The sequence below is a fragment of the Temnothorax curvispinosus genome, unplaced genomic scaffold (genome assembly GCF_003070985.1).
Source record: "Temnothorax curvispinosus isolate PA1 unplaced genomic scaffold, ASM307098v1 QBEX01013735.1, whole genome shotgun sequence".
Taxonomy (NCBI): domain Eukaryota; kingdom Metazoa; phylum Arthropoda; class Insecta; order Hymenoptera; family Formicidae; genus Temnothorax; species Temnothorax curvispinosus.
This window is the reverse complement of record NW_020223515.1, coordinates 1-106,251: the sequence shown is the minus strand read 5'-3', so window position 1 is coordinate 106,251 and position 106,251 is coordinate 1. Positions and strand designations below refer to the sequence as shown.

At 43.3% G+C, this 106,251-nt stretch overlaps 6 protein-coding genes and 1 long non-coding RNA gene across 16 annotated transcripts; 2 read left to right on the top strand and 5 right to left on the bottom strand.

Annotated features, from left to right (window-relative positions):
• Positions 1 to 16,375: 16,375 nt before the first annotated feature.
• On the bottom strand, positions 16,376 to 58,845 carry LOC112463928 (myeloid zinc finger 1-like). Of its 3 annotated transcripts, none has more exons than XM_025030637.1 (3): positions 58,660 to 58,845; positions 23,166 to 24,296; positions 16,376 to 22,177 (listed from the first exon to the last, which is right to left on the bottom strand). In XM_025030637.1, the coding sequence occupies exons 1-3, from the start codon at positions 58,787 to 58,789 to the stop codon at positions 21,171 to 21,173; spliced, it is 2,268 nt and encodes a 755-aa protein (XP_024886405.1). In that variant the 5' UTR covers positions 58,790 to 58,845; the 3' UTR covers positions 16,376 to 21,170. The 3 variants fall into 3 exon arrangements, with proteins under 3 accessions (XP_024886405.1, XP_024886407.1, XP_024886406.1); XM_025030639.1 differs by having other exon boundaries at positions 23,250 to 24,296; XM_025030638.1 differs by lacking the exon at positions 58,660 to 58,845 and adding an exon at positions 37,748 to 37,972.
• A 711-nt stretch (positions 58,846 to 59,556) lies between these two features.
• LOC112463906 (acyl-protein thioesterase 2) lies at positions 59,557 to 95,801 on the top strand. Of its 3 annotated transcripts, none has more exons than XM_025030593.1 (9): positions 59,557 to 59,724; positions 92,267 to 92,404; positions 92,797 to 92,867; positions 93,325 to 93,356; positions 93,441 to 93,506; positions 93,597 to 93,644; positions 93,738 to 93,984; positions 94,091 to 94,255; positions 94,347 to 94,439. In XM_025030593.1, exons 2-9 carry the CDS (start codon positions 92,353 to 92,355, stop codon positions 94,392 to 94,394), a joined length of 729 nt encoding a protein of 242 aa, XP_024886361.1. In that variant the 5' UTR covers positions 59,557 to 59,724; positions 92,267 to 92,352; the 3' UTR covers positions 94,395 to 94,439. The 3 variants fall into 3 exon arrangements, with proteins under 3 accessions (XP_024886361.1, XP_024886363.1, XP_024886364.1); XM_025030595.1 differs by lacking the exon at positions 59,557 to 59,724 and adding an exon at positions 91,137 to 91,224; XM_025030596.1 differs by lacking the exon at positions 59,557 to 59,724 and having other exon boundaries at positions 92,154 to 92,404; positions 94,347 to 95,801.
• LOC112463903 (ribokinase-like) lies at positions 87,668 to 90,977 on the bottom strand. The gene is made up of 7 exons (XM_025030587.1): positions 90,805 to 90,977; positions 89,857 to 89,989; positions 89,573 to 89,699; positions 89,185 to 89,346; positions 88,842 to 88,933; positions 88,508 to 88,696; positions 87,668 to 88,002 (listed from the first exon to the last, which is right to left on the bottom strand). Exons 1-7 carry the CDS (start codon positions 90,894 to 90,896, stop codon positions 87,826 to 87,828), a joined length of 972 nt encoding a protein of 323 aa, XP_024886355.1. The 5' UTR covers positions 90,897 to 90,977; the 3' UTR covers positions 87,668 to 87,825.
• On the bottom strand, positions 92,874 to 93,813 carry LOC112463907. Its single transcript, XR_003041853.1, has 3 exons — positions 93,709 to 93,813; positions 93,314 to 93,547; positions 92,874 to 93,241 (listed from the first exon to the last, which is right to left on the bottom strand). It is a non-coding gene; the product is annotated as an uncharacterized LOC112463907 (long non-coding RNA).
• A 167-nt stretch (positions 95,802 to 95,968) lies between the features above and the next one.
• Positions 95,969 to 97,986, top strand: LOC112463904 (enoyl-CoA delta isomerase 2, mitochondrial-like). Of its 5 annotated transcripts, none has more exons than XM_025030591.1 (8): positions 95,969 to 96,313; positions 96,390 to 96,517; positions 96,598 to 96,759; positions 96,848 to 97,002; positions 97,072 to 97,192; positions 97,268 to 97,357; positions 97,478 to 97,618; positions 97,714 to 97,986. In XM_025030591.1, the coding sequence occupies exons 3-8, from the start codon at positions 96,661 to 96,663 to the stop codon at positions 97,864 to 97,866; spliced, it is 759 nt and encodes a 252-aa protein (XP_024886359.1). In that variant the 5' UTR covers positions 95,969 to 96,313; positions 96,390 to 96,517; positions 96,598 to 96,660; the 3' UTR covers positions 97,867 to 97,986. The 5 variants fall into 5 exon arrangements, with proteins under 5 accessions (XP_024886359.1, XP_024886357.1, XP_024886356.1 ...); XM_025030589.1 differs by having other exon boundaries at positions 95,970 to 96,148; positions 96,258 to 96,313; positions 96,390 to 96,759; XM_025030590.1 differs by having other exon boundaries at positions 95,971 to 96,313; positions 96,590 to 96,759.
• Positions 97,987 to 98,013: 27 nt separating this feature from the next.
• LOC112463902 (DNA repair and recombination protein RAD54B-like) lies at positions 98,014 to 102,401 on the bottom strand. 2 transcript variants are annotated; one of them, XM_025030586.1, is made up of 14 exons: positions 101,920 to 102,401; positions 101,714 to 101,847; positions 101,532 to 101,631; positions 101,339 to 101,431; positions 101,084 to 101,268; positions 100,911 to 101,010; positions 100,756 to 100,848; positions 100,553 to 100,688; positions 99,813 to 100,366; positions 98,960 to 99,716; positions 98,698 to 98,857; positions 98,487 to 98,613; positions 98,176 to 98,406; positions 98,014 to 98,099 (listed from the first exon to the last, which is right to left on the bottom strand). In XM_025030586.1, exons 1-14 carry the CDS (start codon positions 102,004 to 102,006, stop codon positions 98,028 to 98,030), a joined length of 2,829 nt encoding a protein of 942 aa, XP_024886354.1. In that variant the 5' UTR covers positions 102,007 to 102,401; the 3' UTR covers positions 98,014 to 98,027. The 2 variants fall into 2 exon arrangements, with proteins under 2 accessions (XP_024886354.1, XP_024886353.1); XM_025030585.1 differs by having other exon boundaries at positions 101,714 to 102,401.
• Positions 102,402 to 102,525: 124 nt separating this feature from the next.
• LOC112463911 (probable ATP-dependent RNA helicase pitchoune) lies at positions 102,526 to 106,013 on the bottom strand. The gene is made up of 10 exons (XM_025030601.1): positions 105,823 to 106,013; positions 105,544 to 105,615; positions 105,300 to 105,374; positions 104,958 to 105,218; positions 104,503 to 104,817; positions 104,125 to 104,426; positions 103,875 to 104,027; positions 103,586 to 103,756; positions 103,270 to 103,447; positions 102,526 to 102,930 (listed from the first exon to the last, which is right to left on the bottom strand). The coding sequence occupies exons 1-10, from the start codon at positions 105,911 to 105,913 to the stop codon at positions 102,764 to 102,766; spliced, it is 1,785 nt and encodes a 594-aa protein (XP_024886369.1). The 5' UTR covers positions 105,914 to 106,013; the 3' UTR covers positions 102,526 to 102,763.
• Between the last annotated feature and the right edge of the window lie 238 nt (positions 106,014 to 106,251).

Below are 106,251 nucleotides of genomic sequence, written 5' to 3'. Positions count from 1 at the left end.
TGGACTTCTTGTATTGTAATTAAACACTATACACTTCCTGCTCGTACCCCCAAAACACGATGTACGGACTTTCGAATGACTACTATTTGCAGTCTACTAGGCGCGCAACGAGAGATACGCAATGTGAATTATCGTTTATTATTATTAATTATTTTTTATGAGCATGTGCTCTCTCTCTCTCTTTCTCTCTCTCAAGAATTGTAAAATTAAGGAACCCGTGGTCCTCTATATACACACACTAGTGATTCCCATTTGTTTAATCGTTTACCGTATACCGAGAAACGCGCGCACGAGAGCGATACACGTAGTATTGTGACACACGTGCGTCAATGCACCGCCACCGATGTTGATTATGTAATTTCGATTGATAAAGTCGCGGGATAACACCACCGGACGAGCGGATCTTTCCGTCTTGATCCGGCATATGAAAATAGTAGTAATAACGTCGTGTAATTAAATATTCCCGACTATCGCACGTGTGTCCCGATACTTGACCGTCTCTCTTTCTCTCTCTTTCTCTCTCTCATCTCTCTCGTAGCGCATATATTTATTATATTTATATTATATAGTATAAACATTTGTTCTCGCGCACTTTTAACGCACCACTCTGTCTCTCCTAACGCATAATCACGAGATACGGAAACGTCATCCAGCATCCGGTAAGGATGCAACGATCGCAACGTAAAGCTGGGAAAGAGTTTCTCGTTTGCGCTCGCATGGACAGTCAAACGAAATTCTAATCAGTCGATGTGTGGTACAAGCGCGTTCGCTCCCGTCCGACAATTGCTTAATAGTATATATAATACGTATAACATTTTGATTAAGTGACACGTGTCGTGTAACGCGTGCAATCTCACGAGGGAAACCGTCTTATCGAGAAAGGATGAAAAACATTGTGGCGTGTCGAAAAGTCGAGCAATCCGTGTTAAAGACCGATTTAAGATCAGTTCGGAAACAGCTGAAGCTGAAGCTTCTACCTCGCGGAGAGGAACCAAAGCGGCAACGTAAGAATACAACACGTTCAACAAGAGAATCACTTGTTTAAATAGTCGATTAGATTAGAGAATCAGATCTGAACTGCACTCGGCTTGCGTGGATTTAATCCTTATCTTCGCGCGTTCGTCATCAAGTACTCAATGTATTGTACAAAGTGGAGGCGAGCCATTTGAAATTGATTAGTTATTTTTTGCACGAGTTACCAAAGTTCAAACGTTACAATTGCATTTACAGTCAGAAGGATCGAAAGAAAAAAGTACGGCCAACCAAAAGCTTTCGGCTTCTGATAGCGTGACACGACATATACACGTTATAATCTCTAATACATTTTCGCTTGACGGAAATACAAAGAAAGATAACTAAATCGATTGAGATGAAGGTGAACCGAAGGTGCCGCGCTGTTATCTTGTCGATAAAATTGTTTCCGGCTTGTTCGAAAACCATCTTTTGGGATTGTCACTTCTTTGCATTGTCTTATCGATACGTCGGAACGACTTGAAAACGGTCATTAAAATGTAAATATTATTACTGTTATTATTATAATATTATTATTAATATTATTACTATATTATTATTATTCATATTCTCTGATCTCTATAAGTCACACTGAATTACGTATTCTTCGGTAGAGCGTGGAAGATGCCTGCAATGTTCGGAGCACCTGTGCGATAATCTATTATATATTAATATGTATATTTATATATGTATATATGCATACCTGTGTAATAATTGTAGCGATATTTCGAACGTAAAGAAAGTTTTACCGCGACCTTTTCCACCTAATTTCCGCTTGGCGTCGTTAAGTTCCTGAATGTACGTATATATAGATATTTGATTGCCGTGACACGTCAGCTCGTTTTCACCTATACGAATTGGACGTGGTGAGATTTCACTTTTTGTTTGTTAATTGTCGCTCGTCCGGATTCTTTTTGCGTACCGACTCCGCGACCATCGCGCGGATCGAACAACCACGTTCGTAAGATCTTATGGCACACCGCTACGTATTAATCGATTGATCACATTTCTTTGTCGTACATATACTCTCTGTAATCGTTACAAAATTATCTACGTAGTATCTAACTTTGCGTATACCAAACGAGCGTTCGTATTTTACGAGTTATGAGAATCGGTAAAGAAGCGTTTATATGAATTCGTAAGAGAGAAATAAAATGGGGTAAAATGAGAAAGAATAGAGAATTTCTTATTTTCATCGAAAGTAAGGTAACTCAAAATTGAGACGGAATTTTGTATTGAAGACATTTTAAAGAATCACGAGCTCGCCTTACTCGAAGAAATTCAACAAGTCAACAGTCGCGGATTCCGCGTGTAAAAATTAAAAAAAAAAAAAAAGAAGTACCTCGGCACAAGGCGAGCTTTGATTTTCGCTCAGTACGATAATTCATTTTGTTTCATCTCCGATGCACGCGTCGTTAACGCTCGATTATCGTATACGTATAATCATGGAATTGATTAATTTTCGTAATTCCGAAGGCGCTAGCGTAACCGAATCAATAACAAATCGAAGAGTATCACAAAGGAATATATACATGTGTAATAATGCAGAATGTGCACCAATCATAGATGATGCACTCTCGGAATACCGATATCCGTATACCTTCGTCGTGATGCTCGGGATGAGTTTAAAGGAAACATTTATCTTTTAACAAAAATAACATCCCGGCTACGTGTTCGCTTTAACATTTTTACAGTCCAGCTAACCAAAGACATTGCCTATGCAAGCAAACTTATGAATCACTCTGTAGTACGTCGTTACTCTCCTACCACATCTCTCCCTGACTACTCTCTCGCCGCTACCTATCTCCCCTCCAGCCTTTCTTAGGGGTCCTGCACCTCCTCTCAGGTTTATTTCCACTCCTCGAGGAGGCAGCCCCTCCTCGGCTCGGGCTACCGGCACGATACACAAAAACGGTCAGACTCCGATTCGAAGGTCGGCGAGTGTTTCATTGGCGTAGCAGGTAGCTACTACGATTTAAAAAAAAAATAATAAAAAAGGGATACGTTTTTTTAAACGGGTAAACAGTCGGACTGGCTTCGATGCATAAATGCGCGACGCCGACCGGCGTAACCCGCAAAAACAAAGCGCAGTGGTGGTCCACTTGCATCGTCAGCCGCACCCATAACAATCTTTTATAAAATTGAAAGGCTGCATTATTGCATTTCTAAAATATAGGAAAAATCGAGGAAATTTCTCTCTCGCCTCGTGAAAAACATAATGGTGCATAATTATGATCTAATGCAACGCAATTAGGAGCTAAAAAGGGTTGAATGCAACTGCGATGTGTATAGACCCCAACTCCCTTTAAAGAATTGAAAAAATTAATTTAAATTTCATTCTCTCAGGTTTCTATTTTTACATTCCGCTGTTACGTTCTGTTCTTTGACTGAATGCTCCAGAGCTCGGGAATCTGCGATACGAATCCACAGATCAATTCGTCAAACTGTCACCGAAGCGTTTTTCCACGAACGATGGATGCGTGCCGGGAACGTTTCGATTATTAAATCCAAGAGAGATGAGACGCGTTGTCAGACACGTCGTCGAGCGCGGAGCGCCGCCGCGCCGCGCCGCGCCGCGCCGTAGGTACGTCCGCGTCGAATTACAACGGAACCGATATAAACGTTCGCGTTAAATTTGCAATAATGTTGCGAGTAACGCAGCGCCCCGAACACACAATGCGCCAATTGTTTACGCTCTGACAAACAACAGCGGCCCCGGCGGAGCACGACAAAGGAACGGCGGGCCGCTCGATTAAAATAATAGCGCGCCGGCGGGCGCGATGCGTCGCGGTGTCAATTTTCGCGTCGTCCCGCGCCGCGAACTTCGAGATACGGTAAAACGCGCGTAACGGGGAGTAATAAAACGATTAACGTTTGCGGCGCGTTTCGCCGGGCGAGCGATTAACCTGTTGCTGTTGGTTTATTCATCCCGTCCGGAATTGGGTGAGACGACGAAACTACAGCGACCTAGCGAACTAATCTACTAGTATGCAAAAGCCGCCGCCGCCGCCGCCAGCGAGAGTCCTTTGCATAGCAGTCCTTCGCCATTGCCCGTCCCGGCCCTGGCCCCGGCCCCGGTCCCGGCCCCGGCCCGTCCCGCCGACTCGTAATAACAGCTAGACGGTAGTAATCGCCGCCTCACGCACACAGCATCTCGCCAAGACTCAGGTTACAATACATAGATCGCCCAGCAATCGCAAAGTTGTTAGTAGCAACGCGACGTATACGATGTACGATAGCGCGCGGCTCTCTGATCCTTTATTCTCTACATCAACTTCTTTGGTCCGATTCTTGTAATCTTTTCGATAAGTACTTATTGCTATTCTTCGGAAGTGCAAGTCTCCATTTTTGTCAATTTCAAAAATGTCGTTCTAAAATTGATTACAATACACATATCCTTACTGATGAAGGAGAAATTTTAATTGGTGACATGTTTCTGTGTGGGAGATATAATTTCTCAATCCTTCTTTTTTAGGAAAAGGTTTAAATTAATAATTGTCTCTAAAGCTTACCGAAAATTAATAAAATAACGACAATCTTTAGTATCAGCGAGGCAAGATTCCTTGCGAACTGACACTGACATTCTTCGGCTGAACGATGCAAGGAGTGGTGCGTACGAGAGACGTCGCTTCAAAGAGAGCGGACCGGGCAGTCCGATCCCGGCAAATTTCGTCGTGCTTGTTTAGATTTCTCCGTTATGTGTTGCATAATCCCCCGTGACCGGGTCCCGGGGTGGAGCAACAAGAAAAGGGGAAAAGAAAGAAAGAAGCTGGGGAAGAACCGCGAGGGGGACCGTGGACGGAGGGCGAGGGAGGAACAAGAAAGAAAAACAAAGTTCGCGGAGAGCAGGAAGTGGCTCGCGTAAAAAGAAAAGCCCCGGTAGCTCGTCCGCGAGCGAAGAGAGCGGAGTGGAGTAGTAGGCCAAGTGGCCTGCCAGGAACTTCCCCGGAGCCGCACGCGCGATTCTCTTCCGCGAGACCGAGAGAAAGAGATAGAGAGAGGGAGAGAAAGAGGGAGAGAAGGAAAGGGAGGAGGGAAAGAGGTATCTTTTATTTCGTTCGAGGGAGTAACTGTCAGCTGGTATTTCGCGGAGGCAAAATAAAGTATAAAGGGTGAGCACCGGTGCACCGTGAGGTGTATACGAGCCGCACGAGACGACGCCGACGGTGCAGGGAGAGCGCAGAGCGCGACGGTGGGACCTCTCGATCAGTATATCCCTCCGATCAGTAGCGGATTTAGCATATATGGGGCCCTAAAGCGCGGTAGGTTGATCAGGAAATCTGCGAGGATCTTCGTTAATTCAAAATCAATATGTCGTCCCTTTACTGTAATTACTGTAATCAATGAACGTAAAGCATGCGATGTAATTACGAATAACGCAGGAGAGGAAAACACATAGAACTTAGAAAAGATATAAAATATCGGACGTGAATCATATTTCTTATAATTAAGAATTTTTTATAGATGGAAATCTGTTCTTGGCAATTTATCTGTTTTGTATAACAAAAACTTCTACAGCACGAGACTTAAAACGTGCGCTTTATGCCCCTATCAGGTTTGCCACCAATTTTGATCGTCTCGACCACTTCTTTCTTCCTTTCCGCTCCTTTGCATCTCGCGTCTCTCTCTCTCTCTCTCTCTCTCTCTCTCTCTCTCTCTCTCTCTACGCGGTACTTCGTCGGTTTTCTCTTTCTCTCGTGATATCTTCGTCCCTCTTTCCTCTCTCTATCCCACGATACTCGCAGACGCTTCTGGCAGACGAAACGCGTTTTGTTCTCAACTTCCTCGATCACGCCTTCCGGCCCGTGCGCAAATCCGCGAGACTTGACACGCGGGTATACCATTGCATTCGTATGTATTGACTGATTACTTGACTGACTACTGTTGAACACATGCTGTATTATGGTTCTTTGATTCTGCGAATCTCCGGATCTTCTGATTTTAGAGTGGCTACTCATGTTCCAGGGCCAACACTTTCCTCAAATATATTAATTGCCAGACACACACACATTTAGCTTGAAATAATTTCTCTCTCTTAAAAAATTATGGTCGAACTGTTGAAATTTCAAACTGAATTTTTTCATTGTTATCTTCGAAAAAGAGAGATAGCACAATCATTTATGCGATGGTCGACGTCGCGTTGCGTATACGGTCCAACGATGCACCGTAGATGCAATCGCGCATCGGAATGTTTTTTTCGAAGATCCTTCACTCGTTCTTGTTGAAGAGGAATTTCGTTCACGTGGCCGCGAGGACCGCGAGGGGAGAGAAGTCCAGAGAAAGAGAGAGCCGCGAGAAGGGCTCTCTCCTCTGTCGTGGCCGCGCCACGCTCATAAGAGCCGTCGCGACGGTCGTCGTGCCAAGTTCATGAACCTTGAACCCCGCTTTTGCCCGCCGACTCGTTTCGAGAGATGCCCGCGTGGCTGGCGATCCGTCAGTGATTAGGTTTTCGGCCAACTAACGCGGTTCCCCAACATCGGCTGGCTCGCTCGCTGAACGCCCTCGTTGCATACGGAACCCTAAACCCTAAATGTTACCGATGAAATATGTCTAATCCAGGGGAAAAAGATCCTGGGTGCATCTTCATTTTAGGATTATTTTGTTTAAATAGAGTATATTAATTTGTGAAATTCAGATTTGAAAGAAAAACACATGTGTCATATTGGACAAATTTTTTATACTCCAGCATATTGCTATCTCGACGGGCAGGATAATGCTCTCGGTTGCGCTTTTAGAGTACGTTCGCTTACTTGACCTACGTAACGCCACTCGCGTCCACCTGTACGTCTCCCAGAACCAGAACGTCTCGCTTCGCGACACAACTACGTCGAGAAGAAGCGTGACGCGGTGACCTCGAGAAATACAAGAACGCCACGAAAACAATGATGTAAGATACGAGGAAAGCTTTATCTCGATTTGACTTGCATGTACCACTCTTCATCTCTACGTCATTTGACCACTGAGCTCCTCCCGCTGAAAAATTAGTCGTCGTTAAACCACGCTGTATTTTTCCTCTTGCCATTTCTCTCCATCCTCCGACCTTAGGGAAGGACGACAGACTGTCCCAGTTGTCAGTGTTATCTCGTGTGACATGACTATCCCTTTCATAGAAATATAGCTTCCATGACCATTCTTACGTTTTAGTTTGTGGCGTCGCTGGTTCGGCCGGTAGACCAGTAGACCCCCGACGAGACCGCGAGATTGAGAAACGCTGGTCGTGGGGAACGAGACGGGCCGCCTCAAGGCCGCGCCGTGGTCCCACTCCCCCGCCAACCACCAAGTCCGAGTCAAGGGCGTTTCTCCCACCGCACGGCACCGAGTTATGAGCAGCCGGGGGGACCTGAGAGAGGATCTCGTCTCTCTCCTTCGCGATATCCCCCCGGCTCCCCCCTAGCCTGGCGCGCCTCTTCTCCTCATCCATCGCGGTTCTGCCCCCCGTCTCACTTTCGCCTCGCGTGGTCCATATAGCGAACGCATAATTCTCGCTCTTTCTCTCTTTCTCTGATTCTCGTTCGCCTTCTCTCGTCCTCTTCGCTCCCGCTTGTATTTTCGCGCGACGGCGAGATGACGTCCAAGTCTCGACTTTAACTACGCGAACTTCGTATTGTCATTGTGCGGAATGCCTTTTAAGAGCGTCCTCGTGATTCGACGCGCGTGGTTTATCGCCAGGCGATTCGAATCGTCGTAATCTCGGTGAGGTCAGATATTTCGGTGTCGTCGATGAGCCTAGCTCTTCTGGAAGATAACTTTCTATACAGATTGAATACTATGAAAGCGAAATAACCGATGTAAGATGTATTTCTTGGTGTATTCACGGTATAATAAACTCACCAGATTTGAACGTGGAACGATAAAATTCATAATCCAATCTTGCTACAAAAACGTCGACCTCAAATTGGTCAAAGGTTTCCAATTCAGTTGAGTTTAATTCAGTTATCTACAGAGACTTTGTTCTGAATGCATTTCCGAAAGAATTTTAATGACTAGAGTAAACAGTTGTAAATGATAATTTATGAGTAAAACGTTGATAAAAAAAATTGTCTACCAACTCTCCTTCTCTGTCTTTAGGACTGACCACTGACGACTTTTTCGCGCGAAACCTCTAGTGCTTCAGATCCCGCTAATTCTGTCGAGCGATAATTTTCATTTTTCTTTAAATAAGATTTGATTGGCTCGCGAGATCAATTTAAAGAGTCTCAGGATAAACGGGGTTTTCCCACGAAATGAAAACTATTATCTATCTCGTCGTGGCGTGTTACACCGAGTGGCTGCTCGATCGGAAGTTCTACGGCGCATAATAATTTCCTCTCGTTCCCGTCGAGCCGGGGCACGGACGCTCAAAACAGTCGGAGTCATACTTCATGATCGCTGATATCGCCTCTTCGCCGTGCCGCCGGCTGGGGTCTTCTCTCTTTCTTTCTCTCTTTCTCTCCTTGTCTCTCTTCTCCGGTCAACATTCTTCATCTCTGCCGAGTCCCAACGGGTTTTCGGGCATGCATGATGATCCATCATTCTTCGCACCGTTCCGATACCCGGCTGCTCCTTGTCCTTCGGCTTTGCTTACTTGCTTGCATTTCGCGGCGCGGCACGACGCGCACCGACCATGCACCGAGCTGCAACTCGTCGCTCCTCTACGGCAATCCGCCGTACAACAATTGTTAATCCGTGTTTGCGAGCCACATACCGACATACCTTATCTTAGAAGCCTTTCTGCGTTTGCCTCACCCAATTTCGACCCGCGCAAAAATTAACCGAGAACGCTACAAACGAGAATTTTTTCAACATTAATTTTCTTTCTTGTGGAATAAAAGCTTTGTATTTTGATACGTAAACAATGTCTACTCTTTGACGTTAATAAATACGATCATCTGATTCAAGAAGATATACATTTCAAACAAAGAAACTTGATTTTCTCTAGCGGTAATTTTACTACTCTCTTAAGAGAATATAGAAAGGTTAAACATTTCGTAATTACAACAGTAACAAATACGTGCATATCAATGAGCTTGCATATTTGACGAAAATCATTTACAAGTCCGATAGCTGACTCGTGAATTTTGGGAGCTTCTCTTGGTAGAGTTGACGTTTACGGGTTTTCAGCTCAGTACTATTAAAAGTTGAGTTTACAACAAAAGTAGACTTAATTGGTTCCCCTTGTACGCGCAACAAAGCGGCCCCGAAAACAGCATATATCATTCGCGTTCCTGAAAAATAAATCTACCATCCCGCCCCGGTGGCGATAAATAAAATATATATCAGGTTGCTCTTTTATTTTTTAAAAATAATTTTCGGTGCATTCGTTCTTGCATCACACACTCCGCGATCACCGCGGGCATCACGCGATGCGGGGCTTCATTCAAGGACACAATATTCAGAAACCGAAAGTGCGATCACGCGAAAATCTAACGTCTCGCCGAACCGGTCTAACCGGATTCGGCGTGTACGCGGCTGGTTAAGATGGTACGCCGATCGGTGAGCCGCGTAAACTCGTTCCTCGTCATTTTTGGCAATAACTACATTAGCTGCTTGGCCGAGATGCGAGCGTGAATCAAATTGCTGTGAATCGCCGTGATTCTCGCCGTCAGTGCCGTGTCATCAGACCGACGTCTCTGTGTCTCGTTTTACAAAGAGCTCAGCGATTAGCGTCGAAGATGAGCACCGTAGGCCCCGATAAGAAACGCAGAATCCGATAGCGCCTTCGTGAGCTGTACTAATTTCGTTAATATCGTACAAATCGTTAATATCGTTTTCTCTTGTCTTGGAAATGTGTATATATTTCGTCGGAAATTAGCACTCAAGACTCGGTTAATTCTCCTTCGCGGGTGCAATTATCTCCCGTAATTATTTGGCGCGCGTGATTCTTTCAAAGTTATTCATCGCGTAATTTTCCTAAATTGCTCGATTTGTTTGTCGTAAAAGGCAAAGTCGCGCGTATAACTCCGACACTTTTCACTTCGCCTTTCTTTCCTTTGATAGCGCGAGCTCTCTTGGCTATCTCAATTTGATCTTTTTACAGTCCTCGTATGGGCGGGATTCACTTGTGCCGCGGCTGTGGTCGTGAAGTTGGAAAGTCAAGTGCAGTCGGGCAGCTTCCACGCAGAGAGACGACAGAGTTTCTCAAACAGCGCGCGGCTTTCTCTCTCTGTATTCCTCTCTCTCATTCTCCCCCATCTCTTTCCGTTCCCTCCCCCCCTCTCTCTCTCTCTCTCTCTCTCTCTCTCTCTCTCTCTCTCTCTCTCGTGTGTTTATAGGCCGCTCAAACTTTTGCATCGATCGAACGTATTATAGCTTAACAGTTCTCCAGACTGAAGCACGCTTCAGATGATCGCCTCTCGCTTCCCTTCGAGTAACTACTTAAACGCTCCGTTTTCGCTGCCGTGCAAGAAGAGTAATGCAAAAAGTAACCGACAAAAGTGACGACGTTATTCCCTGCACTGACGAACGAGCCAAATTTACATATCGCATCTCTTCCTCTCACTCGTCTTCAGATATACACGGAAACCTCTCGGTCTTCCGGGGATAATGGACGGCACATTGTCATATTTGCATGTTTACGGTTTAACAAGTGAAACTGGATATTCTGCAAACGGATCATTCTCTTTCGTCGAATATTAGTGTATTTTAAACACAATCGACAATAGATTTACGTCGCGTTTAAAGGTATATAAATTCACGCGTCTATAATTCAATTTTGAAAAATCTATTTTTGCCGACTAGTCAAAACGAGAACCACTGGCAGACTCGAAGCCGTGCTCGCGCGAACGAGAGCAAGTGGCTTCTGTGTTCGCATGAACGAGATTTTAACGTATGGTTCTGCTGGATTCTGATGAAGTTTAGCGGATAAGAACGCGCGCGCGCGCGTACAGATGCATACATGATAAGCGGCGCTCTGTAAAATTTGTTGCAAATAATCCAAATCAAGGTTGCCGCGGACAAGTGCGGTTCTGACAAGGAGCCGTGATCTGACGTGCCTGTGCAAAACTGGTTGCACCGCGCGAGAAACGGACTGTTTCCGACGGTTGGTTGGTTGGTTGGTCGGTTGGTCGGTCTCTCAAATTTACGACCATGCTTGAAATTTATTCTCCGCGCGTCATAGACCCGATAAAGCCGATCCTGAAATCGCGCCGTTGAAATTTCGCGACACTGGAAGCTTCGGCAGAGAATCCGGTAAAAATTTTCGATAGTTTTCAGTCGCTCAGGTCAAAGTTTTGTTATATGATATTAATCCAGATGTTAATAAAAAAGGTTTAATTTTGTTATTCACGTAAGACGAATCTTGGAAATATGCAAGTAGTAATTTACAAATATTAAGTGTTTGCGTTTTAAGATTTTGTTGCATAATTATACTTCAGATTTATGAATTGACGTGAGAAAGAAATATCATCTTTAATCACTGATTCATCCGTGGAAACAAAAAAAAATGAAAATTATAAGAATTCAGACGAAAAAATTGGACAATTTTTAAAGTAAACGTGCATAAGAAGCGTCCGAAGAGAAAACAACATAACTGCCAGCTGAAACAAAGTAATAATTATATAGCAGCGCTGTTTACCGAGACATTGTGTTTTTCATTGCGCTACTTTCTAATTGACGGCGAAATGTCAAAGAAACAGAAAGTACATTTAAGTTATGCAAGTTTGAAGTTGAGTCAATGCACTTTTACTTCATATTAATGTCGAAATTCTTTAATCTTTAGCTTCCTTTAATCCCGTCCTTAACTTATTTCAGAAAAATATATTACTATTATATAAAATTCTTTTATATTTTTATATATATACATATATCTAGAAAGCATTTTTCGAAATAAAAATTATACTAAAATTACGTTAAATTTTGAAAAATTAAATACGAGTAAAATAATGTGTCTCGGTAAACACCACGAGGATAATTTAACGGAAAGTAACGAAGGTTGTGTTTGAAGACGTGCGCTGTTCTGGTATTATTTGTATATTTTATTTGTATAAAAAAGGTGAAAAAAAATGAAAAACAGAACACGCTCGGGGCATGGACGCGGGGCCGTTTCGTGACGAACAACCACACTTGTTGATTAATATAATATATACGCGCGTATGTAATATGTATACGTGTACATATACTATAAATATATATACATATACGATATACGTACATGTATTGTGTATATGTATATATATTTAACGAAGTTGGTGGGCTGGGATATACACGGTAGGAACGGAGCGGGATGCTGGAAGCTGTGTCAGAGAGAAATAAGCCAGAGGAGAGCGGGAGAACGAAGGAAAGAAGAACAAAGGATATGTACGATATACATGGTGATATATCTTTGGGAACACTGTCTGTTCGAACAGAATCGGACCCGCGCCGCCGAGACACTCGTCAGTCACAAAATATATGAGACGAATTGATTTCTTTCACTCTTCCCACTCCCTAAATTACTATTAGGAACCTGGTTCCGCCGTAACATTGCAGCGAAAACTCTGCGCCCAAGATCCAGCCGAATTAACTCTTCGAGCCAGAACTCGCGGTTCTGTGATTTAACATAATTTCGTAATTACTAAAGTAATGATTTGAGTCAAAAGGGTTGATGATAACATGTATCGCTGCATATTGCAAACAGAAATCAAGTTAAATCGGCTGTTACAAAAGATAAACCAAAAAAGCGTTATAATTAATACTTATTCCGAAGACTTTTTGACAATTGAGTATTTCGGTAACACAGATCTCTACGTCAAACGCGAAAACTTAACTACGTAACTTAAAGATAGAAGGGCAACGAAAACAAACCAAACGGAAGGCGCTTTTAACAAAATATATTTACGTGGCGTTATAAAATATATGTTTCGTGCACGCAGAAAGCATTTAATTTCGCTGCGCACTATTCATAGTTTCCCTAATGGCTGCTGCTTAATGGCTGATATTTCCACGGAGAACATCGTTGTCTCTAAAGAGCCTCGCCGAAAACGTAACATCATTCTCAACAATTTATCGTACCGTCAAACATGAATCAAGAGGTATACCACCGGCAATATAATTAGGGAAGTTGCGCCGCGAATAAATTTGCATGCTAAACGACGAAAAACGAGGTAAGGTCGATCTTGGCGCAGTATTTCGCTGCTCGCGTATATACTTGTAAATAATGGTATATGCATCACCCCGGCGTTTGGCGCGCCGCGTGATCTCTGTTTCTTTTACAATTGTGATCGGGCGAGTCTGTATGTGTATGTGTATGCGTATGCGTGTGTGTGTGTACATATATAATTCTACATAAATAAGACACGACATCTGCGTTGAAAACGTCGCCCAAGCGTCCGCCGATTTCTTTTCGATATCTGTTAAACATTAATTAACCTTCGTTCAAATTGCACGTCATAAAAATAAACTGAACGAACAGAAATCGGAGGAAATACAAATCAAGAATTTTTAAAACAACAAAAAATAAAGTTTAATTTCAGAGGTGAAAAATATCATAAAATTCGTCATCAAAAGTGCATTTCCATCAGTTCTTTTTGATTCGTTTCTCTTTTTGCAGGGAAGCAATTTTCGTATTACGGAATAAGGCAAGTTTTCGGTGTTAACGGACCTACGTGAGCACGCAACGTAACAATTTGCGGCTCGTAACTGGACATATATGGTGCACGTACAATGCTGCACGCGCTAAACGACGCCATTTAATATTTGCAAATTCGCGTGCTTCCCTCCCAACGTGTTCAACGCATCACGGCACGATCCTAAGTATACTTATGCACATCTGTGAAACGTATTGCACCTGCGTCGGCGTTCGCATTCGAGGGCTTTTTCTTCCTTTTTTTTTCTTTTAAAGCTAAATTTTGAAAGCGAGATCTCATGTATACGAGGGAACGTATGCGGGCACACCCGTTTGTATTTCTTTCGCGCGCATCGTGTTGTTTTCCCGTCCGCATAAATTAACGTTCTCGGAGGTTCGTCTCTCTCCCTCTTTCTCTCTCTCTCTCTCTCTCCTGCAAAAAATCGACCGATTGAAACAAATGGTCAGAAAATCGTTCTATAAAATTCAGTTTCTAATTCTAAAAGATTTAAAATTTACGATCAAAAGGAGAATTTTGATTTCTTTTCCCCCTATCCTTATTATATTAACACCACTTTATATTCCGCACGAGCGACACGAAGTAATTCTTTCGAAACTGGATGCACCAACGTCACGTAGAATTAAATTTAGTAAAATTTTTCTGACTACAATGTAAAAAAGATTTTAATTAAAATAAAAAAAAAACTGGCAGGCTTATTTTCCCGATACAAGAAGGCTTTACTTCTTTCTGTAAAATAAAGCAAAATAATCGAGTATGTAATGTGAAACAAACTAAAGAATAACGTATCTTAATTCTGATTAAAGAATTAAATTAATCTTTTTTAAAAGCAAAAGAGAATCGAAAAAATTTGGACTTTATTTTTAAACCCTGACTTGCAGGAAATATGCAGCTTTATAGAACGAGTTTCTGTCGGTTTTCTTCTAATCCATCCGCTTTTTTGCGGAGCTTCTGAAAACAAAATGAGTACGAATGATTATGTACGGAACGTCGGATGCGCCACCCTGTCGGCGGGGTACGGCCCGTTTGAGAGCACGTGCCCTGAGTCTTACGAGGGGTAAGAGAAAACAATAATTTACATATATATATATCATTAGGTAATATTATATATATATAAAGCTTACACCTAATCTATGTTGAGCATTCGGTGAACGACGAGAGTGACGCAGCCTGTGATAAGCGCGTTGCCTCTTTTTCTACACGTCTCTGAAAGCATATATCCGACTATAAAAAGGAAAAACAAAAAAAAGGAGAAAAAATAACCGAAAAGAAACAAGATCGCTTGTTCTGTCGTTTACGTATACGGATACACGATCGCGCGTTTACCGCGGAATTCGTCGCGAGCTGGATATCCTGGAATTTGTTCATGCATTCTATTCTTGTCGCAACACGGACGCGCAAGGAAAACTGGCCGAGTCTATTTTTTTTATGATAAAAAAGATTGGATAAAGTTCTCCAGGCCCAGTTCTCACGGATTACTCGTGGACCTGCGTAAACACCTTCAAAATCCATGAAAACTTGTTAAACCAGACGTAGAATCACACTAGACTCGCGGCGTTTTTATTGCGCATCCACAAAAACGACGAATAATGAACAAAAAAGATAAACGCTGGTATCGAGATGATAGACGAGGGCCGTTGTTGCAAAATAATAAATCGATCGACAGACACTGCGACGGTGATTCTCCTCCGTCTTAGCGATTCGAACGAAGCAAGAGACGACGGAGAAAGAGAGTGCGACGTTTGCAAGGCAATCGTGATATCTAACTTCGAGAAAGCTGGCTGATGTGTAATTCCGACATAGGATTAAATGAAATTAAGCGAATGTTGCATGTCGTTAGCGGTCGTTATCACAGTACATCGCCGATTCTACTTAATAAGTATGCCTTGCTCTCTCTCCGTCTCTCTCTCTCTCTCTCTCTCTGCTTCCCTCCTTTTCTCCCGTCAATCGAAATGGCACCGCGCAACCTTCCGACGTCGTCGTCTAACCATCCGAACCAGTTTCGCTCGCAGGCACGGGCAGGATGATGATTTTTCGCGGTCTGAAGCTAATAATATTTAGAAAACCGAAGCAAAAAAGAAATATATATATATATCTCGTATTTCTTTTCTTTTTTTCCAAAAAATCAAAAGATACTCCTACAATCTAATTCAATAGTTTTCCTCCGAACAGTCTTAAGTCGCATTTAATTTCCTCATATAAATTCATCCCTACTCGCAACAGCTCGCCACGAAGTCCTGCGGTCTCGCGCGTATGCGGAACTTAAAGTACGAAGTAACGTCCCTGTCATTCGGCCAGAAAACAACTCTGGACCTCCCCCTCCTCTTTGCAAAGTACATCTTGCAATATGTATATAAAATATTTATATATATATATAATACATATATATATAAAAGAGATTAAAAAAACACCAATCCGACATCGCTTCTTCATTCGCGACACTCGAATATACGTATTGTTATATCACACGGCGGATTTTGTGACTGCGAGATTAGAATATAATAAGCATAAGCACTAATAGTCGACTAATATCGATAGTAGCATATAAAAAAAGAGATTTCTTGTCGGATATGAAAACAGAGTGAGAGAAGTTCGTACAGTCGATACAGCGTAATAAAAACAAAGGTAATTAAAACTCTGTGACGGTACTAAAAGAAATGCACCATATACGCAATATCTCTCTCGTATAAAACTTAATAATTAATAATAATATAATAATTATTATATCTATATATATAATAGTAATAATTAATAATAAAATAATAATATAGTAATAATGAGATATAATGATATAATTATATCGAGTGTTCTTCGTAGTAATAATAATAATATAAAGAAAACAAATATCTATTTTTATCTACACATTGTCTACAACAGTTATTATTTTCTTTTTCGTATTTCGCATTTTTCGGTTTACGCGATTCTCAATCGCGATGAAACCCAATTCGCTTCTCGATATATAATGTTTTAACTCGTTAGAGAGAAAAAAGATCACGTCGGGAAACGTGTGTGCGCGTGTCTCTCCCTCTTCCCCTCTTTTTTTTCCTCTAAGCTTGACCTGTTATGTTAATATGTTTACGTGTATGTGTATCTTTGTATAATCAGTTATTTTCGTTATCACGGATTCCTTTAAAGTACAATCGGCCGTGCACATGAATAAGTTCGAAATGTTGTCAACATGCTTCTTTTCCCTTTTATTGCGGTGTCTCTACTTTTTCGAGAAAAACTCCCTACCTCGCGCGCTGTTCTTTCAGCATTACCGCACGGTTTGCGCGCAATGTTCCCCGCGGCGAGTTTTACCGATCGAATTGTACGAGACCGTCGTTGAGATCTCCAATTTGACATAAATTGGACCGAAGGAGAAGGGCGTACAAGAACCGGCTACTAATTACAACGTATTACAAATTATAGAAAGTTTTGAGCAAAAATTATTTTATTTTATTCATTTAATTTAAAATTTTTAATTTACGTTGTAAATTTTATCGCGAGCATTATTGCAGTGCTGCGCACTCGTTAATTAAGCTATAAGTTGTTTTCAATTTTTTCTGTCTCCTAGAGAGATAAAGTATGAAAAATAGATTAACTTTAATTAATTTACGGCCAAAATGTATACGAAATAGATACGATTAAAGACTTTTAAGAAGTAAAACATTAGTTGTCCCGGGAAATAAAAAAAAGAAGATAATGTAATTTAAAAAATGTGTTTTATGATTGTGTTATCTGTAAAATAGTTCCAGTTTTTATTCAGATCTCTACTGGTTTTTATAATAATGTAAATCACTGTAATATGTTATTCGTGAAAGACGAGGAACATATCCTGGACATTGACATTTATCCGATCAATAAAAATATTCTGTCTTTGATAACGAGCGAAATATGTAAATAAGACCAGATGTTTACAGCAAAAATAAATTATCGAGATAAATCTCCAATTGAGAAACGATTATAGCGCGTTCAGTGTCAAGTTTATAGCAATAAAAAAAAATAGAAAAAATTAAACAGCTATTTTTCTTTCAATTATATTTTTGTCGACGAGAACGAACCAAAGTTCTCAAAGTTCTAGAGAAACGTATGCTGAGCTTTCGATGTCTATGCGTAAATGACTGCTGTAATTTTTAATGAATATTGAGCTTTAACGATATTTTAAATACAGTAAACGCTAAAGTTCAACATTAATATGTAAAACAATTATTATGGCGATTAAAGAGCTCGTATAGAGCAAGAAAGAAGTAGTCCATAATCTGCAAGTGTTTCTTTAAATGCGACTTCGTATTTAAAGTAGACCTCATGAATTGTGTAGTTGCTCCATTTTGTTACTTATGATTTTCATCTCAATTTCACGTTATCGTTCACTGCGCTTGATTATACGACCTTACTGTTTACCGTATCCAAAATGCTATTACAAAAAGTTTCTGCGGAACGTAAGAAGAATATTTTTGTTGCAGACGCATGTGTACATACGAAGGCATACGGATCGATGTTTCGAGTATCACCCAAGTTAAATGAGCGTTAATGTCTAAGCAAGTTTGCCATGCTTGCGCTTTCCTTCTTTTTGCCGCAAGAACGATAAAGAGATATCCTAAAAAGGGCACGTAGGTAAGTGTTAAAATTATCTCAACGTTAATAATAATACTCATAAATATTACGAACGGCTACCGGAAGAGACCCCGCCATTCCCGGCGTTCAATATTTTCCTATTCGCCATCTTTTTCTTCATATTTTCGCGTTTTACGTAATGAACGAGAGAAAGGAAAGTAAAAATAATAAGAACAACAAAAACAACAGTGAACAACCACCACGATTATATCGTCGTCGTCATTTCATCCTCGCGATATATATAAGTAGATTTTCTTTCGTCATAATAATTTAATGAGTCGTTTTATTAACGCGACGCCTCACGACGCGATTTCCCCCCCCCTCCCAACCCTTTCCTTTTCTTTATTTTCAATATTGTATATTGGAGAGTATAATATAATTGCGGTTCCTCAATATAGTATAATATACCTTCCTAAAAATACGATCAAATCACTGCCGCGAGCAGCAATTCCGAGGCACTACGAACAGGCCACAGAGAATATGGCCGCGCAATTATCATCTTCAGATCTCTGTGTCTCTAAATGACAAAAGACTAACTGTAGAACACCTAATACGTACGTAATCGTAATTATACTAACGCATCTCGTCGTCTAGGTTTTAGACTCATTACGTAATGTACAATAATTAGAGAGATCACACACGTCTTAATATAGAAATTTTAAAAGATTATTTTCTAATACGTCGAAGCCTTCTTCCCCCTCTCCTCTTTCATTTTTGCTCTTCATTTAAGTATTGCCACGAATTGTTTTTCTTTTTCTTTTCCTTTCCTTTTTTCGCCCCTCTTTTCTTTAAAGAGTGATGATGATAATTCTTCGAGATGTGAGCGGACCCCGTGCGAGCGCGGTCCTTCAAAGTCTTTTCTTTACTTTGAGCTACGCTATCGTCTACGCTACTTAAATGCTAACTTCTACTGTGTCTCAGCCTTCTTCCACGTTCCCTCCTCTTGTTTTTCGTGTACTCGCTTACCTAGTTTTCTTTTATCAGCACCAATCTGATTTTAAAACCGATTCAAAATATCGTCATATAGTTAGAATATAATATAACCTGTATAAATATACATTCAAATATTACTATAGTATACAAGAATCGCATCCTCCCCTCCCTTCTTCCGTTTCTTCACCTATTCGTACTATCGCGGATCATCTTCGTCGTCGTTCACGACTCGATCTACCGAAAGCTATGGCTCAGCACAGTGGGAGGATGCGTCGTTCTCGTAAATTCTACCTATAATCTCTCGTATCTTTCTCCTTTCTGGCTCGTCATATCTCCCCTCCCCCGCCATCCCGTCCCAACCCCCTATGTCGTCTTTTCTCCTACCATCTCACTCACGTCATACTTTTTATTTTTTCGACTCATTCACACCCAGTCTCATTCGCACGCGCTCGCATACTTCACCTTTCTCCGTCGTTTGTTTTCCTCCTCGTTCTTCCTCCTCCCCTTCTTCTTTTGTTTGAAGTGAACGACTTTACATATTTACAGGTATTCTTCTCGTGGTCGTGTAAGCGCTCCTCTCAAGAAGCACAACATATCTTTCTCTATATATATAATATGTATATTATATATCTCGTTCTCACTCTCACTTACTCGCTCACTCACTCTTTCTTTTTCTCTTTCTCTCCCGCGAAACTTTTAAAACATAGGCAAGTTAAATATTGTATCACAATCGTTTTAGTCTGGTCGAAATCGAACATCTTCAACCCGTTTGGCGATACGTGGCATTTTGAACGGTGAGCGGTAGCGCCCCGGGCGGCGCGTGCACCTCGCATCCCGCGAGGAGAAGATAGGCGGATTCAGAGGGATTCGCGACAACTCTCTTTGTCAATCTCTTTGAATTCGCCTACGTCTCGCGGGATAAGCCCCGAACTCTCGTGCTATTCGCTTGTCCACGAAAGAAACGCGAGAAGGTACGTCGTAATCGATTAATTATAAAAAATACGTACGGAGGAATAGACGAGACTCTTCGTTGATTACTTTACCTTGGTCTGGCTAGCGAGAAACTCGACGGTGAGCGGCGGCCGCTTTTCCGAGCTTTTCTGTGTCCCCCTCACGTCACTTGTCCTTCGTGCGAGATCGACGACTGGAGATGTAGATCGCAGCGAGAATCGGTATTTCCATGTGCTAGCGAATTAACTAGACTCATCGGTGTGCGTCAACAATAACGAAGCATTGATTTGGGATTCTTCAAGAACCGATTTAATTTAACGAAAAGCGAAAAATAACGGACGGTCGCGAGGAAGTAATAAACGTTGCGTCGCGATCGCGTACCGTACATCATAAAATAAAGAAGAAAATGTATGTCACGAACTTATTATGAGTTGAAGTGTCATCGACTAATACCTGAGCAAGTATAATCGAATCGTCGTTTGCTACTCGGTAGCGACAATTCTAACTGGGATTGTCGTCTTTCCGCGACGTCATTCACCAAATGTGACAGCATATTCGACGAATGTCACAGGAGAGACCCGGTCGCATATCTTCCTGCTTCTTAAACAACGCGAAAATCCAAGACACGTGTCAAACAAGTACCCGAACGATCATCGAAATTTATATCTCTCTATTTACATCACAGCCGGTGCGCTACGATTCAGAGAGGGATAGAAAAGCGGTTATCTTTCGAAGATAATTTTATCCGACAGTCAATCAGAGACGTAGCGACCGGGTAGTGCACGTTTTCGCGATGTTTCTCGGATATTCGCGTTATGTGGTATATGCGCGACGACACCGTTCTCACCGTCGAGTTCAAGACTAGCTGGGTGTGTTCCGAGGTTCTGCTAAGCAGCGATGGAACAAGAAGAGCGAGCGAGTTGTGAAACGACGAAAATAAAGGAGACTCTAGTAAATGCACAATGATAAATGTCACGGGTAGTGTTGCTGGATCGGCTGCTGGCCGCATCGAGACGCGGCGGCGGCGACGGCGATGGCGTTCGACGTTGCGTCGGCTTCCAACCCGGCGGGACCGAAACAGCGCTGAAACCTCAGCGCGGGGATTCCTGCTTGCTAGTAGGCGGCAGGATGGACGGTTAGTCACTGCGGCGGCAGACCGGTCGGTGGCTTGAACTCGCCGGTTACGGACACGCCATTCGCCTGGGCGCCAGGGAATTGCGCGGTGGAGACCGGCGGCTGATGGTTGAACGCGGGCGCGTAGCACTGCGGAAAATAGAGCTCCGGCTTGACGACCGTCGGCGTGAGGCCGCGCGGCACCGGTACCGGACCCAAGCCCGCGGGCGTACCGGGCGGCTTCGTGTCACTGCTCGAGTTCCGGCGCACTTTAGCCGCGTGCGGGTTCATGTGGTTGTCGATGTGCTTCTTCACCTCGGGCTCGGTGGCGAAGCGCCGCCTGCAGTTGGGCATCGGACAACAGAACGGTCGGTCGCCCTGGTGAGTGCGCGTGTGCTGGTCCAGGATCGCCTTTTGACGGAAATCCTTGCCGCACTGCTGGCACTTGTAAGGCTTCTCACCGGTATGGATACGCAGATGCTGATTGAGGATCGTGCGCTGGCGGAAGTTACGTCCACAGTACACGCAGCCGTACGGCTTCTCGTTCGTGTGGATGCGCAGATGCTGCGTAAGGTGGGACTGTTGTCGGAACCGCTTGCCGCACTCCGGGCAAGGATACGGCCGCGACTCGATGTGTATGCATCCGTGTTGCAGCAGCGTGGACTTCTGCTTAAACTCTTTTTGACAGATCGGACAACGCACGTACAACGGCATGCCAGCCGAGCGGCCGTGCTGTATCACATCGGGTAGACAGCTCTTCGTGCCACCCTGCTGCTTGATGTACTGCAAGGCACCGAAGCTGCTCGAACCACCCGCGCCAAAGACCGCGTGATTGCCGCCCTTTGGGTCTTTGAAGTATGCCGGATACTGGATGGAGTTGGCGTCCGGCGCCGGACTGAACGCGCCCGACTGCGTGTCCGTGTCGCCGAATGTCGACGCCACCTCCTCTTTACCCTCTTCGGGAGGAAAGGGAACATCCTGTGGCCAGAGGGTTGGCGTCATTCCGTTCTTGAAGATGAGGTGCGGACTTACGTCTGTAACGAGAGAACGGTCCACGGTTCATCGGCGGTATTCCACGGCGGACGGGTAAGAGGAAACGTTAGTAGCCCGGATTACGGTTTAATGATACAGGACAAAATCTATCTACGTGTAAATTGTAGCGCGAGTGAAGCGCGACCTCAAAAACATTGGCTCAAGTTCAGTGAGAACACAAACACCCAGACAACACAAACATCCGAGAAAGCTTAAGTTTAATCAGGTATTCTGATTCGTTCGACGGCGTTTACATGTTTTTTGGACTTTTGTGCTGTTTGGGAAATTATTATGACCCAATTTATTGTGGTCCCCATTGAAAGTTATTAGCATTAGTAAGTGCGTAGTAAATGCGGGAAGAAATGCTAGAGAAAGTAGTTATCCGTGATAAGCCGATGTTCACTTTAACGGAGGGACACGCCAGGAACTAGAGTTATTAGAGGGCAGTCGGGTTAGATGGATGACAAGTCGGATCGCATAGAATGGGGACGGGGGCTGCTCTCACAGCTCACCAGCGCTGTCGCGTCCAGCTCAACCGTTCTTACCCGCCGGTTGGCCTTAGCTTCAACGAGGCCGATGGTACCGGTATTTGTCTCTGGTAAGTCGTCGTTAGTTCTGGAAGATTTTGAAGCAAAAAACGCGTTCCGGCAAGCTGGTGAGGGATATAGATGATATAAACCAGTGGTGAATTTACCCCCATTATTTCGAGACACATCATCTTGTTAATTTATAATTCTTTGCTATTTCTCGAGCCGCAAATCCGCCACTGGTGCAGACAGGTGAGAATCGAGATGAATCGTTAGTATGCGGGTTATTGTACCGCCGGCGGTAATGAACGTGATGATTATAATGACGATGATGACGATGATGCCGATGGTGACGGTGGCGACGGTGGTTTCGATAGTAATGAGTGAAAACCGGTGGGTGGGTCAGTGTTTGGTTGTGGTGGACGCCCTCTGGGGAGTCTGGGAGGCAGAGAGAAATGCTCGCCTTGGTGTGTGCGGACGTGCTGATTCAGGATCGCCTTCTGACGGAAGTGTTTTCCGCACTCCGGACATTGGTATGGCTTCTCACCCGAGTGGATGCGCAGATGCTGGTTGAGGATGGCACGCTGCCGGAACGTACGTTCGCAGTATACACAAGCGTACGGCTTCTCGTTAGCATGTATGCGCAGATGCTGCGTGAGATGAGATTGTTGACGGAACCGCTTGCCGCACTCTGGACACCCGTACGGCCGGCTGTCTGTGTGAATCCGCTCGTGCTGCAGCAGAGTCGACTTCTGCTTAAAGTCTTTGCCGCAGGTCAAGCACTTGAACAGACGTAGATCGCTGTTGCCGGCCTTGGACGATTTGCCGCTCTGCTGCACGATGTCAGGCAGCCCGGTTGCCATATTCGGCGCGCCCGGACTCGCGTATTGATGCGCGTCCAGACCGGGCCCGCCGTCGCCTTGACCGAGAGACGTCAGCATTACTCCAGGTTGCTTGAGATAGTGCAGCGCGGAGAAGCCGCCGGGCGTGAGCATATGTGGCGGCACGGACGGTGAGGGGTGCGGCCGGGCCTCTTTGAAATAATGCTGCGGATATTGCTGCAACTCTCCGGCGCCGGGAAAGCAGTCGCTGCGATCCACATCTGCGTGAGGAGTCAATTGTTGTTGCGGCGAGTGATCTTGCTGTTGCGTTTGTTGTTGTTGCTGAGGTTGTTGTTGAACTTGCTGTTGCTGTTGTTGTTGTTGTTGTTGTTGCTGCTGCTGCTGCTGTTGCTGGACCTGCTGCTGCGTTTGTTGTTGCTGTTGTTGCTGCTGCTGCTGCTGCTGGGACGTGGCTTGACTCGATTGTATGTCATCGTCCGGCGGAGTCAAGGATTGAGGCTCGGGAGGCGCCGAGGGATATGGTGAGGGCACGGGCGAGGCTAACGAGGGCGGGGGACCGCTTTCACCGCCCTCGACTGGAGGTCCACAGGCCTGCTGTGGGCTTCCCGACGAGGAGGAACCCTGTTGCTGCTGCTGCTGTTGTTGCTGCTGTGGGTACAGTCCACCGTCCTGGAGAGATCCCGGCCCCGGGCCCCACTGACCCTGGGGTCTCTCCATGTTATCTTTGTACAATACGTAGGGCGCGCCAGTATCTGCAAGTAAACAATGCAGAAGAGGGTTCGCAATTAGGCGGGTGCTGACAGCGCGTTATTGTGTAAAAAAAAAAAGAAATATGAAATACTCGTTTTATTTTCCATTTGCATACAATAAAACGTTTTATTTTATCGGTAACGATCATTACGTTTATCGTCTCGAGTTTCAGTTTTAGTCTCAATTTTCAATTTTTTTTAGTATAAATATTGTATGAATAGTATTCGTAAAATAAGGCTAAATTTTGCAAGCACATTCTTTGGCCAATTTTGGTTACGAATAACGTTATTCGAAATTAGGCCACGAGTCATAGATGTTTGCATCTTTAGAATCTTCGATTCTAGAATACGCGCTCTAGAATATCAGATCAGACCACGTTCCTAGTCGCGCATGAACAGACACGTCCGGTTCACGCTTCACAAGTTCAATAGCAGTTATGCAGGTCAAATCTATGAATTGCGTATCGCGTTGATAATTTGTAAGGTGCTAAAGGTACAGATGCAACACAAAACCACGTGGCTTGATTCGTTGGATTCCTGAATCCTTGAAGAATTCTGTCCTTGGACGCTATAGTCCTTGGACGCCTAAGACGGAACTTTTTATAATCATATCGCGCATTCGCTTTAATCCGTTCATTTTTTTATACTTATTAATTTTTGAAATATGTGAGTAACAAAGGCGGATGCGATTACAATTATCCGAAAATAAGAGGCAAACGCAAAGGAAGGTAATCATATCGCGCCAAGTTTTTAATTAAACTTTGCCACGCTACTTAAGACGCTTATTTAAGACATGTGTCTCACCCAATCAGTATTATCGCGCGCAATTACGTTGCGAGGAATAAGACGGCTTAAGTCGTTTTACGATTACGGAATTTATGTTACGTAATATCGCGAGGCATTCCTCCTCTTATCGGACTAATTACATCAGCCTTCGTTTTCTTTTATTTGCTACTTCAAATTTGTCACTCAGTCTGCATTTTTTGCGACTTGCTTAAATTTTTGCGTTTGCTTTGTTGGATGACTCATCTGATGCAATATTGTTCCTTTGTGAAAAGTATTCCAATAAAAGTCTTATCGCCTGGATACACAACAAGTCACGATCTACGAGATTCGCAATTTATATCAATCAAAACTGCACACAAAAATATTTCATAACTTATTTTCTTCGAAAAATTGATTAACAGTAGGACAAATGCTAATTTGCTAGAGATGGAAAAATATAAAAACGAAAAACTTAAACGAATGTGTAAAAAAAACGTGAAGTAGATCGAAACGTTGTGTGATGTGCAGTGGTTAATGTCATATGACAGATAACGATAAAACTTGGAAATACTTGTTAACAAAGTTCACCGATATATAAATTTATGTCAGAGAAAAAAATCATATCGCAATTCAACATATATGTGCTTGTGTATAACCTGTGTGCGCACCACAAGCACATGACTTTGGGGGAGGCCTAGGTCCGACTCGGACTGTTGCGCCATTGAAATGAAATAAAAAAGAAAAAAATATGTATATACGTACATATGTATACACTGATCATTTGCACGTGAATCGTATTTATAGTTAATTGTTTTTATTATGTCGTATTTACTCGTTACATAACCGTTATTTGTTAAGATAATACTATATGTGCATCGGGTATGTCGAGATTAGTTTTATTGCAATTCCAAGTTTATCTCATCATATAATTGCATTTAACTATTTCGAGAATCTCCGGTGCGATAACATTGTAATATCCCGTTATCGCGGTTAAGAGAAAAGCAACTGGTCGAAAAGTGGCGCTAATATGATATTCGCGGTTTGAAGAATATCGTTATTATCATTGATATAATTCTCGTAACGTTTCGCGAATTCCACAACTTTTTAAATTAGCGTGTACTGCACGTAGTTCAATCTTGGTTTGCAAAACACCGCTTTCTGTTTCTTTAATCAAATATGTGTTATACAATGAGAAAAACCGAAATGCTTTTCAATATATTATAGCGGGAAATAGCCCAAGCAATTGTATCATTATAGAAGCATTAATCATATATTGTCGTAAATATTTACGCAACATCTTTGACTCTTATTGGCCATCTCTTTCTTCTTTTACAATTAACGTATATTATACAATCCATCCTTGTATTAGAAAAATTATATCCATTAATCTGCTCTAAAGTCAGTTTATTTCGAGAAATTCGTCAAAAGTTATGCTAGCAAGGTGACGTTACGTCTCATTAAACTCAATCTCCGTCCGGCAACACTTAATTACATCCAGAATCCCGGAGCAATCGTCCAAATTTCCTTCGCACCCGGGAAGTCATTAGCTATATCGTATAAAAAGAAGTCTCAGAGAGAAGTTTTTGTAAGCCGCAAGTGCACTTTACGAAAACTGACAGTTAAGATTAAAACACCAAAGCCACTAAAAGTTTAATTAATAGAGTAAAATAAAGATTTTTTCGTTTGCCCTAAAATTTTATTTCTATGAGAAATTAGAAGAAATCGTGATTGAGATAAATCTTTTTAAAGAATTAAGTACTACAATAATTACAATGTCAATAATAATCAAACGCACGATAATAATAAAAAATAATTACTATTATAATAATAACTTATTCGGCCAATTATTCAAACACAGAATGTTAATATTTACAGAGACTAAAAAAAAGAAACAAAGATAAAAATTAGTTTTCTCTCCATCGCGAGAACCTTTCCTGTTGTCGCGTTATTCAAGAAGCATTCTTAACGCTAAATTGCATTAAAGAAATGTCCAGATTGTTCTTTCGATTTCCCTTGCATTCGCGTGGATAAACATTGGCAAGCGTTGATACGAACTCCAAGTTTTGCTGCAATCCGACCGAGCTTTAATGAGAGACGCGATCCACTTATAACTTTACCAACTAAGCAATCGTAAGATCTCGGAGTTGATTTTGATGCGCGTTATGTTTCACAAATCACATAAAGACAAGCGGCTACTGTTCATTTGAAAGAAATACTGTCGAGAGTCACTCTTGAAAGTCACACTTACAAATGGATAGGTATATATATCAGTGGAGAGTGTTACGGTGGAGAGTTGTTCTCTTACTTTTATTCTCTTGTTCTCTTTACTTACTACGAGTTGTTCTCGAACGAACACAAAGCTTAAGATCTCAATAGCATAAATAATTAAACGTAAATGATCGCTTACATTTATTCGGTCATAGATAAAAAAAATCAGACAAGCAGGTATGATTAAAAAATGTGTATTTGTGTATTGTGTATCAATTTTTAATTATTATAATAACAAAAAATTAACTCCACATCAAGCAATAAATTCTTTCGCTAGAGTTAAAATTTGCATTAAAATTCGATAAGAATAGCCAGCGAGTAAAAATGAGATAGTACTTGTTCGACAGTGTTGCATTAATACACAGGTTAGAACGGGGACCACGTACGTCGAGGAATCCCTGCTGAATGACGTTTTGTTCTCGTTCGGACCGGTTTATCACTCAAGTTCTTATAGAGTGAGTAAGTCCGAGCACCGCACGTTATTTCAACAACTTACGAATAATTCCTGATAGATCCCCCGCGTAAAAAATAAATCACTCAAATTGAAATTTGTTAATCCGTTCAACACGTCATTCAAAAAACGATATAACAGATAGAAATACTTCTGCTTGTAAAAATCTTCAATACGTGTTATATGTCGCGCTTTAGTCAATATTTCTCGTGATATCGATATCTCATTTCAAGTTAGAGTAAGGACACCAACAGACACTTGGATAGACTAGCAACACTTGTGTCAACAAAAATCGGAAAAAATCTTGGTAGAAATTATACGAGCTTACCAATGAAAAAAAAAAAGAGAAAATAAAGACGCATAGTTGTTAAGACGACATATAAGAAAACTAGAGAAATAGAAAAAAAATTGTATGGCACGTGCAAGATATAGGGGATAATACATATTAGGCTCCGAGATATATGACCGACGAAAGAAGCAAAAAACCGATAAGAACCAGATAATTTACCTACGACTGGTTCTTATTACCATTCCTTTTCCTTTCAGTAATATTTTGAAAAGTAGAGTCTTTGACAAAATTGACGTCGAACTCCTCTTGATCGAAAAAAATATCTAGACCGATCAATAATTGAAAATATCGGTAATGCTTGGCGAAATGAGGTACGAAAACCCGTCTTAAAAACATAAAATTCTTCATCTATTGCATGGTATGGTACTTGGTGGGATGGTATTTCGTGTTTGAGAAAAGTCGCCAATGCTGATATCATTGATTTTTCGGTAACAAGCATAGGATTGCACTCCGTCGGGCGTCTTTACGATTTGTTTTGGCTGCGAGAAACGTATAAAGCGAAGCTCGGGAGGACCGTAGCGCATCGGTAGTAGGAGGCGAGAAAGAGGAGCAAGGGAAGAGAGATGGCTCGTGGCTGCACATGCGCGCTTTTTTCGTCGGGGCCAGCATTTTTAAAGATTTTTCCTGCCGCGGCGGCTCGTAGATTTAAGTCGCCGGGTCGATCCCGTCGATTCCCGAGTGGTGGGAATCGCGCTTTATTCCAAGCAAACAATCGAAAAACTTGCACCGCGACACAGGCTTCAAAACCGGTATAATTTCGATGAGGTCAATCTCCTATACTGGAAACAAAAATGTGAAATGCGTCAGCCCTCACATCAATCGTCGCGACGCTATTATCACGAATAAACAGCATTAAAATTTAGAATGAGTTTTTGCTTCATTTAAGTATACGTCGATAAAATGTTCGGTAAACTACGTCGAGGTAGAAGAAAAGATTGAGAGTCGTACTTTTGACGAGTCTGGACGACTCAACTTTTGCGTCGCGTCGTAAATTTAAAATTAATGATAATTAGAGTTAATGATCACTGGATTTGTAATGACCAAAAGGAAATAAAACTGGCGATCAAGCCGATTATTTTTACGCGGATTGCACTGGTTTCCGGCCCGTCTTAACGGTGTCGTAAATTAGACAAAAAGAAAAAGAAAAGTAAGAAAGAAAAACTCAACCTCCTCTGCTTCGTACTGACAAAATCGCGAAATAACTAGAGTGTCTTTGATCGAAAGTGCGGATTTAATTGAACAGGTGAAAGCGACTTTGTGGGCTCAAAGTGAAGGCGCAGTCTGCACGATATGCGTACAATAAAAGAAAATATCGAAGGAGAAAACCCGATACATAGTATTAGATCGACAAGTTTTACACTGGCTGACAGAAGCCCGCGACACACTTTGTAGATAAATCCGCAGATAAAACAAAGCATGCCTTGCGTAAAAATTCACGTTTCCTGCTCTTCGAATTGCTGGGGACTCTTGGGTTTTCGGTTTCTCGAATTGTTTTCGTGCTCCTTGGGATTTTCAGATTTTTGACATATTTATATAAAACCAAAAATAAAACTCTGCATATATACGACCAAATTAAAGTAAATACAAAGACAACTAAGAGCCAGCACCGGTGGTGAAACGAAAGTAATATTATACACACACACAGTAAGGTACATCTCTTAAAAATACAATTACAAACAAATATTTTGCTCTTAGGTTTAGACCTTCCTCAGGGTAAAAAAATAATCAAATGCAGTCATAATGATCATAGTAAGTGGTCATCGCGCGATGGATAAAAACAAGTATCGACACTAAAACGCAAAAGTGACTGCTGCCATATAAGAGAAAAGTCAGAATAAATGACTAGCAAGATTAATCAATAAAAAGTTCTTAAAACGAATATGAAACTATAAAATCCTTTGGCATTAGTACTCGGCATTAGTGCGCTCTATATATCGAACAGAGAAAATTTTGTAGACTAAACTCGTCTTATCTAACAAGCGAAAAGTATATACAGATACGTATTAGGAAGCATTGCAAAAAGAAACAAATAATATTATAAATAAAAACATAAAAATAAAGACAACGTCATATATGTGAAAGTCTCAGTAATTGATAAATACTCTTTGCTGAGATCTAATATATCCTCTTGTAGCTTGAGAGCGTTAATTTGACGTTTTATACGAAACATTTCAGAAATACTGCGTTTCATGTAAGATTTCTTTCTATCCAAAATTTTAATATTGTTCCAATCAAATTTATGTATTTTTAAGAGATGTACCTTAAAAGATGTACTGTATAATATTACTTATGTTTCTCACCATCGGTGCTGGCTCTTATTTGCCTTTATATGTACTTTAATTTTGACATATTGTTTTCGTAGTGCAAATAAACACGTGCGTATCATTCTTCGTATCATTTCCTGTTCGTTCGATGCCTAGTATTATGATACTATACAAGTGTCTTGCATATTATACGCATCTCTCACATTACATAACATATTACATATCGGTAAAATTTTCGGAGGACAGCACGATAAATCGCGACACTATTTTAAATAAAGTGGCTTTATTCGTTAATTTATGGATTCCGCGCAAACGAAACAACGGCCGATAGTTGTGGTCACGGGCGAGATTCGCGAATGTAATATTCGCGGCATAACGCCATCGTTTTCCTTGCGTTCTTGCAGAAAAGAAGAGACGGCGCGCCGCAGCGGCAATGTGCACTTCGCGTGGGAGTTGCGTATAAATTACGAGAGAGCTGGTTTTTGCCTCATCGCGATATCTTATTGATTGGCTGTTCTAAGCACTTCGACTTGGCAGTTGGACGCCTGATCTATTAGACGCGGTGCTGAATCACGAAAATATCACTATGGGCAACGCGACTTATACTCTTTCAGTAGGTAATACGTCATTCAAGTAGATATAATTCTTACCAGCCGATTTTTATACGTAAGATTTTTACGTGTGAGATTCCCAAAATAATTCTCTATGTTTTGCATCATGCAACTTTCACATTTGAAGGACTTGCCTATAATATCCATACGCTGATGAGATCTAAGTTAAGAATTAAACGTGCGAGGATCTCGCGAGTGGAGAGAGACGGGGGACTCGGGTATTCATTTGCGAACCGCGATCGGCCGCTATTTATCGAATGTCAGAGGAAATACCTGCGGCCCATATTCCTATCGAACCGTTCAAGGGACCTCCCTCGCGCGGCGGTCGTACGTGGGGGTGGCAAAAAACGAAACGGGCGCAACAAAAACATAACTTTCCGCGATGGCGCTCCGAAGAGTGCTCCAGAAACGAGTGGTCCTTTCCTAGTGTTCCATTGGCGTTATTCAGCTCGTCAGATCGAATGTTTGTTTTCAGAAAAATAGACAGAAACGAAATACGCCCGCTGTTAGCTCGAGAGTGTAGTGCACGCATTGACGAAGTCGAAACGTCGGATATATTTTTTTTCTTTCGCTATTGTTACCGCGATATTTTTGACGGATGCTCGAATGCACTCGCAGAGGATATTATTTCTGCCTTATAAAACAATTCGTGCGTTCACGTCCAAGACCATCGCGGATTTGCGCAAATATCGCGAAACGCGCGTGAAACCGACGTGTCCTGTCGCGCCTCGCACGCAGTGAGTAGTTAATAATCGAATCTGATAACGATCCAATTAAAAACATTTCGCGTTCGGATATATTTATTACTCTATTTAGTTTCGTTGTGCTGCGATATTAATTGCTTAAGTGGAAAAGTTGTAGAACAGCGCGTGATGATACCAAACGTTGTGTTGTGACTCGAACTCGCTGCAATTTTTTACACATTAATGTATAATTTATGAAGTTTAGATAGCCGAGATAAAATATACGAATTGATTTCATTAACTACATTTATCTATTTATTTATTTAATTGCGATATGTTGACACAAAGCGCTGCGACATTAATTATTTGAGTAAAGTATTTCATCGAAATAATATCTCGAGCAGTATCAGACGATGCGAATAATTAAATATGATTTCATTTTTTTTCACAAGTGGACCACTGATGCATAATTTATAAAGCCGACGCGGGCGACAGAATATAAACATTCATAATCGTTGTAGATCCATTCACAGATTCGCCAGCCAATTTCATCGGTCACATATATCATTCAGACGGAAAGTTTTTTAACATAATTACAGACTAAATATTGTAATTTGCTGCCATTTGCTGTCACGCTGTGCCATTAATATGTAATATGAAGACAAAGTAGACAGCAAAAAACGAACGCATCTATAATTACTGCATATCCGTGAATTAAATCAGGTCGATCGCGGATTTTCTATACATGCGATGAGTTCGTTCGTTTGCATTAATTCTTATATTACGAATGATACGGAGCAATGATCGCTCTTTTATCGCCAGGAGTCAAACGATAAACTCGTCGACGCGTTTATTTTCCGAATGCGCGCGCGACCGACGTCGGTGCTTCCCCTCTCCCTCCCTTCCGCTCTCCTTCCCTGATTCTCTCTCGCTCTCTCTCCTCGCTATTCAATAAAAATGACTCATACTCGTCGAAGCGATTCGTACTACGAAGCATCTTCAACAGACAATTACAATCTTTGTACAATGCATTTCTTGTATCATACGATATTTCACGGTATCTCACATTACATGTTACGATTAGGAACCCCGATGCACTTAAAAATACTGTCGACACACTTTGCGTGTATCAAAGCATCTTTGTAGAGCGAATCTTCTATCGTATCGCGCGATACATATTTCAATGCTGCATCTTACGATTTTTATCACATTACGTCATAATTATCTCGCGACGCGATGAATGTGTTCTTACCTGGCAGAAAGAAGAAAACTTTTGACGAAAAAAAAGAACAATTATGAGATTAATATTTTCAGCAATTTCTATTAGTAATCGTAGTAATGTCGACCGCCTTCGAGAATTCAAGTCAAGGTTGAATCTCTCGGCATCTAACTCCCAGCTAAAACGTGACTTTGGCTTACGCGGACGCGCACAAATATTTACGAGCTTTACAACTTGCACTTTATGTAAAACCCGTTCGAGAGAAATCGTATGAGGCATTATGTCGTCGTAACTGCGTATAATGCTAGACTTGGCGGGATTACACTTGACACGTTGAAAGTGACAATATCCATCTATAATGATACGTTATTTCCAAAGAAAACAATGACAAGAACATGAATTCTAAAAATATCTCGCTTCTTCAAAACACCTGCACTTGAATGGTCGAACATCTAATACGCGCAAGATAAGCTTCAAATATGCGTTTACGTAATAATAATGGGAATAATCACAGCCGCACTTAGAGTACTCCGCGCCACTCTTTGATGACTGTTTTACGAGTTATTTAATTGTGGAAGTACACTGATTTTCTCGACATAAACCACGCTGCGTAAACGCCGCGGAATATAACGATAGTTTGCGATTACGATCGTTCGCTTTAACGTACAGAGGTATATCGCGCGATTAAGATATTCACGCGATCGTTAAGACAATATAACAATTATTATCGGCGCGGCGAACGTATCGCGATTTATATTTACACACCGCGGGAACTTACTCCCCGCATTAACGTGATTTATTTATGTTGAACGTTATTATCGATCTAGTGCCTCAATCTCTCATTTCTAATTGCATCGCATCGTTTTCACTGTCGGTATAAAATACTCATGTTCTCGAGAAGAAACTTTGAATTTTATTTCAAAGATATTAGCAGATTTGGATTATTACCTATATACTGCTAATTTCATAATATAAATTGAGAAAGTTTTTACATGCGCCAATTGCTAAAAATGCATAAGGTCGATTTGACGCATGCAGTCCGACACGTACTAAATTTTCACCAGCATTCTTATCAAAGTAGCATATCTAAATAGGCAATCCGTCTCTTTCCAGCAATGCGCGCTAAGTCTATATTTCCCCGTCACAAATATAATCGCGCCAGAGTTTCTCGCCATGTTTGAAATCGTCGCCGCGGCGGCTACGTCCTTCGGACAGGGTGTGTTTACGAAAGCGATTTATCGAGTGGAATTCACGGAAATCAGATTAACCTTTCGCGACCCGATGCGGTATTTTTCAGATTGACGCTAAACGGTTTTCTCTCAACAATTAAATCTTTACCTTCGCGGCTACGTAACAAAAACGGCAAATACGTAAGATAAACATTCAAGTTGCACCTACGCGACCGGAGTAAGATTTCGGCCGGAAAAGATCAGTCCCATTCGTCGCGCGGCAATTCAGACTAGCGCGGTTGTTTCTTGTTTCCGTCATCGACCTTCCTCCGTTGTCATTCGCCCTCGGCTGGAGCCTAGAGCCCGCTGCCGCAGGCCGCGCGGGACGCACTCACTCACGATTGCCAGCGTTGTATTTCTCGGTCACAAAGAGCACGATCACGAGAGTCCTCGGCCGACGACGCTCACCTTGACCAGGCTGCGCGCCTCGATCGGTGTGGAGTCGCGCCGCGGCGAGACCGTGCGATCGGTCCCAACGGGTTTTCATTGTCGATCCGCTCCAAATAAATCTCCAAATACGTCTCTTATCGATACGTTTTGGTAAAAGCGTCACGCGTGATTTTCCCATCTTCCGAAAAGGAAGAACGAGTTGTGATTGCAGTTTGTTTCGCAATAAGTGCGCTTGGGAACCGATTTTTGACGAGACCGAAACATCGAGAACAAATCACGTGTAATATTCGAGGTGAACTGCGCGATAGAAAAAATCTTCAATGATAAAAGTAGACGACAGGACACTTTCTTTTTATAAGTGAAATTTGAACGAAAGTTTTAATTCAGAGATTAGTACTTGGAAGAAATTTAAAGTTGAATATTAAAAAGTTAGTAGGATAGTCGCGGCATCGTATCGAATTCCCGCTGAGAAAAAGTCAATTCCGGGACTGGTCGATGAATCCGGTGAGTAACGGAAGGTACGGAGAGTCCGGCGCGCGTCGTACGTTATCTTACCGCTGAATTACTCCGCCATGAATCGAAGGACGAAACGACAATCGGATTATTTCCCTTCAGATTGATTTCAATGCGGATCCGTGAGAAAGTTATAGCGCAGACTCTCGGAGGTGGTCGGAGGGTAGCTTGAAAACTTATCGCTTCACGCGTTTCGTCACTTCGCTCGCCGCGATAATTCGGGGACCGATTAGATGACCCAAACGACGCGATAGATATTACATGATTGTGCCTTGCGTATCATCACGTAACTCTCTTCTTTCCCCTCCCTGTGCCTTCTTCTCACTCGAGAGAAAAGAAACGCTTTATATAAACTGCAATGCTCTCGTCATAAAAATTTGATTGCAATTTGTACGTTGCTTCGGAACAAATGGTGAGATCAAACAAATGGTCCGTATTGCGTTAATAACAATTGCCGGAACGTTTAATTATCGAAAAGTGCAGCTCGCAGTCATGTTGGTAACAAATTAATTTAATTTTATATATTTGGGATAATTAAAAGGATAATTAAAAGATACGGATCAATAATAAGCGACGATCAATGTATAACTATCGTTACCGCAAACGATGTTGTGTAAATGTAAATAATTAATATAACCATAAATGCTGACACGATGATACGGGATAATGCTATTACAGTTTAATTGCGAAGCTCTTTTTGTCTTATTTATTATTTATCATATACTGTATCAAATCTTTCAAAAGATTTCTCGTATTATATACATGCTCAATGTTATATTACAATAATATATTGTATAAATACGTCTGAATAATTTTCAGCATTCAACATGCCGATGCACTCTTCCAGAACTTTTTGCGCTTTCTTTATCTACAAATATTTAATTAGTGATGCATACCTGTGCAATAAACTACACCTCTAACAATACTGTGTTTCATCCTTCTTTAAATCACCCGCGTGTTCGTCGGCATATTTAATCATCAACTTCCGTCTAATTTATATTGCAATGATCACAATTACATGTGTGAGAGAAAAATTGTGCTCAATCTACGATTATTTGTCTCTGTCTCTTGGTCTGTGTGTATTTGTGTGGTTTTCCTTTTTAAAATTATTCTACCATTAGAGCGCGATACGCGTTCGGCTAAATTTATTAAGTGATTTATGCAATCAACGCTGCCACTTTCTTTGCATTTCCTCCATATCGATATCCGTAACGAGAATGTTTTGGTCCAGAGCATTAATTAAATTTTCCGTCTTTCATAGTACCGTGTTCCATAATAAAGAGATTTAATCATTCAAGATCCAATTTTATGATTAGTTCCTGAGCGCGAAGCAAACTATCATAACAGAATTATTTAATAATTACTAGTTTCGCGTTTATCTCGAATTGGTTTCTGATTTTTACGGTTTTTTTTATTACCCTCCACAGGATCTCAGATTATCGAATACGATTGTCTTGCCGCGCGTTTTCTCGCTTAACACATTCCATCCGATTCATAGCTTTTGCTACATCATTTTGCCCGGTGCCGGTGCTCACGAGAGGGATTTGTAGTATAGTAAGTGCGTCTCTCTTTCTCCCTCTTTTTCCCCCTTACACGCTTTCGCTTGTTTTCGCCTCGTGCAGTAGCTACGGACACGCGACTTTTCCCTCTCTGTCTGTCATTGCGCAAGGAGTTTCATGTACTAGACGTTGGCCGACGGATAGCAATACTCTCTTATCCCCCTTGATACTTCTGGGTCACCCTATGCACCTCGTTCTTCTCTCTCTCTCTCTCTCTCTCTCTCTCTCTCGTTTTTCTCTTTCTCCCTCTCTTCCCTTTCGGTCTCCCAACATTAAACACGTCTCGTTCAATCGAGCTTCGAGTTTAACCGCAGACATACACGAGCGATACACGAGTTTCGCACGGGACACGTGTCTAACTAACGTTGTTAATCGCAGTCAGAAGAACACTTCTACCACAAGCAGTCGTCGACACGTTATAGTTCGCTCCTGTAACTGTCCCGGTATGCATACGTGCACACGCGAGCATGTAGGAGGCAGGGGAGGGGACGAGAGATGAGTGAGAGCGATAGAAAGAGTATTCGGATGAAAGATACGGAGAAAAGAGCAGAAATTGTGTGAAACCGAAGCAGTTTTAATGAATTTTATTTCTCCAGATCGTTGCAGCGATATTTCGCTATCACGTGACTATTGTCGCGCACGAAGGTAGAAATAAAAAGTGTCGCGTTTATCCACGTCACCATCGGATGAGTGAGAAACGATCATCGAAATTACTCCGGAGTTCGAATAGGTCTTCGGGGAGGCGGAGAGACGGACGGCGCGGCGTCGAACGCGCGAGAGGAAAATGAGAAGGGATGTCGGCGGGAAAATTCGAAACCGCGAGTATACGGTGCGGTGCGGCGCACGCGATGACGTCGCGTTTTGCCAAAACGTGGACGCACAGGTGGCTACCGGCGTCTGTCGCAGACATGAGGGATAAAGTTCGCGGATGGGCAACGGACGAGACGAGCGAGGGAGAGGAGGGTGGATGCCGCTAGAACACGATACAAAGCCGGACGCGCGCTATCCGCGCTCGCCGGCGAATCCGTCGTCGCGGATGCGTGCCGGCTGCGCTTTTTACCAAGATACGCATCTGCGCGTGTCTGCGTATGTGTACATGTTTACGTGTGTGGGCACGTGTATACGCGTGCATACGTGTGCGTATGGTACTTACCGGAATTGTAATATTCCTTAAAGTAGCGCGTCGCCGCACGCTGGACGATCGAATAATACAAGTTCACGTACGACGTCGACTGGTTCTGCGCCGAGAGCGCCATTTACACTGTATTATCTCCGCGCGCGGGTCACCGTGTATGCATATAAATATGTAATATGGTGCGCGTGTATGTTTCACGCGCGCGTACGCAGATCACGACGCGCGTGTGGCGCGATATAGTAAAGCGCGGCACGGCAACGTGCGAGCGCGCGGCGCGGCGCGGCGCGGCGCCCGGTCTCGTCGGCTTGCTTCTGCCCTTGCTACGTCTGTCGCGCGGCGACGATCCGTCCTCCGCCTCCTCTTCCTCCTGCTACGACGCCTTTTTTTCTTCTTTCTTCTGCTGCCGTTCCTGATGTTTCGCCTCCTGCTTTATCTCCTCCTTGCCGTCTTGTCGTCCTCGTCCTCGTCGTCGTCGTCGTCGTCGTCGTCGTCGTCGTCGGCAGTTTCTTCCTCTAGACCCGCGGCCGTGAAACTTTTCTTATCGTTGGCGCGCCGTCCTACGTGCGTTCTTGTACGGCCTTCAGACAGCAGCGAGACGGTCTCGCATGCCGGGAAACGGCCCGCGACTTTAATCCTCGCCACACTCGCTTTCGGGTTACCCGCGCCGGCAGACACAATCTCGGTAGACTCGGCCTGAGCCCCCCCGAGTAACTCGCCAAGACCGAGACACTGGCGAGCGCTCTGCGGTGTTGCCACGCTTCCGTCGTCGCGGTGCACGCGCGACCAGAGTGGGGATTTCTGGACTGGTTCGGGTTTGGGATGGTAGAGAACATCGGGTGAGGACGCGAGAGCGGAGAAGGTGCCGTGGAACGAGTCGCGGTGGGGTGGTGGTGGCGGCGTCGGCGGTGGTAGCGGCGACGGCGGCGGCGGCGGCAGCAGCGACGGCTGCAGGGGCGAATGCATCCGCGAGGGTAACATTGCGTCATTTCCCGCTCGTGACTCGCGACTTGCGACTCCAAGTCAGCCCAAACTGTAGATGTGAAGAGGGAAAGTAGAGGGCTGAAGACACAGCTGAGTTGAAATTGAAGTTTAAGTTTCAAGAAGAGTTGAAATCTATTGCGATGTAACACGTGACATATGTCACTGTCACGATTAGACCGAATGTTGAACTATTTAGGGATCTTGCGATACTCTTGTTTTAAACTTATCGGCGCAATATGATATAATTCGTTAGTATGTTAATTTAGCTTCTTGTTCTTCCAGAAAGTATCTTATGTCAATTTGATCGGATTATCCTGATTATATCTCTGTAGATTGATCCTTATACATCGTTTTGAGAGAAATAAGAATGATGTGACAGCCTCAGAGACTATTAGAATTCGGATTTACTCCATGGTTAAGTAAGGAGTAGTTCGACTCGACTCTTGTTCCAAGGAGGATAATTGTTCGACGATAATTGATTGCTGATCATCTTCAGCGAAAGGCTACACGTTTTCTATAAAAATTGTTCAGTGTCTCGTGATAAACAACTAGTATTGTCTCGCGATCCATTATTCGAATTTGTCATTTCAAACACGATCGAGTGTCAATCGATATCAATATTATTAACATTTTGATCTTTTAACTTAAAAAACTAGTCGAATCTTATCATCCTGATTGTCCGCGAAATCGGTAAAAGAACCGCGGGCAGCTGAGATTCAGCGTTCGCTCCTGACGCCAGGAGGTTGGTGGTGATGGTGGCGGTGGCGGCGGCAGCGGGAGCGATCAGTGGTGGTGGAGAACGAGACGACCGGCGAGGACCGACGGCAGGAAGGGGAGAGCCGAGAGGAGGCGAAGCGAGGAAGTTATATTCGTTGAACCCGTGGAAGGGGTTTGATACCGCGCCGTCGGGGAACGACGGTCCACGCGGTGGGGCAGCCTTTCGGTGTAGGGGAACGACCGAGTGGCGGGGAAACGTTCCGATCGCTTTTCCTCTCTCTCTTCCTTTCTCTCGGGCCATCGCGCGTACCTCCTCCTGTCCACCCCCCTCGACCCTCCGTTCTTCCCTACCTCTCCGCGCGATCCTCTCACCCCCCGGCGAGCTGACGCGTACCCCTCAATGCGCGCTGCGCCGTGATGCATCGCGCTGGCGGCGGCATCGCCTCTGCGAGTCACAAGGTATGCTCGTGCCGCGAATACGAACTGCCTCTCCCAAATCAATATCACTCGTCGAAAAAAAGGGGGAAAAAGAAAGAAAGGGAAAAAAACGAATCGCCACCTATAATTGCCGAACTTCCGCGATAACCGTCTCCGCTTTCTGTCCCCGGTCTTACCGCCGATCGTCGGCGAGAGGCGAGAGAGCACCGCCGCCGTCGTCTTCTGCTTCCCTCCCTCCCCCTGCCCCTGCGTCTCTCCGCCGGCTCCTCCACCACTTCCTCCACCTCGCGCGTTCCCACCCCGTTTCTCGCGTGGGGTTAGGTTCACGCGCCAGGTTGATTAGGGCCTCCCTCCGCGACGGCCTGCCGCGCGCTATCACGCACGTTTCCCGCCATCCAATGTCCGCGCACGATGATTTTCACTGACTATGCCCGCAACCTCGCAGCCACGTGCTCGCTCTCGCGACGCCGCGCCGCACCGCGCCGCGCCACGAAAACAAAGGGGGCCGATGCGCCCCACGAGAGCGGACTAGTCGCATGCTAAGGGATAGTTGTCTCGTCGTCGATGGATGCTGGATGCGACGTCTGGTACAACGCGAGCATGCCTACGCAAGCGTATGTATACGCGATACATGTGACGCTCGACTCGACTCGACTCGTCGCGGTCGTATATGTGTTGGCATGCAGAAGCATGCGGACTCGGGCCGCGTGCACAGCGACGAGCGATAAGCCATAGGCTGTAGTGGAGCGGACGCTCTCGCTTAAAACTCTGTCTCGATAATGCATCTCTCTCTCTCTCTTTCTCTCTATTGATATCGCGATTTACTACAACGCGATTTACAATACGACGTTAATCTCTATCGCTCCTCTTTTATAAACGATGCCTATGGTAAGCTGTATGGCACACAGGTGCAAAATGAATTTTCGTCTCTTGCCAATTTTATTCAAGCCGAAGGAAAAAAAATTTTAGACAAATCACAGATTGATGAATACTCAATGTTGACGGAAGAAGGACCCGATTATATGTCCTTACGTAAGCTTCGTAAGATTCGAGGCATCGACGATATCTCAAGCTCGTCGAACGGTTGTTCTCGCGAAGCTGGAAGAAGCATGGAGATTCATGAGCAAGTCGACGATACTTTACAATGCATCGTTGTAGTGACCCGATTACAACTTATCGCCTGCTGTAATGCGCCACGAGATAACCGCTCGAACCGAATGAACTATAAGCTATGGGATCGCGAAGGATTGGATCACGCCTCGCTGCGAATTTCTAGAAATAATTTCGACTGTATCAATTGCATCGTCCATTTAGATTTTATATATTAAATTCTCGTGAGAAATATTATGTAATGCTATGCTATCGCAAGATCTATTTTACAGATGCAACAAAAATTTGGAGATCAGTGAAAAAAGCTTTTCTTTCCATTTTTCTTTCGATAATGTTTTTCATAACGTATATTTTATTTCATTGCCGAATTCTTATTTACGTAATAAAGCAAAATATATATAAATATAAACATATATATATATATATATATAATATTAATCAACATGTATACATATTATATAACATAACATGTATAAACATGTATGTATATTAATTTTATTTTTGACGTCGATTACAGGTTATTCAAAAACACACCTAACTTGCCTCACTTTGGGCCCGAAAGGGTGTGGTTCTATTCAGTGAAAAAAAAGGAGGGAAAAAAACATCACGAAGCGCAGGGATCGTTATCGCCAAGTTCTCGGCCATGAACGAAGAACGGATTTAACGATCGTTTTGCGCGACGCGGCAAGGCGCGGAAAGAGAGCCGCGGAAGAGGAATGCCGCGGCGCGCCGGCGACTTCTCGCCGGCGTGTATACTGTATAGTAGTAGTCCCGTCCCAAAAGCGAGCGACGAGCGAGGAGCGAGAAAAGCAAAAGTACGCGTTAGGGCTGGTGCAGTCGCGCGGTCCGCGGCCGCCTATATTTATCCGACGATGCAATATTTGGCCGCGTCTTCGAGAAAGAGAGTGGACGAAGGAGAGAAAGAGAGGGAAGAACTCGGAGCCGACCACATTCGTCCACAACTCGCAGCGCACGGATGGGCGCATGAACGAACTCGCAGCAGCGGCGGGCAGCAGCTTGCGCGCCTCTCTCTCTGTCTCTCTTCTTCTCTGTCTCTCTCGCCCGGTCTCTTTCTCTCTCTCTTTTGTCTCCTCTCTCTCTCTCTCTTCTTCTCTCTCCCCGATTTCTTCTTTCTTTCTCTCTCTCTCTCCCTGCCTCCGTTTCCTTCTTCTGCTTTATCACAATGAGCGGCTGCGTGTGCGTGTCGGTGTCGTTAGGCAGTAGCTGCCGGTGCAGGCGTGGTTGGTTCCTTGCCCTCTGTCGCGTATTTATATCTAGCGAGTAGAGCGAATGCATTGCGGCTCGCTTCTTGTTTGCCGGGACCACTCCTCTCTTTCTTTCTCTCGCTCTCGTGCTCCTCTTCCCTCGTTCTCGCTCTTTCGCGCTCCCTCTCTCTCTTTCCCCCTCTCCCTCTCTTTCTCTCTCTCTCTTTCTTCCTCTCTTCCGCCTCTCGTATCGCGGCCCCGCCAAACCTGCTCCGTGCAACGTTAACGCCTAGCGCCGGCTAATCACCGGGATATGCGGATTTTTCTCGCCGATCTACTGCCGCGCGGACTTGCTCTGATGATTTCTGGTTCCAACACGGCATGCGAAATCTTCCGGAAAACGTCGGCTTATAACTCGTTGACGAGCGAGCATATGAGCGTACGAGCTCTCGGCAGCGCTACTTCACGAGAGCGCTCTAAGATGAAGGAGCACCGTAACGACAATTTACCGGAGATCATTTGCTTCCGCGAGAAATTAGATCGAACGGGTAAACGAAACGAGAACGCACAGAATCGGGCAAATAATGGTCGGTAGATTGCGGTTTGGTCCGGCGCAATATCCTCCACGCGCATCGCCACGTCGTGTGCGTTTTTTTCCCTTGCCTTACCCTCCGCCCTAACTCCCCTTCTCCCGCGCTCTTGGGCCCCTATCTGCCCGGTCACCCCGTTAAATCCGGTCTAGAAATATCGCGTTAACGTCGACGTTAGCGGATCCCAGATAATAGTAATTTCCGATAGCGCGGCTAAGACCCCGAGTTTTTGCATCGGACAAAAATGCCTTGCACGACAATTGTGTGTATTTGCTCCGTTAGCGTCACCACGTTCAAATCGGTTACGTTGAAAACAACATACATAAGTCTGCAGCTTTTACAAGTCAAAGCAGCTAATGGAACGTGTTAGCGATGTATACTTGCTGAAACACCCGCGAGTACGTAACGACTGTAGCGCGTAATAGTGATTTTTTACAATGACATGCTTTGTGAACGGTAAACGCTAAAGTGTTGAATCACACATAGGATGTGCAATAATGATGTAGATTTAAGATAAAAATTGCAACGCGGTATTTTATATCCTATCTCGTATTCGCACCTTCTTCTCAAGTTTACATCCAAGGTCTTTACTACTGTTTCAACAATTCCAGTTCTTTGTATTCACTCACTGTTTTCGAAATGACCGATTCGCTCACGCTGCATTCGAGAGCACGTGAGTCTCGTTACGACGAGCAGCACGATGATCTCTCGAGTGACCATCGCGTGAGCGATAAACGAGCGATCGGCTTTTCTTTTCTTTCAGCAAATATCGCGGCCGTGGTCGAACGAGATTCAGTCAGGAGTGAAAATTTAATGCGATTTTAATCGGCGCGATAATCTGCGTCGTCGATGGACGATGGATGGAAGCAGAAAGCAACAAGAAAGCAAAATCGAACCATTCACCTAAAGTCTCCGAAAGCTGCATTTTTAGTAAAATCCGTGATAACATTTTTTTCAGCGCAAAGTTTAAGAGTCAAAAATATCAATTTCTTTTTCTTGTAATATAATTATGCCATTACATGTATGTTATAATTGTAACAGAATGCTTATAAATTGCTACGCATATTTTCTGAACATTTTAAACGATTTTTTTGTATATTTATTTCCGTTGATTAGAATTAAATGAGAGCAATACTTAATACTGGCGCTATGTTCGTAATTAACGAGTTGTACAACTTTACCTCCCCATATGGCGCTCACCGAGTAAACACCGAGAAATGGATTTCTCCAGCAATTGACGTATTCGATTATGGGCAATTAAACAGCCGCGCTTATTACGAGAGATAAAAGAAGGGGCAATGGCTCGTACCCGACAGCCATAAACATCCGTTGCATTTCGATCGATCGCAATAAAGAAACTTCGTGTCGGCCATTGCCGATGCGTGAGCGGCATATTGTAATGATATGATTAATCGCCGGCATGCCACATAAATTTAAACGGTGGATTTAGTAGCTGCCGATGCGCCTAATATAATGACGGATTTACAGCTCGAGCTAAACAGAACAATGTTTAGAGAGAGGCCTGCTTCTAATATATAGATAATAATATATAATAGATTCTGTAAGGCAGATTTCACACACGTCGGTGAGGTTTTTAATAAACGAAACAAGACACACATTTTATTGCAAAACTTTAAAAATTCGGAAATGATTGATCCTGTAGAAGTAGGACTGATTCGAGCTAATGCTGATTCGAGTTCCCATTGAGTCATCGAACTCGATCGCGAACTCCGGTTTTTCGATCGGACGCGCATCCGTTGCGGACTTTCAGGGGAAAAAATTAAAAAAAAAAAAAAAAGCGAGAATGACCACCCCGCTAAGTTCCTAAGGTGAGGAAGCGACCAAAGAAATCGTGCCTCTTTAAAGTTATCGGGAGTAATCTCTCCCCCCCCCTCGGTTGCTACTGTTACAATTTCAAACAGTTCTGCGTTTCATTTATTTTTTATCGGGGAGAAGTTTGTTGACCTTGCAGTGCGAAACGCCAGGAATACATTGGTGGAGGCACGAAAGTGGGGTAGACGACGGGTGGTAGTGGTGCTGGCGGTGGCGGTGACGGCGACGGAGGGCTCGACAGCGGGGGAGAAGGACGGTGGCGGCAACGTCGGCGGCGGCAGCGGCGGCGGCGGTGGAAGGAGGGCGAGGACCGAGGGTACGCGGGGAACCAAGGGTTGCGGCAGCGGCGGTGGTGAGGGGTTGCTCCGGGAGTGGGATGAATCGAGAGGCGAAGCGAGTTATTTCGCGCGAAGTGTGCATTGCCCGAATTTGCCTTCGTGCTTTTTTCCCCGTTTTTTCCCCTTGATTCTCGCGCTACTCCATCGTCCACAACGCGCATCCTAAACATGGTCGCGAGAGACCTTCCATGTGAGTCGCGAAAGGTGTGTCAAAAAAGTTTCGTAGCGCTCTCCTACGACCGCTTGTCTCAGATCTCTTTTTTATTTATTCTCGTTCTCCTTTCTGGTACATTTTAATTGCTCCAACCTCCAACGGAATGAAATAATTCAGTTCTTTGATAAGAATTAATATTTGTTGCAGTGAACTCTCTTCCATTTCACATTGAGCGCTTAATTATATCACCGCACTTTATTATACGCAAGAACGTGCAACAATTATTTCTCTACGTGTTCACGAGGCATGTTGAGTATTTTAACATATTTTTAAACTCTAAATTTCTGGTTCGAAGAATGAGGAATGCACGTTGTAAGAATGGAACTTTTTCCCTGCAGGGAACATGTAGCCAACTACAGGCGGTCTCCGTTACCGATAAAGATGCTTCTTCGATAAAAGTCATTATATCCGCGCGCGATTGTTCGATAACGTTTACGGAATGCAGCGCGGAATTTCATTATTGGTCACAATATAGATCTTGAGGACAGTAATAACAGTAGTGTGGTGTATAATGACTTGAGAATTATTACCGAAAAAAATAGTATTAACGTTCCCGCACACTGTTATAATTATTCTGTGACTGCAGGTAATTCGACGTAATCTGCGAGGGTAGCAGAATATTGCGGTGTCCCCTAGCGAGTAATAATCATTAAAATTACTGAAGCGACAATCTTGTGCCACGTTTTGATGCGCGCGTCAAACTCAATTCAACTGTATTATCTATCGGAGAAGAAACATGGTATTTTTTTCATGTTGAAATTGTCGCACATTTTGTTTCGCACATTTCTTCCTCGAATGATAATTCTCCGTCTCAGCACCACGACAGATGGAAAGTAGGTGTGCTCCCTGCGTGTAGTCATAAAAAAACGAAAATGATTATTCCGCAGTTGATATTATGCGACATTACGCATTTTCGTCTCTTCCTTATGTCACTCGACGAGGCGGGAGGCGGATACCCAAATTGAAAGCACGGTTGTACGGCCTTAAGAGTGCGACCGATGCGACGTTGGGTTGGGTTAGGCTCCTCGGGCTTCGCGTGTCTGCATCCCGTCTGGCCACGTGTGTCTTGCACCGACTCTGGCACGCCGACTCCGCGGCTTCGCTTGGCACGGTGCTTTCGCGAGTTTTTTTTGATTTCGCGAACGAACCTTGCGGAAACCGTTTTGCCGGCCCGGCACAGCCCGAATTTAAAGCGCGCGGTAGGTGGAAAGGAATAAGCGCGTGTAAAATGGTGGGGGAGGGCGAAACATCCGATAATCCCCCGTCCTCCCAGCCCGTGCTGGAAAATCGCGAATGACGAAATAAAAGCGTACGTTTCGAGGACGTTTCGAGCGTCGAGTCTGTATAATTGAAATGATTATCCGAGGCATAATATCGCAAAGTGATAGTTAACACGTATTGTAACGCTTGCGCTCTCTCTCTCTCTCTCTCTCTCTCTCTCTCTCTCTCTCTCTCTCTCATATTCTTTTTTGTAAACGATCGTCGAAAACGTAATTTTAATATCAATTGACGAAATGGTTATACTCAATGCAGCTCTTTTGCGATTTTATTAACCGTCATTTTATTTGAATATCAATTACTCGACATCATTATACGCTCGGGGTTTTTTGCGCTCGGGATTATTAATCCCGCTTCGTATACGCAAGCAGAAGTCAATTAGATTATTACAAACGCGCGAGAGATGAATAATTGTTTTATTGCGCGTTTTATTGTGCGTGGACTGATTTCGACTTATGTTTAGTAACTACAACATGATTAACGTGTAACATTACCGTTAATTTACTCCTGCGGTTGCACGTCCTGTAATATTTGTGCATTTTTATTCCGTTCCACCGCTGATTGTATAATATCGCTTATTAAGTCAGCAATTGAACTACGTTAGACTACATCCTTAACCGTTTATTCGCGATACATTCTTACTTCTTTTTTTTTATTTTTCTTTAAAACTCTTGTAGTAAATTAATGCATGTGAATGCATTAATGTTAGCTAAATACCTAGCGTGTTTTACGAAAATTATTTTATGATAATGAAAAATAATGATCTAGGAAAAATAGTATCGTGTTTTTCGATCCCAGAAAAGATTGACTCATATCCTGCCCGCGATCGATTCGATCAATTCATTCATCTCTCCGAGCTTCTTTCAGTAACTGCTACTTCTCCAATATCTATCGTATAAAAGAAGCAATTTACGCAATCTTCACGCCCCAAAAAAAACTCACGGCTGAGAGCCGTTAATCTTGAGAGAATTTGCGCGCTTCAACGTTTCGCGGACACGCCAGTAATCGGCGTAACATGTGATTAGAGTACCGCGCGCGCATCGTACCGGACATCGCATTCCGCTTTCATATCTAAGTTGAATCTTGGTCGATCTCGATGCTCCTGCGAAGGGTACGAAAGAAATTCCGAGCCACGAGCTGAGCTATAATAATTAAAACGCGCGGAGGTAAACGATCGGCGGTCACTCGCGCGGCGGAAGGGAGGAGGGGGAGGGGGAGAGAGAAAGGAAGGAAGAGGGAAAAGCGGCAGGGCTGTCGTGGCCGGGCTTCGTGTACGTAATTGCCGTGATTACGGGTACGTCAGTTCGGAGCATCTAGGTGCACGTACGTGCATATGCACACACGTGAGCGTCGCGCGGATTCAGTTTGATCCGGGTGCGTGTAACGGCGCGTGCTGCAACGCGCTGCAACGGAAGCGTTGGCAACCGCGCGTTGCGGCGCGGACCAATGCGCAGCATCATTATCTGGAGCGCTGCTTAGCGAGAAGCATCATCCGAGAAGGAGCTCGTTAATTTGCGCGCGTCTCGCACGGCGCGAATGCCGCGACGACGAATTCTGCGCTCGCGCGTCGCGCCACGCCGGAAGGCCGAACGATATTGGACTTTCCAATATCTCGCCGACGCGACGCGACGGCAACGAGTCAATTCATCCGATCGTGGATAACGCGAGACGCAACTCTACACGATCTTTCCGTGACGTTTCAATCGTTTCGTCTCATCGATCGAAATTTCCATGTCTTACGTGAGCTGCAATTTTAACCCTAATGACAGCATTTCGAGTCGACCTACGAAAAATCTCGGGTCGATTTCCTCTATTCTTTATCGCAACTATATCGTGACAAATAGGAAACCCGTAGCGACACGCATCGCGAAACAAGAAGAAAGGATCGATGTCCTCCACATTTTTTTCCAACGCTCGAGTCCTCGAGCTTGCTACGGTTTTGGAGCACGAATGCGGCATTTGGCCGTAACGTCGCAAAAAGTGAACCGAGCCGAGCCAGAGGCGTAATATGCATCGTGCATTTTTCCAGGCGTTAATGCGCTGAAATCAATAGCGGTAATTACGTAGAAAACCCGGCGCGTCGTCGAAATGACTTACTGCCGGCTACCGCCGCGCCGCGCCGACGGAACGTGATTTCGCGCGAAAACGGACCACCGGGCGGATAGAGAAGGACAGAGTTTCGCCCGTGAGCGCGCGCGCGAATGCGATAGATATTCCCCTCTAATAAACGGCCTCACATGTGTCGGGCGGTGGTGCACGACGTCCAACGACTCGCGGAACTTATATAATTGGGGTAATCACCCGAGTGTCTTACCACTCGATCTATCGGCGTTCCGTTAATTCTGGCGTTGCCGACCGCCGCGTCCGGCGCGGCATTTTCCGCCTGGTTTTCCATCCTCGTGGTAAGCTCTACGTCTCGCGCAGTAAACCTATAATCTCTCGCACGAGATTAATAACGCGTAACGTGAAAAGCAAATCAGAAATCGGAGAAATGTCGGAGAATATTCGCCAAAGTAATTACGAAATATCTTAAGAATTCTACGAGCTTCCGCGAAAGCTAGAATTAGAAATTATTTTCGTAAAAAACGAGACGTATTCACGGACGTGTAATTCCTCGTATAAGAACTCGCGTTATAAGGAGCACTCGCATCACGCGGCGCGGCGGCCGCATCGTCAGTACGCTTTTTACAGTCATCCGGCTCTGCAGCCGCTCAGGATGCGCGACCCCTGCCTAAGTGCGATTCAGATCAGCGCCGGGATGACGGTGCGCGATCGCTTTTCTAATTAATTCGCATTTTATCGACGCTCCTCCGTCACGGGATGTTTTGCGCACCGCGCGATGTATGCGCACGTCAATCTACCGTTTAATCGAACTTTCCAATCAGATAGTCCGGCATGCAAAGCTCCGCGCTACCGCGAGGAAACAATCGCCCGCGTTTATTTCGTGATACGCGATAACGTCATTATCGAGATCCCGTCTCTAACCAGGACTGGCTTTATCAAGCGCGAGGCCTAATGGACTTTCGATGGTTTCGCAATTTGGATTTTCGTTATCAGATCAAAGATTACGTTAATACAAACTGTCAAAAAGTAAAATGGTAATTGATGTTTATATATATAGAAAAAGGTGAAAGTAGCGGTCAATGGCTATAATGTTGGGTCCGCAATGGATGTCGGGCCAGATATTTCGACCTGACTGGTCTAAGGCCGGCCCTGCATCTAACGGGCCTACATTTCGTTTCGCGGTTTAATCTCAGGAAGGGCGGGAAAGCCCCGTCTCGAAAAGCCTGTCACTCATTTTACACGAGTGAGTTCGAAACCGGTTCGAACTAGCACTCTATTTCGTCGTCGTTGTCTTCGTTCTCGTCAACAGCGGCAGTGGCAGCGGTAGCGGCAGCAGCAGCATCAGTAGCAGCAGCAGCAACATCTACTCAGCGTAACGGAAGCCGCAATAGCCGCACAGATTCTTGTTTTCGAGTCGCTGCGCTACTCCTCCCTTTTCTCTCTTGCTCTCTTTTATTTTGTCCTGTTTTTTCTTTCTTTCTTCCTTTCTTGCTCGCCATGCTGCCTCTCTTTCCGCGTGTACGCATCGGCGGGCGTACTACCGCTCCCTGATAAAATCCCACAAAAATCGGGAAGCCGTTAGCTCCGGCCGGCTATGGTAACCGCGAGAGGAAGGGAGAGAGAAAGAAAGAGAGAGAGAATAGGGAGGGAGAGAAAGAGAAAAAGAGAGGTTGGACTAGCGCTCAATATAGATTCAGGAGAGCAGTCTCTATACGAGGTATAGAGCCGCTAGCCGGGGCGTCTTATTAACGCTGCGGTGGACGCACCTCGGTATAAAACGACCGGTGTACTCTCTTCCGCGAGCTGCATTAATTAGTGATTTTTAGTCCGACTATTACGACAAGACTGTATTACGCTTATTTATACATCTAATCTAGATGGATAAGCATCGTCCCCGTTCGTTGCCCTCGCGGCCTTGCCGATCGCCAAATGATTTCACCCGATAGTTTCAATTAAAAGCGATCATTAATCTCCCAATTGATCTTGGCAGCATAAACGTCCAACGAATGTCGTAAAACTGTTTAAAGTGAGATTATCAAAGAATCCTTGGTTTCGTTATTTGAGACCATTCCATTGATATCTGCGAATTTTGCATTTTCATATAGATAATTTGTTATCAAAATTCGCGCTCTCAATCAACCTCATCAACCTTATTCGATCCCGTTACATATCAATTGCCAGTTAATTGTTGTATTATTTCTACAAACTTTCTTCAGATTCTCATTATAAAGGCCCGGAATCGCGGAGGAAGGTCGAGCAGTTCTCTTTACACGATTCCGAGACGCATAAGTATGTAATTATGCGTACGCGGTTATGGGACGCGTTAACGAACTCCGCCAGCAGCAGCAGCAGGATACGGCGAGCAACACGAAACGAAAAGGCGTTGGTTGGCGTAGAGAGGGTGAAAGGGGGAGGAAAGCGCGGTGCGCGCGGGAAACGAGGTACGCAGGGAAGGGGAGAAGACTGACGTTTCGAGATAAAGCGGGAGAGGAGGGGGGGAAGGGTGGTCACTGGAGAGATATTCTTGGCAGCGACGGCGATGCAACAACTGTCCCCATCCGTCATCTACGAGAGACCGACCGGAGCAACGAGAAGGCCCACGGCCCATGGCCACTACGAGAGAGCCGCCGCAATGTTCCTCTTTGTGATCTCTCTATCTCTCTCTCTCTCTCTGTCTCTCTTTCTCCCCCTCTCACTCTCTCAATTTAGACTTTGCTATTTTTTTAGATAATGCTATGTACCTAGAATAATTTTATTCTATCTACTATCTGACACACACCATATTGTGTCGTTAGATAAATTTCTGAAATATTTCCCGAGAAAACGCCATTGTGCATTACAAAATCAAGATTTTGAGAATTAATTAAATCATTAAAAGGTAGGGGCACAAAAATATAAAAATCACGTTTATATAATATAAATCACGCTTAACACTATACTTATGACGCTTTTCAATTATGGAAAAATTCACAACTTTTGGAATTTTTCAACTAGTAGATTTTACAATGCACACAAAATAAAAATATACATAGATTTTATGGTGAAGTTTTCAAACAGTACTTAACAATCACCAAATGATCGCTCGTTTACCGATATTTTAAACGTACATCAATTTTCTAGGCAGGAAATAATTGCGGAAAGAGACGATAAGCGTATCCTTTCGCTCGTAGTATAATGGTGACATTTTCTACCGCGAGAGGAATGGAGAATTATTTGCAATTAAATCAATTGCTGTTACGACGAAAGTTTCTTGCGTTCCCTTCTGTAGAAATCGGGTTTGACACGGAAAGCAGTTCACCTCGCCTTCTGCATGCCTGAGAAAATACTGGCGAGACTCTCGGAGTATTCGATCATTCGCGGCGGATGCGTGCGGAACTGGCATAGCATTAGAAATAACTGGGCTCGCCGCCACGGATGTGTTTAACCTTTAATCCAGAGGATGATGTTAAAGTATACTTCATACTTTTAAGTGGCACACCCTTCGATACCTGTTAAGTCGATTGCGTTATAACAAATATAATTGCATCGCGAAATATCGCGTATCGAGTTGTTTAAGCTTGAAATGGATCTAAATTTTTATCTCTGCCACGAACTTTGCTTCTACTAAAAGAGTATTTTCTAAAGAAATAATAGGTCCGAATTTCAAGGGAAAATGCTATTTATCTACTTTCCATCAATTCCGAGACTTGGAATATATACCAATAAAGTTCATATATTTATATCGATAAAGTAGTTAAGAAAAATTAATTACTTTGTCATTATTTTTAGTTCAGTTCAACATCAGTCACTCGTCGAGACAATCGCGATTGTTATCGTTAACCGTTAGTTCGATGGATTTAAAAGTCGACCAAGTCCGGCGAGGTGTTCTTCACGCGTGGCCACGATCTCGTACTTGTCCGTTCCAATTTTCCACGCTCGTTCCGCGCGATAAACATTTTTGAGGCCTCATTCAGCGTTCGATCGTTTCGCGTTCGATGCGCGCGGACTTGGCCTAGGTACGGTAATAGCCGTGTACCGGCACTCGCGGCGGGCGTGCCGTGCCGGCGCGGCGCAAGGATGGTAAGCCGGTTAAGTGAGCGCGGGGAAAAGAAACGATCGGTCATCCTGATGCGTATAAGCGCGTCCGTGACACGGACACGGCGCCGCGTTCGCGAGTGAGCGAGCGAGTACGTAGAGGTGTGCGCACGCACAGACACACGCGGTCGTAGGTTCCTCTCTTTTTTTTCCTTTTTTACTGTATTCAATTGCCGGCGGTACGCTCCACTAGGTCCCAGAATTGACATAGCGTTATCCGGCGACGAGAGAGTTATCGCGGGAATATTACTACGGAAAATTATTAACCATCCCGACCGACCAGGCCGTGATTGAACAGTGATTGAGCTTCGCGAATCGCGAGGTAAGTTTCCTATCGACAACGGAATGGAGTTACGCGCGTACTGCTGATCTTTTCTTTTTTTTTTCGATTAACGCAAAAAGATACTCGCGGTGCTGAAACGAAGAAGATTAGGGCACTGACGGTGCTGCACGTGGTGCAATTTAAACAAGAATGATGGAAGGATAATGCTGAGTATTAACAAGAGCATTTCGATATATACATATGTCAAATCTCCCCTTTCCTCCTACATGATCGAATTAACATTATTGGGCGGAATTATCCTTACACAAACGAAATATGAGGCTGCGCTTGAACCAATTGTTTGCCAGCGACAACGCGTTCAACATTTAATTGTAGAGATAAAAAAAACATGCAATAATAAGATATGATCTTAAAATAGAAACTTTCTTCAATTTCCGAATCTCTCAAGAAAACGCAAAGTCCCGAGCGTCACGGAAAGATATAGCGACGAGACGTCGTCGGACGCGATGTTTTCCCCCGATAACGTTCGCCCCGATCATCGATGCAACATTAAATCTAGCACACTGTCACGCTTTAACCGCGCAGCTTAACTCTGGCACGCCTACCGAGTTTAATGAACTTGTGCAATCGAGTGTCGATACTCCTCGCGCGAAGTAACTACAAGAATAAGCCGTTATCTCTCGAAGCTGTGGGCCGGATTCACGCAAAGATTTCGAATAGCGAAAACTCGTCGCCGTCGCCGTCGCGTTACGACCCGACGACGTTCCGTCCGCTAACGAGCGAGCGACCGTTTGAAACGATTAACTGCTCTCTAAGCCTGCCTTTCGCACCTAATCAGAAAGTCGTTACAAGAGCCGCGCAGGGTACTCAGCGAGGAGAGCACCATGCTCCGCATCAACGCGAGAAGGGAACCTTCTTGCAACGCGATAATCGCCCGTTATCGGAGCAGCGACCTGTGAATTACGTACCGTAACTCATTTTTCTGCATGCTTATTAATGTCTTCCATCAGGTGAGACTGGACGCTCGGTGTGCGAGATAAAAAAGCAAACGAAACGTCGCGCATCGGCGCTCTATATCGATGTTGGAAATTTACAACGATAATTTTCTCGCGATATTCGCGTATTGTCTCAATCATCCGATTGCGATGTGTATTTTCTACACGCTACACAATCGTCATTATTATCTTCTATTCGCCAGGATTTAGATAGTATCGATTTCGCGGCTCGTAATTTACATACTTGCAATTAGTATAAGACGTATGTTAGCTTCAACAGTCAAATCTTTGCGCTATCTCTTGTTACCGCTCCTCGACGTATGATACTTAACAAGAGCGCGCCGTTATTCCGGACCGTCTTATCTATTCAAAACCATCGAGCAAGTATCACATCTCGTCGCTCGGATAACTACAACCTGTGCATAGAGTGGTTTCCCCCTTACTTCTCGTCCTCCTCCATCTCCCTTGCCACTTTCCTATCTTGCTCCACAAATCGTACGCGTACGCGTCCTCGACGCGTTAACGCCTGTTGATCCTTCGACAGGACAAACTCCTCGAACAACACCCTTCCCTGCTTTCCTTTGCCCTAGTCTTCCCGGCAACATTCATCTTTCCTCTCTATCTCTTTCTCTCTTTCTCTCCCCCCCCCCACCGTTGAACCACCCGATCTTTTGCCCCTCCGTCCGTACTTGATCCTGCGTGTGTCACGGGAGCGCGCAGGAAACGCGGGAGCGGGGAAAGACCGAGGCACACGTGTATCGGCTCATGATGAAAATAGTGCAATAAGCGCGTAGTTATGCACCAACGGCGGCGTGCGGTTTACCCACCACCCGCCATCCCTGTCCATCCTACACCGCTCTCGATCTCCTCCTTCTCTCCTCCTCTCCTTCTCTCCTCCTCCTCCTCCCATCCTCCCTCTCACCCTCGAGCTGTAAGTCGGTACACCTCTCGCATCCCGCGCCGTTGCGCTTTTCCCTACGGTAACATGAGCGACTGCGCGTACACTATATACTACGTGCGCGCACACGCGGGCACCGCGGACGTTTAAACCGGGGGGATAGCTACTAATTACAACGGTTACGGCATGGCAGTTGGCGAAGAAAAAAGGCTGATCTCCCGCGAGCCGGCCGGGAAGGGCGGGGGACGAGGGAGAGATGGATGAGGGACCAGGAGGGGGAGAGGGTGGAGTTGGGGGAAAGGGAGCAGGAAAAATTCACCGGAGAATGGGTGGACGCGACACGACCGAGTACGCGCCGCCTGGATTATAGCGCGCAGCACGTAGGATGTATGTGAGTGAGGGTGTGTATGTGCGTGTTCGTTTTTCCTCGTGTATCCTTCTTCTCGGCCCGGAATATAGTCTATCTTTATACCCCTTTCGCTCCCTCTCTCTCTCTCTCCCCCTCCTTCCCTATCGGTCTCTCGTTTTTTTCTTCTTCCCGGTTCCTGAGGAACAGATCGCGGTCCCTCGAGCTCTCGCGTGGATCGCGTGCGTAAACGCGTATCCGATGGTTAATGAACTCGCCGTAATTTCCATCCTCGAGCGTCTCGCACCGCCGCGCCACGCCGCCGTTGCAGCGCGCTGGCGGGATCCCCGTCGGGGATGTCCTTGCAAGGATGCGGGGCACGATTATCTCTACCTACCTGCTCTATCTACCTACCCTCGGCTTCGAATAATTAACGAGTAAATCATAGGTTTCGAAGATTCGTCGATTCGACGCAATGACTCGCGACGTTCTTCGCGGAACGCCGCGCGGCCGTGCGTGATGCGGCACGGTTATTATGCCGTGGAGCCGTGATGCGGCCTGGCGTTTATACGCGTTAGGCGACCGGACGTATCCCGATTTGATCGAGATACATTACTTATCAGTTAGTATATATGGCTGATAATGGGCGAGGAAGAGATTATACCTCCTCTGCCTTCCCATCGGTCGAATGTTTAACATCGCGCTTGGGATCGCAATTAATTTCGCCGTTCATTCACTCAAATCCCAGTCGCAGTCGCAACCGCGACCGCCCGTAAAAGGAGACACGAATGATTAATGCGAGAAGGTTGCCCTGTACCCGGGAAACTTTCTTTCGTACGGACGAAGGAATCCGAGCGCGCGAGCGTGTCCGTGGATCGATTTGTCGGAATGCAATCCGGGAACACGGAATATCTCGCGTCACGATCTTAAACCTCCGCCGACCTATCGATAGGAGGCGCGGAGACGTCGTCGCCGCGCCGCGCCGCGCCGCGCCGCACTAATCTCAGTCGGGTGGATTAGCTCCACCCACGGAACGTTCGGTTTATACTGTAAAACCGAACGTTCTCTCTCCGGACTCCGAATACCAGTGAGGCGTATCCGCGTGATCGCGCGAGCCCGCGGCGAGTGCTCGCGCTTGACCGGCTACCACGCTCCAAGGATGCGACATGGATGTGCGCCGTCGCGGTCGCGTCGCGTCGCGTCGGACCGGCTAATTCTCTTTCGAGGCGCCTGATACGCGTACGCGTTCTGTTGAAACATCAACTTTGGAAAAGATATTTCGAGCCGAGACTGAAAGATCTCGAAGTACTTTAATCATGGCGATACTTTCAACACACAGATATAGCGGTATCTTCGAAAAATAAAGCGCACCTTATATTTGACATAATCTGCAACGAACATAAAGCGATAAAAATAAGAATATAACATAAATTGTTGATCATGCGGCGCATAATATCAACTTTAATAACTTGAAAGATTCAAAGTACTACTACGATTCAGCGGACTACCAATGCAACCAATCGAATACCGGTTCGAGGAGATGAAAAAGTTATTTTCCTATGCTCTCGCAGGCAAGCAACGCGAGCGGCGCACGGCCGCGGCCGCGGTCGCGGCGTGGCGGATTCTTTATCTCTCTTTCTCTCTCTCTTTCTCCACTCAGTCAGTAGCAGCGCGGATAGAGAGCCGGTGCTTCCGTGTGCGGCACGGTGGTTATCGCCCGCGGCGACGTGACTTCGCCGGCGGTGCGCGGTGCGTCGGTTCCTTCACCCGATGCGATGCGATGCGGCGGTAGCCGGCGAACGTAGGGAAATGTAATGGCGTTTCAAGCTCAGGTGTGGACGCGCGATCGCGCGAGCGAGCGGTGGTGCGCGTTGCGTAGGTAGGTAGGTAGGTAGGTTGCGCAAAAAGCAAAAGAGCGGGCCGCGAGCCGCGAGCGAGAGCAGGAGGAAGGGCGTCGGCCGGCCTCGCGAAGCGCCACTCGGTCAAGCTCACTGCCATCATCTAGATTCTAGATAGCACGTGAACGCGCGAGCGTACGCAAGTACGTATGCACGCGCGCACGCAATGCACGCACACACGCGCCCGAATACCGGCTCTAGGACTACCGGCTACACAATCTCGCTGCCGCCGTCGCCGCCGCTCGCTTTACCTTCTCCCTTTTTTCTTTTCCCTTCTCCGCGTTATATATCGCTCGCTTCCAGCGAGCCGCACGAATCGAGACCGCGATGCGTACAGCAGCCTGGTGGTGCCCGTTGCGCCGATGCAGATGCGTCGCGTTTTAGATCGCGATCACATCCGCCCGATCCACCGCGCCGCGACGTCGCGTCGGCGTCGGTCGATTACGCCGATCGATCGCGGAGTCTACGGCGCGACGCCGACGGACGCCTCAGGGATCATCGCGCGAAAGAAGAGCGTCCTGTGCTAAGAAAAATATCTCCAGAGTTGGCAAATATTTTGGATGGGAATTTTCTTGAATATTTGGGAATGTATTCTGTTAGAGAAAAAAAAATGTTTGCGTTGTCAAGAATGTAATGTTAAGCTATATTCGTTGATAGATCTATATTTCCGATTTTTTCTAAAGCATATCTCCCACCCGTTTATGATGTACAAAAATTTTTACATCTTAAAATATTTAGATATCACCGCAATTACGCGTGCATACGCTTCACAGCAGTGGTATTTGTAAAAATTTATACGTTCTTTCTCCCTTTCCCTCGTCTTTTATCTCTCGCGTTCTTCCCTCCCGCTGTACGCCCTCGTCTTACAAAGTCGTTCCGATATTTTTCGACGTAGCGACTGACAATGAGTAAATGAGTTCTATCGCGGCGAGAGGCGTGGTCCAGCGGCATGTTTCCAATGTATTTCGACGGAAGCTTAGGCCGCGCGCCGCTTTCTCATTTTCCTCTCTCGCGGGCTAGTTATGAGAGAGAGAACTCTCTCTCTTTCTTGATATCATGATATCACGGCGAGAGGACGCGCGCTAATCGTAAGCGGTCGATTACTCCGCTCCGGAAGCTGGCAATTATACGGGAGCTTCGTGCTTGTAATTAAAGTGAGATCGGCCGCGGCAGCGGGAGAAACTTTGACGGCAACGGTGGCGGCGCGGCGTCGACGAAGGCCAAGTTTTTGGCGAGGACCGCGGCGCGCTTTCTCGCGACGCGATACGAAACTCGCCTGAATCACCTAGGAAGATAATAAATACAAAAATACCTTATCGGGGTCGCAAAAACTGGCTGTCGTTACTCGTCATCGCGCGCCGCAACCAGTATAATTGCGCGTGATTTCGCGCGCGTTCGCAATACGCGCGATACGCGAAAAGCGCGAGAAACGTGGAGCGGGCGCGACACGCTTTCGGACTCGCGTCATTATACTTAACGCGACTATAATATGTACGAAAATTCGGGATAAGCGCGGGGAGCAAGGCGAGAACGTCCCTTTCAGAAAAACCGAGTGAAATAATCGAAAATGATAACCGACCGTCTATCGAAAAGCACACAGCACTCCGAAGCGTTCATTTATACGCCAAAGTTATTTTCGACAAATAAAAAGAAGCGCGTGCAACTCACCTGCGTATCGTTGAACCAGAAGTTCGCCAGAAGTCCACCTGAAGTCCGCCATTTGCAATGCCCGAAGAGGTAGATTGCGTTGCCGCCCTTCGACGTCGCGAGACGCATTACGTGCGATCGCCTGGACCATCAATGCACTCGAGATGATCGTCCGTCGCTCGATTCGACACTCCCGACACTCGTTTGCACGCGAGATTCACATCCGGCGGATAAAAAGACGCGAGAAGCACGAGGCGACCGCGATTCGCCGTCGGATCCGGACGCTACGCGATCGGACTGAATCTAGCCGTTAAAAATCGAAAGGAGAGGGAGGGGAGGGAGGGGAGATGCGTTCGTCAAACGTTCACGCCGCGAGCGTCGCCGGCTTCATTGAATACGGGACATTATGCGAAAACGAGTAAACTCGCAAAATTTCTCGAAAAAATGAGTTATATATGTATATATGTATTCAGCTGGGTCGAAATAACCCTTTAACATATTCAAGACGGATTAACTCATTTTTGCATAATAAAACACTCCACGTATGAATTTCACGTTACAATCGCGCGAGAGAGGCATATCGGCGCGCTGATATTAGCCGCGAATCACACGTATCGCGTTCCTTCTCGTCACACTCGTCGCCACGCCGAAAAACAGTTTCTATTTATCTATTATTTTGTAGAGAGAGAAATTGAACGAAGCTTAAAAAGTGTCGCTCGCGAGCCGTCGCTCGACTGCCGTGTTTATGTCGCCGAGATTGTTTACGTTTTTTAAGCTCGAGGCTCGGCTTTCCTGGAAGACGCTCGCGACACGCGGCGTACACGCTCCCCCACTCTCCTACTCTTTCCAAATTTTTCCTATTGGCGTTTGGCGTAGTCACGGTCAGTAATGTCAGTATTAGGGCGAATTCGAGCCACTCGAGGCTACGTTCAGCCCGCTCCGCGTTTCTCGCATTCTCGAAATCCTCGAAACGTGAATCTTGCGTGCAAACGAGTGTCGGTAGTGTCGGTAGTGTCGAGTGTCGAGCGACGGGCGATCTTCTCGGTGCGTATGTATGTAAATCCGTACGATCGACGTATCTAAGTGGTAAGTGGCGTTAATTTAATTGATTTATCGCACAGCGGATTTAACAAGTTTTCATCTCATTTAACGCAAGCGACGTGGCGAATCCGCGTCTTTTTACTCGCCGAGACTGAATCTCCCGTCGGAGTAACGTTATAATCTACTGTCACTGCATATGTCGGACTGAAAATTTTCGTTTCACACGCAGGTGAGTTGATTGTGTCGCGGAGCGTTTTCTCAGAAGGTTCTCGAGACGTTCGGCGCGGTGCTGGGTGTATACTCCCCTCCCCTTCCGACCCATCCCAAATTTTCCATTAACCTCAGTCGCGCCTCGGGAGCTCGGGGGCTCGGGGGCTACGTCGGACAGCGAGCGGCCAGCGTCGGAATGCTCTTCACGTTTGGTTCGAGCTTAATCCGCTTATAAGTCCGTATCGATCGCCTGTACTTGGCGCATATTTCCTATGCACACGCTGTACGCATCGAACTCGCCGAACTCGTTGGCTGAGACGTGTCGCTGTAAATCGGAAAACGGAGACGTCGTCGGGCTGCGCGAGCGAGCGAGCGAGCGAGCGAACGGCACCGTTAATTAATGACAATTTGAATTTTAATGCCCGGCGCGCGGAGAGACGTTTCGCGAAAATGAGCCTCATTAATAACGCATGAGAAGGATAATTTAGAGTTATGCTTCGCGCAGCGTCCTTTCCCGCCCGGCGCGGCGGCGGCGGCGGCGGCGTCGCAGAGCGTCGTGGAGCGTCGCCGCTTTGTTTGTACGTTCAAAGCGCAATTATGCGGTATTAGGTTTCCGCTAGAGGCGAACCGTGATTTGGGGCAACAGGTGTACACAATACGCATGCATAATGCACAGGCAGCACATGTAAACTGTCCCCCTACGCCCGCCGCACGAGGTGCACCCACACCAAATTGGCGTTATTAAATTTACATATCCCGGCGGGGCGTGCGAATTAAGCGATTCTTCCTTCCGTTTTCCCCCCCTTGCTGCTCACGGCTTCCCCATCTTTACGCCAATCTCTTCTGATCGGACACGTCAATTAAAACATTCTGAAGCCGCGCGATTTCCGCCACTAATTTTATATCTATACATATGTGTATAATGCATCGCACGTGACTCCATCCAAATCTCTATACAGAATCCAATGGATCTCGTGGCGTCTCTTCTCGCGGTACAATTTTTAGAAATCTCAAGAAATCTACCCTTTTCCTCTTTAGACTGTAACAAATAGCAAATAGATTTCTGTAGAATTAATAAAAAAAATAAAATGTCACGAAAATAAGTCTGGCAATCCGCCACTCGTCGCACCTTCTTTCAAATTTTATGTTTGTACGTGCAACTCGTTAAATGTGTGTGTGACCATGAGCCATTGCCAAACCTTCTAATATTCGGCATAGTCTTCCCTCTCGTCACGGCGTACGGTTCAAGGTGCCAAATTCTCTTCGAGATACGTGGAAACGTTGCGGTAACGTTTCTACGCTCATATTTTTCGCTCGTTTTAATTTATCCATTTAAATATCCGACACATCGCGACCAATGAACTCTTCCGCTGCCAAAAGCGTCTTCTCCGAGAATTTCTTCTTTTGAGTTTTATTATATACCTTTCCTGCCAAGACCTTTACCGCGCTATATAACAGGGTAACACGTCCAATACGTCGCGTCGTAACTGCAGTTCGTCTTGATCGCGAACGGATCGAAGGGGTTAAACGCCATTTATTTCTCGCGATTGTTTCGGACAATTAATCGTTGTTTCCCGTAAAATGCTTTTTCCGCCGATCGAAGATGATTAAAGGCGCATCGTTGATTCTCGTTGATTCCTGTTAATATCTGTCAACTTTATCGACAGTACGCCGGCTGATTGCTGGTTTAACAGACATTGACCGAATCAGTACTGAAATGAATGACGCGCAACAGGTCCGCGGTATACTTGTGTGCCTCACGTGCATCGCGGTTGTTGCTCGCATTTGTGTGCGCTCGTCCTCTCCTCTCCTCTCCTCGCGTGGGATCAAAAGCGAAGTGTTTTGTAAAATATTTTTCCACTTTTGATCACGGTGCGCGCGGCGAGAGGCGCAGGCGAGATGCGATCGGTGAATCTGCGTGGATGCCGGCCCGTATTGCGCGCGCGTGCGGTAATGACGATAGCGCGATTGAGAAAAACAGGCGGAAAGATAAGAAAATATCGTAGAAAGATAAGGCTGGTTCAAACAGCCATTTCAAATATCGAACACTTGACAAAGTATTCGGAAAAATGTACAATCTGTGCTCTGAAAGCCAGACATTGTTAACGAGCGCGTTAAACGGCTGCTTGTGAAGTAAAATAATTAACGGCATCGAGATAAAACCGATTTTACTTAATATAGGATCTTTACTGGAAAATATCTGTGAATGAAGATGACATCTATAACCTATATTATTTAAGATTTTTATAATTTCGCGTTATTCTTTTCTTATTGTTGATAATTTTAGAGGTTTTTTTTTTAACTTTTTGAAAAACTGAACGCGTTATAAAACCATTTTTACATCGAGGCGCTAAAGTAAAATTTTTAACGACTCCCGAGAGTCAGGCGTGAGGTTCGGTGAGCGAGCGTCTATGAGTGACACTATACTCGCACGGATCTCTCTCCTCTCCAAAGTGTCACCTGAAAATAACTTACCATTGCTATTCTAGTAGCACGCATACAAGTGCGTGGTGCAGCGCCACCAAAGTCCTCGTACGCATTTAAATCAAGACGAGGACTCCTGGAGGGTACTCCGACTACTCCGAGCGTCGAAGCCGCCTCAAAGAGAACAGACGTTCTATTGTCGCCGACGCGACGGTGCGTTTACATCGCGAATAAATCGCGAGATGTATACGCTGCGTAATTTACGTGATTAAAATAAGGGAATTTCCGTGTAAAAATCCCGTCCCACACTGTCCACAGCGCGGAATGCCCCAATGAGATAGACGCAGTATCGACGGATAAACATAAGATATCGTTATTAATACTTCGTTCTTAAAAATATAAAGATACGCGATGGTGATATAAAAATCATGAGAGCGATATACATTTGCGCGCACATTATCAGACATATTCTACTAAAAAAGAGAATAAAACGTGCATTACGTACGACGCGTCGCTCTGCCGTGTGTGTGATTCACGCTATAAATCTAAAAATATCTGCCGCTCTCGGTCCGCGAACTCCGCGCTCCGCGACGCCGGCAAAAAAGTTGCAGAGATTCGTGCACGCGGCGTATTCGGGGTGACGTACAACGTTCTAACCGTAATCGCTCTTGTAATCGCACTAAGTAGCATTACACGCGTAAGGTTATCGAGCCTTGAACTCCGTTGGGTTACCCGTGCAGTAAAAAGACATCGAGTATTTCGAAGGCCAATGTGATATTTCATAGCCGTATCCAAGTAGCGCGAGTTCATCTATCTAGATTATTTTTAGAAGTACCTCGCCCGATGAGAATAATATATTAACGGTTGCGATAAAATGTTATACGTTTCGTCGTTATATACGCGCGGTCTTTCACGACTATAGAACGACTTATGCCAGTCTCACGAACATTACATTTCTCTTCCGTACTCGCGTCGGTTTCCGTTTGTTCCAATCGATGGTTATACGCACGGCGGTTGATCGTTGTCGATATCAACATGCTTGACCTACGGTAAGCGACGTACCTTTGTACATACACGCACTTATGTATGTACACATGCGATCATGAATCATACGTGAGGAAAAAAGACACGACGACGGCGGTGGCAAACGATCATGTAAAAACCTACGCGCGACGTACGTAGCCCGCTTGTCTGCTGAGCTATCCTCGATGTTATTTTATGCGCTTCCGGCGCTTACGTCGTCGTCACGTTTACCCACTTTCGACGCGAAACGCAGAATTTCGACGGAAACTTGCGACGAAGCGGAGAACGAAGAGTGCGCGTCACGGAAATCGTCGAGATCGACCAAAATAACGATCGTCATCGCGTCTACGGACGCCAGAAGTTTTCCTCCCTTTTTTCCTCTTTCCTTCGTCGCGCTGCAAACTTAAACGGTCGTTTTCCATCGAGGCGTTGCGCGATTAGCTTCCGCAAAACAAAACAAAGCCTGTATTTCCATCAAAGTTAAAATTCGCGGATCCATATTAGCGGGACATTTTTTTTTTATTCCGCTAATCCTTCTATCCCTATACGCGTAACTTTTCGAAATTCCTTTTAGGAGGGTTGACATAACGGCGAAGCAGCGAATGGCAATCCCGGCGTATAAAAGGAGCAATGTTAATCGACGTATAATATAGAATTAGTCGAAACCGCCGCGTGGAATAATCAACGGAAGCAGCGCCGGATTACCTAGAAGCTGCGAGCTAATTGCGAGGTTGTAACTTCGTGTAATGATACGTTCGCGGTTACCCGGCAATGCGTACCGAAGGTGAATCGCATCGCTCGAGTTAGGTCATTCAAATTCATTGCGTTACACATATAAATCATAAAATTGTGATTTGTGGCCTCGTCGTATAAATATCCTTCGCACACATTTTGTTGCAACAGGGGACTACAGTCTTATCCTAAACCGGAAAATGGAGAAGACCACCGGGAAAACGTGATAATACGTCTCTCGGCTATTCAAAGGTCAATCACAAATCGCCGTATTTTCCAATCGGTAAAACCAAACACGGCGAACGCGTTCATGCAACACCACCCGTACGTCACGCATTATTAGTCGTCACGTATCCGCGCCATTTCGTGGAAAACGATTATATAATTACGGCCGTCAGCCGTAACGAAGCAGGAACACGAGACGACCGACTAGTCGATTCATGATTGTTCATTTAATTCTCGTGCAATCGGTTCTTGTCACACGTCGCGATCAGACATTTGATTCGCGCGATGAACTCCCACGAGCGGATAGCTTGGGCTTAAACGATAGAAAATCGGACGAGAAATCCTTCCGCGGGAGCGAGCTGACCGGGCCTCGCGATCGGCACTTCCGTGCAACTTGCATGATTATGCGGGAATTAAGCGAGGGTCGAGCCAAGTTCCTCGAGGATGGATTGACGACGCCGTGGACATTCTCGCGAAAATTCTCGTGGAATAGTCCGCGATATTAGAGCGATAGAAAGGGGTTGGATATGAGGGTGGACGAGGATATCCCGGGAGATATCGGGGCGCCCGGTAAAACGCAATCAGAATAGTAATTAAGGATTCGGTTAACGCTCCAAGCGCGAGTGTAGAACGCAACCCAATTTAAACATACAAAAGTGTACGGTAGGTTAGCGAGGGAGTGCTCGCCACCGAGATGAGGGAGGAGGTAGGGTAGAGAAGAGAGAAGGAGGACAAGGAGGCAGACAGACGACGTTGGTCCGACGCGACGGTTCGGTGGATAGGGGAGAGACGGGAGAGAGCAAAGGAGGAGACGCGATGGAACGAGTCTCTCTTTGTGTGTGTGTGTGTGTGTGTATGCGCGCGCTAATGTGCGTGCGTGCGTACATGTGTGTGTATATATATATATGTGTGTTATGCGTATTGTGTTGTGTGCATAAGCGTATACGTGCGCGCGCATGTAAATGTGCGTGTATCTATCTCATCTGGCCACGTGTATTTGTTTCTGATCCATGTGCGGGTGCATGGGCATGCTGCGCGGTCCACGAGGATACTCGAGGGGTGTGGTGCGCGTACGCGAGTATACGCGTGTGTGAACCGCGCTTCTCGATCTTGGAGCGTGTATGAATGTGTCCCATCTGTGTGATACAAGCTTGAACGCCCGCGCGCGCGGACACGTGTGCGTATCCGTGTGTTTGCGTGCGTGTGAGCGCGCGTGTCGGAGACGATGCGCTGCAAACCTGGGTGAAAAGTAGGGGAGGGAGAGAATTCCTGTGTACCTCCCGTCCTGTTCCCCTCCCTCCCCCGTTCGTCTCCTCCGTCCGTAGCACGGCAACCCTCCTCCCCTCGCTGCGTCACCCTTCGTCCTCCCTCCTGCCTCCGTCCTGCCCCTCGCGTCCGGCTTACAACCATGGGGCCGTTTCAAGAGTGGTAGCAGGTGGACGAGGGGGAAGAGTAGAGAGAGCGGTGCATCGAGAGGAGTGAAGGAGGCAGGGGAGGACGGGAGAGAAGAGGGTGAGGCTGAGCGCGCGAGGAGCGAAAGAGAGGGACAAAAATCCGGCGGTGGCCAATGGGAGGAAGTCCCCGAACCCCGCGAGCGGAGGAGGAAGAACCGACAACGTCGCCGGAGTTGGAGTTTTTGTTTACCGCGCGCGCGCTCCGAGGAGTCTGAGGAGGAGAGCCGCGTATCTGCTGCCGTAGCAGCATCAGCATCAGCACCACGAGCAGCACCAACAGCAGCAGCGGCAGCAGTAGCACCACCAGCAGCAGTAACAGCAGTAGCACCACCAGCAGCAGTAACAGCAGCAGCATCGGCGACAGCAACGACGAGAACCGCCAACCACCTCCGTCGTCTCTCTGCTCTTGCAATGCCTCGGTTCCTCTCGCCGGACAGCGTGACCAGAGATGGCTAGAGAGGGGAAGAGGATTTGTAGGAGATTGACGGGAAGGGCGAAGGACGAAGGGCGAGGGAAGGAGGAAGGAATGAGAGAAAGAGATAAAGGGAGGGAGAGGGAAAACGTGAACGGGAGGAAGAGATTGTCGGCGATGCTACGATTTTGATGTTACTCGATAAAATTACCCATGTTTCTTTTGCGGCCAACGCTGAGTCGCGCTGTTTCTTTTCTCGTATTTAAATCGTCAAAAGACTATCCCAAACGTCGTATATCTTTGCTGCATTTATATATAAGAATATTCCGTGAAAGTTATTCTGTAATATATTAACAAACAACGAATCGTAAATTTAATTGTGCAAGCGTTCGCTTATGCTCATTTTTATTGACACGCTCAAGCGTCGGTTAATCTTCGTAACTTTTTCGCAGTGCATATTCTCTTTGATGATTCAAAATTTGTAAGAAATTCTAAACTAATTGTAAGATTATTATACACTCGACAAGCGCGACAATTTATTGTCTTAAAAATGGATTATATTGTGGAAAACAAAATGAGCGCGAACACGAGATTTGAGCTTTCGCATTGATTGATGCGTAATCAGGATTCATATTGTGATAAAAGATCCAAAAAGTTCTGAGATGACAAAGTTACGTAATGTATCTCGATGATTTTTTTTTCGGAGTCAACGATAACGCGTATAGATATCTGGACGGAATTTCGTTTCGGGACTCGAAATTTAAAAAAATCTAGATCGATGGCTTCGGCACATCACGGAACATCGACCGCAAATCACGTTCCAACGAGTGTCCTCCCGCGAATCGAGAGACGAGAGACCGAAAGTAGTGTGAACCGCGCGAGTGTACCTTCCCTTTCTCTCTGTCCCCCTCTCACTCGCACACCTTCTTTTATTCCCTAACGGCATCCTTTCTGCTCTCTTTTTGCGAGACCTCCTACATCCTTCTCTCTGTGTCAGGGCCGATTGACCGAGCTGCATGGGAGAAAGCACATGGCACGAGAAGATTTCGTCGCCGCAACGATGTTTTGCCCAAGCTCGATGTCATTTCTATGTATCTCATTCGCAGTCATGTAACAATTACGATAATCGTTACTGACGACACGCCACAACAATGATAACGCGAATCATCGCGTCTTATTGGTCGTCTAGCCGCGCTTAGGATACATCGCTAATTGCAAAGTTATGATAACGCGTGATGTGCCTCGGGACCTTAGCGATCCGGTTTTGTAGGTTTTAAAGTGTTTGGAAGATACACTTGAGGCGAGTACGTGATTTGTTTTCACTGTATGTGCCATTGATGCGACTATATACGATAAATTTGATAAATTTTTTTGAGTTATCTGAAATGATTAAGGTTCGAAATTTGAGTTATATATGCCAATAAACAATAGGATGCTGTGCGATGTTCCACAATTATGCACTGTACATTTTAACACAGTTTCAATTTTCAATATTTACCCAAAGCGACGTGGCACAGCCAAAGACAAATATTATTGTTTTACAACATTAACTTACTTAAAAGCAACTAATTCTGCGTAAACATCGTCATCAATCTCGGTTAATTACGGCAATAATTCTCCGGCAAAAGGTTGACGTTTATGCGACTTGAGAACTAGCTATCGCTCGAAGAGAGTCGTGGGCCAATACTTAAAGCAAATTTAAACGAGACTAGCGCGAAACGACGGGACTGATTCGCTTCGCACACGTACAAGGCGGCTCTCGAAGCCGCAGGGGGGAAGAGAAACGAGGTAGGTATACGAAGAAGAGAGGAAGAAAGAGCGAAAGAGACAGAGAGAGAGAAGAAGAGAAAGAGAGAGAGAGAGAGAGGCAGACAAAAAGGAGAGGAAAGATGTCATCAACCTCCGAAGCCACGGCAGTGGACGGTGACTAACTGTGCAAAGTTTAACCCTCGACTCCCTGGAACCTCCCTTTTTGGCATGGAAATGTCACGTATGCAAATGCGTGTCGCAGGCGAACGACCATCCACTGTCATCACGTATAAAGACGAAGCGCGATTGAAGAGGCGAATCTTAACGCCGACACGTGAACGGAACCATCATTCATCGCGAGACAAACAGCAAACTTGAAATTTGTACACTAATTATAAAATTTGCAAGTGTACTTTTTAAATTGATCAATTATATTAACTGGTATAATTTTGCATTAATATTGTACATGCTATTAAACTGATATTTATATTCACGAGCATAAGTTTTATAAGCGATTTTTTTTCTTGAAATTGAGAAATTTTAACGCAAAATGTTCAATTAGAAAATAAAATCGAAAATTGATGAAGAGATAATGCAAAGTACTTTGGTCACATCACACCGGCATATTTAATGGAAAGAAACTGCGAAATGAGATGTAATTAGAAACGCAGCGAGCATACTTGCGTCAAGAACATCGGATAGCGGCGGTTGAAGCCAAGGTATAACATAACGGCCTTAATTAATTTGCAGAGGGTCGGCAGGCACTTTTTTTGCCAAGACACACGAAGCTCTTTCGCCTTTTTTATGTAGCTTAGTAGGGAAAGCTGCTCGGAAATGCTGGCTGAAAGTAAACGGTTGTTTCGAAACCACGCTCTTGTTATTGCAATATTGTTTCCTAATTTTCGACTCATTATACATTTTTTTGTAATAGTAGCGTGTTTTGCATATAGCAAAGGTCAATATTGCTTCGTTAATAGACGCGAAGCAGCCAGTTTCGTCAACGAGGAAATTATTCATGAGCTTTCGTGAAGAATCGTCGATAAGCGCGCGATGGAGAAAGGGTTGACGGTGAGGGAGGTTAAAAGAGTCAAAAAACCCAGACCTTTGGCGGACGAGGAAAGGCGAACTCGCGCCGAAGTTGGTCAGCAGGATGAACGGAAGAAGTACAGACTAGATGAGAGTCTTAGTCCCTCCCCGTACTCCTCTCTCCTTTTTCCCCCCCGCCGAACAATGCGCGGAAAAGTGTGCGATAGGAGAAAAAAATGGACCGCTGCCATTATGGAGTTCAGGGCCACTCGAGTTGTTTTGCTTCCACCTCCGCAAAGGAGCCTCGTACAGCAGCAACTGTGCTGAATGAATCAGCGTGAGAGGGAGGGAGAGAAAGAGAGAAAGAGAGAGAGAGAGAGAGAGAAAAAGAAGGAGCGAAAAAGCGAGACGGCAGCAGAGAGAGGACGAGAGGGAGCTTTCACCACTAGTTGGCCTAGACTTCTTCTCTCTCTTACTGTCCCGCTGTCTACCATTACATTTCTTCCCGTCTGTCGACGTTCCTCCCCCATGCATTTGCAAATCGCCACGCGTTGTTCGTCTCCCTGACTGTTCCAGTGCGTACCCTCCTTTTTCTCGTCATATGCCACGGGCGCTAGAGATTTAGGAATAGTACGTATTATACGAACGCCAAGGTCGTTGACCCGGGTGTTATGATTCTTAGAATACATAGTCTCCGGATACCAAATTTTTTGGTTTTCCTTTCGGGGTATTTTCCTTGTAACTTTATTACTTTTTCTTTTGAATATAATTAGATCTTCGTACTTTTGAACTCATAAATTCGTTAAACTTGAAACTCGTGTATTTCTCATTATTTAAAAATGATAGACTTTAATTCGCGAAATATTCTGAATTTTCCATCAATTATATCAATCATAACTCAATCTTACAAAAATCATCTCCAACTTTTACAAAATTATGCACAGAGAATCATGCACATTCTAATTCTGAAACGACCTGTATACATCGAAGACGCCTGGTTGTATGCAACATCGATACGAGAAGGTAAACGGAGTTGCAGATATCTAAGAGCCGTACGCGAATACAGAATACATATGCATGAGGATTGTGCGTGTGCGTGTGCAAATCGTACCTCAGGCGTGAATTAATATCAATGAAAAGTCTCGAAATGACTGGATTCTTAGAACTTGGTCTTTTAATTAATCGTTTGTGAGTTTTTCCACATCTGTCTTCCTCGTAGATTATTACTCATCATCTAAAATTTTGTACACACAACTATGAAGCTGCATCACATCGAACGTAATCAGAGTTGTGTCAAAGAAAAAAAGAAAATCCATCACGGCGCAGCGTATCCGATTGCGTATCGATTGCACGACAAGTCTTACGAATGTTTCTTTTCCTTATCAACGTAAATCTACTCGGTGTTTCCGAAAATTATTTCATGACGTACATATATACACGCGACTCACCGTCACTTCGTAATACTCGGTTTGCCGCGAATCTCTGCATTGTCAATTAACAATATCGTAATTGCATATTTCATAACTTCGTATTGCAACACATTACATGATTTGATAAAGTGACTAATTTTTCCACACGCCTTTTCTATCGCGATTCACCTTTTCTCGCATGTAAGAAAGCAAATTACATTCTAATAAACTTGATTGTTTAAATTAAAGGATGCTATGTATTTGGTTAAGAAAATGTCCCATGCCTTTTATATATATTTATCGGGGGGGGGGGGGGGACAAAAAAGATAGATTAAGAATCGATAACGTATAATATGCTCTGTCTGAAGCGTGACACGAATATGATTAATTATACACAAATGTATGTAAATGGCGTATCATATATAAGCGTACACTTTCTTTTTTTCATGTCGTGTTTAGGTGTCGCGATATTTCAGAAATCGATACGAGACGCCCGGCGTAACGCCGTCGCGTCCCTCCTATCTGAAACAACTCGTTGGACAGGAGCGCGCGACTTAGCGAGAATTATCGCAATCTCGGGACCTAATGCGCTTCATAAAAAAGCCCCGCTTCGCGTTTATTGGGGAGTACGGGGGTAGCGTGCGCTGCTGGGCGCTGGGTTCAGAACCGCCGTCGTTGCACCGCGTCCGTTATGGACAAAAGGGCTTTGTCGAGTAGACAGTGACAGTGATGAGACCGTGATGAGTGGCAATGTCGTCGGTCGACTGTGCAGAGCAGCCCATTATTCCACCTGGCAGAAAGCTTTCCAGTTTGGCACACATCGAGTATCCAAGCGATCACTTATTATAATCATGCCGACCGCGTTGTTGTTGTGTTGCTGTTGTTGTTGTTGCGCCGTGCTGGCCATGGCTGACATCATAGTGCTAAAAGGGGTTGGGCGGACACTATATTGGCCGTCTCTCTTTCCCCTCTCTCTCTTTTTCTCTCTCTCTCTTTCTCGACAGCAAGCTTGCTCTGATTAGTGATTAGCGCAAAATCGCCGCCGCTCGTTCGTTCGTTCGTACATCGTCCGGATGGGTTGCCAGTCTCGGCTCACTGGCTCCATTCTTTTCTCCCAAGCCATTTAATTTATGCTGAAATCTATAAATACCAGCGATACTCTTTCTACCCGCAACGGGAAAAACTGGTGGCTGGCGAGCTTAACGGCTCAGCGTGAAAAAAATTGCGGCTGAGGCGAGATTTTAATGTGATACGCGAATGCGCCCGTATCGCGTTAATATTAGAGAGACGCGGAAACGATAAGGCACACTTGCTGCTAGTGTTCCATGTAATACGTTCACGGATAAGAAACTTCACGTGCATTGTATTTTTTTTATTTAATTTTTTATTTTAGATGCAATTTTGTGCTTTTATGTGATATTTTTCATGCATCTATAATTTTCCATTGCAAAGATCTGTTGCCACTTTTTATCAATGTAGTTATTTCGTTATTTAAGTCGACCTTCACGGCAGCTTTCTTAATTGTTCTTATCATCCACGCTAAATTTAGTACCGCGGAACTTCTGAATAAATCACTTCTGAATAGTTCGCTCGAGTTTCGAATACACTTCGCAGCTCGCCTTCATTGCCTTGCTCTCTGCATTTTTCCTCTTTGATAACAAATAAGTCACATCGAACATCAGAAGTGGACTTTGTTAACGTTAATTTTTTAACTAATGCCAGTTTTGTAAGACTCGATTAAAAGCCATCAAATTCTCCTCCAAACGCTTTGAAAAACGCTATTGCTATTTGGGTCGCAGCGCGGTCTCTTTTTACGTAAACGACATCGATACGATTACTCGATGCACGGGGATATTTCTCAATCTTCGCACAAGACGACCCTTCAAAATTCTGTCGACAACGGCCTTGGGGTCGTCGACTTCTCCGGCGTACTCGGTACTAGGTATACAGGGATAAAGAAAAAGGAGGTGGAAGAAGGAGAAAGAGAGAGAGAGACGCGCGGGAAGTCCCGCAGGACGCGCGAGCCCCTGAAGGAGACTCGAGGGAACTCGGATTTATTGCATAACAACCCCCTCAGTCAGTTCGTAACCCTTGGAAGTTGCGTAGGTCCGACGGTAGAGGGTGCCGCATAGGCTCGATGATCTACTTGTTGAATGGCGAGGAGAGAGAGAGCAAGAGAGAGAGAAAGAGATGAAGGGGGGAGAAGAGGCAGGATATTTCTGAATGGACGAACGACTGAATGGGCCGCCGCACATGGCATAGGGTACCTACTTGACACCGATCCGCAACCTCAACAATCGCCCCGACCTGTCTTCGATGCCAGCTACTGACCTTGTCATTCTGGAGAGGCACCGCCGTTAGCAAAGAGAGAAGCACGAGCACGCTCGGAAAAAAAAGAAGAACGATGCGAGGGAGAGAATCAGCGTGGAACGCGCCGATAATGCGAACGTGCGTATCATAGGACGGAATCACCGAGACGGAATAATGAATCAATGACTTCCTCGAAATAATGAAATTAACGTTTAAATCATCGCCAAGGTGAGGCATTACAAAGAAATAGGATAATTCTTCTTCCGTGGGGGAGAACTTTCTGTCAAACGCGATAACTTTGCTCGTGACGTAAAATCATACATAATGTGCGATAGATTGCGTAGAATTACGATATCTAAAGCTGGAAATTGTCCGAGAATATTAACGATTTTATTTATTAAGTACTATCGACGCTTATCTTGCTGACTTGACGTCATTCAATCTATGGCATCATCTTTTAGAAAAGCATATTTTCCTTATCACATGTTAATACGTTTAAGATTCATAATGACTGATGTGTGTGTGTGTATGTGTGGATATACACGTCACATTGCATTTGTGTAAGTATGAAATAAATTATATGATATAATTGTTACATTAGCATGTTTACAGTAAAGCTATTACATGTAACGCATTTGAAACACGCGCAACTATTTACGATAAGGGATTACACCTACAATACTTTAATTCAATCCCATTACGTTTAATTTTCACACGTAATTTATTCTGAAGCTTCTTGTACTTTCGCATTTGATAGAGCGCGGCACATTATCCAATTTTATAACAATAATATAGATTTATGTATAATTGTTTCAATTAAATAAGATCACAAAATTACATCAAAGATGTACTCGATAAAATTGTTTGCAAAAGAGGCTACGATGATTAACAGGGATTAACGAAGTTACTGACGCTTAAGTTTCAAGACGCTTTTATTTTTCTCTCTTTTTTAGGATAAAACATGGCCCTCGGCGTGCGCGATATTCTCGTGAAATCTCGCGATTCCTCACTTTCAGGATTTTGTTTCCCCTCGCTTAGCCACATAGGTACCGAATTCTCCGATGGTTCGCCATCGCTGCCGCTGCCGCCGCCGCCGCCGTCCGTCCGCGAGCCACGGTGAAACCGCTCAAAGCCATTTTCTAATTTTTTTTCGCTCCCAATCCCCATCCCCAACTCCATCCTCCTCCGGCCTGACCGCCGTGGCGTTTAACGTCCCGACGGAAGTCGGGAGGCAAGCATCGAGGTAAAAGATCGTCATGCACCATCATCCGAAACTCTCTTGAATATTTTCGCAGAATAAAAAGAGGAAAAATGTTGCGGGGACCGAAGTGCGCGCGGAAAGACGAGGACGGATGAACGGACGTTGGGGAGAAGAGGCACGAGGGGGTGAGTGGGTTGGGGATCGGGGGGTTGGGGGGTCGGTTAACGGTGAGGGAGGAAGGGGTGGGTGGGTGTTAGCCGGGGCGGAGACGGTGCATTACGACCGGGACAGGGCATGGCATGGCTAGCTCAGGAAAGTACAGGATGTGAGGGAAGAGAAGGGAGCGTGGAAGGGGGCGCGCGGTGATGCAGGAGGGTGCATGCGGGAGGGGGGAGGGGCGGTTGCCCCAGTAAAAATCGATCCTCCCCACTCTTTTCCTACTTTTTCCCCTAGAGAGGTTTGCTACCACGAGAGAGGATGGGGTGAGGTGGAGGAAGAGGACGTGGAAGAGGGAGAGACGGGGGTGACTGCGCAGGGGGTCTCGCGGGGGTTACCTACCATCGCGTCTGTCTCTGTGTATCCACATCTCTGGATCTTTGCGAGCGTCTCGTGTGCATACATGTGTATGCAGCTACGTGTGTGTGTATGTGTGTGTGTGCTCACGCGCGCGCGCGCTCTTGCGCCTCGTTGGAGGGGAAGGGGGACAAGCGCATGTGGGTGCACGTGGACAGATACGCGGTGTAGTCGTGTGAGGGTGTGATTGAGCGGATTTTTCGCGGGTGTTCGTGGGGCACTGCCCGTATAAAGCGCGAGCGCATTTCATATGTGTCCATGCTTTCGTGTATGCTCTCTGGATGTATGTGTGCATGCGCGTGCGTATGTGTGTGTTGCGAGTATGCGTGCGCCTTGGACAGTTTTTTCGCGGGTTCTCCGCGTGTGTTGGTCCACGTGGCTGCGGTGGTTTCCGTCTGCGTACAGTGCGCCTCATTGACAGCGGAAAACGCCCTGCTATCGTGCAGCGGGCGCTCAAAATCGGTATAATTTCGTCCACGTCGATTTTCCATGCTGTACATGTCGCAGAAGTACATTTTACCTCGACGTTCTATTGTCATAAATAACCATAGAGATCTTTCCCGGGTATCTCATTGGAATTTAAACTTAACGAATTTATATACAAATTTTGGCTTCCATATTTCGCTAATTCTCTTAAAAATAATATAGAAAGATTTGCCGAATATAAAATATTTTTTATTCAAAATTGCACAATATAATATCACATTAATCTCAAAATTGTTTTATGTCATTTTATATTAAACGAAACGCTTACTTTACAGACGACATAGTTTTTTTTCGGTATCGGAACGAACACGACCGTAGTAAAAAATTCCACTGACAAAAATGGTACTCCAATACCCTAAGGTTATTATTTAATTCCATAAAGTCCTTCTTCTCGAACTTTCGTTTCGCTAGCAAAAAAAAGCCAGATCTGATCTAACTTTATCTTTCTCTTATAAGATAATTGATAATAATAAATATCTATTAAAAATAGAAACGCAATTGCATACACTAATGTAAATAAAAATATAAACAAAACATACATGTTTTAAATTTTTTACTTATAGTATTAGATTGATTTTACATTAATACATCAAAAGGTCAATACTTTTGCCATCTTACGAGAAGTGATAAAGTTACCCTAAGACGAGATTAACAGACATCGATGGGAAATATGTTTCTACCGTCGAATCGCGTTTGTCAAAGCAGAATACAATGCTCTATTAATGCCTGTAATTATTTGCGTATAATGTTGCATTTAAAATAGATAATAGGTAATATTTGTCGGATCGCCGCGCGTAAAGAGATGCGAGAGGCTTTCGGCGGCGGAAGGATTAAGGGAGGGACGTGAACTCTCGTCTCAGTCGTGCGTTCCTTTTCACTCTTAAATTTTTCAGAGCATTACGACGATATATCCGACAATCGTGCGCACTGTACATTCGCGGGATCGTATGTATCGGTGCACCATCACCCCCGTGCGGTCTCGCGCTCGCGCGCTTACGCTCGTCTTCGTGTGCGTATCCGCGGCAACGCCGCCTCCGCCGTCGCGGCGCTTCTGTCGTCCGCTGCAACGATGAAAAATTACCCAGAAGCAGCAAAAGAGAGGGAAATAGCAAGGGATGAAGAGGGAAGGAGAAAAAGAGAGAGAGAGAGAGAGAGAGGAAGAAGAGGGAGAAGGAGCGGTCGAGCGAGAGAAGGGTTGAGGATGTGAACGTAGGACGGAGAGGAAAAAAGAGGGCGAGAACGAGGGGATGAAAGAGGGAAAAAGAGAAAGAAGAGAGAGAAGGAACGAACCCGTCGCTTTTTTCTCTAGACCCCGAGCCCGTCGTCTAGCGCTGAGTTCGCGAGCCTGACAGACAGCTGCAGCGGAGCCCTGATATATCGACCGGGCCACCTAACCAACTACCCGCACTCACTATTATACACCTGCCCCACACGTACGCACACTGGCGCGCGTACATGTGCACGCGCACACACGCCACTAGACATGGGGTTGGCGTGTACGAAAAAAAGGCGGCGCACCGACACCCGCCACCTCTCTCTCTCTCTCTCTCTCTCTCCCCCTTTTTTCTCCTCTCTCTCCCTCTCTCTGTCTCTCTCTCCCTCGATGGAAGCTCGCTCTTTGCACTCTTGCAACGCTCTCTCGATTGCGATCCTTTTCTCTCTAATTCCACCCTTTCCTCCCGTTTCCTCCCCGACCCCTCGCTTCCTCCTTCGCCGCCGTTCTGTCTTCGTCCGCCTTGCTCTCCTGTGAAAAAGGGTGGTTGCTAGAGCGAAAAAGGGGGCCTCCCAAAAGGGGGAGGGTAAAGCGGGACGCGGAGCATCGGGGGTGGAAGCGCTACCACCAACGGGGGTGGACAAGACGAGCGGTGGGTGCAGCGAACGGAGCCCAGTCAGCTCCAGGATAATTAGATCCTTTACAGGTTACCAATGATTGATAGTCTTCGAAATACGTACCATCCCTCTTTCTCTCTCTCTTTTTCTCTCTCTTTCTCTGCTCGGTTTCCGCGTCGGGTTTCCTTCCACGTGTACACGTGGACGCGCGCGTCCACAGGCGCACGTAGCACGTATCCGCGGTGCTTCGCACGGCAACGAAATACGCGCGCTCGCCAGGGGTGTGCGTGGTATACGATAAATACGAAATCCCTTCAGCCGATTACTTCCTACTGAGCTTTGCCTGGGTCCGCGACACACCGTCCCGTCCCTCCGTATCGTTGCCTGAAAAAAAGGGTTCCCGGATCGTGGTCGTCGCATCGGCCGCCCGGCGATTTATCGATGATCCTCGTTACCGCCGCAATGCCGCAATTCTCGAATCATCGGAACTCTCGATCCGCAACGAACAAGTCTGGCAAAGTCGAATTTTCGAAAACGATGTATTCCAGGCGTTTTGCTCCGAAACGCGTAAGATGAATCCTTTGAAACCATGTGATATTTTACTTTCGCTCATATGCATGACTTTAAACTAGTTTTCTATTATATAAGATCTTTCAGTTCTATTTCTGTTAAATTTCTACATTTTTTAAATAGAAATTGGCGATAATATTAAAATGATCGTTATTTACCTTTAAAGCTCATACATGTAAAATGTTGCATTAGTTGCAAATATTTCTGGTTCGCGCTCTCTACTAGCTCATGACTTTTTTCGGCAACGTGATCGCAATATTTCACAATATCTTGTCGCAGACGCATCGCAGACAACCCACACGCACATGTTATCTCTGGACATTATCTCACATTCTTCAACTTAAATTTCGATTGTTTTTGACGTCAGGCGATACCTGAAACTTTTTATAATTAGGCTCGACACATTTCTTTGCCATTGACGTCAACATGTATTGTAACCTTTAATGTTCATAATATTGATAAATACCGATAAAATTATCGTTTATTCGATTATTTGACGTCAGACATGGCATTTTGTTTCGTATTACAAAACGAACCTGCGACGTTAATTGGATCAAGAAACGGCGAAAAAATGGAAAAAACGACGAGAGTAATAAAAAAAAAGACTTTTGCTTTTGTTCTGCTGTGAGCAATAACAAAAAATGCGAAATTAAATCGTACCGCCGGACGTGCTGCTGTAAACCAGGCGACACATGCAACGTCGACTAAAGAATTAATATCAAAAACACTGTTCCGTCCAAACGCGAAAGAATACATGTATTTGTAAGAAAATTAAAAACGATATGAAGAACGTTCATTCTTTTTTGTCTTTTTTGCTCCCGCGCTGCGAAATTAAGTTAAGACGTTCTCGTAAATTAATTTTGATTAGAGCGGGATCAAAGTTTCTTGAGATAAAATTTATTGAAAGAAAGGCAATATATCTTCTAATATTCAAATCGGAGTTTGGATATGTACATATGCATAAGATTATTTTTATATAACTTGATGATACCTAATGAAAAATGTCCTCCCACTTGTAATTATTCTCGTCATTCGATACAAAATAGCGCTTTCTTTTCGAAAATAGTAAGAACTGTAAGAATTCGGAAATATATTTGCATGACATGTGCGCTTTAAAATCGATCGAAGAATCAAAAGAAAACCCTTCTGTCAAAAAGATTTTACGATAATACTCGTTGATGAAATTATTGCAATAATATCTTCAATTATTGATACTACTTTCGAGTAGTTGTTTTAGCAGTTTTATAGCAGTTACGTATAAATTTATTTCGATGAGCAATTAATTTTTGTTGTTTCCCTCGAACTCTGATCGTAGACTGATCCCATCGTCAATTTTATTGCTCGTATGCATTACTGGGAGAGGAGAGGAAAATGTTTCTCTTTGCGCCTTGAATAATAAATGCCCAGATATCCGATCTCGCTCGGGTTGACGTCCATCGATATTTCGCAGAGTCACGTCAGTCAGTAAGTTTTCGTTATCGCGCGTAAAAGCCATTATTACCGGCGCGGGCGCATTGCGTAGAAGCCTACATGCGACGTGTACTTACTTAATACTTTTGTGCGAGCTCGCGGCGACCTTCGCAGTGACTTTACTTCGCATGCAAATCAGAGACTGCGGTATGCCGGGGCATCCCTCGGCATACCTTATCACCTGTTTATCTCGCTCTATTCCGCTCTACGCAATCGTGTCCCACGTAAATGTCAGTCGATAATTCGGCTGGGCTGGCGGTGCAGAGATGCCGTAGATCACCAAAGAATCGTCTCGGTATAATGTGACACGCTCGTTAAAACCGGCTGTACCGGCTATTTTTCAAGGTACCCGAGATTCCGATTATAAGCAGAAGTATAAAACGACATTATGCCAATTTGGGCGCGATAGCGTCACTCTAGCACCCGCCCGCGCCGGTGCCGCGGTGATCGGACAGTCGGACGGACGCAGAAAAACGTTAGCATAAACGTTCTTTTTATTGGTGTCCGACGACGCGTGTGATACGCGCGTTACGTGTTTAATATTAAAATTAGCACTTTTAAAGCGTCTGGGTCAAAAATAGGACGCCAAAATTATCTCGAGACGAGTGTGAACCTGCTCGACCTCTCGAAGAATTTTATCGTCGTAAATAATGTCGCTCTCTCGCGAGATAGTGTATTCTCCTTATGTAAATCGTGAATTGTAAATCGTGCGCGCGCGGCAACATCTCTTACAATGGCCCGTCTCGAAAGGCGTGATGACTCGATGTGATCGAAAGTTTATATTAAAATCAGAGGTTTCTCGAAAAACTTGATATTTCCCTGCTCATTAATTTGAGAGGAAAAGGAAAAAGTGATCGGCCATTGTTAACTGCCGCTTACACTGTGGAAAAGTTTGCTCGCGCAAAAAACTCGCAAAAAAGCCGTTCCTATTCTTGCGAAGAAAATATAGGATTACACTTCATTATCTTGCTAAAGTGTAAAATGTACCGTCGGCCGTGCCGTCGTCGTAAGCCGATCGTTATACTTCAAGTATACGTAAATATATTCCTGTAAATATATCCTTGTCAATAGCCGTGTTCGCCGCCATCGCCGCACGGGACTATAAAAATTCTTTATGCTCATGCAAGTCGTTAAAATTTAAAGATCATGGTAAACTAATAATGTAGTTTAAAAGAATTCGTAAGAGATCAGTAAATAAAATTCTTTGCAGCTCAAGCTACTCTCTCTCTCTCTCTCTCTCTCTCTCTCTCTCTCTCTCGCAGAGTTGTTTTTTGCGTAGAAACCGAAGCTCAAGTTACGAGAACGCGATCGATCTAACGCAAACACGCCGCATCGCCTCACGCATCGCGATCCGAAATTGTAGTGGTGATAACGGTGATAACGATGATTTCGGACACTCGTGTCTAACGCGCCAGACACTAGACGCGGAATAACAGGTTTGCCAAAGGTTAACGGCACCTAACCTTAGACAAAACTCCGCGCGTTACCTTCTTCGCGAACCAAGTCATATTAGATTGCATTCGAGACCGATTACGATTGACCGCATAAATTTCACAGCGATGTAACGAATCTGTTTTGGGCTGAAAATAAAAGAAAAACGGAGGAAAGAATATAAACCGCCTTTATTTGCAGTTCTATTTGCCCCGCGTAGAATTTGCGCTTTCGCGCGCGGGCTCGAGTTAAACTCTAGGCGCACATCCATTTGTCTTTCTCGGACGCTACATTTCGCCTCTTTGCGGTTTTATGTCTTTTTTTACCCTCACCGTCGCCATCGTCGTTCTCGTCGTCGTCGTCGTCGCCGTCGCACGATACCTTCGTTCGAATGTCAGCCGGTTGCACAGGAGAGACGCGGGAAGAGATACCCCGTTAAAATTCAGCATTTCCGCGCGATGACACATCGGAAATTTTTGCAATATCTCAAATCGCTCGTCTTCCGTTACCGACCTGTCCTGCCCCTCCATGGCAGGGCCCTCTCCCTTAGTCCTCTACGTTCTCCTCATCTCTCGCTCTCTCTTTCTCTCTTTCTCTCTCTGTCTCTCTCTCTTTCTCTCTCTCTCTCTCTCTCTGTCTCTTTGTTCGCAATGCATCGCGCGATGTCTGAGCTGTAGCTTAAGCGGTGATTATGTTGCGACGCGGGTTACCAATACGTGCGCGCTGCCACGCACATCGGGCAACCCGTGACTCGCGATTTCGAATAGGCCGCAGCGGCCCCCGATGAGATTCGCGCCTCAGGGAAATCCCTCATCGGAAGACGCGCGTCTACGAGGAATTCGACGTGAATCACCGCGCAATCGAGAGATCGTCCAACGTACGTCAGAGCTGCTGACCTGTGTAGCAATATATCGGAGGATTTCACCTGCGGAAGAAGGAGTATTCCGTATTCCGTGTATTCGTCACAGACCGGCCGTCTGACCGCCAGGCTCTCTGACGCCGCGCCGCGTCGCGTCGACAAGACCGACACGCGAGACTCCTTCGTGGAAGATGCGGCGAATCCTCCGAGTCCGGTCGTTCTTACGAGGAGAATCGAGAATCCTCGCAGTTGTCGACTTGCTATAACACACGATATATAGGCACGTGTGTTTCTTCCATGTAACAAAAACTGATGAAGACAGAGTAAAAAATTACAAGGAACTTGAAAGATTGGATAAAAGAAAAGGAATAGGAAGAATAATACGCGAAGAAGCGAAAATTAATAGAAAGGCAACATTGAATATTTTTTCTCCTTTCTCTCACCGTGGTACTTTCCAGATACTTGAATTTAGAATATTTCTTTTTGAATCAAGCTAATTATAGACAAATTGATAATAATTATAATAATAATAATTTTAAAAATGCAAAAAGTAATATATTTTTAAGTTAAATTATTTGAAACAATTTTGCATATACCGTTAATTGCGAACAAAACATAAGCAATCCTCGTTTACACTGTTTTGATCCATAAAAATTGAAGAATTATATGGTTTTGGACATTTTTTAAAATACATTTTAATATAACATGGGGAACGTTTATGAAAAGCACAAAAGAGACGCATTATTAGAGAGAAACATTATTTTTATTTTAATACTGTTTGTCTTCCATTAAACCACAGCAGTAAAATCTCTTATAAGAGTATAAAAATACGCGTGATAATTTACAATTACAATTTTATAATCGATATATCGAATTATCGGTATTTAATACTGTTCGTCTCTTATTACATAGGCATACATATACATATACATGTAAAAAGATCGCGTACAAATTATTTAAGATTACTTAGAAATTCACAAATAACTTTCATATAAATCACGCTTGGTTCTATTGACACCCTACGTACATCAGTCATATTATTTGCCAATTAACACATGTAAATTTCAACAAGTACACGCTTTCCGTCGCTCGGAATTATCGCGAAGCTGTTTCCTGCTTGTATCACTGCGAAACACAAATTATATCGCTTTAAATAGATCGGAAATAATTCCTCGTTACGTGCTGCATAAACGGTTAGAAATAAATACCTGTATAAATATAAACGGATAAATAAATAAATAAATAAATAGATAAATATAAGTGAACGGATGAATGTGCTGACGAAAATAAATAGACGGGATGATACGCGATGTATGTAATAAATAGATAATGTGCGTCAATCGCGACGGACATTAATGATTCACTCGTGCAATCATTATCCATCTAAACGACGCGCGTGATGAATGCGCGATGATAATTGTATTCGGGTACGTGCTACGTGCATATCAGACCGGATTTAGCACTACCTGAGCGATTGGTTATGATCGAGTACGTGTTTTATCACATTGTTTGGCAACAACACGGCCGATAGAGAATCTATAAATACCTAGAGCGTAAACAATAATTTCTTATTCCTACTAGGAGACGTATACACGGTATTACGTCACGGCACTTGAATCGCTACTTTATATGCAGGTTGTCCGAAAGATGCTCAGACGTTGCAAATCCTGCGAGGCCTGCAGAAAGGGCTTGGAGAAAAAAATGGAACGGGGGCTGTAGTACTTTTGCGTTAATCTCTGCTTCTTCTTCTAAACAATTGTAAATATTTATCAAGTAATCAGTTTTACTATTTATTTGCTAATTTTGTCAGATTTTCTCTTATGACACTCTGAAAATCTCTTGTATTATGTCGCATGAATTAATTCTCTTTTCCGTTGCGTTAAAAGCGGTGAAATTTGTCTTTACAGCCGTTTCCATGGTCTCCTTGCGCTTTCTGCAACCGTCTTCTTTACCGATTTATTTCGAATGAACTGTGAATCGACAGCGAGTAAACGTATTTTGATTCGCTTTGTTACCATCCTATCGGCTATCGTCCTTATATCACGGTATCTTGTTACCTCGATGTATCGCATTTTGTGTATCACCGTTTTTATTGTGAATTTATTTAGAACGAGATGCGTCGGAAGAATGATTGCGATTTTTGTTAGTTGGATACGCGTGCATATTGTCGACTGCGAGTGATATCAGAACGAAGGGGGCAAAGGACTGACAAGAGACGTCTCGATCTCGTATACACGCGCGCGTCGCGACTTGGATCTTTTGCAAACCTTCTTCTCCTACCTCTCCGCCGCAGTCCCATAAATCCCTGTCGCCGTTCTAGCGTCAAACGTTTGAGTAAATCTGTTAAATTCCTGGTATTCGCGCGTCACTAGGCGCAATCTTCAAACGAGTTCCTACGTAAAGAGAAAAAGGAAAGAGAGACGTTCGTCCGCGGATTGCCGATTGCATGCAGCGTCATTCATGACAACAATTGTGTTCTTCGACGTCTTGGTTTCAATCGCCATCTCCGAAGACGCGTCCCGCTCGATTCGTGCCGGTGTTCGAAAAAAATCACCGCCGGTTACCGTCGCCATCGAAGCGACGTCGTCACCGAAGCGGATCGTCACTGCCTCCCCTTCCCCCCGCCCCTCCTTTCTCCTCGAGTTAGTCTCGCGAGTCCCTCGGTGTCAATTGTTGATAGGTAGCTGCGACTCCTGTACATCACTGGAGATGGAGATCTCGGCGCACACGCAGCCTACGTAGAGCCTCATTTTCTCCTTCTCGCCATCGCCATAGGACACCTCGATGTTTTTGTACGTTTGTATGCAGCAGTAGATGCCCTGACAGTGTGATTGCATGTAATTGCATTTCACATGCTCCAGATCCTTTGGTACCCGGGAACCCCGAACGTCTGGTACCGACTCCACGGTGTACTTGCATATGGATCTGTTCTGCGCCTCCTTCACCTCCAGCTCCAAGAAAGGAGGATCGTTCTCGATCGGTCTCGTGGAAACCTTGGGTCCGTGATCGTTCGATTCTTGGTAGTTCCTGTTCTGCTCGTTGGGTTTGCTCAGTTTTTGATAGGTCATGCTGTCATGTTTATTGTGACGTTTTCTCCTGGCGACGAGCTCCATTGGTCGCAAGGACTCGCTACGTCTCGAGTCAGATTCGTGTCTGGAACGGCGGAAGTACGATGGTAGATCCTCCGAACCCTCGTACTTCGAGGAACGATTCAAAATTTGAGGATATCCGCGTGTCTTCGTCTGTTCGTAGGAATTGCGATAAGACTCCAGATCATCCTCGAGACGTCCCGATAGATCTCGTGGCAGCGATTCCTCGAGATTGTAATGACTTGAATGGGAATGATGCCCGTGTCGGCGTCTCAGACTCCGGCCTTGAATGAGCGACGGGCTAATGATGATACAGGCGACAAGAACAGACAGGTAAAATCCGACGTTGAATATCGCCATTGTGTTGATTTAGTCCGAAATTTGTATAAAAGGTAGGTCTTCCACGGAGGTCAGCAACCTTTATCGATGATGTGGCCGCTTTTGTTCTTCTTCTTAGAACAACCCGGGATGGATTTTCTTTCCGGATGTGCTTTTCCTTTATAAATTGTTTTCCCACGCACTAACGTCGGGATTTTTCAATTTCTTTTTTGCTCTTGTTTCTTTCTATCGCGTTTCTTAATCACAGTGGAATAATATCTTTCATTTAAACATATATGCGAGATGACGAAACTAGGAATCGAACCCGATTCTTTTGTTTGACGGATGATTACTTTTTCCACTAAACTTCTTCATTAACGACGTCGGCTTATCTTCTGGACACTTTCCGAATAATTTCTGTCGATCGTTTACGTGAATGTGATGGAAATATGATAATAGATCGAGCGATTGCGATCAAAGCCGATAACTGCAGTTCAGGGAAATTTCTTCAAGCTCAGGCGATTAATTTTACCACCAGAAAATTGATTATCTTCCGGGGTTCTTTTGATTATCGAATTTTCTTTGAAATTCGACAAAATTGATGGTGCGTATCTCAGCGAGACACTGGAAGACCGTGAATACACGCGGCGCGGTATTTCGAATCGGAATTTTTCAAATTTGATCGACCGTCCGACGGATCTTTCGGCCACTTGACGTAAGTCGAAAATATTTCGACAATCTGGCTGTTTTTTGGGCTAGATGCCGCGCGATTCTCTGTGATAATTCGCCGGTCAGAGTTTGGCGTGCGGCGCTGACCAATGCAAGGCACGCGAGAGTCTCGATAACTTTCTGGATTCCCGGCGGATTCCCTCGGCGGATCACTCAACGCGAACTTGTCGTCGGGATTTGTAAGATCGAGAGACGAGGTGGTTATCTCTGTTCTCGTCTCGGTTCGATCGTCTTAATGGCTTGCTTAAAACTGAGAATTCCCTGATCCTCGAAGGATTTTTTATCCTATCCGCGAACGTGCACGTGGGTGGTATTGCCCCACTTTAACGGGGGCTTGCGCGTGCCGGTATACACGAATGTGACTAATATATCTCCCCTCTCTTTGCCCACACCTTGTGCAGCCCCTGGGTGCACGGGGCCGCGGGGGGCCGGGCCGGGGCCCCAAGAAGAGTTTCTTTAGCGCGGCGCGAGCGACTCCCTCTTCTTCGGACGCGCGCCCTCCTCTTTGACGTCACGAGGTCTCCTCGTTCCCTCTCGATGGACCTGCCATCATCCTCGTTGCCGTCGTCGTCGCCATCGCTTCTGCTCTTCCCTTAAACATGGATTTAGTATCGCTGTCCATCTCGGCCATTGACGTCACACCTTGGTGCGCATAATGCCCGCACTTATAGCGGAAAGAGAGACCGAATGTCTCGTGCTTCGCGGAATCCCCCTCGCTCTCAGCAATATCCTCACGTATGCCACCGCGAGCACGGCGATGACGATGACGATTACGCGCGACGAGAACGCGCGCGAGGGGGTTTTACTTCGAAAGTAATAACGCAACGCCTTTCCCTTTTGACGTTTACGCGCGGCACAATTTTTCCGCGTTGACGCTCGCGCGCCTCGGATCTCGCGGATACCGCCGACCGACCTGGCCTGGCACGCGACCGCACGCGATTGCACGTATCGAGGGAAAGGACTCCCCCTTACCGATTACCGTCGAATTTTTTTTCTTAACTCACACTTCGGGGAATTACCGATGAGACACCACGCGGAAGCTGAACCGTCCCGTTCCCGATTTCGCCCGCGGTTTCCGGCATTCGGACGGATGGTAGTCCATCGCCGCGCCGCTGAGCTCCGCATCGTCCTCGCACCGACGAAAGTTCGCGGCGATACTGATATTTTAGACGCTGAGAGCGGCATGGACCTATCGTCGTCGCCACGATGTGACTGTCAAAAAATTAATCGCCACTACCTTACGAAAGCATATTAAATGACATTTACACGCAAGCACGCTTGCCCCTTCCATCACTCTCCCTCTCTTGAATAACGCTGCACATTCGCGTGAACCAGTCGAGGTGGCATCACCAGGTACTCTCGCAGGGTTCCCGGACGTGCCTCCTTTTTTTTTTTTTAGAAGGTCGAAGAACGCGCGTATCGTGAAAGCGCTTGGAATTTTTACTAACTCCTACCATTATCTACCGTTATTTTTTTTATCTAGCGCGTACATGTGTGCGCGTGTACGCACGCGAATACATTTAGAGACAGAAAAATCTCCGAAATTCGAAAAAATGTACTAGTTTATTCGTCACGGGCAGAGGCACGTAATATTAAAATGAAATTTCCTAACGCGGCATAAATGGCACGGTACACGGCCAGACATTTTTTTCACCTTAAAAAAGATCCTCGAAATTATCGCGAATTTCTATTTACTACTTGAGCTATTCATTAATTCCTTTTATAATTTATTCGTACTATCCCTTCGTTATTTCTTTTTTTACTTGTCAAAATTTCGATTATTTTACTTTCTCCTATTTAAAATTGAAGTATTAAAGTTATTAAATAAGAATACATTAATCCCCTTTTCCTATTTTCGGAATTTAGTTACAACGCCAGATGGTACCAGGATGTCGGGAAAACAAAGAGAGAAAGAAAAGTAAGAATAAAGCTGGACCCCGATTTCGCAGATTAGAATATTTAATTAATATCCCAGAATAAATATTAACTTTTTTTAAGTTCATTCATTTTTTTGCGAGATGGACGTAGAAATTTGTTCTGCAACATTATTTACGTTATGCTAATGTTGTTGTTGTTTAAACATACCTTCGAATTTTTAGGCAAATCCTATTTGACTCCAAAAAAATTGATATATTCGTCGAGGATCTTGCAAAAAATTACGCAGAGAAGATCGACGATGGAGATCAACCGGTTTTCTAAACGATTAAAAAAGATTTAATCTCCTATACGCACTGATGAACAAATAAGACATGTATATAGGGTACTTGGACTTTTGAGTCTACATATGTTTTTATTCTACATCCTACATAGTATATGTGAACACATTCTCTAAGTATTTTACCGTCATCACGTTAATTTGCTGCATTAATTTTGCATTATAACGCGTGACCGTGCTATTCTTAACTATTTTGAGTTTTGGGAAATGGGACGTATATGTTTACACACTTTATGCATAAAACTTTCGGTATTTACTTTTATTCCGCAATTATTCAATCTAAAAAGATTTCACAAAACACATTTCAGATATGCATATCTATATATACATATATGTAACAGAGGAGATAAAATATCAAATCCGTAAATAACACATTTTGAGAGGTAACTGCCTCTTTTTGTTTATACAAATAAATCTCCCGGCAGATCGTTTTTCGTTGGGAAGCTCGCGTGTGTGCCGAATTTAAGAATGGACTTGGTGGCAACCACGCAAGCTCTCCTGATGCACTCGTCCATCGGCAGCTCCGGATGATACGCCTTGAAATATGCGAGCCCACCCAAAAATGCATCCCCGGCACCCTGCATCGCATACCACTGCACTTAACTACCTGAGGCAATTTCCTTCTTAAATGCTTACATGCCAATCACTTGGCAATGAATCACTAAGTGAATCAGCGTTTCAGTTCACCGGAAGTTGACCGGTTGTCCATTCAAAAGATCGCAAACCGGCAAATACCATCTACCATCAAATACTTTCACCTGCACCGTTTCAATCTCATGATCTCATAAATGTGAAGAGATTGAGAATCAATTTACAAGATTGTTTTATAAGCAGGAAGTACAGATCGTGTACTTGTGTAAAGAAAAATGAGACGAAATATGTCGTGTTACGTAAATCTAACAAAAATTTGTAGGAAATGTCCTAGAACCGTCGTATATCAAGTTATTCAAAAATGTGCGCTTTAGAAAGAATAATTTCTTATTCAATTTCGTTGAATAACGACTCAAAAAATTCACCGTGCAATCTACCGCAACTACGACGGTTCTGCGACACTGTGTATATATATATATATGCAATACGTACGGTAGTATCTACAGGGTGGACCTCGGTAGTAGAAATCCGCGTGACGTTTCTGTTCGCTCTCGACGCATACGCAGCTCCGAGCGGCCCGAGAGTAAGGATGATCGCGTTGCATCCCTTGGCCAGGAGCTCGTCCGCGACTTGCTGCACATTCGACAGGTCTACGGGGTGAATGCCCGTCGTAACTTCCGCCTATAAAAGTATAACGGGATCTCTGGCATGCCTCAAATATCATAAACTGAATTCTTTAATATATCGGCCGTTTCGGGGGGGAAAAAAAAAAGAACGACGATGTCTCGTCACCGCAACGATCGCACTAATCGTCTTTTGCACATACCTCCGTCTCGTTGACGCAGAAAATGTCGCATAATTTGAGGATTTCCGGGTCAGGGTTCTTCAGCGCGGGCGCCCCGTTGACAATCGAAAGTCCTATCACGTTACGATTATGTAAAAGTGTATCTCAGAGCCGCGATATCGCAAATCGTCAGTCTTTAAAGACGCGAGTCATTTGAAAGATAACACGTAATTCGCGTAAATTTTGTCATGGCAATTAATGCAGGACAGCGCTTTCGACCACGTCTTTTCTGGGACTTGCGATAGTTTGGCTCCGAAAAAGAAAGGATTTACACGGATACTTGTAATAAAATGTGGGGTGAAACGAGTGAAAAAGAGAAACGCACCGTGGCCCTGGTGTAACTTCAACGCGCGCAGCGTGCTTTCCAACGGCACCTCGAACTGACATAACAAAACGCTCGCGCTTTTGATCACGTCAGCGGCGGAATCCACATGTTCCGGAGTCAACGATTCGTTTGCGCCCAACACGATAACGATGCTGTTCTCACCTGCGAACGTTATTCGAAATGCGTTCCGATTACTTACAGGTCTTATAGCGCGACGAGAGGGATCGTTGGGATTATCTTAACGGAGAAGTTTGATTTTAATGCTGTTATTTATTCAGGCTATTATTTTAATCCCTTAGATTAGTCGGAATTTATTTGACGTCTTCCCATATGAATTGCAATTTCAAGGCACTCGGAAAGATTCTGATTTATATTTTCGAAAACGTACCATTTTCAGCAACGACAATGTGAGCAACGCCACTGTGCTTGTCGCTTTGTATCTTCACGCGAGATGCGTCCACATTTTCCTTTCTAAAAATCTCTAAGTATTCTTGAGCGAACGGGTCAGAGCCTAACTGTGATAAGAGATAAAGAATCGCAATACATGTAAATGCAACACAAAAATCATAATTAATTAGAGTTATAAACAGCAACGGATAATAAATGAATATTGAAAAAAAAGTCAGATGCGAGAAGTGACAAGTTAGTCTTGTCTAGAAAATAAATGCCTACTGAAGCAATAAGTGCTGTGGATCCTCCAAGTTTAGCAGCTGTCACGCACTGGTTGGCGCCTTTACCGCCGTAATTCTTTTCAAATCTAGTCCCGACTATCGTCTCGCCAGGTTTAGGCAACCGTGGAGAGAAACTAAAAAATGTGACAACGTTTATTTTCAAAAAACAATAACATACAGGGATTGTAGCTAGCTATAATCGAATTCACTCGTTGCTTATTTAACAATTAGGTGCGTTGAATACAATTAGAAATTACTGCGGCACAAACACATGCGGTTGTGAGTTGTGAGAGCATCTTTTTTCATGCAATTCGTAATTATACACTTATTATCAGGATTATACAGGGTGTTTCATTTTAAATAATGCATTTTAATATCTCTTCTATAACTCGTCATAGACAAAAATATTTCCGACAAAAGTTGCAAGGTTTGGAGGGGGCCATATGATGAAAATGTGGACTTAGAGCTTTATTAGTGTTTTGAAAACGTCTCGAGAAGGGCTACAAGAATATAATATAAAAAATAAGTGTTTTATTAAAAAATTTTGAGGTGACCTTGATCTGATCTTGAAAAGGTCACCCAACGACAAGCCTATACCCAGATAACACAGTGACGTCAAATGACGTATTAATTCCATCATAATGCCATCTTAATGACGTTAAAGACGGCATTATGACGGAATTAATACGTCATTTGACGTCACTGTGCTATTTGGGTATATATCTTCATCATGTGGCCCCCTCCAAACAATGCAACTTTTGTCTGAAACATTTTTGTCTACGAGTTACAGAAGACATTAAAATGCATTATTAAAATAGGACACTCTTATATCATAATATTTGCTATAACAAAACTACAATGTAATTGTAACATTAATAATCGCAGATCGATCGTCGAGGCAGAGTAAACTTTTGCAACGCGCAAAAAAAAAAGCCTCGTCCTTACTCACCAGGTAAAGTCAATCATGCACGAACCGACAACGACTATCTTTGCCATGCCGTACGTTTTTATTCTTTCTCTCTTTCTCTCTCTCTCTCTCATACACACGCATACAGTTTTTCTCGCGAGTAACAAACTTCAGAGCGATAAGTTAAAACAAACGTTATTTTCCTAAACGATACTCGCGACAATGGTCATTTCTAGGCCTAATTACAGCGACTAACTGCTGGCAGAGCGCACGGATAATCCGCGTTATCGTTGTTTGTCATTCAACGAGTTCGCGAACCAATGAGTTTGGGTGACGTTATCAGTCGAAGGATTTTTTCTTTGCGTGTGACCCGACGGCGACGAGACTCCGAGCGGGCCGAAACGGGAGGAATGCTGCGAGATACGTGAATTAATTTAAACCGCCACGCCGCTCTGTCTCACGGTAAGCCAAAAAAAGAGACGTTATTTACAGCAACGTTTGCCTTGACGGGGACAGGTTATCTTTCGTTTCTTTTTTTTTTACATTTATTATATATCAAGACAAAGTTGCACAGAATGTGAGAAAACGCTCTATCGAGACTTCGCATCGACTTTGCACCGCTAGAGAAGCGTTTATCCGACGATATAAATCTCGCGACGGAAAAAATGACGTGCCTACGTTGGCCTATGTGTGCACCGCTGCACCCACGTGCTTAAACGTATTCGACATCGTCCATGTGTCATCGAGAGTGATAGATGGGCAGCTCCTGCTCCGAGTTGCGACGAGTGTATTGTCCGTATCGCATTGCCAGTCACCATAGTGCGCACGTGTGAATCTGGTTACCTTTCATATTGTTTACGTGACGCTAGAGCGATATAAGCATGGCTACTTGATAGTAATTACAATTTAATTCACGCCTTGTACGATTGCATATTTAACAAATGGGTATCGTTGTATGTACATATGTGATATGTGTAATGACACGGCAAAATATAAGCGATAAGACTCGAGCAGTCGGCGGCTCGATCAATCACAATCGAGATTTTCAAAATCGCAGTCTTACGTTCTCGAGAATTCTTCATTGCGATTGGTAGATTCGCTCAATGCTTAAATCTTACTGTATATTGTATATTGCGTTCCGCGACTTTTACAGCCAATCATCTGTCCGATACAGAAAGTATACATCGATATGACGCGACGCACGATTGATCGATTTAACATTCATCTGATGTCTATCTATAATCTATATTAATTCAGATTAACTTCAATCTCGATTTAATTTATTTTTTATCCTCTTTTTTTATCTTTTTATCTTACTTCTTACTTTTTATCTTTTTCTAATTCCTAGAACTGGAAAAAGGATAAAAAGTAAGCTAAACCGAAATTAAAGTTAATTTACATTGATAAAAATGGACGTGAATTGGTTCGCAAACTCCATCCGAACTAATTGACATGCAGACAATTTCGTACGCAAATTAATATTTAATTCCTTTTTCTTTCCAAGCAAGTGTCAAATATCAATGCACTGAGTTCCAATCGCTATCGAACGCCCGAAGGATCAACGTTGACCGCGAAATCAATCAGGAATCGATGAATGCCACGGGGTTATTAAAACAGCTAATGGGTAATTTGCTGTTCGCAGGTTTGTTTCAAGCTCCAATTCATCTCGAAAAAACGGAAATCGTTTTTGCATGCCGGTACTATAAAAATCCGACCTCTCGATTAGCGCAGTCTTTAACGTCAAAATTTACGCAATCAATGATAACGATTGTCAGAGATTGTCAAGGTCTCTGATAAGGGAGAATCAAGCGCGAGACCGCAAATAGAAATTATGTCAGTGAATTGAATATTGCGCGTTTCACGCCACACTGTCCCTCTCTCCTTTTCTACCCTTCTTCACCCCCCTTCTCCCTATACAGAACTCGATCTCAATATAGAGCGAAGGGGAGTCAAGTCACGTCTCTCTCTCTTTTACGCGCCGTGCTTTATACGCTTTTTACGAGACTATTACACAATTGCTCGAATTTGTTCCAGGCCGTCCAAAAAAGCGACAGAACATGACGAGCCCGGTGGTGATTTCGGCCACGGCTAAGCACACAGCGACGGTAGATATCAAATCTTTTACGTAGACATAGCGGTAATTTTTGGTTATACCACTCGCGGTGGAGCGATCCTAATTGATTATAAGTGAATTACGTTTACGCCGCGCAAGATGCTCCCTTACGTTTGCGCCTTTTTTCCTCTCTTCTCCCCGATCGTCGGCAAATCACCGATATCACTGCTCCGTTTCGATGCTCGCTGATTGATCTTGTCGTCGGTTTTTTCCTTGGACGAATATCGCACGTCTTCCGCGAGGCGCGGCGGCTGTTATCCTAACGGGAACAATCAAACACAGCATCTCCGAGAATGGGGTACTGCCACCGGTCTTCCACCGTCGTGCCCACTTTCAGCGACGCGTCTCGAAATGCGGATTTTAAATCTGAAATTTCAATTTTTTAAAATAATACTTCCAAATAAAGTCAATACTGTCTTATTTCGTACTAAGAAATACCTGTGTTTCAGTTAATATTTTTCCATGGCTTGGGTGATACAGGGTGAGTTCATGTCTGGAGCGAATGGATGTAACTCGTAACGTTGCAAAACGATAAATCTTGTTAGCACTTTATAAATGTTTTCAGGCATGGCTGGGCTAGTTCCATGGGCGCAGTGCGGTCCCCTCATATCAAAGTTATTTGTCCTACTGCGTATGTGATTGCTAATATCTTTAAATGTCCTACGACTGAAGCTGTAAATTAATAATGTATTTTAATATGTGACTCTTTGATTGTTTTCAGGCCAACGATACCAGTGACGTTTAACGCAGGGTTCAGAATGCCTGCCTGGTAAGTTTAAGATGAACACATTAATATTAAGTTTCTAATGAAAACTATTACGAGTCAGTGTTACATGATTACTGATGCATCCTGCAATTTTAGGTTTGATCTGCGCTCTCTGGACTCCAGTGGCCCAGAGGATGAAGAAGGTATACGTAAGGCCACTGAAATGGTCCATTCGTTAATAGCGGAGGAGGTTGCAGCTGGGATACCCACCACGCGCATCGTTCTCGGAGGATTCAGTCAAGGTGGAGCATTAGCCATATACAGTGCTCTTACATTCCCAGAGCCTTTAGCCGGCGTCATAGCTCTATCCGCATGGCTTCTTTTACATAAAAAATTTCCAGCAGTAAGTATCGTATCATATACATAATATACATAATAATGTAGAATAATAATGTATAATAGAATCGCGCATAATAATATAGAATAATGATTATAATAATTATTTTCAGGAAGCGATAGGTAATAGGAACACTCCGCTGTTACAATGTCACGGCGATTGCGATCCAATTGTGCCATATAAATGGGGTCAAACAACAGCGACCCTTCTAAAACAATTCATGACACAGACAGAATTCAAAACATACCGAGGAATGATGCATACAACTGACCAGGAGGTAAGGAAGCTCCGATTAGAAAGACCCGTCGAATCTTTTTTCACGTTCAGAGAAAATATAATGTCTGTCTTCTTTTTTATTATTTTTACAGGAAATGCGCGACATAAAGAAATTCATCGAGAAGGTTCTGAAGCCGTAATAGATCAAATTGAACATATTGATATTTTATCGGCTACTTTAAACATGTAACTGTACATTATATTGAAATGATTCCAATTTTGCGGTTATTTAATTTTAGTAAATTATATGAACTTTAAAAGCGTTTAAGTAGAAAATCGTTGAAAATCTTCCAAACTATTGAGATGCAGCGCTACTAGGAAAAATATATTTATTTACAACCTTTATAATTTTCATCTGTATAAACACTGTTCAAACACTTTTCGGTATTTTAATGTACCAAAGCATTCATATAGCAATACTACAAATTAATCCATGCGGTCCTTAATCTTTTTAATATGCATCTATAAATTGGCATTCCTCGTTTTTTTATATTTATAATGTCTATATATAGCATACGCATATACTAAATATACATATATTTACAGATATGTATATAAGTACATATGTATCAAACAAATACCTTGTATTTAGTTATAAGGCCACCGGTGTGGCGATTTATTATTTAAAAATAGTACGAAGGTGGTTGAGTTTATTCATTTTTGCGATTTAAGTCTGCGACAATAGTAAATTTACAAATAAATTTATGTCAGATTTAAGATAATGTTAAGTTATGTTAGAGAAAGAGCCGCGTCAGCTCTTCTATTGACAACACTTCCAACTTTTTCGCGCCTATATTTCGAATACTTGTTTGGATACAAACGAAACACGTCCACGAAGCACTTAATTCGCGCATTTGAGCAGCTGCGAGCCTTTTACATTCAAATTTCTATTTCACGCGATTTAGGCCCGTAACGTAACATGAAATGTTGCTGTTAATGAATCACTTTTGTAGCGAGTCTAGAAGACAGTGACACGGCCAATGTAATCTGTGATTACGCATTGCATTGTCGAAAGCCCCCAGTCCATCATTTATTATCGGTATAACACGAATCAGGATTTCCTAAGCTCTTTTACGGCGCGAATATCCACAATCATATAATTTACAAAAATATTTGCATAGCTTTAGAATCATATGAAGCAGTATACTCCTTTAATACTTTGGTTCTCTGTTATATCTTTATACGATATAGAAAAAAATAAATTTTCGAAAAATGAAAAAGATTATTTCTTATGTGTATTTCAAGTTTGGGAAATCCTGCGATATATACCGTAAAGATAAAGGTAGTATAGATACAGTATTAATACATTGTAAAGTTATACTAAAAATGTATATAAAATTATATGATACTTGGCTAATTTTATTATTATTGAGTACTAACACGCTATCCGGTAGACAAATAATAAGTAAAGAAAGAACAATAAGCCCGAAGTATTTTTCATGGGTTTTCTTTACGAATACACTTTATAGCTAGCAACAGACTAGGATATTAGCTCATAAGTTGTGTAACAACTTTTGCCAGTATAAATAAAATGAGCCTGAAATAAGCATGAAGAATTTTCCTGAAATTTTCCCAAAATTATGGTACTCGTGGTATTGATATCTGAACGTAATACACACTGTCCGTCAATGATTGCTTTCCTGAGGTAAGGGGGGTGATTTAATATAATAGTTGCTTTCCATTTACATCAAAACTCAGATAATTCTCACTTGTGACGTCATAACTCAGTTCAGTTGAATGCACGTTCTTTTTGCATGCTGGCAAGTGAGATTCAACTGAGTTTTTATCCACAATCGAGACCATGTGCTTTAATGAATCTAATAGACTCATCACATTAAAAGTGAGGCAATGAACCTGTATTATTGTGCGATAGCTTTGTCACCAAAATAAGCAGGTAAATACAAAATGACATATCTTACCTGAGTATAAAACACTCACATAACTGAGTGACTCAAATCACTTGAGTGTAAATGGAAAGCAACTAATAGAAGTAATCACTATAGTGTCTCTAGGCTTCTATGTTCCCCCCTTACCTCAGGAAATGCAGAATCGTTGACGGGTATGTGCAAATAATACAAAGTACAATGTTTCAATATATATTCACGAGTTCTTATCACATCTGTTATCAACTGCAGTCAACGAGTCAACAGACAGTCTGGCAATGAGGTGGTCAACGTCAGCATGAACAAGCCGTTTGTCAGTTTATCTGAAACAATCCTTGAATCGAGAACTTTTTGAAAAGCTACTGATAACTGTCCATAAGGTATATTAGCTAGAAGAAGTGTTTTATTGATTTATTTTTTCATTTTTCTATTATACCGTTATTTCTAACAAGCGGTTTAGCGGTGACAAAACGAGGTTATAAAATCGTACAAATTCTAAGTTGCTATAAAGAAACTTGTCAGTATGACGCATGTAAGTTCGTTTATTCTGAGCAGTCTGAAAAATGGAATTCAAAAAGTGGTGCTCAATAAACCCGCCAAAAAAAACGCACTTTCGCCACAGGTAAATAAATGTATAAAGGGTACCTACTTGATAGCATATTTCAAATATAAAAATAATCGCGTGTAAATTTCCTATTCATTTCTCACAGATGTATAAGGAATTAACAATGCTTTTAAATGAATCTGCTGAAAACAACGAAGTAATGGTATTTGCTCTGACAGCAAATGGAGATTTTTTTAGTAGCGGTAATGATCTAATTGCCTCAATGGAACTTACTTTGAGTTCTTCCCTCGTGATAATTAAGTAAGCAGCATAAGAAGCAGGTATTAAAAATTTACAAATATGGAAATTAAATGGACAAATATTTTGCAGGGAATTTATCGATGCTGTAATTATGTATCCAAAGCTTTTAATAGCTGTTGTAAATGGACCAGCAATAGGAATAGCAACTACAATATTAGGGATTTTTGACATAGTTTATGCTTCGGATAAGGTGCCGATTCAGTTGCTCAGTAGGAAATTGTTTTAGACATTATAATTATGTTCGAATATATTACGTAAATTACAGGCATATTTTCAAACACCGTTCAGCTCCTTGGGTCTTGTCGCCGAAGGATGTTCTTCGTATACGTTCCCGAGATTATTGGGACATTCCAAAGTATGTTTCATTGAAAAAATATGAGCAAATTATCATTGAGATATATATATCTGGAATTTTAATTTTTATAACAATTCTAGAATAAAATTTCGATATTACATTGTAAAAATATTTATTTAGGCTGGAGAGATGTTGTATTTAGGATATAAGATGAACGCTCAGGAAGCTAATCAATATGGCTTGGTTAGCAAAGTATACAATCATGATTCTCTTGAGGAAGTATGGAATTATTTGAACATGATATCTACACTTTCTTCACAGGTATTGATTCTTGCTTAATGCTTTTCGCAATTAGTTTCTATTGATATATTTATGCTAGTAGACCATAGTAATTAAAATTAATCGATTAATTTCAGTCAATATTGGCGACTAAGCGTTTGTGTAAATGGAATAAAGAAATTTTATTAAAAGTTAATAAGGAAGAAATGAAAGAGTTGAAAAACTTAATCGAATCTCCTGAACTATCTGAAAGGATGTTGAGTTTCTTGACACGAAAAAATAAGCTTTAAAGTCAATATAAATCAGTATTATATATCTTTTAATAAACTAAGGGTACTGGATTTAATATCTCAAAATGTATTCACAATATGTAAATTCCTTATAAAATATATCGTTTTATAACAGCATAATTTTTATGTAATTTATATAATTCTTTGTCATTTATATATAATTAAACTCTTTGCATTGTAGAATTTTTAAATATGAATGTTATATTATCACCTACTTCTCTTAACATAATATCCTGTAAATATACATAAACCAAGTCAGAAATTTTGAATCGTAGTTTTCAGTTATTACCGAGTAAAGCTTATTATTACCTGCATAACGTCAGATGAAATTGGTTGCTTAAAATGTTGCCAGTCTCGAAGTTGATTTATAGTTAAATTTTGTTGCGATGATTTGTCACACAATGTAAATTGACAATCTCGTGTCTCGTTACCTTTTTCTGTAAATTCTTCAGAAGATATGTGTTCATTCTTGCCCGAACAAGAACAATTCATTAAATCATGTGTTAACGAAATTGTATCACTTGTCAACGTAAATAAATCCTAAAAAAAAAATAAAAAAAATGAAAAATATTCCAAGTAATAATTTTCGTAATTATCAAAATTTTTCTAATAAAAAATACCTTTAATTCCGCAGTTGATAACTTTAGAGATCCAAGGCGATTCAGGTCCACCACAGATTCACATAGACTGGCTTTGCTAATTTGTCTTTGATATATCTTCTCTTCTATTGTACCTGTGGTCAGTAATCTACAAATTTGTTCATATAGTTACGTACCTTCGTTAAGTAATTAATATACTACCATTACTTGATGATGTTAAATTTATACAAACCTATAAATGTAAACATTCCTCTTCTGTCCATCTCTCCAAATCCTTGCCATTGCTTGTAGATCAGATGCGGGATTCCAATCAGAATCAAATAACACAAGTCTGGATGCTCCAGGTAAATTCAAACCAACACCACCCGCCTTTGCACTTAGCAAAAGAACTTCTGTAAACATTATTTTTCAGTGATATATTAGTTTTTATTCATGAAATATATATACTATAAGTGCAAGACACAATTGTGTCCCTTGATTTTTGCAAAACTTACTGCTGTTATCGGTTCGCGTATTAAATTGTTCGGTAATCTTCAATCGTATAGAGGTTGAAGTAGTACCGTCTAATCTTAAGAACTTTAACTTTTCCATGTTACATATAGTCTCAAGAAGATCAAGTGTTTGTGTGTAATAGGAAATTAACACTAACTTCTCGTCAGTCTTTTTCAAATTTCTCATTAATGTCTGTAGAATTGTGACTTTCCCACAATATTCGATAAAGTTTTCGTCCCGTTTTATTTGCGATATCCATGACGTTTTTGACAAAGTATCATATAGCGCGTTCTCCTTCTCGTTTATAAACAGATTTGGATGGTTGCAAATTTTTTTAAGTGCAGTAATGATGGACAAATGCATGTTACTTTTGTCTTCTAGACATATTTTGTTGAACCAAGCACTGGTAACAAGAGAATATAAATCTTGTTGTTTCTTGGATAAAGCGCAAAACACGACTATTTCGTGTTTTTGCGGCAAATATTTGTTTATCGTACTTTGCGTACGTCTTAAAATGAAAGATTTAGTGGATTCATACAATTCTGATGATCTTGCCTTTCCCAGGCTAAGAACATCAGTGTTTGCATAGGGACACTGAGATGCAACGATAGGATCCTCGTAATAATTCTTATACTCATTAGGAGTGCCAAGAATGCCAGGATTAATAAAATCGATCAGTGCATAAAATTCTTTTAAATCATTCTGTACAGGTGTGCCCGTTAAAATGACTCGCTTTTTACAATCAATCTCGTGTAGCAACTGCAACATACATAAAATAACACATAAGTATTCATGTATTTACATTTATAGATTAATAATAAATTGTGTTGTTAGTAATGTATATTAATGAATTACCTTTGCTGCTTTTACATTGCTATTTTTCAATCTGTGGCCTTCATCACATACAATCAAATCAAAAGCGAGTTCACTAATCTCCGTATGACATTTAATAAACATTTCATAGCTAATAATCATCACTGAATTTTTCGGATATTTAATAAAATCCTTGGGTTTATTTTTTCCATTCGCAACATATGGAGATATTCTGTGAGAGCCCAGCCATTTTACGAATTCCTTTTCCCAGTTATTGCATAAGCTACTAGGTGTTATTATTAACACGCGTTTCGCAATCGGTTTACCATACGGACCCTTTTTCAACATTGTCCAAATTAATGTGATACATTGTAAGGTTTTGCCGAGGCCCATTTCATCAGCCAAAATTGCACCAAAGTAATCCGGCACTCTTAGTCCCATTAAGCACTCGTACAGAAATATAATTCCATGACGTTGGTGTTCTCTAAGTTTTGCTACTAAACAGAAATCAACCGAGACTTCCTGTTCCTTTTGTTCTGTCCATTCAATAGAATTCAAGTATGGCATCACTAAAGGCTCGCTATTCAATGTCAATCCTTTAATATAAATATTTATTTAAATCAATGGTTAATATAATTAATAATTAAAGGCTGCGGTCCGATTCACGCTCACAGCGCTGAAAGCGTCGCTCTATCTTCGTTTGATATTCGATCGAAGACAGAATGATGCTTACAACGCTTGAATGTGAATCGGACCGCAGCCAATCAGTCATGAATTTGTACCTTTTGCGGATGAAAACAAGGGCACAAATGCATGTGTCGAAGATACTTTATTGAACTTATTTCTTGACAATTCCTCCACTGTTTTTTCAAGACTCTTCTCTGGTAAAAGTAACTCCTGTGACACCTGATCTGTAATCTAGAATCAATTTTGTTAGGATTTGTTTTCATATGCTACATAAATGAACATTAGTGCATGCTCTTACTTCAACTTGTTTGTTTCCTATAATTAATCTAAAGCCTTCTATTGCATTGCTCGGATTAATTTTACTTCTTCCCACAACATTACCATCCAAATCCTATAAAAAAATAAATATAATAATCTTTGAGTCAAAATATTTGCAGTTGATGTAGTAGTTACCTTAAGAATTGCGCTTTTTCCAGTTACTTCTAGCAAACCGTCGCTATCCCACGTTTTGTGCTTCTTTGGAGTTACTTTGCCGTACACCACATTGAATGTGCTATATCAATATTTATTTATATAGCTCAAGGGATACAAATTAATCTTTTAAAATTTAGTTTTCAAGAAGTTACATTTTAGTGTTTGCTTCGGGTGAATTGGTTGATTCTTTCTTCTCATAAACTGCAGCATCATTTTCTTTTAGTGTTTGAAATGCACCTATTGTAGATGTCTTGAGTTTTTTTTGTAGTGGTTCCTCTGCTGCCACTTCGGACCGTTTCTCTGATATCGACGGTTCTCCTGACACCTGATCTATAATCTGAAATTAACTTTGTCAGAATTTCTACAGACAATATAACATAAATGAAAATAAATGCAAGCCGTCTTACCTCTATTTGTTTATTTCCTATAATTGATTTGAAGCCTTCCACCACATTGCTTGGATTGATTTTAGTTCTTCCCAAAACTTTACCCTCCAAGTCCTATTGTATCAGAAGCATTAACAAATAAATAATTGCTTAATGATTTATTAATGTGATTGTTTAATGTAATGAAAGATTTATAATGGATGCTCTGAATTACCTTAAGAATTGCATTTTTTCCAATTACTTCCAGGAAACCGTCGCCATCCCATGTTTTATGTTTCTTTGAAGATATCTTTCCGTACATCACGTTAAATACGCTGTAAACGATAACAATGTTTATTTACAGCCCGTAAAATCGAGATTAATCTGTTCATAACGCTTACTTTAAAAAATACTTACATTTTTGCTGACGTTTTGGACGAATCAGTAACCAACGTTTTCCTCCCACGTATCGGAGAACTGGCATCTCGTTTGGTCGGTGAATTATTCTCCACTTGGACATTATCGTGACCGACCTCATTTTCTTGAGTCACCTTTTCGAAAAAGTTTAAAATTTGCAAGTTACTGCGGGGAGGCTTTCTCGCAAAATTGCTCGGTGGTGGTACCTCGTTTTCCTCGTGTTTCTCGCCAATCGCTCGCGGCTGAACAATGAAAGGGGATACGAATCCCTTCACAGGCTTATTTCGATACATGAAGAGATCAAAATTGATCGAAATCAGCTGAAACCAACAACACACGATCCATCCACTCAAGACTCGAGACGAGACTCGACACACGACACACGACTCGTTCAAAGGCGCGAAACTAAATCGAAATATCGAAATCGGTGTAATGGCAATTGACTAGAAATACCAACTGCAAAATTATAATTTTATAAATTCCCTAATGTTGGCGAACCATCGACATTTCTTGAAGCGCGAAAATTCAAATTTTCAGAAATCGAAATGTAATTAAATGGAAATTGTCACTACATCAGAAATTCTATAATCACATTTCCAAGAAAGTTCACAAAATTTTAAATCAATTAAGCGTCTCGAACTGCGTATATTGGACTATTAAAAAAATCGAAAAAATACTAAGATATGGAGATAGGGAAGTGTCATTCATTATCTGGAATTCTAAGAATTGTGATTTGAAGAATTTCCAAAATCTCAAATTTGAAATTTTGATTATAAAAAATGACGAATTAGTATGATACAAATCAAAGCTTGAAACATTTAAAAACTCTTTATTTAAATTTCTTTATTTTAAATAAAAATAGACAGAAATCAGACATGATTGCCAAAAACGATAGTGTCTCAATATAAATAGTAGGTATTTTTGAACCAGTGTAAATGTATATTCTGTGTGTACAATATGATACCGATGTCATTACGATTATTGACTATGTGTCATATTTTGGACACCGTTGTCTGTCACCCGCGTGTGTAAAAAGCGCATAGATGACAATTATCTGGTAAATTGCCGGCTGTCTTGCTTACGTTTGCCTACTTGACGAAAGGTTTTGGCACGTTTCACCTGTTTCGTCGAATTTGGATCGTTTATGTTTTTGAAGTGCCCGTAACCGCCTCCACCGAGCCTTTTTCGAGGTCGTGAAGCTTTGTTGATTCCCACTTCTGTAATACGCAATTAAAGAGTTAAGTAAGATAAACGATGTTTGATATTAGCTTGACTAGACTGCATATTGCTGTTTTTAAATTTCTATATACGATTTAAAGTTTAAAATAGTTTGATGGATTAGCGCCAATAAAAAAGATAATAATTAGAATAAGTTGAAGAAATTATTTTGATTAATTCAAAATATAAGTGTTAAATAAAGCAAAAAATGTGAAAAAAATTAATTGTTTCGTTTCTATGAGTTATTAAAAGAGTTTAATAAGTAACTAAGATTTAAAGACATTACAATTAAGAAAGTATTTGCAATTAATGTTAAATCTATTATCAATTTAACTTACTTAAATCTACTGCCGGCGGTACAGTAAATCCGAACGACTTGGCGACTTTCGCCAGATCCAAGGTCTCTACATCAAAAACGTGTTTCAAGTGATGAGAGTCGTACGCTCTAACGTAATTCTTGTACGCCTCTTTCGCCGATTGATGTAAGAAGTAATTTTTCGAAATCAACTTCTCAAGCTAAAAGAAAAGACGATAGTATCTTATATCACAAAATGTAGAGATTCAGAGATGTTCATTAAATCGGTAGAATTGTTAGTTTTTCGATTTCGCTGTTCTCTATTAAAAAACGATGACGTATAAACATGTCTCACATACCTGCAATTGTATATCAGCGATTTTATTCCAAGAGAATTCATATTCGTTCACTGGTACGCGAGCTACCTTGAGATAACGAAGAAAGCCAAGTTCCTCTGGTCGCAGTATTAACAAAGCATGACCGCTGCTACCTTCTCCGCGAGCTGTTCGACCCACGCGATGGATGTATTCCTAAAAGTTATACAAGCCGATATTTCGAATCCACGCACATAAATCGCAAAACCACGTTGTTGGAGATTAGTCTTATTGTTAGTGATAATCCGCAAGGCAAAATATCTCATGTCCTTACCTTGGGATCATCTGGTGGGTCAAACTGCACAATCCAATCAACGTCCGGTATATCTAGTCCTCTCGCGGCCACGTCAGTGCAAAGTAAAATCCCGGAGGAGGCGTTGCAAAATTGATAAAAAGTCGTGGTTCTTTTTGTCTGTTTCTGTTTGCCCTGTCAATGAGAGCGCGAACATTAATATCGAAGAGAATCTCATTACATTATTACAATTATTAAAAACAGTATAGAAAACTATCTGATGATAACTTACGTGGATACTCATTACTGGTAAATCGATGTAGTTCAAGAGTTCGTGATGATATTTAACGGACATGCAGGAACTGAAGAAAACCATTATCTTCTTCTGCTTGTTCTTCTTTAAGAAGGTAAATAAAAGTAGAAATCTTTTCTCGCTCGGGCACGTTACGTAGCCTTGTTGCAAGCCCTCTACAGTTGCCATTTCCTTGTCGTCGTCGACCCCCACGTATATAGGTTCTTTTTTTAGGGCTAACGTCGTTATCGTCGCTACCTTCTGTGTCTGCGTCGCGCTGAAAAGCATCGTCTGCCGGCGCTCTGCAATAATAATTCACACAATAATGGAAAGAAACGCGTAATTTGATTTCAATACTCTTGTTGTAGGATCACTAACTGGGAAGAATGTTAATGATTTGCTTCAACTCTTCCTCGTAGCCGATGTCCAGAATACGATCAGCTTCGTCAATAATCAGACACTGGAGATTCTTGTATAAGAAATCAGGCGTGTTTTGCAAATGATCTAGTAGTCGGCCCGGTGTTGCCACGATAATATTGATTCCCTTTCCAAGCTTTTGTGCTTCGGTCTGCCTGTTGGCGCCGCCCATCAGCAGACCGTATGTATGATAATGATATTTCATCAATTCTTTCAAGACTCCAAAAGTTTGCATAGCTAGTTCTCTCGTGGGAGACATAATAATACATCCGGTACCTGCAAATATCTATTTATTAAATCCCATTCTTGTTGATTTTGTATAGTCAAACCATCAGACTGATCAAAACAGTTTTACTTTGATTTTTAAGGATTATTTTCCAGTACTACTCGGTTGACTAATTATCGTGATTACGTACCATTGCGCGGCATAAACTTCAATTTGTAAATCAGTTCAACTGCAGGAATGAGAAATGCCAGAGTCTTGCCAGATCCAGTTTTGGCAGCGCCAACTAAATCTCTTCCTTCTAAAAGAGGAGGAATAGCTTTTGCTTGTATCTCGGTCATATTTGTAAAACCCATATCCTTTATCGCCTTCAGGGTGTTCTCACATACTTTTTCATTTAATACTGAGAAGCTTGTATCATTTGTCAATTCAAAACCTACAGCTGTGCCAGGTACTAAACAAAATGTTATATATTATTAAACAAACATACAAATATCATTCAATAAATAATTAAAATTATATCAGAGATACATACAATTCTCAGTGGCAGAGGATTTCTCTATTACTTCTGACTTTTCATTTCCTTCGGATGCTTTCAACTTCCTTTTTTCTAAACAGAATACATTGTTATTAACAATTATATAATAAAATAGAAAATAAGATAATAAATGGCAAATATTATCACCTTCTTACAAGTAAAACAAGTCATATAAAACATAAATATTTATGTGATAAAACATATATCTAAGCTATAAAAATAGATTAAAAGAAGTTGTTACTTTTTGGAGGAATGTCTTCTGAAGGAATGTGTCCCTGATTTATTTCAGTTGTTTTCTCCGATTCAGTTACATCTGTGTAACAACCAAGCCTTGTTTAAAGTAAATAATAGAAGAATAAAACTAACAGTGAAAAACCATTAGTTTCAACAAGTATTCGAGAAGTATTCATTAGCCGAATAATAATTAAGATATTATATGCTTTTTAAATATAACTACTAGCAAATTTACATATATTTTTTTCACGAAATCTAACCTCGAAGTTAGTTCGCACACTCTTACCTTTCTGTTCTTCCCGGCGTTTCAGTACGGTTAGTTTTGTCTTTTCCCGTTTTTTAATTTTTCGCATCAACACTTTTTCGGGCACGGACATTTTCTCGTGTTGTGGAGTAGTATCGTAATTGTATTAAAAATTATATAGACACAGTTAACATCCTCGTGGCAAACGCACATGCACATACGCATAACGCACGTGGTATGTAATCTGCCGATACGCCCTCCAGCTGGCTAGTTCGGACACGAACCATTAGCACGGACGCAAACCATGTGCGGTTACCGAGCGATACGACGTAGTTGAGTTGCACTTTCTCAGGCGGCGCGTCGGAAAATGCAACACAGCAACACCAGAGAGAAACCTGAGAGAGGCCATCCCGGTCTTTTTCGTGTGTTGCTGTGTTGCATTTTCCGACGCGCCGCCTGAGAAAGTGCAAC

Bases quoted from the DNA above. Each gene is read 5' to 3' on its own strand.
- LOC112463904 (XM_025030591.1), top strand. From the start codon at position 96,661: ATGACGCATGTAAGTTCGTTTATTCTGAGCAGTCTGAAAAATGGAATT. The intron at 97,193-97,267 runs GTGCCGATTCAG...CGTAAATTACAG, and splicing joins TAGTTTATGCTTCGGATAAG to GCATATTTTCAAACACCGTT. The intron at 97,619-97,713 runs GTATTGATTCTT...GATTAATTTCAG, and splicing joins TATCTACACTTTCTTCACAG to TCAATATTGGCGACTAAGCG.
- LOC112463906 (XM_025030596.1), top strand. From the start codon at position 92,353: ATGAATGCCACGGGGTTATTAAAACAGCTAATGGGTAATTTGCTGTTC. The intron at 93,507-93,596 runs GTATGTGATTGC...GATTGTTTTCAG, and splicing joins AAAGTTATTTGTCCTACTGC to GCCAACGATACCAGTGACGT. The intron at 93,645-93,737 runs GTAAGTTTAAGA...CTGCAATTTTAG, and splicing joins GGGTTCAGAATGCCTGCCTG to GTTTGATCTGCGCTCTCTGG.
- LOC112463903 (XM_025030587.1), bottom strand. From the start codon at position 90,896: ATGAGAGAGAGAGAGAGAAAGAGAGAAAGAATAAAAACGTACGGCATG. The intron at 88,934-89,184 runs GTGCGTTTCTCT...GTAACGTGATAG, and splicing joins GAAGTTACACCAGGGCCACG to GACTTTCGATTGTCAACGGG. The intron at 88,697-88,841 runs GTATGTGCAAAA...ATACTTTTATAG, and splicing joins TCTGCGTCAACGAGACGGAG to GCGGAAGTTACGACGGGCAT.
- LOC112463902 (XM_025030585.1), bottom strand. From the start codon at position 102,006: ATGTATCGAAATAAGCCTGTGAAGGGATTCGTATCCCCTTTCATTGTT. The intron at 101,432-101,531 runs GTAATTCAGAGC...CTGATACAATAG, and splicing joins GAAAAAATGCAATTCTTAAG to GACTTGGAGGGTAAAGTTTT. The intron at 101,269-101,338 runs GTAAGACGGCTT...AGTTAATTTCAG, and splicing joins TAGGAAATAAACAAATAGAG to ATTATAGATCAGGTGTCAGG.
- LOC112463928 (XM_025030637.1), bottom strand. From the start codon at position 58,789: ATGGTCCAGGCGATCGCACGTAATGCGTCTCGCGACGTCGAAGGGCGG. The intron at 24,297-58,659 runs GTGAGTTGCACG...GTTTACTTGCAG, and splicing joins TCTGGTTCAACGATACGCAG to ATACTGGCGCGCCCTACGTA. The intron at 22,178-23,165 runs GCGAGCATTTCT...CTCTCGTTACAG, and splicing joins GCACGTCCGCACACACCAAG to ACGTAAGTCCGCACCTCATC.
- LOC112463911 (XM_025030601.1), bottom strand. From the start codon at position 105,913: ATGTCCGTGCCCGAAAAAGTGTTGATGCGAAAAATTAAAAAACGGGAA. The intron at 105,616-105,822 runs GTAAGAGTGTGC...GTTGTTACACAG, and splicing joins ACGCCGGGAAGAACAGAAAG to ATGTAACTGAATCGGAGAAA. The intron at 103,448-103,585 runs GTATGTGAGACA...CTTTTCTTTTAG, and splicing joins TCGCTGATATACAATTGCAG to CTTGAGAAGTTGATTTCGAA.